We start from the raw sequence: 111,519 nt of genomic DNA on the forward strand, positions 1-111,519 counted from the left end.
GGGCCACAAGGATGATCAGGGGACTGGAGCACCTCCCGTCTTAATAGACAGGCTGAGAAAGCTGGGGTTGTTCATCCTGGAGAAGAGAAGGCTGTGGGGACACCTCATAGCAGCCTTCCAGTATCTGAAGGGGGCCTCTAAGGATGCTACAGAGGGACTCTTCATCAGGAGCTGTAGTGCTAGGACAAGGGGTAACAGGTTAAAAAGTAAACAGGGGAAGTTTAGATTGGATGTAAGGAGGAAGTTCTTTACTGTAAGGGTGGTGAGGCACTGCAACAGGTTGCCCAAGAAGTTGTGAATGCTCCATCCCTGGCAGTTTCCACAGCCAGGTTGGATGGAGTCTTGGATGACATGGTTTAGTGTGTGGTGTCCCTGCCCATGGCAGGGGGGTTAGAACTGGACGATCTTAAGGTCCTTTCCAATCCTAACTATTCTAAGATTCTATGATTTTTATGAAACATGCCTGCTGGTCTGACCATGTGTGACAGACATACCAGAACATGTCTCTTTGGGGTGGCTTTCATGGTGGTTTTACAACTGAGATTTGTATTCTGGAGGGTAGTATAAACCTAACACCAGAGCTGGAAATGCAATAAAATGAGAAGTGAAAAACTAACATAATGAAGCTTATCAATTGTGTAGATGATCTAACCTCAGCTGTAAACTGCTGTACTTTCTGGGTCACCTGCAGTATTTTTTTTGGAAGTACGCAGATGGGCTAACTCAGTTGGCACTCTGTACATTTATCTTGCAGAATATTGTTTAAAATGTACAAGGTGGACTTTGCACTTTACCCATATAATTTTCAGGTACTTTCAGGTGGCATTTCTCCAAAGGGCTAATACAGTTCAATAACAACTGTTTTAGCCATCTGTGTGCTCTGTAATGAATTCTCAGACTAACCCAGAATCCTGTTTATCTCAAGAAAGGCTCCAGGGTAGCCATGCAAGTCAGGCGCACTGTTTTCTAAGGATAAGTCAAGTCTAGGTTAATAATAATAGCTAATGATGGTCAAAACCATTTTTATTGTGAAAATGTAAGTATGGTTCTTCTAGGAATCTCTTATGGGTCCAATAATAATCAGTATTTTCCTTAATCATTCAGATTTTGAATACTCTGTTATTATATCTGCAGATGATACCAAGCTGGGAGGCAATTTGAAGGAAGCCAAAGCCAAATCCAAAATAATCTTTGTAAACCAGATAAATAGTTTGAGTGGTGCTAAAAAATGAGCAAAAGAAAAAATAGGAATTATTTAAGAATAATAAATTTCATGAAGATTAGATACAAAGTGACTGATTTGGCCTGTGGGAATAAAAGTTAAAAATGTCACAGCAGAGCATACTCTGACAGTAGTCAACAGTAATAGTAATAACTATGAGGAAGGGGGAGTAATGCTGTATGGGTTATAAAATTTATGCAAGACAAGTAAAATGATTTTTCCACTCTATGCAGCACAGATAAGGTCTCAGTTAAAGTACTGGCTTTTGGTACTTGCCAATTTGGAAAGGAGGTGGCCAAATGGTTAAAGTGCAGATAAGCACAACAAAACTAACCACAGATTTTATGGACAGAACCTGGGTAAACTGGGTGTTCTGCAGGTAAAGGAAGGACTATTCTCGGATAGTACAGATATTGCTCACTATAGTTCCTCATATTTGGGGTAGGATAAGAAGCAAAAAATTTACCTTCTGGTGAAGAAGATCTAGGTTAGAGATTCAGGAAAATTTAATGCTCTGGGGGATGTTGAGCCTTTGTAATTGATTTTTAGGAGCAGCTGGATGACCAGGATTGGCTGGTGCAGCAGGTCCTGCCTTGGGCAGGAGTGTGGGGCTGGAAGACCACTGCCCATTTTATTTTCTAGAAAACAGTTACTTAAATCACCACTGATGTAAGAGATATTGAAAAATCTGAATATATTTTTGTGGAATGAGCAAAACCAGGGATGAGCAAAACAAAAAGAAATACAGTTACTTAAAAAACACGTAGTGCTATTGTTTTGCTTGCTGTTGCTTGTCATCTAATAACACACTTAAGGACTATGCTGAGCTGTTGGCTTACATTTTAGCATGGAATTGTAGTACCTTGTGGAAGTAGAAAGAGCAGTAATTAAACCAATCGATATAACTGGAAAAGAAGATGGGCACCTGAGCTCTTATTTCCATTGACAGGCACTAAGTTTTTTACTGCATGTGTTCTTTTAGCCTCTGTACAGGTAATATGTAACCAAAGGTTAGTTATGCAACTTTACTTAAACAGAAAGAATTACTATAAGTTTCAGTTTGTAAATACATTTACAGTGATTGTGTTGGGTTTCTTCTACATATACTTTAGCAAACAGATTCATGGGCAGGCATGATAGTAAAAAAAAAATTAAAATTGGAGAATATTTGCAGGATTCATCGACACACCGATTTATAAATGTGCATATTCTCTACTTAAGGATGATTTCTGCTACAGCAAGCAAGAAATAGAAGGAATAATTCATCAAATGTCAAACAGCTCATACTTTCAGTACTCCCAAAGAATAACTTTGGTAACATTTACAGAATAGGGATAAATCTCCAGTGGCCTAGCACTATTGCCACTCAGGTCAATGAAAAGCCTGCTCTTTATTTCAGCTGGACGATCTCACAGCTCTTTTAGCAATTAGGTTCATGTAATGAATTAATTACATAAAATTATAAGCAATTTGTACATTAATACAAAGAAATTAAATTAACTGGATAAATTATATGCTGTAAACCACTCAACTGTAATAGTTATCATTTGCTATTGTTCACCTTTAGACATACTCCAAATAAAAGATACAGTTCAATGAAATTTACTTTTTTGTAAAAAATAAGAAATATAATTTTCATAAAATTATTTAATTGATATGTGAATTATTTCATAAAGTTTTTGGTAAATTTTATGAAGCTGGTAAATTCCAAAACATCTCCTAGAAATATATCACAAAACACAATCACTAGCACTCTCTCCCTTGTTTTCCTGAGTCCAGCATTTAAATCTGTACAGGATCCTGTCCCTTTTTCATTGAGCCAGTGAAATAATTTCATATTACACCAGTGGCACAAATCCTAGGGTAAAATCAGAAACAGGTTGCTGTTTGCAGCAGCAGGTTGCCCACAGAGAATTTATTGCTCAAAATTTAGAACTGATTTATTACCAAACTAGATTGTTTATAGCTATCTTTGATACATTCTGGCTACTTTGAATTATTGTTGTTGAGGCACCTTCAGCCAACTGATACTAATAAAACACTGAAAACAACAGATACCCAACTAAGGACAGAGTAAAAAATGGTTAAAGACCTCTAGAATTTTTTCCAATAGCTGCTTCAATAGCGTGAAGTGTAACATTTTATAAGATTGTATAGCAGTAGCATCAGTAAAGTACATTTGCTGTGATCAAATGTACAATAAGAAAACTGGTAGAAGACTGAAAACCAAACCTCTCATTCCATTAGAACCAATATTAACTAAAACTATATACTTTCAGAAAAAGACAGAAGATTGGGAAACAAAAAAACATGCAGTGAAATCATGAAATACGGGAGATTCATAGATTTACAGCTGCAGTAGGCATAGATGGGGAAAGTGAGACATCAGAAAAGGGATTAGGATTAGGATTGCTTATGTACTTATATAACATTTGTTCTAAATTTGATTACAGTACTCAGTAAAATGAGAACTCGGTATTCATCAAGCACAGCAAAAAATTTCCCATGTCAGCATCACCATTTACATTTGCAAGAATAATTAAGAATCATTTGTAAAATGCTTTAATTATGTTAATCAGCCAATGTTTGCTACATTTTGAAGTCATAAATCATTGTAGGAACTTCAGATGGAGCAGCCATATGTTTCTTTGTCTCATATTGCTGCAGGAACATCATCTCATGTTCACAGCTATGTATTTTGTATGCAGAGACCATGGACATGCCTACAATGGTAGATTATTGCATCCTACTTCCAGAATACTAGGCCACAAATGGATTTTTAACTTAAATAAGTAAATAAATGCATATATGAAGAGAGACACCCAAATATTGAGTATCCACCTTAGATTTATGAAACAGTTCCTGTGATTTTATTAATTCCTGTAATTAGTTCTGAAGTTTGACTTTGAAATTATAAACAGGTTTTTGAGCCTATGTGACTTTTTTGAAGTTTAGCAAAGTGAAATGTGGAACTGTTGTGGTATCAGTAGTACCATGATCTGTCATTTAGACTATATACACTCATGCTACATGAGATACAACTTGTGCTAAAAAATCATCTTTTAGTTGTGCTACTCTATCCTAAAGGCCAGTAAAATCTCATTCCCCAAGAGTACTGTATATATAACCCTCCTTTACTTGTTTACCCCAAAATAAATAGGGGTCAAAAAAACCCAATCAAAAAGCTTTTTGTAATTGCTATTCAAAACCATCAGTGTACATCAGTGCTAGCCTAACCTAAACTACAACGTGCTGGGTCTGGTGGTGAGGAAACTATTACTGATATGCATAAACCAGCACAGAGTACAGCATGGGACAGGGGCTCACAGGGGACCAGGGAGCAGTGGGGGATCCCCTCACAGGCTAGGATCTATACCACCACCCTAGCAAGGAAGCAGGGCCTAGCGTGGCCACATTCAGTCAAGAGACCAGATCACCATTTTAAGGTGATGGAACTGAAACGAGGGCAGGGTCTGAACCAAAAGGTCCGTGGCTGGACTGGACTGGAGACTGGCATTCCAGGATGTAGCTGGGGCAGGATGGGCAGCAGGTGGAGTCTATTATTAGCACACATGTTAGGACTTGCTTTAGGTAGGAAGGATGGTGCAAGCTTATTCAGTTTGGCAAATGCTTTTGCTAAACTCATTTGCTGCATAAAATGCATCTCTGTTAGAAAAAAAAATGCTTTACAGCTTGTACTAATGAACAGCCTTGACAGTAACTGCAAGCTAGTGGTTTTGTCTTGATGTGTGAGACCTTCTCATACTCATTGATATATCTGAAACCTGTATTCATGGCCAATGTTGGCAAAGTTCTCTTAGTTTGTCCTTTACAGCCCAAGGTGGCTGTATCAGTTTTAGATGAGGCACTGAAATTTTCTTTACCACTCCAAGGTGTCTGTCTTGGCCCTCCAAGCTGTCTGTGCCTTGTTTGCTGAGGCATTTCTGTAACCCAGACACATTGGAGCCCTGTGCTTTGTCATAGGCATACTTGTTCAGGGCAGTAACTATTACTGTTTAAAACACCTGTAAAAAGCAGGTACAGAGGTAGAATCACCGTCCACCAGTTTATTCTCTTACACTCTTGAGAAAGGTACAAATTCACCAATATGGGTAATATCTTGTCAGTTACTATTGATGCACATGCTTAAATGGCGAAGAGTTGATTGAGTGCTGCTGAATTAAGGCACTCCTAAATTGTTTTATCCTTGGATGAGTTAAGAGAAGGGAAGACCCTTGAAAAGGAGCTCATGGTTATACAAAGTGGTAAGATCCATAGACACCCAAGTTACATTTTCAGCATTCAAGCTAGCTACAACCCAGCCAATAGCACAGCAAGGAACACCCTGAGGAATATCTAGTTTGTAATTTGAGTGCAGTATAGGAATATCTAAACTAGCTTTGTATGAGCTAGCCCAAATATTAGAAAAGCTGAGCCCTGGAAACAAAAGGTATTGTGATACACTTAGTTATGACAAGCTTACTTCATATCTAAGTCCACTGAAATTGAGTAACAAAGCTTTTTCCTGCTTACATGACTTGTAAAGTCTGTACTAGAAGGTGCTCTCAAAAAACCTCTATCAAATTCAGTAGTTTGTCATACAAGACATGGGAAATGGAGGCACTACACGAGGCTGTTTGAAATCCTACCTCCCCCTACCTGGAGAATATCCTATATAGCACATGTTACGCTATTTTGAAATAAACTATTAAGCCAAGAGAGAGTGTGTACAGCAAAGAACCAAATTACTATGCTTATTTCCCACACAGATCTTGAACTCCTTTCCAAAGTAACATACATCATTACGAGTCTGTGTTACAGTTGTCATGGTAGTGTCCTGGGAGACTAATGTCAAGAGACCCAGATATTAGTCCCTGTGTTTATTCTCCAGAATTCAATCTTTCATTATCTACTCAGTCATCTTAACTGAGGTGCTACAAAGTAGAAAACCCTTCCCTGTAGAATACATTAGGAGATGAGCGTCTATCAAGAAATCCCAACATCCTTTTCTGCCTGGCAAATTTTTACAATGGCTGGTAACTCAGAACCATGAAGCCACTCGCTTAATCCCTACCCTTCTTCCTCCCCCCACTCCTGGAGGGAGAACCCAGGACATGGCTAACAATGAGGTGGTTTATGAATATGTCCAATAATCACTTGAGCATATAAATTAGAAAAACGAACTGTAATAACAGGGTGAGTATAAGTGAAATAGTTGGAAAAGTATATTTTTATAAATCATTCGTAGATAGGCTAAGAAAGTCAGGGCTGTTCATCCTGGAGAAGAGAAGCTCTGTGGAGACCTCATAGCAGCCTTCCAGTATCTGAAGGGGGTCTACAAGAATGCTGGAGAGTGACTCTTCATCAGGGAATGTAATGATAGGACAATTGGTTTAAACTAAAACAAAGGAAGTTCAGGTTAGATAAAAGAAAGATACTCTTTACTGTGAGGGTGGTGAGGCACTGGAAAAAGTTGCCCAAGGAAGTTGTGAATGCTCCACCCCTGGCAGTGTTCAAGGCCAGGCCAGGCAGAGGTTTGGGTGACATGGCATATTGTGAGGAGTCCCTGCCCATGTCAGGGGGGTTGGAACTTGATGATCTTAAGGTTCTTTCCATTCTCTGATTCAACAAAGAGTCTGGAGAAAAATTCACATTTTATAAGATATCCATATTTAAAATGCAGAATAGCAAAATGATGTCACTGTCGAGGATATAATAGCAATTAACTGACTAATCTTAACACATTTCCTCACAAAATCCTGTTTTGAAAGATTATGAGTCCAGTTTCTATCAAACAAGGGGCCATTGGAGATGTTCCAAACCTTATGAGCTATGGGTTCAAAATTTAGCTGTTCCGTTATAAAGAAGGAAAAGTTAAAAATGGGAAAAAAAGGAAGGGAAGGGGCAGGAACAACCAGAGTTCTATTGTTTATCCTGGTTATACTCAACTTCATGAAGATAAAGAATGGCTTTTAAACATTTCCTATTTCCTCTAATCTTGGACTGCTTTCCTAGGGAGAAATAAGCAGTTCTAGAGAAACCCAAAAGCCAAACATTTTGGCTTACAGGCAACACATAACTAAAAAGTCAACAGTGAGGCTGAAAGGGAGGATGAACTATGTTTTTTCCAAAGCTCACTGTTTTCCTGGGGACTTGCAAGCTGGGTAGCACTGACCATAAACTCTCTGACTTGCATTTAGCCCGCCAGGCTATTCCACACAGCCAGGTCGCCCAGAAAGGTGGTAGATGTGCCATCCCTGGAGACATTCAAGGCTGGGCTGGATGTGGTTCTGAGCAACCAGGTCTTGTTGAAAATATCCCTGCTCATTGCAGGAAGGTTGGACTAGATGACCCTTCCAACCCAAACTGTTTTATGGTTCTATGATTCTAAGTGCAGAACTCTTTTTTTGTGGAGTGTGGTGCAGTGCAAAATCCACCATGTGAGTGCAGGGAACCTAATAGGTTGGACTTTCCAACTGGTGCTCTGGGATCTGACTCTATTGAGCTTAATGTGTTAGGTAGAAGTTGAATCTCTACACTGTAAACAAAGCCTTCAAGTGAAAAGGAAAAAACAGCAATAGAAAGGTGAGGTTTTACATCACAGTCCAGGTTTAGCAATTGAGGGAATGGGTAAGAAGAAATATATGCACTATTGTGTAGATCCAGTGTCTTGGAAATGTCACCTTGTGCATCCTGTAATTTAATCTCATCTTTCTTCTTGCAGGACACAAAAAAAGGAAAAAACTACAAATTACACACAAGGTTTTCCTTTACAAAGCTCAGTTCATTTTCCAGCTCTCTTACTTTTTCCCTGAAGACCGCTTGCTCTAGGCAAGAATCCACATGTGTGGTTAGATGAAACGCCTTGTGACTGAAAATCAGCCACTGATTATCTATATGTAATTGGTGCTTCAACCAGTAATTGAATGCCTGTGGAATAAAGATGCCTTGAAGAAACCCTGTGTCTTGCAGGCAGCTTTCTCTCTATGGATTAGAGACAAAACAGGCATTTTTATCGTTTATGTACATTTTTAATTAGCACCGTAGTTACTTAAATAAATAATGCATAGATTAAAATACTCATTTAAAGAAATTACAAAATATTTAATTATAAACAAAATAGTAAGTGAGAGGAATTCTTCACCAGGAAAACAGTGTACTGTAAGGACCTGTTACTAGTCCTTTGCTACACAAACCTACATTGCTGCTCAACTCCTCTGAGGCTCTGCTGTTTTTCTGTTTGGCCCCAAAGGACAGAGGTGCTTACTAGATGCAGCACAAGACCTGGGCTGCCTCACTGCCAGTGCATCACAGTGCACCAGCCCTCTTTGCTGTCACATGCCTTTGTTTACACTGCAGCAGCAGCCTGCGACGTAGCTGGTGCAACCAGGGATGTGGCAGGTTTTCAAAGGTTCAGCTACCAAGTGTCCCAAAGTTTCAAAGGCAGGAATGATGGAGGCAGCCCACCCTCTGGCATCAGTGACACACTTCCATCTCATCTCATCATAGGTTACATGTAGCCATACAGCATGCCAACACTTCACCAGCTCCTGCTGCAGAATGCTCCCCCAGAATTATTCCAAGAATAACGGAAATGCTTAGGGCGTAACACCAGGAGCCCCAGTGTCAATGTGATGGTTACATGTTCAGGCAATGATTTTATAAACCTAAAAACAGTACCTTTGATTACATAAGAATTACTGACGCACATATAATTAAAAGCTTGCTGGACCTAATTTACATGTGTGCTTCTATGTTTGTGTACGTATTTTTATATCAGACATTTGTGTCCTCATCTTCCTAAACAAACATCTGAAGTCACTGCTCTCATACATACTTAACTGGAAAGCTTGGAGTCTCACCAGCAAAGCCTAGGTGATGGGCTAAACCTAATTTTCCTATCAGCAAGCAACTTTTTTCTTCAGCTTTTTCCATATAAGCCAGCTGTGCAAATTCAGGTGGGATCTCTGATATGGGCATCTTCATTCTTAATACAGTTGACCTTTGATTTCAGAAGTGCTGGAGTTTCATTGGCTAATCAATATCTGGCTTGGCTGCTCGGCTTTGACTTTTCTCTTCTGATAATTATTTACCCTTCAAGGGTGAAATGAAACTTCACAAATGTCTAGCATGGGCTTTTGAACAATTTAAAAGGTGCAAAGTTTTACCAGCCAGAATGCTAGGCAAGGATGTTATTCTGGTGGAATTTTTATGTATACTGGCAAACTAATGCAGTCAGAGCCTTCTGCCACACATGGCAAAATAATTTCATCCTATCAATGTACTTTCATCCACTAAAGTACATACTTTTTAAAAGTGAAAAATATAAACTGCAGGGTTCAAGTAACTTGTAAATTGCTTACAAATTTTGTCTGGTGAAATAGTATCATTACAGCAATGTGGAACACAAACCGTAAAGCAGCTTTACATAACACAATTGCAAGCCATGGAAATAGAGGCTTGCAGGAAGTGCAATTTATACTTGAATTCGGCAGGGTCACTGCAACAGAGAACTGTTGCAACACTTGCACTTCAGAGAAACGGCATATGACTTTATCACATAGTGATCAGGACCCTGGTTTATATCTGGTGATAAAGGAGGAACACAAGAATATTGAGTGCATCAGTTAAGTTTCTGGCTTAAGGCCACTCTCCAGGCAACATGCCATAGATATGAAATCACTGTTATTTTAGACTTCATATTAGATGAATAGGGTAGTGCAAGCTGTTTGAAACTCAGCTTTGATGTATTTAAATATTTTAAAATAATGTGTAGCATTTAATAGTTTTGCTAACATTAGCTTTCCTAAATGCCTGTTAAAAATAGTTTTATTCCCCGCTGTTTTAAGCTTTTTAATTAAATGCAGATGCTTAAACCGCCAGTATTCACAAGATTCAGTTATTCAGACATTGTATCATCTATCTTAAATCCTGAATTATGTTCTACATTTCTAATTGAAAACTACATTAGCTCTATAGCAAATACGATTTGTTGCCACATATCATATTTACCTGAGAACTAATAGGAATGGCAGGAATAGTACTCTGCTCTTCACATGCAAAAAGACTTCTCTTTAAGTCAGTGTCAAAGTTGTCATTGACTTTACTGACAACATTATTTGGTCACAAATACCAGGGTCTTTACTGCTTAAAATAATCTCCTTTAGTTCTTATCCACACAGGCCCAGGAGCTGCAGAGTTGTATTGGTGTGCCTACGCTTGAAGCTGAATACTGTTTTGTTTTCATAAGCAGCAGCTGTTTTCAGAGCAAAGTAAAGATTTCAAAGAGACACCGCCTGACATCAACACATTTCAACACCCAATTGTAACCAAAAAGCAGTTTAGCACCATACCGCCAGAAGCAGGAAAAGAGAATGGTACCAGATTATCCCAACTTTATACCTTACTTTGGGATACCTACAGGCTGTGCACTTGCTTTTTAAATCAGTAGTTATCAGGCCTCTTTTCTAAGTCTTTGTTCCAACATGTGCATATTCTGCATCTTTTTACAACAAAGGTAAAAACAATTAAGTTGTGAAGTCGCTTCACTTCAGTAAAAAACGGGAGTCCCAAGGGCCGCAGAGGCCCCCATTTACAGGCTGCGGCTGAGGCTCAGGTATGGAGGCTGGCACCTTTTCTGGCCAACCCTGCCCAAGCCTCTGTAGGGGCTACCTAGACTCAGGTTACTGGGCAGAAGCAGCACCTCGGGACAACGAAGAAAGGGGGACCCGCGACCCACCCACCCAGCTCCGGCGGATCACTGCCCTCACCCCCACCTACAGGCCCTCACCCCGACCCCTCCGCTCCCAACACCTCTTCCTGCCTCCCCTCGCCGTTACACGTCACTTCCTGGGGGCGGGCCGGAGCGCCGCCGGCCGCGGGGTGTCCGCGGCAGCCCTGTGATGGCGGCGGCGGTGGGGTGCTCGCAGTCGCGGCGCCTGGGGGCACCGGGGGGGCTGTGCTGCTCCTAATCGGCGTCGGGCCCCTGCGCCATGGGGAGGAGCCGCGGTTGGCGGCTGGCCTGAGGCGGCGGTGGCGACAGCGGAGGGCGCGGCATTGCCAAGGGAGCCCCGCCGCGGGGGCCGCGACCTGTGCCTCTGGGGATGTTGCGGTGGGTCCGCCAGCAGCTGGTAGGTGCTTCCCGCCGCCGCGAGGTGGGGAGGGCCCGGCGCCGGGACACGGCTGGGTGCTCATTCTCCTCGGTCCGGCCCTCCAGGGTGGCCACGTTCTGACGTCTCTGCCCGGGCCGCTGCCGCCGATGGGATCCCTGGAGAAAGCGGGGTTACGGGCGGGTGGGCGGATTGAGGGGCCACAGGGTCGGAGTGTGCGAGGGAGGAGAGGGCTTCTCTCGCCGGGAGCGGGGAGGTGCAGAGGCTGGAGAGGCCTGCAGTTTTCATCTGGGTCATGGGATCATGGAGTGGGTTCGGTTCGAAAGGACATTAAAGACTATGTGTTTCCAGCCCCTTTGCTACGGGCAGGAGCATCTCCCACTAGATCAGATTGCTCCAAGCCCCGTCCAACCTGGCTTTGAGCACTGCCGGGGATGGAGCGGCCACAGCTTCTCTGGGGAACATGCTCCAGTGTTTTTTTAAGTTTCCTTTTTATTGGAATGTTCGGGGTGTTTTGGGTTTGTCTTTGTGCTGGTGTTTCGGGTTTTGGTTCGTTGTTTTTTGTTGTTTGGTTTTTTGTTTTGTTTTTTTTTTTTTCCCCTTGAAACCATGTTGATACAGAGAAAAGGGCATTCCCTTACCTCTGGCCTCCGTTGGGAAGGGCTCCCCAACTTTTTTTTTCACGGAGGAATGACGGTGCCTCTTTCTGTGGACGGACACTTAGATTTGCTGGCCTCTCTTCCTCCTTCACGTTGCGAAATCTCTTAAGGCTTTCTCACCCGCTACGCGTCCGTCTCATGTATTTCCCTGTACCTGAGAGCTTTACAGATGTAGTCTCTATGTGTGTGTTAGGGCTTTGAAAGTGACGAGAAATTGAATAAAAACATCTGTGAAATGCTTGTCGCGGAGGAAACCAGTTGAAAAAGGCTGCAGTTAGGAGTGTCTGTCGCCTGTTAAAAAGGCGCTGCTTGTAGTTCTTGTGTTACGACGTGCAAGGGAAGTAAGCCGTCCGTGACTGCAGTGTCTGTGCCACTGTAGCACAGAACTATAGTAAGTTTGGCTGTTGTGATTTGAAGTGGTGGCACACTTCCTGCCCCTTCAGAATTATTTATCTTGCCTTTTCTGAAATGGAAAAATTCCTTCTAAGTGATGTATTTGCAAACTTACTTTTCCCATTCATTGGAGTTACCTTGCATCACAGATGTTGTCCAGGTTGGTACAAGAGCTTCCATTAGTTAAAGATTTTTATATTTTAATGGTTTAAGCTTCTGTCTTACTAATGATTTGTTTTATTTGTTACATCACTTTCTACAAAAAAGTATAAGCTTTTCTTCTCCTACCTCCTTTCCTATGGCCTGTAGATTTTCCCAGATGTGTGTCTGAAGTACAGAGCTTGCGTTGATAGTCTCAATGCCAGCTTGACAGTCCTCACTAGTTTGGTTTGACACCAAGAATTACTGATCTGGGAATTAATTGCTCTGTTCAAGCTCTGGCTGCACTCTTCTGTTGTTTGTCATGCATATCTTTTTGAGAATAAAGCATGTTTGCTGTAGTGTAGCTATCATTTTTATCCCTTGAAGGTGGCTTGAGGTTTGTGTGTGTGGTTTTTAAAGCAGCATTAAGTTGTCTTCTGCAGAATCTAGATTAGGACTATATTAGTGGTAGGAATTCACGTATCAAACACGATTGCTTCTCTCCCTATAAGTACACTGACCAGTTTTTCAGAAATCTGTTTGCCATTAATAGAAAATAAAAGCTTACTGTAACAAGATGTGCAATAAACCTAGCACTAAGTGGGTTTTGTTCTTTTAAAGGAAACTGTTTGATGGCAAAATAACTGTTGAAAACTTGCACTAATTTTGATAGGCAAGGATTATTGTAGTAGAAGAATGGAATAATAAATAGTCAAGATGCTTGAACAGACATTTAAATATGGAATTAAGGAAAAAATACTGCAATTCTACATATTTTGTGCTTTCTATAAACCTCACTGATGTTAATGGATTAGTAGTTTCACAGCTCATAAAGATGAAAAATGGCTTAAGACAGGTATCACACTGCATGTGTCTTCTAGGGACACTCAGACAACTCATCCTTTGTGTAACAGTTTTTTAAACGTAGATCCCACCATAAGTTTGCTTCTTCATATGTCCATGATGTTAAGTTTCTGAAAGAATGTCAAAGGGCCAAAAACCTGGGAAAAGATGCTGAGAAAAATTTAGGGAGAGTGGGGTGGCAGCAATATGTGAATCAAAGGGTGGCAAAATCTGAGTCTGATTTATTTCTGATAGAAGACAATAATGTGGGGTTGGATGCCTTTAGAGTGTGTGTTTGTACTTGAGCTTGATGTTGCAACAGGCTTTGAAAACAGTGTGCTTATCCATACAGGAGGGTTGGAATTAGGCAAATATGTAGGACTGATTTAAGTGGGATGTTTTTGTACTACTAGTACAAAAGAAAAATGTTGATGTGCAGAAATGTTGGAAACTAGTTCTTGGGGAAAGGGGGGACAGACTGGTACTTTGCTTAAGGTGCTTTTAGGTAATTATTAAGTACTCTCTGTATGAAACCCACAGATGTTTTGCAATTTCTTGTTTGTCTAAGAGGACAGTGTTTTATATACCAATTAATGCAGTCATATGGTCTTGAGAGCTTGCATTCTCAAGAGTTGTTAAAGGGGCAGGGAAAATGAATTGGGTGGTCTTAGAAGTAAGTAATGAGAGGACCTGGTAGGGAAATCAAATTATTTCAGTTCAGTTCTTTTTAAGAACAGGAGACATGCTGAAAATGTAGTACTTTGTCTTTATCATGGTCTTACAGGCCCAGAATGGTTTTCTAACTGAGGTATTATTTGTCTTTTCCGTGATATAACAGAAATTGGTGATAGTGCTAAGTCTTCAATGCGTACGTGGGACTTAAAAATTGTCACTTTGGTTTGGTATCTTGGCCTTCAGTCTGCTTTGTTTGCTCAGAAACAATTAGCACCACCCTACACAAACAGTTTATCAGTTTTCTTTCGTCTAATGCTGCCCCATGCAAAGTAAGCTGCATAGCAAGTCATTAACAGTGTGCAACTATGATGTTAATATATCATTAGTTAATAGTTGGAAATACTGAAGTTTTAGTTATATCATCATCGTGATATAGTTTTATGTTTTGTATCTTATTATATGAGATATAAATGAGATATATGATAAAGTTTTATAGTTTTATCTCACTATCATGAGATAGTTTTATCAAGTTTTAGTTGTAACTCCTTTTGTCTCTCCTTTTTTTTTAATGAGTCATTGTTTTTAGTAAAATGCCCTGATGTATTTCAGAGAGAAGCTTTAAGCAGGAAAGATGCCTGCTTTCCAGTTCCAGCTCTGTTACCTTGAGATCTCAGGGATCAGTAGGCATGTGGATTTGCTGAGGGTTGCATAGCACCACAGGCACAGCCAGCTCTGCTTGAAAAAAGCAACCAGGTAAATAACTGTTGATAGGAGGCATAATTAATATTCAGGAATAGTATGGTACATTTTATTTGCATTTGCAGATATGATGGGTTAGACTACATAGCTCTGTGTACAGCAGAGTGCTGTTGCGGCCCTCCTGGTCAAGTGTGTGCAGTGCCAACACAAAACAAGAGTACAGAGTGGTGTTTGTAATGCTCAGTGACTTTCTGTACCACTTTTAGTTTAATAGATTTATGACACTGTTTGGACTGTGCTAATGTCTTGATGGTGTACATGGAGTGTTAGGAGTTGTTGCAGTGGTACTAAAAGAAAGTACTGACAACTTCAGTTGTTTGGCAAGGAGGTCTCCCAAAATTGTGATTGAACACCTTTGTATGTATGAACTTAGCTGCATAATTTTGAACTATTAGTCCTGTCAAGTGAAGAAGGGTCTCTGGATTTCCATTCTAGTTGCTATTATGTAGAGTTTGAGCACTTTGATCTGTTACCTAACAGTTCAGTGATGTACAATGATGTACAAAACCTAAGAGCTGTCTAGTCTCTCTTTTTTTTTTTTTTTTAAATGATAGCATAATCCTGCTTCTCTTGAGCTATATTTGGCAGAGTATCTTCTTCCTAAAATTTAAGAATCCAAGTGCTCTTGTGCGCTGACAGCAACTTTTACTCTGTGCAGAGCAAGGTGTTCAGGTGCTTGCAGCTTTGCTGTTTAACTGGGAGTCAGATTAATTCCTGAGACCCAGTTAGAATTAAACTTGGCTAGGGATGTTAAGGATAACAGGAAGGGATTCTATAGGTACATAGCGAATAAAAAACAGACTAGAGACAATGTAGGCCCCCTCCAGAAGCTATCGGGAGAACTGGCTACACAGGATTTGGAGAAGGCTGAGGTTCTGAATGACTTCACTGGCAAAGGCTCTGACCGCACCACCCAAGTCTTGGAAGGTAGATGCAGGGACTGTGAGAATGAAGACCTTGGGCCCACTGTAGGAGAGGATCTGGTTCGAGACCATCTTAAAAACTTGAACATACACAAGTCCATAGGACCTGAATGAAATCCACCTGCGGGTCCTGAAGGAGCTGGCGAATGAAGTTGCTAAGCCACTGTCCATCATATTTGAAAAATCATGGCAGTCAGGTGAAGTTCCCGACAACTGGAAAAAGGGAAATATAACCCCCATTTTCAAGAAGGAAAAAATGGATGTCCCGGGGAATTACAGAGCAGTCAGTCTCACCTCTGTGCCTGGCAAAATCTTGCAGCAGATTCTCCTGGAAGGCATGCTCAGGCACATGAAAAACAACAAGGTGGTTGGTGACAGCCAGCATGGCTTCACTGAGGAGAAATCCTGCCTGACCAATTTGATGACCTTCTGTGATGGGGCTACAGAAATGATGAACAGGGTAGAGCAGTTGATGTCATCTACCTAGACTTGTGCAAAGCGTTCGACGCTGTCCCACACGACATCCTTGTCCAGCTGGAGACCAGTAATGAGTGGTGTCCCTCAGGGATTGATGTTGGGACCAGTCTTGTTTAACATCTTTGTCGCTGACATGGACAGTGGGATTGAGTGTGCCCTAAGCAAGTTTGCCGATGACATCAAGCTGTGTGGTTTGGTTGATACGCTGGAGGGAAGGAATGCCATCCAGAGGGACCTTGACACACTTGTGAGGTGGGCAGATGCCAACCTTATGAAGTTTAACCATGCCAAGTGCAAGGTCCTACACCTGGGTCAGAGCAATCCCAGGCACAGCCGCAGGTTGGGCAGAGAAGAGATTCAGAGCAGCTCTGTGGAGAAGGACTTGGGGGTGTTGGCTGACAAGAAACTTAACATGAGCTGGCAGTGTGCGCTCACAGCCCAAAAGGCCAACTGTGTCCTGGGCTGCATCAAAAGGACCATGACCAGAAGGCTGAAGGAGGTGATCCTGCCCCTCTGCTCTCATGAGACCTCACTTGGAGTATTGTGTGCAGTTCTGGTGTCCTCAACATAAGAAGGACATGGAACTGTTGGAACAAGTCCAGAGGAGGGCCACAAGGATGATCAGGGGACTGGAGCACCTCCCGTCTTAATAGACAGGCTGAGAAAGCTGGGGTTGTTCATCCTGGAGAAGAGAAGGCTGTGGGGACACCTCATAGCAGCCTTCCAGTATCTGAAGGGGGCCTATAAGGATGCTGGAGAGGGACTCTTCATTAGGGACTGTAGTGCTAGGACAAGGGGTAACAGGTTAAAAAGTAAACAGGGGAAGTTTAGATTGGGTATAAGGACGAAGTTCTTTACTGTAAGGGTGGTGAGGCACTGCAACAGGTTGCCCTAGTTACTAGCCTATTTTATATAATGGTTATAGGAAGGTTTAGACTGTGAGGAACATCAAGGGTTCATCTAGTCCAGAAGTTGTATGCAGCCTGCATTGAGAGGTGACCACAGGGAACGTTTTCAGCAGCTTTGCGTTGGTTGTCCCTGTCACACCCCATGCACCTCTAGCCCCAAAGGCAGTAATCACAGCATTGTTAGGGTTGGAAGGGACCTTTGAAGATCATCTCATTCTACCAATATTTGTAATAGTGTTCTTGTTAATTTTTCATTCTAATAGAAGTTTCTTCTGCTAATAAAGGAAATGTCCTCAAATAGATTAGCACTAGGGGACTGTATGTTTGGGATGTTTTTCCCTTTCCTTTCAGGTGTTGGTGTCTCTTAAGGTGTTCTGAGAGGGCAGATGTTGTTCTGTGATAGCTTGTAGTGATTGGTGTTCTGAACAAGGTGGACAGTGTTTGATCTCATCATTTGCATGGACATGTTTTATTTTCACTTAATCATTTCGTAGAGTTGAGCCAATGCAGTTACTACTTTCTCTCCAACACCCCTCCCAAAGTATTCTCTGTTTTCTTTGAATGCTGTAGGTACTTTGAACTAATCCAGACAGAGAATCCTAGTCTTGAAATCACATTGCTTTTCTGGAGTACAACTTCCCCTTCTTTCTTAGGTGTCATTGAAGTCTATTCCCCTTTTTGGCTAAAATTAGGTGAGTGTTTGTTACTGTATACTGGATAAATACATGCTTATTTGCTCAGAAAAGGTCCTCTAGTTCAGACTACCCAGCTAATACATTCTGTATTGTCCCAGAAGGATTAGTGAGATGTGTGTTAGAACAAATGAAGCTACTTTGGTTAGAGTAATTTGAGAACCTGGGGGTTAATGACTCCTCTCCTGTAACTTCATACAGGAGAAAGTGTGGCCCTATTTTTTTTTGTTAGAGATACTCTGTGATCTGCTGGACTGGTCCTTCTATTGTGTTTGGGTCTTCTAACCTTATTTTCTTTTTATATTCTGCGACTGCTGAAGGGTAATATATTTGTAGCACAGTGTGTTCCAAAGCATGCAGAACCTGGCCCTGTCTTCAGCCAGCTGTCTGTTCCAAATAGAGACATCCATTCTGTCCTGTCTAAATTTTAAAATCTTAACGTCTCATAAAAATTAAATTGTAAATTTATAAATTGCCTACCAAAACCTAATCAAATCAGTCATGACACTGTTTCTTTTAAAGACCATTTTAAAGATGGGAAGATCAGCTGTCTTGCTGTGGGACTCGGATGCTTGACCTGTATCTTGTCCTGTTCTTTTCTTCTTTTTTTTTTTTTTTTTCTGGCCATGATTTTTTGCAGCAGCAGATTTTTATTGTGCCGGATTTCCACTTGTCATGCAATAATATGACCATTTAATTGACTGTATGATATTCCTGCAATGACAGTGTCCTGCTCTCTTAATAGCTGCTATTTGTGTTTTATGTGACTGAGAAAAATACTACTTTCTTGACAAAGAGCAAAAGCTTTTAGTGTTCTGGTTGGTAGGTAGATGGTCAGGGTAGAAGCTTCTGTTTATTACTAAGAGGTTGCCTGTGAACTCTCATTAGGAGGTAAAAGTAATCTAGGGCAAGTACAAACGTGCTGAATTTAATAACATTCAACATGTGTTTTGGATATCATTGGAATTGTTTTTCTTGTTTGGATGGGCTGGTTAATTTCATTAAAACTTGTTTGCTTTCTTCTGGGGTGGAGAGATAGTAGTTACAAGAGAAAAAATTTTGTGTTTAAATTTCATTAAAAACGTTATGACTTTTGCCTTTCACTAGTGATGTCATCTGGTTTTCTTTTTTGTCTTCTTGTGTCCTCGGTAGTTATAACTGGTTTTGTAACTATTTCACCTGAAAAAGGTATCTACAGTGCACCTCTGGAAAAACTCCTTGAATTTCTAGCACAAAATCTGTTTGTAAGAGAGCAAATAAGAGCTGCAGCAAAATAGATCTGACAGAGTGCCTCTGTAAACACAAGGTTGTATTTTCCATCAAAACACAGGTGACATTTGCAGCTAGGCTTTTTTTTTTTAATATAAGCCTCTTTTCAGCTGCTGTTGAAAAAAATCACATAGCAACAGTACAGACTGTGGCAGAAAAGAGATACAGTAGGACTGACAGCTACACCATGATTTAAAAAACAAACCTCTGCAATTCCTTGACTTTCCACATGCTGTGATTTAAATGGAATTTTTTCTTGTTTACTTTGAGTAAAATAAGCATGGGAATGGAGAGGTTTCCTGTAAATGGGAAGGAGAGATAATGATGGAGACAAAGGCAAGCTGTTTTCATCTTGAAATATTTTGCCAGGGAAAGAAGTCTTATATGGTTTATACCTAAAAATATACGTTGTTACATTTTGTTACCTGTTTCCTCTCCCTTTTGCCCCTTTTTGGTCTGGTTTTATGGGTGGCTCTGCTAATTTTTTTGCAGATTGTTAGATTGCAACAAAATAGAAAGGAAGCTTAAGATTTAGCAAGCTTTGAGGATAAACTAGTTTGTAGACATGTCTCAAAACAGGACATTAAACTGATACTTAGTTCATAAATCATATTTGTAGTGGAATTAAACCATAAAGTGATATTTGAGTGGATTAGACTAAAAACTGCAATGTTATTTTTACAGAACATGCTTTATCAAAGCATATTAAAAGGAAGAGCTAGACAGTTCTTGCTATAACTAACTAAATTATCTTCCTGTGAAATTTGTTGAGCACCAAAAGTCAGGGCAACTGTCAGTATGCTTTTGGCACACATTTTGAAAAAGCCTTAAGATTTATTCTCTAGGGGTGCTCTGGGGAAGAATTTTTTGAGAAGTGTTGTTTGTTTATTGTTTTTTTTTTTCATACTGAAGGTAAATGTGAACTAGCATAAGTAGCTATAGCCTGCTGGAACCAATATAAATGTGGTGGGTTCCAATATTCTGATGGGATAATGGTCACGCAAGTAGCCCAAAACAGGAGTCCTTCATGCTTGCGGAAAATAGTTTTATAAATGACTCAAAGCAGCAGGTAAAGAGCATTTTGTTTTAAGGTAATAGCACACTGTATGCAAGCACATGAAGAAATGTATGATTCCTCTGAATTTGTCCTATCATGGACTTGACATGTATATGGTGAAATTGCTAGCTACAAAGTTGAAATTGCTTTCTAATTTTAAATGAAAGTTCATAACCTGTCACAGATTTGAATGCCGTATTTAATACTGAAAATCAAAGAAAAATATTTCTGCTATAAAATAACTTAAATGAATCCAGGGACTATGCAGAAAGGATACAGTTAGGGGTTGTATTTTTGACATAGTGTTTTTCAAGGTATGCGATATGTGTGTTGAATGTTTCATTTACTGTATTGGTTCTGTATTTCTTAGTGTAATTTTGTTTAGTAACTGCTATTTCTGTGTGATTGATTATTGCAGAATTGTAGCATATTCCATGCTCAAGTACCTCATATGTTTTGAGCAGCTTTCTTTAAAGTGGCTATTGATTTTTGAGATCTCAATTCTTATTTTATAAAATACAATTCTTTATAGTTACCTTCTCATGGGTGTCTGAAGTCACCCTTCAGCTTTGAAAATCTTGCGTATTCTCGGTTTGTATGTGTCTGAGAGGGAGATGATGTACATAAGGATAACTAATTGCTGGAGCCCACAGAGGATAATTGTTAGTTCTGAAATTAAAACTGTGTGGTTTGAACTTCAAAGGCATCTTCATTCTCCCTTCTTTAGAGCAGTGGGCTACTTTGGGAGTCATGGCAAAAGACCAAGTGTTTTAGACGCAGATACAGTCAAACTTCAAGTTCTCTTAGGCTGCTTGTACTTCATCATAATGCTTTTTTAAATCTGTTTTAGGAAAAAAATTAGAGAGCACTGAATGGCCTTGCAAAGTAGTTTGGGAGACACTAGCCCTTACTTTGAGGCTAGCTTCTCTAAAATCTGAATGTTAATTAAATTGTTTGCTTAATTGAGTTGAAGACACATTTATTGTAAAGTCTGTTTTATGTCAAAAAGCATCTGAGAAAAAGTATCACAGGATCTGTTCATTATTGTTAATTTTCAAAGTCTGTGTGTCTGAGTATGAATGGGAGCATCCTGAAATAAAGCAACAAACGAGGAAGGAATGTATTATGGGCATTTAGTTGATCAAATACATTGAATGCAAGAGGGTAAGAGTTCTAATAATCCTGTGGCAAAAGTGCAAAGCTTGGAATTCTGTTGAAGACAGCCACAAAAGAATAGGTTTGTTTTATCATATGAAGTCCAAAATGGATTATGCTTTGTAAATACTGTGATTTGGTTTGTAGAGGAGGATAAGAAAGATAGTTCCTTAATTAATGCAAAGGTGGACTATTTTAAAATTAAGCAATGTACCTAAATCTCTTAAAATTCTTAACTACTAAGAGAAACTGGATATGTCATAACCATTTTTGAGAGTGTTATGTTAGAAAGCCTAACTTGCCTGCTCAGCTTGCTTTTGCTTTCTGATTTTATTGATGTTACAAGACCAGTATGTTTGGGATCAGGCACCTGAGTAGAGAAACTGGCACAGGGAAGTATGGTAGCAGTGGATGAGGCCAATTTAGCTTGCTTGTTATTTATGCAGATAAATAGAGGATAGATGTTGTTTTGTTTGTTTGTTTTTTTTTAATAGGGATTTTCCCAAGTTATTTTTTGTTGGCATTTTAACAAAAGAAGGTAAAATCAGAACAACTTGAGCTGTATGTATCTAGGATTTTGTTCCAAGCACCAGTATGACTGTTCTAATTACAATACTAAGCATATTTTTACCTTTGTAAAAGGAAGGATTATTGCTTCATGATTTCTTAGGCCTTGTTTCCTTGAGTGCTTGTTTTCACAAAATAATGTAGTTTGGTCATGAGTCTTTTAGGAGGTTACAATATAATTTGTTGTCTGGTATTTAAAACTGCCTGTAGATACAGTAAGCTGGAAGAGGAAGTTGCATGAATAGCGTTTGGCTTTTTGTACTGTTTTATCTATTTAATGCAGTGATGTTTCAAAGAAGAGGAGCAAATTGCATGGCACTGTGTAAACCTCAGGATGCGTCAGCTGATTCGCTGCTTTAATTGTTAGAGCAGTGTTTAAAATTGCTGTGAGAGGCTGTTTCTTCCTTCATGCTAACCTTAGATATGACAAATTCAGTTTGACTACTGCCCAGTTACATGACTGAAAGAGTACAAACTTACACAGACTTCTGAAAATGGGTATGGAGTGTGACTAGATCATCTTATCTAACACAGGGAAAAGTATTCCATGCCTTTGGGGAAACTGCTACTTTCTTTAGCAGTGTTGTTTTTGAAAGGAGGAAGAGGACGTAATTGAGGCTTCCTTCTTTCAAATGCCTTTCACTGAAAAATGGTCACATAACAGAAGTTCTTTCAGCAAATGTAATTTTGCCTTTTCCCCCCCCCTTTAAAAACTATGAATGATGAATACAAAACATTTGGGAGATCATGTTAAAAATACTACATTTATGCAAATCATAAACAAAGTCTGCTTGTCACATGGTTTGTAATATCAATGCATATCTTGTAAAGCTTGAAACACTGATTTGTTGGGTACTGGTCTCATGTCACTAATCCTAGCTGAAACTTTGTGGATTTTTTTCTGTCTTATTTAAGTGTTGAAGAATGCGTGGGGAGGGTATATGTACATGCATGCTGCCATAAGTTAATAGTGGTATTAAAGAAATAAGGAGTCTGTAGTATATGGGATATATTACATCAATGAGTTGAGTAAGCATTTTTTCTTCTTTTTTTTTTTTTTTTTCTTTTTTTTTATTGTTTACACTTGCAGGTGTTGGGAGGGCAGTCTCATCCTTTGCACAGTTCTTTTTCATAGTGTTCTTCTCATTTGCTTCTTTCTCCGGTTGCCTAATTTGTTGTTCATGCTAATAATGCTTCCTCAGCAGCAATATAAAACTCTTTGTTTTATTTACAGTTGATTCATGTAATACGCATGATTAATAAGCCTTAAATATCAAGTTTTGTAATAACCTCGGCTTTACTTGTTATGAAGTAATGATTATGCATTTAGGTAGAAGTCACTCCATTAGATAACTGCAGGAAATTTTTTGTTGAAATATACTGGTGACAACTGAATCTTTTTGCAAGACTCAGAATTTATTTTAGGGATTCTGTGTTCATGCTATTTAGCCGCAGAAATCTTTTGACAAAGGCACGTTACCCTAATTTTGCAGCTGAGTTTGATAGTGACATGAGAAAGAGAAAGAGCCATCCATAAGTGAAATTAGGAAACAGTGGGCTCTCTGTACATCTTTGCTGGCTTGTTTATAGATATATGCTGGACAGAAATTTGGAGTATAACTCATTTTTGTGTCAGGAGCAGGATCTGTGTTCATGTACAGAAAAGTTAACGGTATTTCAGTTCTTGAACAATTAAGTTCAATGTCTGTGCAGAATCTTCCTTGGAGAGATGCAGAATTAAAATTTCTTTGGGAGATCTGCTTGGTTGCAGTCTCATCAGCTGACTATGTGATGACACAGGTTTTTGGTAATTTCAAATGATCTTTCATATTTACAGACATGAAACTTAGGAAATCTGGGTTCTGTTCCCAGCTCTGACTTAATTCCTGCTGTGATTACAGTCAAGTGACTAAGGTTGTTAAGGATGTGTCCTTTTCCAACCACAGCTCTGATAAATCAAGAGGTTTTTGTCCCCAGCCTGCCTGGCTTGTGCGTTGCCATCTCCATAGATCTGCTGACTGCACAGCTTCTGTGCTTACTCTGTGATAAATTTCAGCAAAACAGAGGTAAATGTGTCTAGACTGAAATTTTAAGCTGGTTTAACTGCACAGCTGCACCTGTAAATTCATATGATCAGAGATGTGATTTGGAAAATAGATTCCTTGCTTTTAATCAATTGAGTGTGCTTCAGCAGAGGTGTTCTATTGATAGTTCTTCTGCAGTTAGGCTTCAGTTGTATGGAGGTCTACACTATTCATAATAAAAATGTCACTAAACTCATCAACTTTCAGGTATATAAAAAATACAGTGATACACTAGTCACTCTGAAATACTTTATTAACTTTCAGCAAGTGATGTGGAGATTAGTATTTATCACAAATGACTGCCTGTTGCTTTCTTTGCTTTGTATGGTTTGGTTGGTGGGTTTTTTTGGTTGGTTGCTTTGTTTTGTTTTTTTCCTTGCTTTGCATCTGATTTAGAGTGGAGGGTTTTCAGGCTGTAGAATATGACTTTCCAAAGTGAGGATGTCTCGCAATTTGTGAGTAACAGACATTTTCTGAGAGAAGAAAGAGCTATGTACGTAGTCTTATTAATTAAGCACATATTTCTTGCATGCAAAACACTTTTGTTGTGGCATCTTCTGTATTCGTTTGGAAATAATGTGTCACTGCTGTCAAATACCCAAAATTTTAAAATTTTGTGTCGGCATTTAACCTGTACTTTTTTAAAAGACAACTCCTTATTTTCATGCTTGTATCTCTTCTCTTGAAGTCATAAGCAGTTCTTTTCTTCTTGTTTCTGACATCTGTGTATATTTTCCCCTTCCTTTTCCCTATCTACTTTTTGTCTCCTTGCTCCACTCTTATCTTTAAACAAGCTTTCACACTGGAGCGTGTGACCAGAGCAGCCTTCCACAGCTTGTCATCTAAAGTTTATTCTCCTTCAAATCTCTTTGAAAAATCCCCTTTCCTTTCTTTCTCCCTTCTTTTTTCTGGATCTTTTCCTTTCTGAAGGAGAATGTTTCTGTAGTAATGATGCCAAATTAAAAAAAAAAAACCAAAAACCTGTATTTGAGAGGATTTTAAAATTAGTCATTTACTTTAAAATGACACCATCCTGAATGTGACCATACTTAATAACCTGTGTTAGAGATAGTCATGAATTAAAGGAAATTCTTGGTTGGTTAAACCAACCATTTTTTATGTAGCTCATTGTGCTCGCTGTTCATCATCCTCTGTAGTTAACTGGTACAGAAATATCTTCTGTTGGAGTTCTGTAAAGTGTCAGTTTTTATTTGACACACATCAGGGTCTGAGCCTGGTTTCACAAGTGGAGCAACACAACTGCAAAGGTAATTTCCTCACCTCTAACAATGAAATTGGTAATGTCCTTTCAATTGGCATCAAAGAACAAGGAAACTGTATACAATACAGAGTTGGTTCTAAGATTAGGAATGTGTGATGTTCACACTGAAATTCACTGCTTTCTGGACAATCATTGATTCCTTATCAAACAACTTAATTCCACTAGCTTGTTACATATCTTAAAGTTGTTTTTTGTTTTTTGTTTTTTATTTTAGTGTTTTTTTTTGGCCTGAATTATTACTGGTTTACTGTCTTGCTTATTGTATTTTGCCATTACCTGCTTCTCCAGGTCAGTACATTAGAGCTAGGGAGAGTTCTGGTGAGTCATGTAGCCCCAGGAAAGGCTCAATTAAAGATAGACTTGAATGACCTAGATATAAGCCCTTGTGTTACAGAGACATTGCAGCCTTCCCACGTGACTTATTTTGGTTTTTAATTATCTGTTTCTCTAAGGAAGGATTTTTTTTTCCTGTTCTTTCAATATCCAAACGTAAGTTTTCCTAGCTGCAACTTAAGCCTAGTTCTTCTTCCTTCAGATTACCCCTTTTCTCAGTAGAACACTCTTCCATATATCAGAAGATGTGCTAGTATATCACAAGTTTCCTCTTCTCTAGGCTAAATGATTCCAATTTGATTGCATTTGGCTTTTTAGATTGTTCAGCCTTGCATTATATGTCATGTGTTTAGACTCTCCTGTGGCTCATGGTCCACTCCTCTGGATACTGTCCCGTTGGTTCACAGTGCTTCAGTTGTGGCTCCCACTCCTCCTCCAGCCTCCTTAGTACCAAAGACCTTTTTCCTAATGGGATGACATTACTGACTCACATTAAGCCTGTGATCAGCTGTAGTCTTTTGAGTGTCCTCTTCATAACTGTTTATACAGGCTTCTACTCTCTTTTTGTAGATGCAGTCATTATATCTAACTGCTGCAGCATTCAGTCTTCTCTGTGTGTGGTTGGTCAAGGTGATTTTCAAATTTTTCTTTTCGTTTGGAGTTCTTGCAGTCCTGAGGTGGTGTCATCTGCAGATTTAACACCTGTGTGCCCCTTTCCCCCACAGGGACAGTTGATGAAAATACTAACTAGTAGACCTGAAACAGGGCATCTTCTGTTTTGGCAGGAAACTTGATCAGTATTTCTGAGGGTTTTTTTGTTGTTGTTGTTAGGGGTTTTTTTTGGTGGTGTTTTTTTTTTGTTGTTTTGGCTTTTTTTTTTTTAAATGTATCTGCTGGTGGTGATGTTAGGAAATCACATTTGAGATTAGACAAAATATTAGTTCTTGGAGATAGAACTTGTTTGGGAAAATACTGTTGTCTAGGCACATGCAAATGCATTTTTTATTTTAAGCTGGTGAGAATCTTCAAAATCCAGTTGTCGCAGCATACTAGTATGACTTTTTTCTTAATCTTTTATTTTTATCATAATCTGTTTCATTAGGGTTATCAGGAGCATGGCTGTGAAGACGTTAATTTACACATTAAGTTTGTTTCCTATTCAAAAACCATTATTCTAAAACTGCTGCTTGATATCTGGATGTCATTTTTCAGGAGAAAGATAATTTTACAAAACTACAGTTAATAAAACAGGTTTTTGTTTTTTTTTTTAATTTTGTGTTCTAGGGTTTTGACCCACCGCATCAAAGCGATACAAGAACTATTTATATAGCTAATCGTTTTCCCCAGCATGGCCATTATGTTCCTCAGAAGTTTGTGGACAACAGAATTGTATCATCCAAGGTAAGGGATAAGTTTGGTGTGGGTAAGCCACTTGTACTTAAGAAGTTGTGTAGTGAATGTGCATGTGTGTATTATGTCTCATGATGCATCAACAATATTAAAAATGAAAGAACCTAACCTTTTTTGAGGAAAAAGCTAGGTTGTTTCCTGTGTAGTTTTTCTCCTGCTCTCGTGCCTATTTCCTCAGACTTTGACTAAGTACAGAACAATTAAGCATGTTGGTCAGAATTTTGGAAAAAAAGTAGGTTTTAAACCATTGTTACCGGTGTCTGGATGTGATGCACAGAACCACTTTTAAAAGGAAAGATGAAGCTGGTTGTGAAAATTTATAAAATTGCCAAAATGTAAGCTAGTAGTCTGCATAAAATAAATCAGCAATGGACTGCAATTGCAGATTCCCTCCTAGTGTGACTTTGGATTGAAATCAATAGAACTGATGGTGGGGATGAGTGTTGTCACTGTGGCGTAGAACAAAGTTACAGATACAACAATTAATTTATTCTCTGCTACCCAGGATGCAAGCAGACAAATAAGTCCAGCTGCTCCTATCCTAGTTGGTAGGAAAATATTTAAAACTTTGACTGTAAAGGCAACCCAGTTGCTACCCCTGCTTCCCTGCTACCTGTATTTCAAACAAAAAAACAACCAACCAACCAAAACAAAACAGAACAACCTACCCAGAACCCAAAGGGTACAGTAGTTTTCTGTGAGAGTAGAGCAGGACCAGATGGTTTGAGGGAGGGGATATGGAAAATGAAAAGATTTAGCTGAATTTCACTGAAAGATTGTTCAGTATGTCATAACTGTTCTTCTCTCTCTTTTTCCCCTTCAGTATACGGTGTGGAATTTTGTTCCAAAAAACTTATTTGAGCAGTTCAGAAGAGTAGCTAACTTTTATTTTCTGATTATATTTTTGGTTCAGGTAAGTTAAATAATACTCAGGAAATTGCAATTTGTGTTGTAAATTCTGCTGTTGATTTTTGTTCTGTGGATTTAACATCTCTACTTATGTATTCTATCTCTTAAAAAACCAGCATGTTTGCAGTTTCCCTTGGAAAATAATATAATTTAAAAAGAATTATGTCCAAATTTATGTACTGTCTTTAGGTTTTATCTTCATGAATGCTAATGTATTTAAGCGTGCAGCTTCTAAGTCCATTGCATGCCAGCACAGGGACTCAACTGTCTGCAATTTTTAATCCTGTGTCCCTTGCTCTTTCACGTTGAGAAAGAATTAACTTTATAATAGGCTGAAAATTCCTGTGTTGGGAGTTACTAAAATCATACAGTTCTAGCTTCGTTGAACAGAATGTGTTGTCCATTCCATCCTCCTAGTTAAAAATATTAACTTCGTCATTCCTGTTACAATGTTTCGTGCTGTTTAATATTACAACTTGAGGAAGATGGGGGTTTGCTGGAGATGAAACATAAATGTTACTTAAAGTAACCATGGACAGTGTTGCATTTTTAAGGCTTTTATTTCTTTTCAGTACAAATTTACCACTTTAGTTGATTTTTGAGTCCTATTCTCTTCAAACAGTTAGACTTTAGTAATATCTAAATGATGTCCATGAAAAATTCAGATCTAAAGGCAGAACTACTCAGAGTGTAATCCTTTTCTAGTTTTTGACTCAAGTGAGTGCCCTCATTTGTGTGGGAAATGTGTATATGTCTGTGTTCTTGGAAATTAAATGGGAGAAAAGCTGCAGTCATTTTTGTTCATTTGTTAAGGTGGAATTCTGGTTTTATTGAAATCCTGTTTGGAAGTTCATTAGCATCTAATATTCTTTTCTTTTTTTGAGGCAAACGTACCTTTAAAAGATAATCACCATGGTATCTTCTCTGTCATATGAATCTCATGTGACCAGGATGCAGTGTCATTACCACTGTATTTCACTGTGGATGACAGACCTGAGGCAGGTTTTCATTATATGATTTAAACATGCAGCACAATTCAGTTCATGTTATTTACCACACTGATGCATGCCAGAAACATGGTGACAGACTGCATTTTGGTCCTGTGAGGCTCCACACCAGTTGTGTGATGGATGTGTGTCCATCTGTGTAGCAGACAAATGGCCATGGTGTTCTGGTGAAAGAGGCAAAAGGAGCAGGCTGCCATGAGAATTCCACTAGCACAAAACTTGCTCCATTTTCATATATGAGAATGAGAGAGAAAGAGAAAGGAGGAGAGTGTAGATGGCAAAAATGGCATGGGAACCCTATCCAGCAAAAAAATCAGATGCTGTTGGCATGGATTTTCTTGGACAACATGTTGCCAAGCTGAAATTGCAATGCTACAGTTGAAGAACAGACAATATTGCAGGCTAGATCTGATTTTTTTTTTGCTGTGTTCTGTAAACAGTTTCAGTGAAGAAAAAAACAAGCTCATTCATGTGTGCTAAGATGGCATAATCTGTATTCTCTCTGAGGTTCTTGGCTCTTAACAGAGTAAACTTCATGTATGACCATTTTTTTTTTCTTCCTTAATGGTTCTCAAAGCAATGCCACAAGTCTCAGGTAAAGTGGATCAAATTGATGTCTGTGGTTTTGAATTGTTATTGTGTATATTTTCTTTACAGCACTTGATCATGTTGGTTTATATCTGCAGCAGAGGCAAACCACTAACATCCCCCCCCCACATACAGAATTTTAGTGTACACACTGCATTTTTGGCATGCCAGCAGTAATAGCACAAATTGAAAAACTGCATGTTAACTTGGTGGAACCAGACAGGAGCAGTCTAAGAAAGTGTTTTCTAGTATCTAAGCTGTTGTAAGTTACTATTTTTAACTATTTTCATTTCTGAAGTGGATGTTGTTACACTCTACATTGCTCTTAAGCAGTAGATTGTATGGAGTATTGAAACAGCTTCACAAAATCTAGGTTTCCTTCCTTTGTAATATAATTTTGAATTCATCTTTGTAGGATGAAAACATGCTAAAGACTCTTAAAATTGGCACATGTGCTACAAATGTGACTGACTGTTCTCTGCCTTAAAACCTTTGTTTGCATCATTATTAACATCGTCAGGAACTAATTTTGCTCCAGAAATACTGCAGAAAGTGCAGTAAAAATAATCATAATGAGGAGTTTGAAAAAATTACAATTATAAAAATAAAACTGGGTCTAATTTTTATATTTTCCTCTCTTCTAGCTCATGATAGATACCCCTACCAGTCCTATTACCAGTGGATTGCCATTATTCTTTGTCATAACTGTGACAGCCATAAAACAGGTAAAGGGAAAAATACCTTGTAGCACAAAGACTTTCTAAGGTAAAATTACTTAAAGTTTGACCAACGTATTGTTTAGATACTAAAAATAAATAAAGTGTCATTTTTACAAAGGATTTTATATTTAATGTTTCTTGTTAGATGCTTGAACTTGAGCATTTTGGTTAGTTGTCAAGCACTCAGTGACTCACTATGGTACCCTTAAATGGACAGTGAATGACTGTCAGACAGCATTTTTGTCTAAGCATTACATGTCACCTGTTATAAGACCTTTTCTGAAAGCTCCTCACTTATTCTTTTGGCACACCTCGCTACATATTAAAACCAATCCTCACACACTGAGAGCTTGGGTAGATTAAGCAAACCCATGTTTGTCAGTAGTTAAAAGGCAAATTTTGCCCCAAGGAGTATGTTTCATCATATAAAATATATATTAACTGTAATCCTCTACCAGGTAAAAGTCCAGTTTAGAAAGCTTCTGGTTTTGTTTTCTTTTTCTTTGATTACATAAAACATTTTGGAGTGCTTTGTAGCACTTGAAATAACAGTAATTGTCTATAGGAATCTTATTCAAGCACCGTACTATATCCTGTTAAAGACCTAGGTGCCCTGGAAAGAGAATGTTAAAAAAAAAAAAAAAAGAAAAGAAAAAGAAAAATCTTCTGTTTTCTTTAAACCCTTAGAGGAAGAAGAGAAAGAAACAAGCACATAAATAAAGAGGTGATGTGGATAAAACTATAAGTTCTTCTGCAGGGAGGTAATTTTCAGGAATTATCCCTTTCCAAGGGTTTGACAACGCTGTCTGGGGAAAAGATGCAGTCATAGCAACTGAAAAGTAAGCAGGAGACCGTTACAGACCTACAGCTGGAATTTCAATTTGTTTTGTGCCAGTAAGACCCAAAGCCAACCTGAAATAGGGCAAGGTAAAATAACTCTTAGCTTTCAGGTGGATAGAATGGTGTTTGGGGCAGAGGGAATCTTAATCCTGGAGTAATAATTGAATTAACGTTTCCTCTTGTTTCTGTGCAGTTTGTATGTATAGAGTGCCCTAATCCTATTCAGTTGCATCATCACCCCCCCAAATCGCATGTTCAAAAGCTGTGGCAATAAGTAGGCAGTAGAAAATATCTGTTAAAGCTTTGTGAACTGAAATATTGTGCATCTTAGTTACAAGGGTTTGGGGTTTTTTTTCTAGAAAAAAGTTGGACTTGTGTAAGTGGACTTGTGTTGGGAAGTTTAAGTATCTTACCGTTGATTGTAAAGAGCAGATTCTGACATTCCTTCTAGGAGTTTCAAATCATTCATGACTTGCTAAGCATCACAGGTTCTTCTGACTGTCTTAATATCTCTGCAAGGATTATTGGAACCACCTAAAGTGGTGTAATGGACTCTAACCTTTATCCTACCTGCTACAAAGTAGGCAAACAGTATTCACAAGCTGTTATCTTGGAAAGACACTTCACTGTGCTATTTCCGACAGGCTGTCCTGAGAAAATGAAGAAAGATAAATCTGCTGTTGGAATGCAGAAGGGAAAATATCCAGTATGGTCTCAAAACCAGCTCCCAATTCCTCAAACCAGAAGTGGAATAGGAAACAGATTTTAGGGATAGAAACTCCTTCTGAAAGCTGCGGTGCACTGGTTCTGTATAAAGTTTCAGCAATATAAATGTTAAACTATAACCTTTTGGTATCTTAAAAGATGAAGGGGAAAAAATAGAAGCGTTAACTGTATGCAGGTTTGAGCAGCTTAGTAGTGGATATAAAAACTCTCCTGTTTCCAGAAGGCCAGTTAATGTGGCACCTCTAGCAAAGCTCAACTTTACTTTAATCTCAGCCAAGGTGATAGAACTTTCTCTTCTTAGCAGTGTAATTGCACCTTGGTCAGAAGGACGTTCAAGACTGCAAAGTGATGCAATTCATGCTGTGTCATTTTGTCGATCTTGTTAGGCAGAGCACTTTCCTCCTTACACTTGTGACGATGCCTGTCCTCAGAGGAGTCCAAAATTAGAAAATAAATAAAACAAAAATGAAAGTTGAAAATAAAACCACAAAACAAATTTGAACAAAATAAAGGTATTTCCTAAGGAACTTTTGAAAACTTAGTCCATTTCAATAGGGTCATAGGTGTTTAGCAAATAAGCTGATTGGGCATAGATGTTTACACAGGTGTCAGGTAAACTGCAAGTTTTGATTAAATACAGACCTAACTGAGAATGAAAAACCTGCTAATATAATATGCAGGCCTGTTTGGTTTTTTGTTTTGTTTTTCTCTAAGTACATTGAAGCAGTTATTCAAGTAGGAGTTAAGAATATAACATAATTGAGGGTTTTAAATCTTTTGTTTCTGTTCATGCAATTAAGCAGCATTCCCTGTACGCCTATTGAATATTTCTTTTTCACAGTGTTTTTTGCAGTATTTGCAAGTGAGGATAAAACTCTCAAAAATGCTGCAGTAGGTAAACTTTGGGGAGATTGAAACTGACCGCAGAAAGTTAAGAATTCCCTGGTGTGAGGTGTCACACTTGTGTTTAAGACGATAGGGGTCATATGGAGAAAACGCTGGAATCTGTACTTTCTAAAGAAGATTAATTTCAGTTCTTTGCCAAATGCCCATGTTGTGCAGCTGTTCAGGTTTATGAGACAAATGCCCCAAGGTTACTGGATGTTAGTTAAATCCTTGTTTTGTTCTGTCAGTCACCTTTAACAAGGAGCTGTAGGTAATGACTCTTGCTTTTTCATATTGATCAGGAAAGATTCTTGAAAGAGTGTTAGTTAGGGGTTTGAGGATTCTGACTTCCCAGTATCTCTCTGTGACTGCTATTCCTACACACTTAATTATTTATTTTCAAGCAGTTGGCTTATAAAGCTTAAAAACTTACAAAGGTAGAAATGTAAAACTTTTAACATGCTAAATTCATCATATAACTTTCTTACAAATTCCAGTCAACTGCAGAATTCTATAAACTCCATCTGCATTAGTACTCTATGTTTGTACATAGAGTTTGTAACATTTTAGGATTAATTTGAATTACGCACACTCCCAAGGAAGTGGTTTTAACTCTTTCACGTGTTTTTATACCTGCAGAAAAGCATTTTGGAAAATGTCTTTATAACTGCAAACATGTTGCAGGAGTCTTGACAGGACGTAAAAGTAGTTGAACTTCCTGCATAGGCTGATCCACTTCTTGTGCTTCCTCATGGGGCTTTCTAAACAGTACTGAGATTGTGACTGATAATCAGGCTACTAGATTAAATAAGCAATGTATTGTTTAGGAAAATTGGAGAGGAATAGTATTCCTGGATTCACTCATAAATATTTGCATGTGTGTGAGTGGGGGAAAGGGTGTTTAAAGACATGCCAGCTATTGGGTAAAGGAAAACTGCTTAACTTATCCACTAAAAAACTCACTTGCTGAGAACTGTTGCATTAGGAGTCAAAGAACTAAAACCTTTTCAGTCATTGTCTCTTGCTGTACATCATGTTGTACAAAATTAAGAAATCTTAAAATTTGATGCATAGGCTGTGGCAGTAACTATAGCGTTATATGGTATGATGTGAGGAAATAATTTCAGTCTGTTATTTCTCTTAAAAAAAATCAAAAACACCACAAAAACCCCCTTAAAAGTCACTGTTGCCAGTTTTGTATTATATTAATCTATACAGATAAAAGATTGAATTAATGCCTGTTCATCTCATCTACAGAAAATGTTACTGCCTATTTGTTTTGACAGAACATGGGACTGTTAAGTTTTTTCACTACTTTTGCTACTTTATTTGCCTTTACTTGTGTAAAGTGAGTGAAAATTAAGAGGTTTGCCGTATTCTTGAGTACCTGCTGTAATAGAAGCTCAACAGAAATAAGTAACTGTATTCAGGCTGTACAGGAAGTACTTTGAAGAACATTTGCTTAGAAGATACTTGTTATTCTTTATAGGTTTGTTGTTTAAAAAGTAAATTTGTTTGTGTTTTCCACAGGGTTATGAAGACTGGCTACGGCACAAAGCAGACAATGAAGTGAACGGTGCTCCAGTTTATGTTGTTCGAAGTGGTGGCCTTGTGAAAACTAGATCTAAAAACATTCGGGTATGTGCCTAAGGACAAATTGAAAATGGTGTTTCTGTTGCATAGCTAATGTTCTTCTTCCATTACTAGTCATTGTGGCCTGTTTCATCATGATTCAATAACAATGCTGAAATGACTTCTCTTTTAAAACTCTATTTGTATTAAAACCCTTCTCTTTTGTGTTCACTTTATTAGGTGGGGGACATTGTCAGAGTAGCCAAAGATGAGACTTTTCCTGTTGATCTGGTGCTTCTGTCATCTGATCGAGGGGACGGTTCATGCCATGTTACTACTGCAAGTTTGGATGGAGAGACCAATCTTAAGGTCTGAGTTACCTATATGAAATAGAATGTAGTTAATTTGCTATGCCATTTTTATTTCAGACTGTTGAAATAACTGCCCCCTCACACACACCACCCCCTCCAGCCCCATAGTCCTTTATATTTAATTTAATGGACACTGTTTTACAGACACATGTTGCAGTCCCAGAAACAGCAGTGTTACAGTCTGTTGCCAACCTGGACAAACTTGTAGCTGTTATAGAATGTCAGCAGCCAGAAGCGGATCTATACAGGTATCACCTTATTAGTAAATATTCTGAAATCAAATCAAAACAAGGTGTTTAACAGTAGGAATGTTATGTGTCTTGCTGGGATTAAAGTAGCTTCATAAATCTGCTTAAATTTTAGATTTTAATAATTAGCATGTTTATACATATGTACTTAGTGAAAATTGCAACTGAGAAGTCAAATTTGAGGATTTCAATAGTAAATCAAAATCATGGGATAATATTTACCTTTTGTGTTTTAATCATGACACTTAGGTACATTTCTGTTCTAACCAGTAAACTTGTTTCTAGGTCTTAAAAAAATTAAATGGCGTATGAATCTGAGCAGGTTAGAGAAAGAGTTGTATAACGTTCTTGTCTAGCAGTATATTTTTCTTAATAGAATTCAGCCAAACTGTAGCAAATTCTTGTAAGCTTATGTTAATTCTAAGGATATGTGTTTGTCACATTTATTTTGCTTATGGTTAAGAGCAGATTTTAACTCAATTTTTCAGCAGCAAAACTTTAGATTAAAAACAGTGGTATCTGACTGTGCTACATTTCGGCTTTTAACATCAGCAAGCAATGACCTAGACTCAGTAAGAGTGTTATAGGTAAAGAAGTTACATTCCCATCGAAATTTCTCCTGAATTGTGTAATGGAAAATGGTAGCAGTCAAGTAGCAGTTTTCAAGATCCAAGTGTACCACAGCAGCAGTTCTTAAGGAAGCTTTCAGATCTGTGAGAAGTATTAAATTTTTAAAAGCCAGGATACTTAATTTGAACAGGTGTTCAAATATTTGCCGGGTTCAATTTGTAAGAACTTCAAAGTACAGTTACTATAGAAGCTGGGGTCATGCTAAATGTTCAAGTGTCAGATTTTAAAAGCAAGTAGGTTAGCTTTGTTAAATGAAAAATTACTATTTCTGATGGCTAATATGCTGACTTGTATTTGTTGAGGAAGTTCAGGTTAGCTATAAGGAGAAAGCTCTTTACTGTGAGGGTGGTGAGGTGCTAGAATGGGTTGCCCAAGGATGTTGTGAATGCTCCATCCCTGGCAGTGTTCAAGGCCAGGTTGGACAGAGCTTGGGTGACATGGTCTAGTGTGAGGTGTCCCTGCCTATAGCGTGGGGGTTGGAATTCGATGATCTTAAGGTACTTTCCAACCCTAACTATTCTGTGATTCTATGATTATTTGTTATTGAAACATGAAGAAGTCACAATGTGTTTTAGTAAAGAAATATAATCTTTTGTGGCTTTATGAATGAAACCTAATCGGCTTCTCAGATGACTGTTCTTTTGAAGGATAAATGTTTCTGTTGTTAAATACCTTTTGCAAAATTACTGCCAGTGTTGCCATATTGGTTTAGTTTGATTGTTAATAAAAGTTGATTGTTTTGTACTTGTGAACCACTAATGACTTTTTTGTAACAGAGGCGGTTTTTATATTTTTTTGAGTCTTTGTGTAGGTATTTCTAACGCATGGCCATCTTTCATAGGTTTGTTGGAAGAATAACTATAAGTCAACAAACTGAAGAAATTGTAAGGTAATTAAAATTTTGTAAGATTAATGTTTAGAACTGATGGAGTTGATTTAAAATGACCATCATAAGAAAGAGTTACTGTTGAATATATGAAAGGAGGAGTATTTTTACTGTAAGTATCAATTGTAGCTGCATACTTAAATGGAGATGAAAAAAAATTAGTTAAGGAAAGTTCATTACTACATTTTGTGCAAAACTGTTGCTTATCAGAGTCACTGAGCAGTTGACATTCCTAAAAATTTATTTTGACTAAATTCCTGAAATGTGTTTTAAGAAAGCCTCTACTACAAATAGTATATGTTTCACACTACCATACTGGACTGTACAGTTAAGTCCTTACATCGGTAATAGTCAACACATAACTGTGTGGATTTAATCATATCTTCACAACCTTTTCCTGTCAGTCATAGCAAGTTGCGTACACCTAAACACGTGAAAATATAAAATACAAAAAAAGATGTGAAGCCACTTACAGATCGATTTATGGACTTCCTCAAACATTGCTAATTGTGGTGGGTTGGCTCCAGCTAGCAGCCAAGTATCTACACAGCTGTTCATTCACTTCTCACCATCACAATAGAACAGGAGAGAAAACAGGAAGAACAGGAGTAAGGAAAGTCATGGTTTAAAATGAAGACACGGAAATCACTTGGAGGAAATGACCAGACTTTCAGGAGTATTTAGCATTCAAGTTAATTAATTGGTTTGTATATTGGGTTTTTCAGACTGGCTTTACAAACTCAAAAATACTTGAATCCAGAAATACACATTTAGTCCCTTTTAGTTCAAATTCTCAGTTAAAGTTTGAGTCTTCCCTAAAATATTCACCTAAATACCAGTGATTTAAATAGCCTATCATAATCTGTGTGCAGAATTCATGTATTGTATTTGTAGTGGTAACTGTCACATTTGTGGTAATGCTTAAGTTAAATATTTAACTGTGGGGGGTGAAGTGTGGGTTTGGGTTATTTTTAGTAATTCTGGGTTATGGTTTCAAAGAAAATTCAAATAAAAGTGCTTTGTTAAGATAATCATGGACTGCTTGTGGTACAGCTAATGGAAAAGTAAGACAACCCAAGGGCTTGTATGCTGTAGCACTTGGTATATGAACTTGAATTCTTTTGCTTATACCCAGTATATCACCCTGGCCACTGCAGTTCAATTTCTGCTTTTATTTGAAACCCTGGCAAAAGTAGTGAATTTTTTTTTTTTTATTATTTCAAACAGTTTCTAAAGGTGATACAGCCACTGGAGTAGAACAGATCGCTCTAACCTAATATGAGCCTTGATTCTACCTGGACCTTTATTTTCGCATGATTGTTTACAGCTAACTTGGCAAATGGAATGAATGTAAATTATGATAAAATTATGTTGTGACAGATTCCCTCCCCCCCATGTTTAAGAAATTTTACTCTTGTATTCGAAAGCAGCACTGTTGTGGTCATTTAGTGTCCATCCAGTTGTTTCTCTGGTATGAATAACTTGTTAGATCATTTCAGTTTGACAGAGGGGTAGAAGTAAGATAGATAAATAAACCAAACCTAAACCAGCACTCCTGCACTGTGAGCTTGACTTTTTTTTTTTTTATTCTACTGGCTTCTCAAGTAACTTGCAGGTATCTCTAACCCAGCTATTTGTTATATTCAGCTCAAACACTAATTATGGGATACTGAACAGTGGTGGGAGAGGATGGCACTGACCAAAGGAGGTGTGAAAGGAAAGAAAGAGCACTGTGGAGATATGTGGGTGAGATATGGTAAAAGGGGTAAGAGCATTGAAGATGGACCTAAATGAGTGTGAGAGTATAGTTGTTGCAGTGGAAATTCATAGAGGATATAGGGCAAATTTGCATAGGAAACTGGATTTCGCATAATGTAGAAGAACTAATTTTTTAAGTGCTGATATTTCTATTTCTTTTTAGACCTCTTGGGCCTGAAAGTCTCTTACTTCGTGGAGCAAGATTAAAAAACACTAAAGAAATATTTGGTTTGTAGACATCTAAATATTTAAAGAGTATTCTCTTCTTAAAACATGGTTTAATTCTACTTGCACTGAAAAAAATGCCATAATCTTGCTGTTATCTGAAGGGATATGATTATAGATGAAAGTAATGATAGTATGCTGAAGAATCTCTAGGGATATAAAGTTCCGGCTTTGCTCTGTGAAAATACTTGATGTGGTTTGATAAAGGAATAACTTAACTACAATGTGTAAATGACTGTTTTTACTGTTACCCATTTTTCAACACTTTCTCCTGAGACTTACCATTCTGATTTCCATAAAATACAAATTGAAGAGCAGTACAGTCATAATAACGAACAGCATTTTTGTAGGTGTTAAAATTAGTTCAGTAGTACTTTTACTATAATAGAGTATTGCAAATACTTAATACTGTCTCACTATTGTACTGAAGTAAACACAAAAGTAGTATCGCCTCTTGATTTTATCCTGTGTTCCTTAAAATGAAAAATTAAGCAAACTGTATATATGCAGAAAATAAGGTGTAACTCTTTCCCCTCCCATTCCTTCCCAGGTGTTGCAGTGTATACAGGTATGGAGACAAAGATGGCATTAAATTACAAGAGTAAATCTCAGAAACGGTCAGCAGTAGAAAAGTATGTTTATGTTCTAATATCTTTCTTATTTGTAGAGTTTTAACTTAGATTTTGCTTGGTAGCTTTAAAACCCTGATGATCTTGTCATTGGGTTGTAAGGAAGGGAAGAGAAGCTAATTGCTTTGCGTTCAGGAAGCTCTAAAGAGCTTCTTGATTTTTCATCCTTTATTGATTCTTTCACTAGCATATGAAGTTGAAATACCCGTACTTAAAAGAGGACTAAAGTGGGAAAAGTTCAGGTTTATTTTTTAGATGTGGAGATTATTTAATGGTAGGTAAAATGCTTTTTGAACTAGATGCTTAGAGATAGTTTTCACAACAGGTCCCGGTCTCCGCTCTTCTCTGCATCCTTTACTGTAAAACTGCATCCTGCCTTTAAAGAGGATGGATTGAAATGAAGTCTTAATTACTTAAAAATCTTTGTTCTGAATTTGATATAATGGAAAATAGCTTTGTTTCACATAGTCCAAAGGATATAGAGCCTAGCCAGATACGTTTTGCAATGAATCTTGCTTCTAGCACAAGTTGAGGGTTCAGTTTAAAATATCTTTGTGTGTAGTTATAGGATAGGTGTTATTGTAATAGATATTTATATGTTGAACCTCATGAAATATGTTAAGAGGAAAATGGAATTCTGCTATGTTGCCTTTATTCCAGTTACTGAAAAACTGAGATAGCCCTCCAGCATTCTTTTGCAAACACAGTATTGAGCTATAGAATGCACAGGAAAAGTTCAGTCATCAAAGCAAGGAGTGGAGAGGTGGTCTGGCTAGCATTACAGAATATAGAGGCAAGTTTGACTATATCCTGGTATAGCAGTGCCTGGGTTAAATAGTCAGATGAACATGGCAGTACTCTTCTAACTGAAGAAAAAGTTCCAGTGTGTTGTTTGACCTGCCTTCACAGCCTTGCTAGATACTTGTGGAAGAAGAGAAGGATAAGTCACTCACGAAACTCTTGGACAAGTGTGACACAAGTCAGCTGTTGGGGTATTCTTGCACCATAATCTAGTCTACATATTGCTGTGTGTAGACTATACCTTAGTCAAATGTAGGATTTCTTTTTCACTTCTGTCACTTGCTTGTGATGTAGAAACTGTCCATATTGGACACAGGGTACTTTTTAATTATTTTTTTTTAATTGTCCAGTTAACCTCAGTGTGTCAACAGATTAAGTAAAATAAACTGAAATTGTTTGGTTTTGTTTTTTTTTTTGTTTTGTTTTTCTTCTTCGTAGGTCCATGAATTCCTTTTTGATTATTTATCTAATAATCCTCCTCTTTGAAGCCATTCTGAGCACTATTTTAAAGTATGCATGGCAAGCTGAAGAAAAATGGGATGAGCCTTGGTATAACGAAAAAACGGAGCATGAAAGAAACAGCAGTAAGGTAATGTAGTTCTAACCAGTTGCATATCTGAGGAACTCTCAACCACTATATGCTCAATGTGATATTATATCTCTGTTCTTGGATTTAGGCGTAATTGCCACATAATCTACTTGCAAATTTGTGTCCTATTGTCTCAGTATTTTTGAGAGAGTTAGTCTTATGTAGCCTCACTCTTGTGTAGAAATATCTTACCTCTGTTAATGGTTGGACTTTTTCTTTCTTTATGAAAAGACCAAGCTTTTTGAAAATTTTGGGTCTTACTAGGACATATTTCTGATGTTCTGTGTTCTTATTATAGATATGTTCTTTTGGGTATCTCCTGTCATTCCTTAAATAAAAAGAAAATGATTGTTCTTGTGCACATTCCATTGCAGTGATTTCACAGTCCAGACTTTCTGTGATGTTGAGCTTGTTCAGACAATTTTGTAAGGCAGTTTTATTCAAGCCTCTGCTTGCCTTCTCACTTTTCTGTAAAGATTGGAGGGACACTTTGAAGTTTCACAGTTCTGAGAAGTGTCCTTTTTTTTTTAATTATCTTTTTTATTTTTTTTAAATCATTCTGTATTTTCCTGTATTCTGCATTATTTTTTGATTTCTGTACAAGTCTGCCTTCTTCCAAAGCAGCTCTTGAACTGGCTAGAGCAAATTCTAGGAAGCAGAGAGGATTTTCAAAGCACAGAATAATGGGAAATCCAGTTTCAACATGTGATGTAGTGCCAAATATTTTAATACCCGCACCCTCTTCTTCTCCAAGAGAGTGGAGAATTGAATGTGCTCACTAGGTGCCATGTGTGCAGAGAGGTCCAAATCCCAAGTCAGGAGAGTTCTGTTCTGCTTCCCAAGTAGAGTGCAATTTACAGTTAGTACATAGTGGTTCAGGAAGGAAAAAAAGAAATTCGAGAATGTCTTTGATTCAAGGAGAGTTACAAGTTTACTGGCATTTTTGTAAAACATGCAACTTTCTCAGAAGCTTTGTCATGCAAAGTGTTTTTGTGGTTAAACCACAGCATTGAGATGTTTTTCCAGTTAATTTAGAATTACTAATTTAGGTCATCCCTACAGTTAACAAATACTTTTCAATAGATTCTAAAATTATCTTGTCTGAAAGTGTCACTGTTGAAGAGTACTAAATTAATTTAAAAGTTTTCAAATTATTTAGTGACTTCATTTTTAGCACCTCCACCCATCTAGCACACTTTCAACTATTGAAGTGGTCAGTAAAGTAAAATCTTGGTTTCTCTTAATTTGAAGTAGTTGCTATGTCAGTTAGACTAGCCTGTGGAGCTTTTTCAGTTCTGAATAGAACGGGATATACTCAATCTTTCCATTCCTTTACCTTTAGGAGCTCGCAGAGCCATCTGTGTTTCTGCAGTGTCACTCTCCTTCTACCATGTCTTTGTTTTTCTCTCTCCCTTGTTCACTTCCACAATCTGCTTTGCATTTCTCAATATGCTGACATCCTCACTTGGAGTGCTTTCTCTGTTCATCCCGTCTGTATCGTGCAGATTGCTATTTAAAGGACAGTGCTTGAAGAAACTTGCTAACCTTAGTAATTGTCCTTTGTTCTCAGTTTATCTTCTCTTAAATGAACTACTGCTCTTTGTCTGTCTTTTTTATTTAGTTTGGAAGATCTCTTAAGGCACAAAACTTCCTTAGTTTTTGTCAGACACCAGAATTATTGGTACTGATTTTTACTAAGTAATTATAGCAGTGTTCTAATTCAAAAGAGTAGACATTATTTAGCTTTGCAGACTGCAAAGCTTTATGCACCCTTTCTTCTTCAAAATGTTCTCTTACACTAGTATAAATCTCTTCCCAAAGTACAATTTAGATAGTGTTTTCTTTGCAAATCAGAGACTTCAAATATAGACTAATATTACATTTCAGAGGTTTTTGAAATTATCGTACCTAATAAATAGAAATTTCTATCCTATTATGGAGCCTTTTACTTGAAACATCTATGTTGTACGCAGTGATTCGAAGAGGCATAAAAGAAGCCTGTGCCATTGAAGTCCACAGTCTTGTGATGTAATCTGGATCACCCACGTCACTGGGAAATGCTAGTAGACAGGAACCCTCTTGTCTCTTTGCTCTCTCAAACCAGTACAGAATACTTGCAGGTTCCTCTGACAACATGAAATGACAGTTTGCCTTCACCAGTTGTGGTTACTTAGAAAAGCTGTTTGGTGGAATGGGGAACACACGAGTTTTTTCAGACTGAACTCTTTCTAGATACCTGTCTCAAAACAGAATCACCATGACAGGTAATATTAGTCAGCAGCCTTCCTGACAGATTGAGTAGGAAGGACAAAAATTAATGAACTTGAGAATAGAAACATCCAGTCATAGCTTAAGGCAGTCTTCCTGCATCGGTCTGAAGGCACATTACTGGGGCAACCTGGAAATGCCTGCACTGTCACTGTGTACTGTCTTTCTCATGTATACATGGCAGTTGGTCTCCTCCAGCTCTGTTAATTTGTCATTTTTCATGCATATTGAAACATAACTAAATAACCATGTTGCACCACATCACTTTAATGATGCAATCTTTACATTTTCTCTTTTTTTTTTTTTCTTCTAGATTCTTAGATTTATTTCAGATTTTCTTGCTTTTCTGGTACTTTACAATTTTATCATACCTATTTCACTTTATGTGACTGTTGAGATGCAGAAATTTCTTGGATCTTTTTTTATTGGCTGGGATCTTGACCTCTATCATGAAGAAACAAACCAGAGAGCACAAGTAAATACTTCAGACCTCAATGAGGAATTGGGACAGGTAGAGTAAAAAATAAACTGTTTCTTTTCTTTTTCTTTTTCTTTTTTACCTTCTATTTTCTACTCCTTTCTTAATATTAAATTCATTACTGAAAACTTTTTATTGGTTGCAATTTGATTTCAGATTAATTTTAAAATAAGGGATAAACATCTGATGGCAGAAATAAAAAATTTTACGTGACCAGAAAAAGGTGTCTTGTGGAGAGTATGAGTTGAGATATTTACTTTTTCATTCTAATACGTACATGCAACTCAAAGTCTGTTTTTTGTTTTATTTTACAAAAGGTAGAGTATGTGTTTACAGACAAAACCGGTACCTTAACTGAAAATGAGATGCAGTTTCGGGAGTGCTCCATTAATGGCATAAAGTACCAAGAGGTCAATGGTAAACTAACTCCAGAGGGGTTTTCTGAAGATTCACCAGATGGAAATATACATAGTTTGGTAAGACTTTTTTTTTTTTTTTTTCCCATTAGACATCCCAGACAGAAAGTGGTTTATTTCAGAGAAATACTCTTCTAGCATCAGTATTCTAAGAAAAAAAAATAAATAAATTTGAACTTATCAACAGTTTCAAGCACTTAAGTATTACTGAAAAAATATCTGTTAAACATGTTGAGATGTGATTATTTAACATGGAATACTTGGCAGATTTTAAAGTAAAAACATTTTTTAAAGTATATTGAAAACTGGGTTGATATGTGTTACAAATTAAGTTTCATCTTTCTTATAGATGAAAGAGGAGGAGCTCTTCTTGAAAGCGGTTTGTCTTTGTCATACAGTTCAGATCAATGCAGATCAGACAGATGGTGCTGATGGCCCCTGGTATGCCGATGGAATAGCATCTCCATTGGAGTATTATGCTTCTTCACCAGATGAGAAAGCTTTAGTTGAAGCTGCAAGCCGGTGAGTTGTAGTGACAAAGCTATCTAATGTAGAAAATGCCTACTAGGGCAGGCAATTCATGGTAAAAGCAACCTTAAAAATTGCTCATAAAGACCTGTAAAGCCCAGGGCCTGGCAATGTTAGTTCACTATGAAATCTTAGGAAAATGAAATACACAAAACCCTACGCGTATTAAAAAGTGACTGTTTAAAATATTTATGGGAATTCTTGATTATTACAGTGAATTACAGTCCCAATAATGGAGAAATTATAGTTTCTGTTTAAATAGTGCAGAAAGTGTGCTTTTTTTATTGTCTCGAAGTGAAGAGCAGTAATGGGTTCTCTCCTTTTTTCCCCCTCCACATCAACAGACATTATGTTTGATGATTAAATGTATATTTTCTTTTAATTTTAGGGTTGGAGTTGTATTTGCTGGAACTACTGGGGACAGTATGGAAGTAAAAAGTCTTGGAAAACCAGAAAGGTAGTCATTTTGATTGTTTCTTTTGAAGGACAGAACAGTAGTGAAAATTAATGTTCTCTTAATCCTCTCTGTTTATAAGAAAACTTTGCTTATGCACAGCGTGCTGTTTTTAATGCTTTTCCCTTAATATCTTCAAGACAGCTCACATCTTATTTCTTACTAGTTGAGACTGAGATGCAAGAATTCTGTATGCATTAGTTGCTCTGTGTAGATGTGTATTTAACAGTTTACCTTTGCCCATTCCTCAAAGGTTGAGACCGTAGTAGAATTGGAAAACTGGATTGCGTATTCAGGTCTTATTGTTTGTGCTTTCAGGTCCAGAAGTTCTCAGAATCAGTGTCATACATGCATAATCTAATTACATATTTTAAAATTTCCCAAAATGAGTAAAAATATTATTGATAACTGTATAGCTGCAGTATGCCATAACACCTTATATCTGTTGGATCTGTTTCAGTTATTTGGCAGTAATTTAAACTTAAATGTCTGAAGTTAATTTTCTAAATTAGTGGTAACATAACAAAAAAATAGTTGAGTTACAAGGGAACATATACTCTCCTTTGGCTGTGTAGGTTGTTAACAAGTGTAAGAAACAAAGTGTAGTTTGCAAAGTTACAGCTGAAGGAATGATAGAGGGGTAAAGGAATAGATGGGAGGTGATTGTAATCTCCAGATGAAAAGCTCATATTCAGAAAACTATTCCTGTTGGTGGGAAAACCTCACAGTATAAGGTATATTTATGAGTAACTGACTCTGGAAGTTTACTTCTAAAAACGTTTTATTCCTTTTCCCCCTTCTGTTGAAATACAAAATGCAGGTATAAATTACTTCATGTTTTGGAGTTTGATCCAAATCGCAGACGAATGAGTGTCATTGTAGAGAGCCCCTCAGGTAAGTGATCAGAAGTTGCGCAAACTGCAGTGGAGAACTTCTTAAATAGTATGTATTCTTAATTTCTGTTCCATTTTACTTTTTAGGGGAAAAGCTTTTATTCACAAAAGGAGCAGAATCTTCCATTCTCCCTCGTAGTAAGAGTGGAGAAATAGACAAAACAAGGATACATGTGGATGAATTTGCTTTGGTAAGTGTAAATGCTTGCCCAGCTCGTCAGAAGAAAATACTGGTGCAAGTTCTCTGACTTGAACTGAACAAATGGCAGGTGGCACCTTTTTGTTAGATCAGAATCTTATCTACTCTGAATGTATTCTTTTATTTTCTCACAGAAAGGGCTAAGAACTTTGTGTGTAGCCTACAGAAGATTCACACCTGAAGAGTATCAAGAAATTGGCAAACGGCTCCATGAGGCTAGGACTGCCTTACAACAACGGGAAGAAAGATTAGCAGATGTATTCAACTTCATAGAAAGGGATCTGGAATTACTTGGGGCTACAGGAGTAGAAGACAAGTATGCAATGGAGTTTCTGCTAATTACATTCAAAGCCATATTGAATTTAGGTTTTATAACTGAAACATGATGTATGGCATGAAAAACTCTTCCACAACAACTGAAAGTTCTTTGGATTGAGGAACATTCAAAACACATGTTGTACTACCTGTTTATTGGCTTAATAATGATGTCATACAGTAGTATTCATCAGGAAAGATTTAATGTATGTGAAACAGAATAGTTGCAGTAAATATTTAGAGTAATTGCTAATTTCATGGGAAAACTTATATACATAGCTACTTTACAAAGCATTCTGCTTGCATAGCATGTATTCTCTAAGTCAGAGGGTTTATTGTACACTGGAGCGTATAGATGAAGCACTTAAAAGCTTTTCATGTACTACAGAAGATAGTAATTACTGTGGACTGTTTTAAAACTTCTCAAATGCAGCAATGGTGCCTAATTTAAGTTAAGATACAATTTTTGGATCACTTAGCAGGATTGAAGTTCAATTTTATTTCATCAAAGCCTTCATTTTATTGCTGGTAACAGAATGTCATCTGACAGACTGATTCTCTGAAAAGCAATGTAACACTGGAAATGCAGTCTTAAATCATCATGACGGGAGTAACATGGAGTTACAGCATGAGCTCTGTTTTTGTGAAGTCTTTGATCAGTTATTTAAGATTTTCTTCTTTCTAGACTGCAAGATAAAGTCCAAGAAACTATAGAAGCACTCAGGTTGGCTGGTATCAAAGTGTGGGTACTCACTGGAGATAAGCATGAAACAGCTGTTAGTGTCAGCTTATCATGTGGACACTTTCATAGAACCATGAACATCCTTGAGCTTGTGCAACACAAGTCAGACAGTACATGCGCAGAACAACTGAGGCAGCTAGCCAAGAGGTAAAATACCTGAGATGTCATTATCTCAGTGATGATCTTAGCTTTGTTTTCTTTTATGCTCAGATTTTATGACAATCTCTTTGATGTATGTGCCAAACACATGAAGTTACCTTTTAAAAAAGTTTATTTAGTAGTATAATACGAGATTTAAAGAAGCCGTCTTTCTGACAGGCTAACTTCTTTATCTGTTGTATGGGCAACTGCATAGTTCATAACAAAATTTAAGTTTTTCCATCACAGTGATACAAAGCCAACATTTTTGTTCCCAATAGAATAAAAGAAGACCACGTTATCCAGCATGGACTTGTTGTGGATGGGACCAGCCTCTCTCTTGCACTCAGGGAACATGAAAAACTGTTCATGGAAGTTTGCAAAAACTGTTCTGCAGTGTTGTGCTGTCGCATGGCACCCCTTCAGAAAGCAAAAGTAAGTGAGAATATAATCAGGGTTGTCTTGTATTTTTGTCATGCTTTGAAAGAGGCAAGGACATCAGGAACTGCTTTGTTTCTCGGTCTGCCCTTCTGTGTGACTTTTGAATTCTTTTAAATTCTGTTGATCTGTAGTAGTTTGCTACTAAGTTTCTAAGTGCATTTGTGAAAATTTGCAGGCAAATTGGGGAGATAGTCAAACTGCTGCTACTCTGCAACAAAAAGACTAATCTTTAATCAGCCTCTTAAGTTTTCTGTAAGGTGGTAGTTATCCTGATCACCTGCATGCTTTGGCATTGCCTGTTCCATCACTTCTTCAAACCACAATTGAAGATTCATGAAGCTATATGGAAAAGTGTGCTGCTTTAAAGATTTAAAAGAATACCAAGTTTGAGGAGGAAGTAGAAGGGAAGGGAAAAGAAGCTGGGGCCTAGTTTCCAGGAGATTTGCCTTAATGCTATCTTCTGAGGCGATTTTTTTCTTCATGGATACTTAATTTTACTTAAATACAGGTCATATAAAATTCAAATTTAGACTGTGATTTTTTTATTTTTTATTTACTCTAAAAAGCTAAGCTCTGAAGAGCTATATTCTTTTTTATAATTTTAATTATAAGATTGATATTATAATATTAGTATTATACCTTTAGCTTATCTATATGCTTTAAAGTCTTTTTGCATGTAATTCCAGTAATATTAAGACTCTGAAAAGGCAGTTGTCTACTGTATTTTTACACCTCATCAAAAAGAAAAGGAAAAAAGACATCTCTTTACCTTAAAGACATAAGAAATGTGAGGTACTAGATTTGCAAAAGAGACTGTTTTACTGTAGTACGAGTAACCTGTTTTGAGGTCGCTCTTCCTTCTTCCAACATTTAGTCAGTCACTTAATGCAGTCTTTAGAATTACTTCATTATAAAACTACTCAGCTGTGTATAAAACTTGGTATAATAGTAGTTTTGGTAAAATGTTAAAAAGAAGTTGTTTGTAACAGCAATAAGAAAAATCATTTGTTGGCTATGTCCACTTTATGTACACTCTCTTAGGTGAAATTTTTGCTGTCCTCTCTCTTTAAGGTATAGTTATTTGCTTATGTTGTGTCCTTGTTCTTGCTTTGTCATTTAACTTGATTTATAATGTGTTTTGTACTGCCAAATTTGTCAGAACAGCCAATAGCGCTTTCCTTAATTCTTTTCCTGTCCATCAGATAATCTCAGTTATTTCCTGTATTTTGTTGTAAAGTACAACAAAACCTAATTTTGACGGCAGTGGCTTTAAACACCGAAGTAGATAAATGACTGAGATAAATGCTGCACACCATAGGAGGGAAGGGTAGGGAGGGAATTGTACAGCAGTTTAATCCTTGGTTTTGGTTTTCTACTTGTCCTGGGTTCAGCAGTAGCAGTCATTTTTTCTCCTTCTTAGTAGTTGGTGCAGCGCTGTTTTTGACTTTTGGCCTGTGGACAGCACTGATAACACCGATGTTTTTAGTTTACTGCTCAAATGTTTAGTCTGACCAAGGACTTTCTGAGCCTCATGCTCTGTCAGGGAGGAGGGGAAGCTGGGAGGAAGCAGAGACAGGACACCTGAGCCAAACTAGCCAAAGAGGTATTCCATACCACAGCACGTCATGCCCAGGAGGTAACTGAGAATTACCCGGAAGGGCTAATGCACTCCTGGGTCTGGCTAGGTATCGGTTGGCAGGTGGTACTATATTCTCTTTCCTTGTTATTTCCCTTATCATTATTATTATTGGTATCGGTTGGCAGGTGGTACTATATTCTCTTTCCTTGTTATTTCCCTTATCATTATTATTATTGGTGGTAGCAGTAGTGATTTGTGTTGTACCTTAGTTACTGGACTGTTCTTATCTCAACCTGTGGGAGTTAAATTCTTTCAGTTCTCCTTCCCATCCCTCTGGGAGCGGGGGGAAGAAAGAAGGGGGGGGAGTAGACTGCGTGATTCTGATTCACAGCCTGGGCTTAAACCACGACACTGCTGTAGGCACCCTTTTTGTGAGGTGTATTCCAAGGTCAAGATGGAACTCAGTATTTCCCACGTATTTTCCTGTAATTTTAATGCTTGTCAGTATATGGCTAGCAGTCTCACTACTTATTTTCCTATATTTTATGGCTCAGAAACCTTTTCAAGCATCTTTCATGTCAGTAATTCAGAGTTGCTGCTGTTAATATTTGCCAGAGGATTTGTCTTGACCTTTTTGTGTAGATGTTTGTCTGTCTAAATTACCACAGTGGTTGGTATCTCGTGAAAACTGATCTGGGTGACATACTGCAGCCATGCAGTAAGGCTGCTTAATAAGATCTAATGCTAAATTTACTTGAAATAATTACCCCTTAGGAATGGGGAGTTTTAAAACTTGAATATTAATACCTGTAATTAAGGAATGTGTTCCCACAGTGATGTGGATTTATCTGAATTGTGGACTGTGTTTAATCACTGTTGTGTTCCTTGCGTGAAGCATTACTGGTCCTATGAATAAGCACAGTGACATACTAGCTAGAGCTCAATTGTTTGAACTTCACTTACTTCATGCAGTTGTTGCTCTGTTGATTATTTCCACTTTGAGTTTTCTGGAATTTGGGGGGGGAATACGCAGTATTTTTTTGTTGATAAATATTCTTTGTTTTTAGAAAGTCTTCTGGATCTGCATTCTCACCTTTATCTCTTCAGCCCATTTATGACTGAATTAGTGAAGCCTTTACCTTTAGTTAGAGCTCTCTGGGAGGTTAATGAATTGCTAACTAAATCCTTAACTAGAAGCCTCATCTAACTAACTCCTCTCTATTAAGAATATTGTTGGCACTTACATTAAAGATTAGTTTCCTTTCTGCAAAGAGCAGATATAACTGCTCTTCTTTTGAGTATTTTAGAGACTTGTAAACAGTTTTTTATTCCATCTGTCATATCTACTTTGTGACTTTTCCAACGGAGAATACCCATTGTTGATAATGGAGTTACTTTAAAAAGAAGTTATTTTTTTGAATAACAGTATGTATTGATCTTTGATCTAATATATTGTTTTTTTTTCAGATTCCTCTTTTACAATGATTAGTTCCATTAATTGAAAGTGTGAACTATCTGGGCACATCTAATAAAGGATGTTAAAGGATGGATTGCTCCCTAAGTAAATTTCAGTTCTGACTTTTACTTGACTGTCTTGTATTATAAACCACCAAATTAAGAGTTGTAAAAGTACATCTAAATAAGAACAGCAGAATAAGCTGAAGGCAGTCATAATATTTAAATAAGGCTTGTGCCCCAAAGAGGGAGCTTTTCTAAAGGAGCAGTGAATTTGCGCATGTCATATGCCAAAGATGTGTTTTACCCATGTGCATATTCATGGAACATATTAATTATATTTACAGGTAACTAAAGTCCTTGGGAATTAGTGGCATGCTTTGTTGGTAGACTGCCTAATCTGTAAAATTTCTGCCCTCCCTCCTTTTTTTTTCTCCAGGTAGTGCGACTGTTAAAAACATCCCCAGAGAAACCTATAACATTAGCGATTGGTGATGGTGCTAATGATGTGAGCATGATACAAGAAGCACATGTTGGCATAGGTAATTGTCTTTTGTCATAAAAAATAAAGGCAAATAACATGCAAATTTCAGTAGTGTTCGATCATGAATAGTGTTTATAAACAGATAAACTTACAAAGTTTTTGTACCTGTGAATGACAGGGTGTTTATCTGAGTCATTCATTGTAGCAGAGTTTTAATGAATATTAAAATCTAAGGCTGTTTGCTTTCAGAAATGTTAGGTTTATTGTGTAGTCCACCAGTAATCAGAGGTCCTGTTTTATGCTGAGGTAAGTACACCAAAGATTCTTTCTAACTAGAATCTCAGAAGTACCCCATGTAAGGTATTGGAAGTGGTTATAACTAACTTCAGACATTGTCAGGTTCTAACTTCCTGTGTAAACTTGACCTTTAAATCTTTCTTTGTGCTCAAGTGACACTGTTTGCACTACATCTGTATTATTGTAGAAATGCCATTTGTGTCTAGTTTGGCTTTGACGAGAAGAATTTCTTTCTCTCTCTTGAGAGACTGTTATTGATTTTCAGGTAAACTTGCTAGATTTCTGTTATCTGGCCAGGACTTTATTTAAACTTTTTTTTTCTATGTTATATAACTGAATTAACAAAACCCAAACATACCTAAAACTGAATTGTTACCCATTTTGAAGTGTTTTGATATTTCCTTTACTGACTTTGTTGGATGGTGTTTGTTATAGTAGTAAATCTGAAGGTATTACCTAAGGTATTAGTACATAAGGATATTCAGTCTGTCACCCTGTGTGATTTAAAAGGTGTACGTAATGTTTATCATGTAAATCACATGCCCCTGATTTTTAAGACCAAGGGTCTTAAAGACAATGGGTATAGCCTGCTTGAGAAGGTTACGGGCCAATGGCAAATGATGCTACAGCTAGTTTGTCAAATAACTGAAGCTTATTAAAAATTATCCAAGTTTTTATTGTAATTCATGGCATACATGTACACTGGTCAGAACCAGCGAGTCTTTGCTCTTGAGAGTGACTGGACCTTTAGACTGTTTTCTGTTCAAAAGCAACTAGCACTTTCAAAGGTCTGGTTTTCAAGAGTCCCAGACCATTTTTCTTGTATAAAAGAGCAGTTTGTCTTCTCTGTGTATGTTTTCCTAACATCAGTAATAGGTTTTTAGAAACTAATTTGTGTTCAGCTGTGACAAGTGACAAGCACTTTCAGCCCACCAGACTGAGTAAACTGTTGCTGCAAGAACAGCACTTCTTTTATTCTGCTGTTGATATAGGTCATATTATTCCCAGAAGATACTGTAAGAAAAACCTCTCTGAAGTAAAATGTAGTAAGTAAATTGGTGACTAAAGATGGATAGATAGTGGTTTGCTTGGTTTGGGAATTTTGGTTATGTATGAGTATTGTTGTTTTGTTTCTACCGATAAATGTTTTCTTAAGTATAACGTATGGAAATAGTTGGTGGGTGAGTTTTCTAAATTATTTTATTTTTATTAGTTCAAAGTGTCATGACTAATGCCTTCTTTTGGAACTGAAAGTTAATGAAGCCTATAATGTTGAAGTGCAGAAAAACAGAAATGTAGCTTCAGTTTTTTTGTCACTGGTTTTTTTAAGCTTTATTTTAGAATGTTTTACCTGTTTTCTATTTCGTTTCCCAAATATTACAGGAATCATGGGCAAGGAAGGAAGACAAGCTGTAAGAAACAGTGACTATGCAATAGCACGGTTTAAATTCCTCTCCAAGTTGCTTTTTGTTCATGGACACTTTTACTATATTAGAATAGCAACCCTTGTACAGTACTTTTTTTATAAGGTAAGTCTTCAGAGAGTGCCAGTGAAGTTCATGGAAAATGTGTAACTTCTTTCCCACCAATAAATTTATTTCAGATCTAAGATTTTTTTCTGGCAACAGATTAAATATCTCTTTTCAGACATGATTTTTCAACTTTCTTTTTTTATAGTTTACAACCCAATGCAGTAGCTTCTCTGTCAAATTGTTCAGTACTTCCACCTAGAAATAGGTTTTAAATACCACAATGAGTTTGCCTAGGCTGAGAGGCAGACATGTTTGCTCTCTGAAAGAAGCATTACTAGCTCAATATTAAATGCATTTTTTAGCAAGATGTAAAAGTATAACCTTTTTTGTTTATTGATTTAATATGAACCAAATCTGTTCATCTATCTTAAAAGGAAAAAGGAGCATAGGAAGTAGAGAGAGGAAGTAGGAGGGTGTGGGGAGAGAACATGCTCTTTGCTGGCAGGCTCACCTTAAAAAATTCTAAGTCTTCACTTCAGAAACAGTGCAAGGGACTGAGTTATATCTGGATACCTCTCGGGGAGCTATGGGTATGGTGCAACAGGGTGAGCTTAAGCCAAATGCTAGAAGGAGTTGGGGGGCATGGGCCGGGAGTGTCCTGAGAGCTCAGTCATGGGCTGGGGTATTTGAGCTGCTCAGAATGTCGTCGATCTTACTTGAAATTTATCGGAGATGCTAGCATTGGCCACCAAGCCACATTTTATCTTCGATTGTTTGCTTTCTTTTAAAGATCACAGCATCGTCTTCGGTTTTGGTTTCTGTCTTTCCTACTCCCATGCAGAAAGCTCACAAGCAGGAAACGTGATTTCTTGAATGAAATGTAGAAACTATTTCACAAGGAAATTACTAAAAAGAAACTAAGGGGGAAATGAATGGGTTTCTCCTCGTTTAATACTATTTGTACTCCTATAAAGAGTTGTGTTCATCAAGCACTGCAATTAGAGTTTATATTTTTCAGGTTCATTGTCCTAAAGGACAAACAAAATAGGCTCTTAATCAGAGCATATTACTTCACTTTGCCAACTAAAATGCTGAAATGCTTTATACCCTCCCTGTGTATTTTTGCCAGCATCTAAGAGTTAGCAATTTCTTTCAGTACTGTGAGACATATACTGAGGATTAACTGTTTAACTATTTTCTTCGCTTTTTTTTTTTTCCAGAATGTGTGCTTTATTACACCACAATTTTTGTATCAGTTCTTCTGTTTGTTTTCACAACAGGTAAGTATTATGTGCTTTACATCATGGTAAATGTGAATTAAACACTCAGGGTAAATAACTAGAAAAATGGGAAAGAACTAGACAGGAATGGCAAGATTTTACACTTAACAAATATTCATCTTCATTTTTTTGTATTTGATAGCTTGATGTTCCTGAATGGTTACATGAGCATAGCTTTTTTTCTAACTAGTGAATTCACGTAATGATTTGTTGCTGCTATAATGTGCTGATAAATTTTAATAAATACAAACAACTTTTTTCTTTACAAGACTCAAAATAATTTTTGTTTTCATTTTCAGACACTCTATGACAGTGTGTATCTGACTTTGTACAATATTTGTTTCACTTCCTTGCCTGTCCTCATATACAGTCTTTTTGAACAGCATGTGCATCCGCATGTATTACAGAGTAAACCTGTGCTCTATCGGTACGTATATTCTAATATTGTCACAGTAGAACATCATTTAGAATAACAGCAGCATCTGCAGAAGTCTATGAACTGTGCATTCCTACAGTATTTTTATCTGTAATTTATACAATTTTTAGTAACTATTTTGAGAGAGAACTGCAGCTACAGTTTCCATCCTAAAAGTTAATTAACATGAGTATTTTAAGAGAATCATGTTAAGACTGGAAGAGAATTGAGCACTTGGTCTGCTTACATGATTGGCAGCTTTCTCTTCCATTACATGTAGGAGGTGAAAATCAATCAAACACACAAATGAATCACTAGGACACTGTGGTTGAGGGAATCACCACAAGATGTGCTTTACTGGGAGGGGAAGTGATTTCATGTAGAATTAGATGTCCTCCCAGTGGTAGCATATTGCGCTGCATATAGCTTTTTGGACAAAAAAAAAAAAGCAACTGTATTTTTGTTAAAAAGAGAAGTCTCTTAGATGTTTCTGTTTTCCTGAAGGTCTTCTAAATAGATCAAAGGGCAAGTGTCAGGAGATCTGGCTTTTTCTTCTTGCATAGTTTGTGCTATCCTACACTTGACCCATTTGAGGCCCTTGCCATTGGCGATTCCTGCATAAAGTATAGGCAAATCATGAGTTATGTATTTTTTTTTCATATATCAGCATGTGTATTTTGTTAAGTATGTCTTGGTGCAGTTGAAACCTTTATTTATTCAAAGTAGTAGCAATCACACAATGGGAATAGCTGATGGGTACATAAAGACAATCTGAAATTCTGCTTTATTTCTGCAGAGATATCAGTAAAAATGCCCAGCTGGGATTTAAACCATTTCTTTACTGGACCATCTTGGGCTTCTTCCATGCATTTGTTTTCTTTTATGGCTCCTATCTTCTAATGGGAGAAGATACTTCTCTACTGGGAAATGGCCAGGTACCATATCATAGAAATTATTCTACCACTGTATTTTGGTGATATTTCTTACTGTCTTTTTTTTTTTTTTTAATCTTGTATCAGAAAATTGTATGTTTTTTTATTTTTATGAACTACATAATTACCAAAGATACTTTGCCAATATTGATGTGTACTCTCAAGAGTAATATTTCTTAGTGTGGAAACTGTAATGTTATCAGAAAGTGTATGTCCATGAAGAACGTATCTTTCAAGATAATAAATGTATTATGTTTGTCTTAAACTTTTATTTTGTATACTGTTTTTGTCAAAATCGTATGTCATAACTTCAGTAAATGAGAATTTATGTTCAATCATTCAAAACTCCTTTGGAGTTGGACTTAATTGCTCTGTCAAACAATGGCTTATCTTTTAGCATCTGTTATGAAGTTAGGCTTAAACTGAAAGTTGGCAAAAGTCTTAAAAGCTTTTCCTGAAAATGCATTATTCTAGTTACTCAGAATTTTAAAAAATGAAGTTGTGCAAGCTGCTCTTAAATTACAGTTTTTATTCAAGAAATATTTTTAGGACAGTAACTTAACGATATTGTCCACTACTAATTTAGCACTTTCTATTTTAAAGATGTTAAAGTTCACTGGAAAAATCATATACAAAAAATTCCTAAAGCTTGGATAAAACCATTACAAGTCTGCTTCCTCATTCACACCCCACCCCCCCCCCGAGGAAAGTTCAGAGTTAGTTAAGCCAATTAAAACACTTAGATACTGAATTTTTCTCTCATAAAACTTACGGGTAATGATGCAGAAATACATTTGGTTCTCTCATTGTGCCATTCATACTACTGACATGAAGTGCTTTCTGATTCTTGTCTAGTGCTTGTTAGAGTTACATATTGTGGCACAAGGTACAGCAATAGCATTATACTGTATTCACAGTGGTCATGGGGGAATTGGAATGTGCATGAGCTCAGGAAGTTTAGCCAAAAAAAGAATTTCCATATAATGATGTACAGGCAATGGCCAGACTTGTCTTGAGTGACTAAAATCAGAGAGCATGTGAAAGGAGCAGTGAAGAGGGAGTGGTGCAGCTAGCTGGAGTACCTGTTTTGTTTGGGAGGAACGTTAAAATAGTTGTGCTTTAGACTAAAATGTCTCTTACAGCTGAGGTATGAATCTGCCCTCTCCTGTCATTATTTTTTACAAGTTGTGTGACTTCATAGTTCCTGTGAATTGGTAAAGGGCCTTCAGTACTCCTCTGATGAAATAAGTTTGCACTATGGAAATCTGTGCATCCGTCTTAGTTCTCAAAACACCTTGCTTTAAAATTGCTTACTTAAATGTTCACAGGGCAGAAACAGACTTTCTGCATTGTACTTAGTAACAGATGTTTAGTTTAGGGAACGGATTTTCTTCTTTGTCTACACCTGTATGTTAATGTAGGCTTTGTGGAGAAGGTTAATGGTTTCTTCTGTAAGCTAGCCTCAAGATTATTTAAATATACTTGGTGTACGAGCATACTGGACATAAAGCATTCAGATGCCCTTTGGCTTCTCGTGTTTCCTGTGATGTGACTTTAAAAAGTCTTAGAATTTATTTGGAGTTACTCTGCACCTCTCTTCTGAAAGATGGTTATTTGAACTGGTAGAACTGTGGTTTTGTTACAGTAAAATACCTGGAGTGCATAAAGTATGTTGCAAATTTAACATATGCCTGAAAAAGCCAGGTTAAGGGCAAGAGAAACTGATACGCTGCTGACGTGCTTTCTTGTAGGAAGTCTTCAAGACTTTGTGATCACTTTGTGCAAATGGGTGATGCGGTGTAGTGTTCATGCAAGGCTTCACATTTTCATTCCAAGTTCGCAGTTTGAAGCAAAGCAGAATAGAAGAGATTGTAAATAATTTGTTAATGTTGGTGGTTTGTTAGGCTTACCTCAACATATTGTGCAACAACTTGATCTTTTAGTTCTTTTTTTTTTCCCCCCCTTTTTCATGCTGTGCATGTCGTCAGATATTGAAACCTAACAGGCAAATGGTAAGAGTTTAGAAGAGGAGGAGATACAAAATATTGTATCCGTACTTTACAAGATTAAAGGATGCAGCATCAATAGTGTAAATGTGTTCAAAAATAAAATGGTGGCAAGAACCTGTTCATGTTTTGCATTCTAACTCTGTCACCTTTGAGAGCAGTGTTAGCAAAGACACTTTCTTTCACAGGTCACTCAGAAGCAGTAGTCTAGTTTTAAGATACTATTGCAGCAGTTAACAGCAAGCATGTTGCTTGTTAAGTATTACTATCAGTATGAAAAGTAAACACAAGGCTTCCGAAGATGTGTTTTAACAAACACCTTTCAAAGTATCAGCAAGTCCAGAGACTCATGGCTGCTTCATTTTTGTACCTTGAGTAAAGATGAGAAAAGCAGTTGTGAGATCTGTCATCGGGCTGTTGGGCTTTTTTGTTTGCTTTTGTCAGAGCTCTGTAACAAGGACTACAACTGTGCGAATCCCAGTTCCATGCCTCTGTGCTGTACTAACAAATCAGCTCTAGGATAATTTTGATTGCCTGTCTGCATGTGGTACCTTTCTCCTTGCTTGCTTAGTTTCCTATTGGTTAACAGAGTTAAGGATTTGGTCATTGTTCAGTATTGTAGTGGCACAAACAGCTACAAAACAGCAATGTCTTCTGCTTCAGCACCCAGACTGCTTCCAAGGGCAGAGCAGTTGGACCTGTTGAAGATTCGCAGTGTGTGTCTGAGTAGCATGTATGTCGATACATTACAAACTCGGCATCCCTGCTTGATTGTCAGAGCTGAGATTTTATTGTTGTAGAACTTGTTCAGAGTTTCAGTAGTTTAATTTATATGGGCAAGAGAATATGGAAGTGACAGATCCTGCATTGTAGAATTAAAGTTTCATTTTGTGTTTATTAGCCTTGAAACAAAGTGTCTTTTCCTTAGAGTTTTCTTACAGTGGCGCCATTATTTTTGAATTTTAAATTGTGTTTGGGGTAAAAAGAACTTTCAGGTGATGCTGCATGTTGAAAATGATCTGGAAATGTTTAAACTCAGCGTGGTTTGCACTTACGTTAAAGTGCATACCTTTCACCCAGTATTTGATTTCTATTGGATGCTTTTACTTAATTGATCAAATTGGTATCTTCATATTCCTGTCATTTTATGTTACTGTTTTGTACTTTCTTCATATTTCATGTAGCCTTTGTGGTGATCTGTTTTGAACCAAGGAGAAAGATGACTTGTGGGCTGTTAATTTTGCTCTTAAAAGCTGTATTTCCTAGTAGTTTGTGTTGTATCCGTACTGTATTTTCAAGATGATTAGTTGTCATAAGCTTATGTCCACAGACTTCTTTCATTAGTGTAGCTGACTTGGGAGGAATCTGACTTACCATGAATGCTCTTAACTAATTTTTTTTTTTCTTCCGTGACTCTTAGATGTTTGGAAACTGGACATTTGGTACTTTGGTCTTCACTGTTATGGTTATAACTGTTACAATGAAGGTATGATGTTATACTAATCACTTTTTGTGTTTGGATATATAGGCAAATATGTAATAGGGAAATAATATTTATTCATAAGTTATACCAAATTAATTGATTCTTGAGAATTCCAACTAAATGATTTTTATGTTTGGTTTCAATGGTAGTTAAATTTTCTCATAGTTTTTGCATGTTACGATGTTTAGTGTTTGAGCTGGAAGTTCATAAGCACATTCAGACTGGTATTTATCATTTTCTGTGACATGAGGGGGAAAGGAAGTTCACTGACATTATTTTTCTTATAGATGGCACTAGAAACTCACTTCTGGACATGGATTAACCATTTTGTTACTTGGGGATCCATTGTATTTTATTTCATATTCTCCTTGTTTTATGGGGGAATAATCTGGTAAGTGGTTCCTTCCCACCCTCCATTTCTATAGCACATATGATAGATGAAGCTATGAAAAAAACATTGAAATATTATGTTCTACCATCTTGCTCTGAATTTTGTGACAGGTGTTGGAAAACAAATTTTTAAACCTAGAGCAGCCACTTGCTTTTGGTGGTTTTTTTAGATATTTGAGCAATGCTCCTAAGCTGTCCTGTGCACAACAGGTATTATTTGTCTCTGACAGCCTGTGGCTTTAAAGGCATTTTTGTTTTTAAAAAGTATCTGTCTTCCCAAAGGTGTTTTGTAATAAGTAAATGTTTGAAACAGAAATAAAGATGCTAGAATTTGAATTATTAAGGGGATGTATTTCTGCTTGTATTTTGGGGTCTTGGAAGGATAGGATGGCAACAGATTTCCTGCAAGACAATTTAAAACTAATCCAGAACGTTGCTCTCCAAAGTTCAGTACCCTCCTTCCCTAGAGTTTCTTTGCAGGTCAAGTCCAACAGATGGCTAGACTCCATGGACACCAGGCAGTTGTAACTGCATCCTGAGAGACTTGCTGCATGATGTAAAATAGGATCCACTTGAGCCTGCCTTCTTCTGTTTCTAGAAGTTTCTTCTTGTAATTGCCACTTCTTTTAAATTTTCAGGCCATTTTTACATACACAGGACATGTACTTCGTATTTGTTCAACTGTTGTCAAGTGGTTCTGCTTGGTTTGCCATAATCGTCATAGTAGTTGCTTGTTTGTTTATTGATGTTGTGAAGAAAGTGCTGTACAGACATCTACAACCAACAAGTACTGAGAAAGCTCAGGTAATGTTATGCCTTTGTATCCAACTTTATCAATAGTTAGAAGGTAACATTTGTTAAAATCTGTCTTGTAAAATAATTAGTTTCCTGTGATATTTAATGATCCTTTTATGTTTGTCATGTTTAATGCGTAAAAGAGTTTTAATTTTGAAAGATAACTGTTCATTTAAAGCTATAAAAATGAGGACACCATTTTACAAGGAAATAATGTTTAATTGGTATTAGCAATAGCAAAATTATGAAGAGGATCGCTGAGTCTTTGCATCTCAACTTGAAACTGTGTGAGTATCATATTACACATTTTTGTACTTCTTTAGAGATAGTAACTTATTTTCCTTTTTGTCTACGTATCAGAAGCTCTCCAACTGCAACTGGCACTGAATAGTTCTTAAACTGTGATGAAAACAATTTTTAAAATTTGTAGGACTTGGTTTAGTTAGTATTTCTTAAATCTTGATCGTGCCATATGCCACGTATTTGATTGTTGATTATGTAATTAATCACCCATGTGGCATTTTCAGAAATTTATAGAAGACGTCAAAAGATATGCTGTGATAATGCAGTCTCCCTTTTACCAGACACAGGCTACAGAAACTCCTTGAAATCATGTTGCAGTTTGTCTGTCTGTTAGGTAAATATCTATGTTTGAGTGTTTTCTTTTAAGTAACAACTATGGAGAAGTCATCCTGACCCATTGTTCTAATAGTTACTGTCTCTGGTTTCGGTTTTCAGCATTTTGTCTTTTTGTACTTCTGCTAAACTGAAAAGGCTTCTATTAACAGGTTTTTAGGTTTTTGGTCAAGTTAATTTTCTCACTGATGAATAAATTGGGTTTGCATCTTTTGTCAAAAAGGTTATTTTCCTCTTAATCATTCTTGTGGTTCTCCTGTAATCTTCACCATTCTTCAACCTGTCTTGAATTTCGGATTTCACCAGTGGACACAATATTATACACAGCATACATCACTGCCAAACATGGAAATAAAGAATCCCCGACCAGTATTCAGTTTATGAAATCATATGCATCAACAACCTATTATCTTCTGCATCTCTTTCTCATCTGCAAGTGATTAGGTTGATTTCTTCCAGGTCATTGATGACAGGTCAATTAGCATAGGGGAAAAAAAAGAAAAGAGTGAATGCAGAATCCATTTGACAAAGATATCGTATATACAGTTATGTTCTGATGCCTGCTAGCAGTTTTTAGTCTGTTTGTGTGCTGTATTGACTTTGTTGCGTTCTAGTTGCTTAATCCAAATTACGCTGAGCTGTGTGCCTTACGTACGTCATAACTACTTTACATCAGTAGCTAACTTTAGCATCTAACCTTGTAATTATTTGACGTACATGCATGTTGATGTACTTATATTACCCTTCTAATCTGTGTGTTTAAAAAAAATATCTGAGACATTCTCTTGATTTGCCTAGGATTGACATCATGCAGAGAAACCTGTTGCAAACCAAAATATACCCTTAGTCACTTTTCAAAACTGGAATATTAGCAGTTTTTTCCCATTTTTGAATTTAGTACCTAAAAGCCAAGGTAAATAACCACTAGCTTTCAGAAAGCTGTTCAACTAGACCTGATAAGACTCCTGATTGCATATTACTGCACTCTTTGGATTAAAGAGTCTTAATTTAGGAAAAAATCTGTAGGTAAGGAGAGTAGTTACTTATCTTTCCTTCCCCCTCCCTTCTTCCCTCCTCGCCCTCAAAAACTAGTGGCAAGATTTATTGAACACTTCCCCCTCCTTCCGCCCTGTGCATCAGCTGTTGCGCAGTGTGTCAGTATGGTTGTTGAGGTTTCTCATGTTCTTTAGTTGCTTCAATTAAAAAAAAAAAAAAATTATGAATCAATTCTAAACAATTTCTGGCAGCAGTTTGCTTCCATTACAGTTGTGTCATCAAGGACACAGTTGGACTTCTTTTTTTTTTTTTTCTTTTTAAGAAGGAATCTTGATGAACATCTGACACCTTTCCTGTGGCTATTGCTTCATTCATAGCCACAGGATTTTGCCTTGCACATATCTGTTAGTAATCTTTTTTCTTCTTTTTTTTTTCTCTCCCCTTATTCCGATTCTGCTTTGGGATTTGACAGTGTCAGAATTTGTGTCTGTGTTTACCAAAATACTGTCTCTTTCTGAAAACATTTATTTCCTGATATTGCAAACCTGAACTCTAAATCCAAATCCTAAAATCTAAAATCTGATTTGACCAGAAATGCATCAGCAGCCATTAGGTGGTTTCTGTCTTTGTGTCTGATAGTGAAATCATAGTTTAAAATGTATTTGCAAAAAGAAGGCACCTCTTTATTCCTTGTTTGAGGTTTAATCTGTTGAGATTTTCCCACTCTTACTTTAGATGGAACAATCAGCCCCACTGGATTTCATCAGCTGTTCCTGTAGTGAGGAACTAGACATGAGGAAAGACGAACACATGACCACTTTAGCACATTCATTGTCAAGAAGTGACAGAATGCTTCTTTCATTATTATATCTCATTAGAGGTACCTCATTAGGTTTGTTTAAAATTTCTGGTAAATATTTTTCTTTCAGTTTCAAAGTAGAGGAGAGGACTCGTGACTTTCAGATAGAAACGGAGTTTGGAGAATGTCTATCTGAAATGCTAAGGATATTTTTTTGAAAGTCATTGAAAGACTGAATATGAAACTTTGTATATTGCCCCTTTAAATGTATTTTTTTGTAGTGTAGGTGCACCCTCTGTGTATGTAAGAGTATTTTTAATTGTAAGACTAAATTAGTATATTATGGGAAAGAAGAAGTTTAGTTTGCAGTTACTAAGTGTTTATGAGGGCAAGACGAATTGTTACATGAACTAGTCAGTGATTTTTAAATTGCAGTTATTTATTTGTTTCTGTCCACCATTATTTAAATTCTAAAATATTCCCTGGAGCAGTGATCAAAACACAAGCTTCTCAATGGAAAATGCTTTCTGCCATTGTTCTAATTTTTCAGAAACTAAGAGCACACTAGCTGTGTGAGTTGCCCAACCTAGTGCTCTGAATTCACTTCAGAGTAGAATACTCAATGCTTGGGTAGGCATCTGCCTTACTCAGGAACTTGATTTTATATCTTTTATTTAGTTTACAGCATCAACAGTCAGCCTTCATCTCAGCAGTTAGGTGTTATGTGTAGCTAAGGTATTCATAAGAGAGCAAAGAAGTTTAACTGGTATGAGAGAGAAATACTAAGAGATTCTGCTAAATATAAACTAAAAAAATTGTTCTGTCACAACAACTTAAAAAAAATAAAAATCTCTGTTTCATGTAGGAAGTCAGTATATAAAAAATTTTAGAGGCAAGCATGGGTTGACTTTTACAGAGGGATGGATTTGGTTAACTTTATCTTCCTTAAATGCACCGAAAGTGCATGTATGTAGAATTTCTTGTTTTGTTTGTTCAGGTTTTTTTCTAGGTTCCCAAGTGGGTTTTGCTGGCCTTAAAGAAAATACATCTTATGTTTGACGTCATTCTGTTGCAATGAAGCAGCTTCTAGGTGATTTCTGACTATAGGTCACTTACAGGATCATATAAGAGGAAGTGGACAGTAAGATACATCTAAATAAAAATATAAATCTTTGGGTAAATACAAATCACAGCACTACTGAGGGGAGAAGGTAATACTGAATAAAGATGTCTGGTAAAGTATAAATGTAAAAGTGTATAGGCCTTTTTTCTCAGTATGAAAGTTAAGGTATACTTAAGAATGGTCCTACCAAAGAGTTAACTGGCTGCGATGATCCCAGGAGCTGTCCTGAAGGTACCAGGCTTGTGTTCTGTATATGATGTGTATTCCAGATAAATAACAATGTCTTGTCCTGTGTCTTTCTATTAGAAAATTACTGCTGCTACTTACTGACATGTATGTTCCATCCCTTCTCTGTCCAATTGTAGATGTACTCCAACAGAGTTGCTTTAAGTGACGAGTTCATCGCACTGCAGCCATTGTCCAGGGCAAGGAATCAGCTGAGCAAAATTAGGTAGAGTAGGAGGGACAGTTCCTCATCAACTCTTATGCATGCTGAAGGTGAACTAACCAGTGCTGAGAGAGATGGAAAGAGGCATGAATATTAGTGGGTTGAGAGGGCAATGCCTCTAGTGTAGAAACGTTCAGTTTGGTTATTTCTTGGCTTTGCTCTGTGCTTTTGAGCCAAATGCTTCTCCTAAGTAGCATGCATTGGACGTGCTTTTTTAGGAAAAAACATCCCTAGCATGATGCTCAACTTTCAGAATACAAATCTAGCTCTTCTTGCATCCATTTTTATATCACAGTTTCTAGCATGGTTAGAATGCTTTTGATTTCATTATGATCAAAATTTAACAGTGCTTTTTGCATGTTGGATAATTTCAGCTTCGTAAGGCTGTGACAGGAAGGTCCATATATTCCAGGCAGCAATTTTTGTGAATTGCCTGCCCATTTTAATTTGCTTTCTCTTGTGTTGGAAGAGCAGAAAATGTTTTATGTTTGGGTATGTACATACACTTGTGCGCCTAAGGCTTTTTGTGTTTGTTTTGTGCATCTGTAAAGTGAGTGTTGTTTGTTTTCAGTGTGTATAGATACATATTCCTAAAGACATTTGGCTATGAAGGCCTAGAACATGATTTAAAAACATGGACGTGTACATGTGTCTGTGTAGGTGAACCATTATGATTCTGAAACTCTTCAAATGCACAGAGTTCAGTACATGAAATGCTATTAAATGCTGATCCTCCTTTGTGAGACTAAAACATTCATACACATCAGTAATGTTGTAACCTGTTTGATGTTTTATCCCACCCTTTTTTACTTCTATAGGAAGAATTAACGTGAAGAATTGCATTTTGCCTTTTAAAGTATTTTTTTGTTTAAGGTGACTTGCATTATTTAAAAATGTGAGAATAGGTGCTAGGAAAAAACAACCAACCTGCATATTTGGGACATAATTGCTGTTTAACTGAGGGAAAGTAGGAATCAGGAAGCTAACATTGTAAATTATTAGCAGAAAATTTTTAGTGGCTAATTGAAACAGATGATACAAGTCCTTTTAAAGAGAGAGGAAAGAAATGCTTTGTATTTCTTCTAAGAATGTGCTACACCTTTGCAAGGCAAAACTTGAAATGTTGTCCCACTGTGAAACATATCAGCTTAGATTTCCAAGCACCAGAAGGAGGTAGTGATGGGGTGGGTTTATTTTGGTTTGTTGGGGTTTTGGTTGGTTGGTTTGGGGTTTCTTGGGGTTTGTTTTGTTTGGTTGGTTTGTTTCTTTCTTAATTTAGCCCTTACTAACTTTAAAATCAGCAAACTGCAGTATACCTCTTGAATTTTAGTAAACTTAGCAACATATTGGGGAGATTCCGCTGTAACAGCTTTCACAAATTAGCTTTTAAAATTCTTAGTTTATCAGTGTCATGTAAATAAGTTACCTTTTTAAAATTCTGGTATAAAAATAGAATTGTAGAATTGTTTGGGTTGGAAGGGACCTTAAAAATCATCTAGTTCCAACCCCCCTGCCATGGGGGTGGTTTCCAGTAAAATTCTCTTTTCTAAGTGAATTATGTGGTGTATGATATCTACACCAAAGGTTTTATAAGAAAAGATAGTTAAACTTTCCCAAACTAAACACATTTTAACGGTTATGCAGCTGGATGGTGAGGGGAAAAAAAAGCACTGTCATTACTAAAATACTAAAACCAGAACACTTGCTAACTTGAGGGGATTTTCTTTGTATTAAGCTTAGGGAAATGGTTTGGAAAACTTGGAAATCTGTTTTGTCCGTGAGTAACAAATAATTATGCAAATCCAATTCTCTTGTATGTCAGAATTCTTGCACTTGAATATCTCGTAGTAAGGTACCTGGAATATAGGCACTGATTGCCTTATGCTATGCAGTTGAAGTTGTAAAATGTGACAAGGAAGAAGTAAGGATTTGAGTTTCTCTAGCTCTTTATTTGTAGTCTTCAGACGAAGTTCAGAAGCTGTCCTGTGGACCCTTAAACAGTATAAAAGAAAATCGTTTAATAAACTACTTGCTTCACTATACAAAATCTAAATAAATAAATAATAAAAAAACAAACCCAAACCAAACCAATTTAGCGTGAAGACCATGGATTAGTCTCTGTAGTTGTCCAGGGCAGCTCTATTCCAAAAGCAGCAGAGCAGAGGAAGACTATAGGAACATGAAACCAAATAGCTGGTTGATGAATGTAGGTGTAAGCTAATTTTGTCACACCCCTTTTGTACATGCCCACCTGGTAGCTTTGTAACTGCAGAATGTATGTATATTGATAAACAGACTTTGGCAATTTGTTGTTGTTTGTTAAATATGTATTAAAACCTCAAAATTATTATAGCACCAGCAAGTTATGCAGCCTTCTGCAGATGTGCTTACTGTTCTGTTGCTACACAAAAGAACACCTCTACGAATGCAAATTAAGTCTGTTATAATAAATTCTAATGTCTATAGGCTTCACAGTGTGCAAAAAATGTTCAAGTTTATATTAAGTAAATTTGTGCTGTACAGTCAAGAGCTTTGAGGGGGGAAGCGTGGAGGGTTTTCTAAGTGCCCATGTGATTCCAGTAAGTCAGAAACGCAGCCTTGTGTGTGCCTGTTAAACTCTTGCCTCTGAACTTTTCTGTCACTTTAGTAACTTGGGAGGAAGAGGAGATCAGTCAGCACAGGTCAGGTGCAGGGTTTATGCTTAACTGGAGACTGTCTCAGTGCTTCTTCCTTCCTCTGTAGCTGCCTGTCCTGTTCTTGAAACATGTGAAATGTGTATCTTAAGATACTAACTGGGCCCCATTGTATCTTATTTCAGTTTGTTCTTTGTAAATGAAGTTTTGTGTGTATATGTATGTATATATGTCGCTGTGCTTTATAACAACTGTCAGAAATCTTAAGCCACATGTGCTAAGTGTTGCTAGGACAGATGTTTTAATTCTACTTACAGACGGGATTAACTGTGTTTATAGAGTTCACCTTTGGAGAGTGTGTTACAACTGTACACAATACTAGGGAAACATAAAACGCAAAGGTTTTTATTTACAGGCAAGGCTATGTCTGCATAACATTCTATCTGAGACTCTCAAGCTGTAGTATTTGACTTAGCACAGCCAAGACCCTGTTCTTTCTCCATCTGCAGGCCCATGAGTCCGTTGTTAGCTTGTTTTTCCTTCGTCTCTGTTCTCTGCTTGCTTTAGCTGTCTCCATAACTCCAGACTCCTGGCCCTGGCTTTACAGCCTTCATTACTTGTTTGTTATTTTTTCCTCTAGTTACTGTGTCATAGGGTTCCCCTCCTAATAGCCTACATACCTGATCCAGATATGAAAGCTATACAGAAGTCAAGAACAGGTTTCTGTTCCTTTTATACAGCATCTGTTTTCTGTAAGGAGCATATAGTTTCCAAGAGGACTGTTTAAGTGCAAACTTGCATTTGCACTAGTGGAATATACCAGAACATCTTAATATGTTAAACTTTGAACAAGGGTCATCTTCCTTTACAGGGTTGTATATTGTGTTAGCATAGTTTGGTGCTGATCTGTTAGCTAGTCCATAGAATTATCACAGCAAGAGGGAATAAATGAGAGAAGAGTGGACTATTTTGTGTTTATCGTCAGTCACAAAAGTGCACATATTTACTTGCAGATACTTTTGTCTGATGACTTTGAAATAATGAAATAGTTTGGCATTTTTAGGTATATTTGATTCAAAGAGATGAGGAGTAGAAAAATGTTGAAAACATAAGTGCTAGTGAAGTTGTTAGATGTCAACAGTCATATATTTTCTTTTAAAATTTTAAATCTAATTGTTTGGGATTTTAATATACATTATATTAAGGCTGAAAGAAAGTGAACTTTACAGTTGGGAGCAAGGTTTTAATTTAATTGTGGAATAGTAATAACCATCTCATATTTTCTGAAATACCCTTGTGGCTAGGACCTGGGCTCAGGAAAATATGCTGCAGTGCTCTTACCTTGATGAACAGGGTTAAATATGTTCCCTGTTCAACAAAGTCCCAACTGTATATTTCAGTGTGATTAAATGTTTAATTTAAATGTCTGTCTTGTGGCATGCAGAATACCCTGTAATAAGACAAACTGAAATTACCCTTTCTATTAGAAGGGGGAAAACCAAACAAAACTGCAAAATCTGAAACCAAAAAATGAAAAGTTGAAATAGATTTCAAGTTTGTTGAGTTCTTCCCTTCTGTAGTGTGTGGTGCACAGAAGGAACAGACACTTCTAATACTTGTGCACTGGTAAACTGTGTTTGATCCAGCAATTAATTTGAAAAAAAAAAAAAGCCTTTTTACCTTGTGAATATGCCTTGTTCTCTCAAGAGCAGATCTGTAAAATGAAAGTTCATGTTAAAATGGTAACTGTTTTAAAGCAATGCAAGCATGGAGCTTTATAAGACTTGTTGCTTTTTTGTCCTTCTAGATGGAAGAAGATAAGGGTTCAGTCAGCTCAGCATGTGACTTTGCTGAAAGCAGGCACAGAGGGGAGGACAATAGGCAACTGCTAGATCCATCTAGCCTACCCGACAGTACTTACATTCACTAGGTAGTACTCCTGCTCTACCCTAATGTGTGTGTATATATATTTATACGTATCATATATAGACAGTCATGGAGCCATCTCCAAAATACCCATATTTTTGGTATCCATAAGAAAATTTGCATCATAGTGTGTGGGTTTGATTTTTGTACACCACCCCCCCCCCCCCCCCCGATCTGAATCATTCCTTAATTCTGCACTTCAGTTGCTTTTTGAGTTATTACATTAAACGGGCCATTATCATATAAAGTGTGATGTTTGTTGCGATCCTAGATCTTGACTTATGAAAATACTTGATTTGCAGCCCAAATATTACTAACATAATATATTTCTCTATACTTACTATTTGAAAGCACTGTGTCATCTGCTTTTTGTTTTGTGAAGGTTGGTTTCAGGTCTTCAGAGACCATTATGCTGTACTGCCTTATCATGTGAGATTTTTACTTTGATTTAAAACTATGATCATGACTGTCTGCCACAGAGAAAAGTGAGAGAAGGGACTCTTTAGCATTAAGTACCTTCCTTACAGGTAGTGGATATAAATGTAAAAATCCATGTTCACCAGGCAGAGAGACACTATATATCTACACATAAAATCAAACTTATGTTGTCCTTAATGCTCTCTCCCAGTGTTACATTACAGTTAAATGTGAGTTTGATAAAACATAAGTGTTGTTCCCAGACTTATGTAAGGTCATTTTTAAAATTACCCATTTAAAAAAAGTTTAAAAATAACAGCTTTTCCATAAATTGTGGTTCAAGCATGAGCCTAGATTTTTATGAGTATCTAACTTGGGAAGAACAAAGCTGATACTAGAAGAGACACCAGACCTCCAAAATCCAGAGCTGAGGGTTCATTCATTGGAAGATTGTTTGGGTTACTCTTGGTTTTTCTTTCTGCCAGTCTTTGAATAATATCAAGGAGTGCTAGCTCTCAGGTCAGCAAATTCTAGAGGAGGTGGGGAAATGTCTGGTCCATCTGATCCTACATACATCCAGTTTATTATGACCTTTAACAGCAACTCTAAAGGTATGACTTGGTTGTCTTCAAGACAATGGATGAACTAAATATTCTTCTTGAAATTCCAAGTGTAGGAATGTTGATTGTTTTGTATTGCTGGGAACACAGCCGCAAAGATCACTGCATATGCAGCAGAGAGCTTGTTTTCTGACCTCCTAATAGGAATTCCTTCTTCCCTGTGCCCTGTGTAATTTCTTGTCTGATACACTGGTGAGTGCAGTATGAAGTGGCTGTAAAGGTCATATTTGCTAATATTGCAGTGCTACAAGTGGTGCTGTTCCTAATTACGTTATCTTACTGACAGTACAATTGTGACCAGGTGTGATGGTCATCAAATAAGGGCATTCAGAGATCCAAGTTCTGTTGGAGGTGTATTTTGTTTTAACCAAAACCCTCTTAGTGTAATGTTTCTGCTCCTGTCTGTTATTTTTACAGAAGTTCACTGTGGTAGTAAATGCTCATTTTGTGTCCAGAAGACCTCTCAGATGAGTGTGAGTTAGTCAGAAGTGTGTGTTCTGACTGCACTCATTCACAGTTTTTGAGGTGCAGCAACTAAATCAGTGGTTTCAGCTTGTATGCTTTGTCTAAATTCATCCAGTTTTAACTGACAGTCCTGTAAGCACCACTTTAAGCAGTGTGATGGGAGTATCTGGAGGTACCATGGGGAATGCAGAACAGAGCTGATAGAAGGAGGAGGCAGAGTAAAAGATGCATGGACATACTAATTCTGAATCCCTTGATTGTGAGTGTGCTCCCTTCCTGTCCTACCATTTGGGATTTTCTCTTGGATTTCCAATGCCTCTTTTTTCTGTTAGCAGCTCCTCTGTAGTATAGGACTTGTTCTGCTATGCAGCAATAATTTGTGCAGTTGCCTGTTTGGGGGGATTAGGAAGGAATGTGTCCACTCACAGTAAATTGTTTCCCTAGGAAACTCTGAGGTTCTTTGCTTCCCATGCAGTGTTGAGCAAATGGAGATGTCGTGAAAGAAAAAGGGGTTGGAAACTGAAGTCTTTAGACCAACAGCCAGTGACCTTCATGTGATGAAAACCTGGGGGGAAGCTCTTAGGTGAGCTGTGTCCTATCATAGACTTAAGATGCCTCCACCCAGTTTTCTTCATTCACTGGTGTCTGAGAGTGAGCTGAGGATAATGAATGCTTAAATTTAGCCTGTGTGTTCAGCATTTGTTTGACAAGGTGCTGTCATGGAGAGGTTCAAATTAACTTAAAAGGATCCCCACACTCCACATTCTTTGTTTCCTTTTGGAAAGGATACTGAAATTGGTTTTGGATATTCTCTCTCCAGCAGTACTAGATTTCAGATTTATTTATGTTGTGGTTGACTAGTGTGAAGAAGTAATACAGAGGAGCACAGCGATAGATGACGCTTAATTAACTTCAACCATACATCCCTGTATTACTACTTTCATTTTGTTTGGGTCTTTTTCTCACCTACAGAGAAGGAACAATAGAAGCTTATTGTGCTAATGTTGAATTATTCTTCATGTTGTCGTGAACATGGCTGTACCTTTCTAACATCACCTTTGCATTTAGATAAAAGATACTTGCAAAATCAGGAATGTGCTTTTGTTCCCCATCAAGCTAAGGGTATCTGTGGTAGTGATACAATGTAAATTATTATAGGGAGTTACATTCTACACTTCCTGAGGAAAAAAATACTACTCTACAGTCAGGTTGCTGCATTGTATTCTGTAGCCCTGGTCTGAAGATTTCTTTTGATAGATTTCCCTTAAAATAGGACAGACCTGCAGCTTGTATAAATTGTTGTAGCTCCGCTGGGGTGAATCAAGGCATCATGGCTTAAACTGCATAACACTGTGCTCCACAGATTCATTATAGCTGTAATGAAGAGAATTGCTGACTGGTTTGTTTCCAGCATTAAGCAGAGTTGGTGCTAAAGGATTTTCATATGCTCACCAAGGCTGTATTCAACCCTTGGGAAGATCAAATTTTAGGAAGGGAAATGGTAGAATTATTGATCACTTTAGTTCTGTATAAAATTGAAAAATATTCAACGCTCTAAGAAAACCTGCTTTAGCCACATGTTTTCTGGTAACATCTTCACTGCTAAAATCTGCAAGTACTGATTTTTTTTTTTTTTTCTTTTTACTTTCTTTTTCTCCCTCTTTCCAGCTTACTGAGGCAGGTTCAGGTATCAACTGCTTGGACTCCATGTGCTGCTTCTCAGATGGGGAAACAGCATGCACATCTATTAGAAGAATGCTGGAACGACTAATGGGAAGATGTAGTCCAACCCGGGTCAACAGGTGTGGCATTTCTCTCAATAGCCTTTGCTGCAGACGATTCTCCTATAAACTGGAACCTGATGAGCCTGCAGCAATAGATGTCTAGCAAACCAGCTGCAGGTTTTGCTTATTTAAGTAGCAAATGCAACTCTTTATTGTACTTTCTTCATCCTAAAATATTAGTTTCTTGTTTGGTTTTGAGTGTTTTCTTTTGGGATGGGATGGGGGGGGGGGACAGTTTTCAAATTATTTCTGTTAAAATTTAGTTTGGCTTACTGCAAGTTCTTGTGTTGTATCAATCCTAATTTCTCTTGATTTGTACATTCTTCACTTTAGAAAATCATACCTTGCTGCTGTTTTTGTTCTTATGATTTTTTGTTTTTCTTAACTGCCTTCACTAATCAGGAGTTGTTTGTAAAGTCAAAAGATTTTTCTGTTTTAGTTCTTGATGTACAACCTCCGAATATTTTCCTTGGAGCTTGCATGACTCCTGAAGATATACAAAAGGCTCACACTCCCCCCCTTAAATATAATTTTATTGTTAGAAAGAGAGTCTTTAAATCTTTGAGCCATTGATTGATATGAAGATGAAATATTTTTGTAGTCTAACTTTTATAACCTATTTCTAAAATCAGAGTAATTGACAGAACAGAGCCTTCAGATTATAAGAATTTTACTTTTTTTTTTTGTTCTAGAAGGTAACGTTATCAAAATCGTGTGCCATTCCAAAGTATGTGCTAAATAAATCTTTTTTCTTTGCAAACCACATGTAAAACTTCAGTGGCATAGAAGCATGTTAATGTAATACATCGAATGAGCAATACTGCTCTTGTGGTCAGCATAACCGTGAGAGAAACTCTTACTAAATGTGCTGATGTGCCATCTCCCTATTTCCAGTTAAGATGGATAGCTAACAAGCATGGAAATATTTGGGGGTAGAAATAAAAGTAGTCTTCTGTATATCGTAATCTCTCAGTCCCTGAATGATATCATGGTCAAAAGGCAAGCGTGAAAAAGTTGCACTTCAGACATTTCAAGGAAACTCGTTTTGTATTTGAGTAACTTTGTCTCTTTTGGTTGTGATAATATTCATTCAGTATAAAATCTTGTGTGGGTAACTTCACTGACAAGCTTTGTCAGTTCTGATTCTGCCTTTAGGTATTGACTTGGTATATAGTACATCTCTGTTTTGAACTCACGTTGAACACAGTGTCTGTGGTTTCAATAAGTTTCTTCTGGCTTGCTTGTGAAATTAATTCAACATTTCTACAAATTCTAGGGTATGATTTATGCAAAATGTTTCATTCTATATGAAAAATGAAATGTTATGATTAAATACATTTCTAATTCAGACTCTTGCTGTATAGAAAGCAGGCATGATGTATAAAATAAACAATTTAATAGCATTTTTAATCTACAAGGTGAGCATTGAATTGGTCTTAAATCAACATTTTGGTAGCAGTGAGTTTTTTGGGTGTTTCCCACTTCTCTACTTTCCTAATGAGGAACTTCTCATGCTACGTTTTAATTGACTTATTGTTATCTAATTAGGGCAGATATTTAGTTAACATTGCCTTAGTAATGTGTAGTCTTATAAGGCAGGCACGCTGTGTTTTCTTTTTCTGCAGTGCATTTACATTTTTACAATGTCTTCTTTTTTCCCCTCTGTTTTTCTGTCTTTGAGAACTTAGAAATACTTATTGAAGGTAACTCATATTTGACAGAATATTAAAACACTTTTTGAAGACTGCTTTTTCTCAGATTTCCTGTCTGCTTACCTCATGTAATTTTCAGATGAAGTTCCATCAGGCTGACTAACTTTAGAGTTGTTAAAACACAGAAGTTAGTATTATGTTTGAAGTATATGCAAGACTATCTTGGTGCTACATTAAGGGCTTGAAGTTCTGTAGTTTTTGCTTCTGCCTATGGTTAAAGTTACTCTGAACCATCTTTTAGTTCCACTTTATGTACAGTACAGCTAGATAAAAATCTCAGTCTTAAGTGCTTTCTTCAATGACTTTGGTTCCTTCCACTAAGCATTGACAATTAAAACCTGGTTTAAAAGTCAAGGTACTAAGACTGTTTTTATCCCTGCACTTTCCTGGAAATATGTGGAAGTCCTTTTTTTTTTTTTTTTAATGTACTAATTGCTTAAATCACATAAGGCAGTTACAAGTTGTGAAATTCTGAAGGTACAGTTAAGAAATCTATTTAGTGATGTAAAAATGCTTATAAAACTGTTCAGCCTTTGTTCACAAGCTTGAGCTGCCTTGATTTTTACCTAAATCCTCACAGATTGTGCAGTCACCAACAGGATGACCTTTTGAGTGCTTGTGCTTTATAAAAGAGCTTCTTATTCAACCAGGAGGTAGCTGCATATTATTTTTCTTGAATGAAGTGATGCTGATAAATATTGTTTGTAAGAGTGCTGTAGAATGACGAGCACTGTTTTAAATAATGTTGCTGTAGCTAGCATGTGTTGTATTTTGTGCTCTTGATATTCTGTCAAATATGATATTCTGTCAAATATGATATTCTGTCAAATATGATATTCTGTCAAATACAATAACTGAATATGAAATAAAACGGTATCAAATTTTGATAGAAACTTTGATGAATCAAAGTTGTACAAATGCTTGGAGTAGGGGGCCACAGGAATATGATCTGTTGTACTTAACCTACTGCTTGTAAAATGTATTCGAGAAGTATTTTCTATAGCTTCAATCACCAGTTAGAATATAAAATGTGTGGTGTGGTATGATAAAATGCATTTTGTCTGTCTGTTCCATTAAATTGTCTGTCAACTTGTCAGTCACTAAAATATTAAGAATGCTGGATCACATACATTTCTTGTACAGTAGGATTCATTACTGAATTGTTCAGATCTCCCATTAGTCGTATTCGTGTCAAGGCATTGCATGTTAAAGTTCTAAAGAAACAGCAGATTTCTGACAGAGGCAAACTTGGAGGGATAAGTTTGTTATATTTCTGATTTCTTGCCTTCCAACCTTCTGTTTTTCAGCTTTTCACATACAGTGCTATAATATCATTCAACCAAGAAGAGTATTTCTTCCTAAGTAATAATTAGTCCTTAAGAGAAAGACTTCGCAAATGTCATTCAAATCAAAAACTGACATGTTGGGTAGCTTTCCTGATGCCTTAAATTTTAACTTAAGGGATGAAGTAGATTCATGGTTGTAAATAAGTTTTGCCTACCCACAGTTTTAGACATCCTGGATGTTGAACATTAAAACACCAATATACAAGGTTACCACAAACAGACTCTGTGTTCCACAAGGCTTTACTAGAATCACTTTAGGCTATATCAGACTGAAGCATTCACAGCGCCTCAGTTTACACGTGCAACATTAAGATTTTCCATGAGGCATGATATTAAAACCTGAGTTGTAAACTGGTGGATAAGCCCCTGGTCATTTTCATAGTGATGAAAATATCTGTAGCTGTAAGTTTGCTAGAAAGGTAAACGTAGAACAGTTAATTACATAGTTGGCATGATTAATTGTAGTCTGTTTTCAAAGGTTTGAATGAATTATAGGTGCCTGAAATTAGTAGATGGAGTTACATTTACCTAATCTTCTAACACTTTTATCTTTTGCTTTCATAGACTTTTTTCCTTACCTCTAGATTGTAAGTTCCCAGTCAGCCAAACTTTTCTTTTATTGTTACTTTAGATCATGGAGTTCATCGGATCCCTTCTATGCCAACGACAGAAGCATCTTGACTCTCTCCACAATGGACTCAGCCACATGTTAACCAGGGCATTTGTAAATGCCTTGTGGAAGCTCACACACCTATAGTAGGTTCTGAAGCGAGTTCAGTGCTACATCCCTGTCCTAGGAAATACTAGTATCACTGCTAAATGCAAACTGTGGCTTGTCTTGTGGCCTAGTGTAAGTCATCTGGACAGTAATCACTCACAGGATTTTTTTTCTAATTATATCCACAAATTGCTAACTATATATGTATATCTCAACATATATATATATATATATATTTTTTTTTAAGGAACACTTTTACTTCTGACCATTTAATCTTTTTTGTTACTGTATGAGCAGATTGGAATCCTGCATTTGATACTTCAGACATCGCTGTAGCACAAAAACTCCCAAATTCAAGTGATCCAATAGAACTGAATTTGCACAATTAAACTTTAAAGTTTCATTTTTCATGATGACCCTTCATTCAAACACACATTCACTTTGACTTGTCTCTTACAGATGCTGCCTTAGCAGTTTGCAGATCAATTTTGTTATTTCCATGGATGGTTAGTGTGTTCTGTAAGCAATCTGTTTAGTAATTTTTGAGAGTTAAATACAATTCAGATATTTATGCTGATTGCTGGTGTACAAATTGCAGTGGAAATATATAGGGATAGAGGGCTTTGATAAAACACTGTTAACTTTGACAAATCAATAATTTGGAATAATAAGGGATATAACAGGTAAATGTTTTCTTAAAGTATAATTCTGAAGCCAGTCATCTTCTTATGCCCTGTGTGTTTTGTTAACAATTCTTGATCCTTACATGGGGAAAAAAGTATGTAAGGATCAGTGGATTGTGCAGAAGTACTTTGAATTATTAACCCTTTTAAAGTTGGGGTTTTTTTGCATGTTTTGTTCTTTTTCATGTGTTTATATTCGGTCGTATTGTACTTTGAAGATACAGTTAATGCTTAATTATCTTCATATATCTGAAGAGTCTGAGACATTGATGGCTATGTTTTGATACCTAAGTATTCCAATAAAAACAAATTGCACAGATGGAGCTTGGCATGGTACATCTTAGACATACACCTGTTGTCCCAGTATAAATGTGCATGCTTGGGGCTGGGTAGCAACATTCACCTGTTTGCCCAGCTGGGATGACTAAACCTATGGTTGTCTGCATATGTGGGAGATAAAGTAGATATCCAAATGTTAGCCCAGAAGCAGCAGTATTTTTACCAGCCTCTAGCCATAAAATCTGCTGTACCTAAGGCATGTCCCTGGGGGCAGCACCTGCATTTCAAATCAGTCTTTGACACTGAAGTCCCATCAGTAATTGGCAGAATCATACTATCGGAGAGTAAAACATGTAAAGCTGCGTATTAGGATTATCTCTGGGTGGCATTAGCTACAAATCAAAGACAGACTGCAAATACCTACAAGAACTTCTTTAATAAAGATGTGGTTAAGCATAGGATTTGAACAAAACCAGTACTAGCTGCTTTCACCCTGCCTCCACAAGTTTCCACTTTTGGCTTAAGTACTGTCCCCCAAGCAAATTACATGGCAAATACTCTTTATTTCGTAATTCAGGCAGCCACATCATATCCTCCTGGTATGACATCTCAGTGGGCCCTGGCCTGCTGCCAGAGGAGTGTATCCCTCTTATTATGGCCGTCCCAAATCCTCCTGACTTCAGTGAGCTGCAGGAGAGGAAGTGTTCAAGAGGTATTTACTTTCTTTGTATCGAATGTTTTGGATGTTCCTTACCTGTAAACAGTTCTGCTATTCCTTAATTCTTATTCATGATTTAACTGGTATTATTCCAGTTCTCTTAATTCAAAAATAAGTTTCAACAACTGGAAGCTTCACTCTGAAGTGATGGCTGCAGGTGCTGCTGGATTTTCAAGATCCCATTGTTCAAGGCAATGTATGGAAATTGTTACTGCAGCCTTGTTTTGAAACTTGTAGTGATTTGAATGTGCAGTACCTGAAGTTTTTGTCTCACTGCTATAGATGAAGACGGACCAGTTCACAAATTAAAAAGCTCTTAAAAATTAATGATGAAACAGAAAAAAAAAAAAATATAGCAAAATTTCCTTTTAAATAACTGTTTAGTTCGGTGTTCATAGCTCATATCTGTATTATGCCTTCAGATATATAAGTGCAGTGAAGGTTAAGCTTGAGAATTTCAATTGTACAGTAGATCCCCACATTGAATGTCCAGACAATGAAGATTCACTGAAAATTGAGTCTTTGATACCTGGTTCCTAGGCAGAAAGGCTATAAACTGATTGTCAACTCTCCAGTCCCCAAGAGGACTTTTATCCACATAAGCAATAGTAATGAGAGATACTTGAATTTCTTTCACCTTCTCCTATAAATTAACTATATATTGTATATATCATACTAAATCTGTTTTTAAAATAATTATTTTCTTCTTAGTTTCTCATTCTAAGTTTGTACTGCTATGGGTGCCTAGGAATAATTCTTCTAAGTACCCTAATCAGGTATCTGCTGTTTATCTGTATCTTTTATGTCGAAATCAGTGTTCCATGTTTCAGAAGTACTTGTTTGTCCACCTCAAACACAGCATTCTTATCATCCCTTCAATTTGTGTGCCATGCAACCTCATCACTCTGTGTGGTTAGTGTATCACGTACTGAAATATAAACTGCCATTTTATGTAGTAGAAGGCAGAGGCTTTGGATGTATGACCCCACTCCAAGCATTGAGACTGGCTCGGCTCTGTACATAGATAAGCTTTAGGCTTTTACCACACAAGTGTGTTAATTTTATTTGCACACAAGAAGCACCATCCTGTATTTGAAGAATAATTTATGTTCATTATGTGTTTCTTTAAAACCTTCCATCTCCTCTTCTCCCTCTCCCCCTGCTTTTCCTTTTCCCAGTGTTTGTAAGGTCACCGAGGAAACATGCATTTAAACAATTCAGGAAGAACTTAAGAATCCATCTGTCTGCCAAGGTATATTTTTCTATTTGCAGTAAATCTAAATCCATAATTTCTCATTTAGTAAGAACTTAGGAGTGGTTTGCGTAGGACCAGATTTCTTGGTCTGACATATTTTGGATGCAAGAAGTGACTGGTTTTGTCCTGATGTCAGAAATCTTTTAAACTTGCTTCTAGTAAAAAGACAGATTTTGTGTATTTCTGTGGCAGCTGAAGTGTGTGAAACCATTCACTGTGCGTTGGGTACAGTGTAGAATTCTTCATGAAGAAGACTGAACAAAAGGCAGCTAATTCACTAGCATTCATCTCGCTGATTTACAGTAGGAATGGATGAGGAAGAATTTGCCATAGAAAGCAAATGTTTTAGAATTACCTCTTAGCCTCGAAATCTGTAATGCACGGCAGAAAAGCCTGGAGTAGATGTTTTAAGAATGGTGTGTCGTCACTTTACTATGCAGTGTCTTTACAGAAGCACCTTCTCCTTCACCTCCTTCAGAATGGGACTGAGTTCTCGGCATATTTTAGTTCTTGTTCTGTGAAAAATAGGGTTTGGGTTTGTATACACAGTTGCCAAATTTGTGCTTTTTTTAAAAGGTGCAGTGGAAAAGATGAAGTACGAAGATGCTCTGAATTGTTTCACAAACTAAAATGTAACTATTATGCTTAAGATATTCTGTGTATTTTTTAAGGTTATGAGGAGGAGTGGGAACAAAAATGCAAATGAAGGAATGCTGAAAACCGGCTTTACATTTGCAGAATGATTTCTTGTTTTCTAGTGCAAAAGCTGATTTGAGGAATGATTATGCAACTTAGAATGCATATTAGGCAACTATAATTTCTTACTGGAAAACTTTGGTAGTACTTTCAAGCAGGTTTTTTTTATGACAGTGCAACTTCTATATTGAAAAAAACCCCTCATTTTTCTAGTGTTAGAAATGTCTCAGAGCTGTAGTCTACCTTATTTTTAATAGTTTTATCTGATTCTTCTGTACTCTAAATATTAGTGATTTTGGTGAAATTCAGTGTTCAAAAGTGTTTGATCATAACATGCTTCTGAACCATTTGAGTCTTGTTTTCTTGGTATAAAATACCAAGTAAGTAATTCCCACCAGCACTGCCATTTACAGCCATCACTACTTTAAAAGAATTATGCCTAGAGCTGGGTGAACCCATCATTATGGACTGATTTTAGACTTTTTTTCTGCTCATGTTTTTTATTGGTGGTTGTTCTGTATGTTCTTTGCTTCTGTCGTTTGCTTCCAGTGGCATGATTTGTCTGGTTTCTGCTCTCTATTGGAATGACTCAATTTATAACAGGAGGAGGAAAGATGGGATGCTCGTGGCTGTATCAGCTCTGCCAGAAGCGCAATTGCATCTGTATATTTGCAAGGCTTCTGCTTTCCATAGATTTATTTTTTTTTTCCTTCAGCTAAATACTGCTCATAGGGGCATCAGAAATAGCTTGGTAGAGACCTTGTGTGCTGCCCAAGCTTCTGTGGCTTTTGTTGAATGTTCTCACCACTTTGAAGTACATGCCTTTTCTCTAGCTGTTGCCACACTATGATGTTGATTACAATAAGTACATACAATTGTCATTACTGTAGATATGACTTTTTTTGTTGTTGTTTCCAGTTAGTATAAATGCATAGACATGAATAAAATCTGCAGGGCCGAAATGTTAAAGACCTCGGCGTCTGACATTCAGGGGAAAAAATGTGCTGCTGTTTATCACACAAAGTATGACTTGACATGTCTGAAAGAAACCCTGAAGTGCACCTAAATGGCCTGTGGTTTGTATTGATTTTGCCTCAGCCATTTTTAAAGAAATTACAAGCATGTTCTCAACCTTTTTATCTTTTTGCAATGGGATATAAGGTCCATAGAGTTTAGGAAGGGGAAAATGGTTAAAAATGAGACCCGTTTTCAGGTATAAATAAGGCCTCATTACTGCAACGAAGAATAGATTTTTCCCAATTCCTAATTACGGTCCCATGACCGTAATGAGAGATTTCAGGTCCTATGCACACTAAAATAACAAAGTGTCTAGACTCCTGGGTTGTTTTTTTTTTTCACTGAAGCGTGATCAAATTCTGCTTCCTTTTTTGAATTAAAAAAAACTTGAATGATATCATCTCTGTAGGAATTACCTTTGAAAGAGGTTGAGCCTTAATTTTAGGCAGATAAGGGGCATTGACAACTGGAAACTGTAGCAATAATTAGTACAAGGCATTTTGGACCTGACACTGTGGCTGCCTCATGTTATTTTTGATTCTCTGACAGCAGGTCTGTGTGCTTGCTCATTGTACAGCTTGGTCAGTAGAAGTTGTTTTAAAAATGGTTTATGAAAATTATATTTATTAAATAAATCTTTCGCTTCTGAGTCTGTTTTAATTATGTGTTTGTTAGAAGAAAATACTCCAGAGTAACGCAAGGCTTGCTGCTCCATTTGAGAGCACCGACATGAGCGTGGAGGGTACCTCTTCCCCAAGCTTGCTGCCTTCTCTGTCTGGAGAAGTCCACTTGTAAGGTGTGGGTGGGAGGGGGGATCCCTGCAGTAGCTGTGCTTGGCCACAGTGGTCACAGTGGAGACAACCACCAGGTTTACTTAGTGATCAGTTATACCACAGGCTTCATTCTTCCAACAGCACAGGGCAGTGAGCCTCCAGAAGGCTACCCAGCCTCTCCGACCCATCTACAGCTCAATCATTTCTCTCCCTCACAGGCTTCCTGCTCCTTATTTATCTATAGGGTTGTCACTCTGGCTCCAGCCAGTTGTCCTTTGAACTCTTCAAGGAAGGGAGGGCTTGAAGTTTTATGTTCTGAACACACAATTTTAAAAACAGCTGTAATTTCATGAAAAACATTCATGATATTTGTTAAATTGAGAACCTGAAGCCAATTAGTGGATGCACTTCCAGACTGGGGGAGGGAGGAAGGAAGAATTTTTTGTACCAGTTTAAATGTCCAGACTTGTGTTTGAGTTACAGGTGTCTGAACAGTCAGGCTCAAAGTCTTTAATCCTGCCAATACTGCTACATATTGGTACCAAACCAGTCAACTACAAAGAGTTTCAAAGCTAAGGCCTATTTCTGACAGATAAGGTTACCAAGTATTCAGTGGAAAGTCTACTCTTTGAGAGCTCAGAGGCCTGAATGGCACCACAGGTTTAAAACCCAAACTTAGGCAGTGTATCATACTCAAATAAAATCTACAGAGACTTCTGGCAACATTTTTTAAATAAAATGTGAATGACAAATTTTATTAAATGCACTCTTAAAAAAGTATATCTTTCTTAAATAAGGATTTCTCAGTATGGATTTCAATGTAAAACAGTTTTAAGTCATAATAATTAACAGGATCAATAAAAAAAGTCACTTATGTACGGTAGTCTTCAATCATATTTAAACATATGCACTGTGTGTGGTGTCCTCTTTCACATGCTAGATGATGTCTGTGCAGCATGGCTGGACAAGATCAGCTCCATTTTGTACTTGCACACATTTAGAATAAGCAGTAGGCAAGGGGTTGTAGCAGTTTTTAGAAACCCTCCCTCTCCCCCCCACAAAAAAAAAAAAGGCTTACCAATACCGTGTATTTTATGCAGAAGAGCATGCCATGCTGCTTTTTTCCGCTGCTTAAAAGCACGTTTTAGAAATGTCTTACAAATAATACACTGAAACAATGCATGAGAAGACTTCACCATGGCAATTTCACTGGAGCTTTATTGCCTCTGTTGGTAATGAGAGGGATTGTAAGAAGTTACATTGGAACTTACAGAGATATGTAAATGATGGGGTTTTTACTAAATATAATCTTGTAATTAAGTGTTTTATATCAGGGCACTTCTAATTTTGTACATATTTAATGTATAAAACCAGGTTACAAACATGATGTTTGCTTTTTTTTTTCCTTGACATTTGGCAAAATTAAAGTGATTCATTTAAGGGGAGATCATCAAATTGAAGACATAAGCACTTACGAACGAATTAAAGCAATCCAAGTAAGTAACTGGCTGAATTCTTAAAAAAAAAAGAAAAAACACACAAATATAGAAGGAAAAAAAAACCAACAAAAAAACCACACATGGCCACATTGAGCACATTTCAATGCAAAATATTCTCTGTAACGAGGCATTTTGTCCTTAGAACAACACCCTGTTAAATCAATGTTTCTTTCAACTTCAGTCACTTGTTTTGAAAAACTTTTAAGATGCCATCATAGCACAAAATAACCCTTTCCTGCAACATAATTAGTCAAAGTTTTATGTATTTCTTTATAATTACACAGTAATTATAAGCATGTAGTACCAAACTGATGACAACACTATTTTGTTGAAAAGATCTTGCATTCAAAAGGAATATTCTTTAAAACACCACGGCATTATGCCACTACCCAATCTCAGACTTTTTTGAACGACAAGTCTGTACTGGGATGAAAAGCAAGTCAGTTCTCTCCAAACACAGCATACTTGAACTAATCAATCTGAAACTGTACCAAAACCCTCAAGACATAAAAACAGCACGCATAGATACCTCGTAGAGCTTTTCCACCCTCCCGCCCTGCCCCCTCCCCCCCCACACCCCCCAACCCCCCCCAATTTCAAGTCCCCATTTATATTTACACAAAATTGAGAAAGGAAATACTGAAAGCAGCAAAACACACAACTTTTGGCATAGCCAATTCCAGTAGCCGGAGAATGTTTGCAATGCTTTTGTGGAACAGTATTCTTCAAATAAATGCACAACTGGAGTTTCTTAACAGGGCACTGCTGCAAGAGGAGTTCGCCTTATGCTCAACTTCAGAGAATACAAATATTCTTTTAGCGGTTCTTTTAACATCTGCATAAAAGCATTCTGCTGTACAAGGCAAATGCCAATTACTCATCTCAAATATAATTCTGGCCTTATCATGGGACTGTTTAGAGCATGGACTTAAACTTACCTATCCTTACTAATGATAGCCTATCCTCTCCTGGCGCCTGTTCTTTTCCAGCTTGTTTTACATACCAGTATTTCTCAAGTATCTTCATAAGTAACTGAGGCGTAAAAGACCATGTTTAGCACAAAAGGAGATCTCAAGTTCTTGTAATATTAAAAATAAAGAATGGCAGCTGATAAAACTTGTTTTGAAAAAAATGAACTTGATTTAGCTAATGTGATAAGAAAATAAGAAGTAGGATGATCAGCAAAATAATTTAAGCAGACAAAGCCAGTATAGTATTTTATATCTATCTGATCTGTGCTTGTTTGGGAAAGTTTGACTCTCAGTTTCTATATTTGGCAACCATAGTGATAAATCAATTTAAGGAAAACGCAACAAAATAAAAAAATAAAAAAAAAGAAAAAGGATGTCATCCATAATGGCAGTACCTCTATGTTATAAAGAGTTAACTTACTTTTCAGGATAATGGATTTGAAAACTAGATTCACATCAAACTCGCCAGCTTCTTGTAACAATAGGGCCATTTGTTTCATCATATCTCAACCATAAAAATTACGTCTCAATTTAAAATACTGTATTGTGTAGCAAACATTTAAGACACAAATTCAGTATATTCAAGTTTTAAGATTTCCACAGAAATGAAAAACCTTCCTTTGACAGACAGATAAGCATTTCAAAACTGTAATGAAATCTGATTTCTTAGATAATAACCTAGAGAATATTAGATTCTATCAGGACGCACACAGTTTATCTCAATGACACTCACTGAAGGCTGACTATAACATTACACACGGGTGCTTTAAGTGCACAGTAGTTGAGTCGTACTTCAACTGTTCTCACAGTCAGCTGATGTACAATCAAACCATTCAAATAGGCACCTAGATACCCCAGTATCAACAACCTTGGGTTTTCTTGGTTATTTCTGTAATTCTTTTATCAGATACTCAGACTCACTTAGACAATACCTGTACTTTTCCAGAACAGAAAAAAAAGTTATCGGACCCAGTACGCTTAAATATATCACTCTTACAGGAAGTGCTATCAATAAGTCTTTGCAACTAGCCCCAAGTGTATATTTAAGGATGCTTTTAGAAATTGTTTTGATGTTGGTCTGTATAATTCAGATGCCATACAACAGTTGCCTGATGATGACCAGCATTGTGCTTTATGTGAAACCAGAAACCTCAAAATAATTATAAAGCTTCTAGGATTTATGGGAGATGAAACCAGGGTGGTCCACCAAAAAAACAAAAGCCCACAAAACCAAAACCCACCAAAAAAAAAAAAAAAATAAAATCCATGATGAAATCCACAATGTTGGAATTTCAATGGGCAAGCGCGGTCCAGACTAGAAGAAAAGCCCAAACCACCGGTAGAAGAATGAAATATGATATGGTCCAAGATGTATCCTTAAAGGTTTCTCTCAACCCTCAGCCATACTGTGAGGATTGATCTTCAGTTCAGTCCAGCCAGCAGAAATTGACTGTGCAATTTTCCATTTCAGGTATTTGTACAGACTATGTACACTCTAGAAGGGTCCTTTAGTGCTACACTGTCGTACTTTTTGTCCCAGCAATTTGAGGGCGTGCAAATTCCACAAAGTCATCAATAAGCACTGGCCATGCCCCTAAAAGAAAAAAACACCACACCATAAGAACTAGGTTCAACAAGGCAATATTTTTAAAGCTTCAGATCTAAACAAGCTATTTACTTCCCAGTCTTAACTAAGCACAGTTTTCAGGAAAAAAAAAAACAAACCCAACAACAATTAACACTGTAGTTTGTTTTTCTTGCTTAAAATTTGAGAGCTGGTTAAAGACCTCTACTTCCTCTGGACCCAGTTAATATACATCCCTTTCGATGGTCAAAATTCCTTTGTCTTTCTGAAAAAAACCTGACAAAAATTCTAGCTTAAAACTGTCCTGGGTTTAGCACTAGAACTCAAACTTGACCTCCAGGATGGCAGCAGATGCTTGAAAAAAATACTGAACACTGGATGAAGCAGTCAGTCTATGTTGTAAGCAGCAGCACATCATAACATGCATTTCCTGCAGCACAATATGGTGCTGCATGAATGCAATGCTTATCTGTTTGAATCGGCATACTTAGGCATACCTGAGAACAGCAAAATGCTCTCCTACAGGCAGCAAGCGAGTATAACGCCCTAGAAGGCTGGTGTTACACTATATACTCTTTCGTATTTCTTATCAAGAGGCAATTAAAATGCCCATCAATATTTTACATATTACAGGCAGCCAAAGATGTCCCCAGCCATGTGCATGAGTGTCATGTGAAGGTTAAAAATTGTGGGTTGGTTTACACTTTCTCAGCTATTCATTTATCATGGACAGGAGCCCATTTGCCCAATGATAAGGGAATGAGAACAGCCTGTATTTATGAAATAAAGTTCCAGAAGCTTGCTCCCTCTGCTCTGGAAGTGTCAGAAGTTTATAGCTTCTTCCACTCACTGAACTGATCTGCCACCAATGACTGAAGGTAATTAGCTGGTCTTGGCTACAGATCGGCTGGAAGAGGAAAGATCAATACAAAAATTTACAAGAAACACATATGGTAGGAAATAACAGCTTTAGCAATCCCTGTATGCTGCCACCTTAACTTCTACGTTATTATGTGTCTTCACATAAACTGAAGCAATCAAACTTAAAAAATATCCTCAGCTGAGAAATGCAATAGCCAGAAGACCCTACGAGAAAGCATACAGGCCATGAATCGGTTACTTAGTTGAAGATGCCAAGAACTGTGCTGACAGAAAATCTGCATTTTTCTAAATAAAAAATAGCAAGGTTTGCCTCAATAAGAAAGAATTAGAGTCTGAGGTCAGACAGAAGAAAAAAAGAAAATGGATTTAAGAAAGTTTCAGCATTTATTTTTTAAACCTGCAGTAACAAACAGATGATAATAACATGCATTAAAGTAGCTCTATCCAGACATTACATTACCAGTGATACTTTAATTATGCTGCTATTAGACAGGTGTGCCAAAGCAGATACACAGTAATAAATGTAGTATAAAACACAGAAGTTAATGAAAGAAAATGGAAATGTTTACCTTCCTCATCATAGTTAGACATATCATCTGCTATCATTGTACTAAAGTCTAGAAGAAGGTTCCAGGTATCCTTAGGAATTGATCTTTTATGATGTTCCTGTTTGGAGGAGGGGGAAATTAATATTTAAAAAATAAATAAATAAATTAAAACCCCTTATACACACTTGTCTTCACTATCTTGGACACGTTCATATTCCCAGAACATATTTTGTTTGTATACACTATGTAAAGTGCAACATCTGGGATGTGGGTCAAAATAGTCTATTTCATCTACTCAGTAATTTAAACGTATCTTCCAAGTTTTGAAAATACGGCAGTATTATGTAAAGATTTAAACTTACCAACAAAAATTTGTTCCACAAGTCTAGAAATTTAAATCTTCCATTAAGTACTAGATTCCAGTAGGCAATGGCCATTTCTAAATCTGTAATATTAAAATATTAATTTTAGAGATATACATTTCAAATATATAAACTCCACAGGTATCAAACACTAAGATGAACCATATATTCACAAAGGTGAAAAGATTCATCATGCACATATACTAATGGACCCTTTTCAAAAAGGCAACCATAAATAAAGCATTATACAAATATCTTCTAGATTTTGATACTATCACTTGAATACAGAAGAACTGAAAATTGCCTACATTAATATCTAACATATCCAAAACATGCAAGAATGTCATATGCCTTTTGATATCTAATGATACTTTAGTTAAAATTCAGTGAAATACTATGTTGTAGAAATGCTGGTGACTTGAAAATTTGTAGTGTTCTATAGCAAGATCTTTAACCTTTTTCTGATATATAAATTTACATAAAATAGATTTTTTATTATTGCATTCTTAGAGCAACCTTGTTACAGCTGCTGGTTTTCTAACATGACTTCTGTCAAGCGTTTATTCAGGTTTCCTTTTGGAAGAAGTAAGTACTGTACAAGCAGATGGCTGGTTTGTTGTTGGTCTTTTTTTTAGTTGGGTTGGGGTTTTTGTAACTGACACAGTTCAGGAACAAGAACAACCTGCTTCTGGTCAGGCAACTGCATGCTGTTGTCAGCAGTGGGTGCTGTTATAGTGTAGCAGTTAGAAAAAGAGACTGGTTAGTCTAGCATGTAAGGAAAAAACCCCTCACCTCCCTGGTACTTGCCAAAGGCTAAACTGACATGCATTTACCGTTTATTAGTGGCATACAGCAGCTTGTTAGCTGATAAAAGAAACTTACATATCTGAGTTCTAAATCTTTACCTAGTATGATCTCCATTACCAGGCATTAACAAGGACCTCTGACTGTGTAACAAAATGCTGCTGTGCTCTTACTGAATTCAGTACCCATCACCAAGTACATAAACTCCAAAAGGCTACCTAGTCAAGTGACTAGGTTTTTAACAAAAGCTCTTATCTATTTTGTAATCTTCCATAAGCAATCCTCTTGTGAGAGCAGAGAGAAGCACATGATCAACTGCACCTCAGAAAAAAAAAAAACTAAACTTAAAAAACCTGACAACCCAAGATGCTGGAACTATTTCCAAAAACAGCGAGGTGGATCTCAGAGATGAAATCAACAGCAAACAAAACAAAGCATGAACTCTATGTTGCTGGAGGGAAAAGAGATGGTGATGGGGGGAGTTCCAGAACTCTCTACCATTTCTGATATTAAAAGTTCTTCTCAAACAAAATATTCACATTATAATGCTTCCTGGCCAAAATAAAGAATGTAATTACTGACTGATTTTCCAGCAGCTAAAAAGGGGTGTGATTTCAGACAAAAGTGTAAGCAACGTACACTAAAAAAATGTAAGTTTCAAGAGCAGAAACAAATTAAACAGAAGTCACTACTCCCCAGGAAATGAGCTGTATGTGAAAATGTAAAAACTAGGTATCCCTTTTTAACAGAAGATTCAGATACAAAAATATGCAATTCAGCTTTCAACTGAAATGACTGTCTTTCTAAAATGAGATACAAACTTCAGATTACGCTGATCAATTTCTCAAACAATTATAAAACTAAGTTTTACTTAATTGTGATGCACTAATAGCAGGCATACGAAAACATGCAAAATCCCTGCATATTTACAGTGGTTTATAAACAAACACTATAAACAAACTGTGCATTTTGACAGGCTTATACAATTTTGAGATTATTCTTCCGGCTAAGCAAAGGCCTTTAAAAAACAAATCTCAGGATGCTGCAACCTCAAACTCATTAGTGTGAATCCAGGAAATATACGTAAAGCACAAAGACATAATGCCTTAGGACAAACTACAGGTTTTGAAAGAAATTTTATGAAATAACAAAATTGGAAAGATAAAATTTTACATTTTCACATGTGAATGACTACTCAGGAAAGTCCTCATAAATCGAATATGAAAGTCTCAAGATATATGCTCCATTTTGAGTTTTATCCAAAGAGATGCAAACAATGTTTGACACGAATATCAGCTAAAAGGTATTCTCAACTGATATGCAAATATCACAAGAACTTTTAAAACAACCCCAGTACTGACAGGGTAGTAAGCAATTATGCAGAGGAAATGCATTTCCAGAACGATGCCTGAACTACTACACAATGTTTGGAAGATTAGAGACCAATATACATTAAAATCAATTTGCAAGTTCCTACAAGCTGTTATTTAGACACTCCAAAATTAATTGCCTAACAAGAAGCATGCACTTTTCAGCACTGTATTTGTCCCAGTATTTTTTTGCTTCAGGGTTTCCAGAATTATTCTGCCATATTGTTAAATTCATGCCCGAAACTGTGTATTTACTGGCTCCAAAAGGGCCCGTAAGCATCCAGATTTTAAGCACAGTTCTACATCACTTCCAAACCCGGATTGAAAAAAAAAAACCCAAACAAAACCAAAACAAAAAAAAGCCACGCAACCAAAAAAAAACCACCTTGTACTATGAATATGGTATATGGATCTGAGAAAACTGTGCTTGTCTTTGTCACTGTTAGAGCTTAAATTGCATAAAGCTTTCATATGAATGAGAAATAAAGCAAAGGACTTAGTTTTCCTGGTAAATAATTTTTACCAGTCTGTTCCATCTGGGATACTCAGTCATTTCTATATAGGATTAGGGGGAAATAATTCAGAGAAAGAATACAAATCTTATACCTCAGAAATGTGAAGAAGAAAATAAAGAGGTTAAGTACAACTAAATGGTTCTGGTATTCTGAAACTTTGAGAATATTAAAAATGACCATTTAATTATATCATTGTAATTTCTTATTTCACTTTTACCACCTTACAAGGGTTTTGAAAAATACTCCTTGTGGTGTAAAGGTGTTTAAAAATTAAAACCAACATAAAAATGGTAACCATAAAAACAAAACAAAACCCTGCAACCATTCATATTGCAGAATTGATTCTACACTGACACTCTCCAAAACCTAACTTCTGTCTTCTCACAATTCAGTTACTGTCCATATTTTCCTTGTTCTAGCAGCCAAAACGAATTAATACACCTTTTACAAGAAATGAGAATCAGCCCTTTTATTTATTTGCAGGATTCTGATCTGACTACATGCACACACAAGAATTTTCAAACAGTTTAGCAGTGCTCTTTTAGCTTCTTCGAAGACAAAGAAACTCATAATTCAATTGAAAACAAAAACCAGAATACAGAAAGATGTTAAAAATGACAGAGTCAAAACTAAGACATGGAGATTTTGCTTATTTACTTATTTTTCAACATTTATTTTAAGCCAGAAGTTGGTCTACATATAGAAAGAAGACAACAAAATGAAAACAGAAGGCTTATTTTTTCACAGCACATGAATGCAAAACTGGTCAGTAGCTGTCGGTTTAAGGCTTTTTCATTACTGAAAAAAATCACAAGCTGCCAAGTAAGAACCTAGTAGCCTTCAGTATTTTATTTCTGGTCAAAAGTAGAACAGTTAAGTTAGCATTTAGAGAGTCATGACATACTGCTACTTGTAAGTAATATCTGAACTACTCTCTATATAAATTAATATGCATTCTGGTTGGTTAACATTACTGCTTCAAAGAAATTTTTGTTCCCTCATTTTTGCTCTTTTGAATAGACAGCTCTACAGATTGTTCATTCAGTTCCATCAGAACTGTGTTGTGCCATTATTTTTAATAAGTGATTCTTTCACTTCACCTGTTACACAAATCAAAAGCAAAATCACCAGAAGAACCATAAAATAAGGGGAAAAAATAATAATAACCAGTGAGCTGAGGAGGAGGAAAAAAAAAAAAGGAAAAAGGCTGTAAGGCTGTAGGGAGGCACCTATCACCAATGGCACAACAACAGGCATCAAGACCAAGATACAGAAATTTATTTTGTACTATTCCACTTCTATTTTTCCAAGACATCTGAAAGCATTTTTTGGTGATACAAGAGACTGTACAAGTGCATTTACATGGAAATCAGTTTTACAGCTTAAACTTGTCTTAAAAGTGAACATTCAATTAATTTGTTCAGTGCTGTAAATTCTAAGTAGTATAATTATGCCTTTAGTGTAAGGTCATAATCCACTGTGCTTACTGAGAGATGCACATACTCTCTGTGAAAGAATAAACCTTCTCTCATAAAATTTTGTAGAATATAGTAATGATGAAGATATTTCTATCAATTTTAACACCTCAAATTGACATCCTTCACAACAGACAGGTGTATTTTATCCCAAAGGTGGTAATCTTTCGGACTCACTGGATCACAGTAATACTTTCACTTACTGCTTTAATCAGTCATTTCCCATATTTATGAACAAATATTTACAATTAAGAATACATACCTAAACCTTTCTGGCCCGGATTCTTTGCAAAGTTGAAAGTAAACTGATAAAAATCCTTAAATCTTCCTGGCTCTTTTAATTCTTGTTCCATTTTAGGAATTTGGGCCTTCAGTTTTTCTATGCTGTCACATCTGCATTTTAAAAAGCATGTTTATTGGTGTATTAATTCATTTTTCCATAAAGTACAAGTTATAACTTAAATAATTGTGGGATACCATATAATTATTTAAAAAAATCAGGAAGCCATTAATTAGTCTGCACCTATACAACTATTTCATTTCTTTATTACACTCCTATTTGCATATTCTAGCTCATACACCAAATTCCATAATACAACTGATTTTAGGAAAATGTGATAAAGACTATTACATTTTCATAAGGCAAAGAAAACACAGATGTTCTAGACTGCAGACCGACATCCTTGCCTTACCCACCTGAGTAGCTCTATGGCAAATAACTGAAATACACAACCAAGGCAAGTAGCACTCAAAGCTGCCTCCCCTTTTTTGGTCACTAAGCATCTAGGACAAAGACAGCAGATGCATTTTTACAGAGGCAGATAAGTGATGCTAGACTCCAAAAAGTCTCTGAAGTCTGAAAGGACAATGTGATTGTGAATTCCCAAAAACAGGGCTGTTTCACTGTATATTCCAGTTTCTGACACCGGGTTACACTATCCATGTCTAATACTTGCTGCATACTTACCCTAGCTCAGTCATTCCATCCATGAATTCCACCTTTGAAAATTCACACTGTGTTGCAGCTCGGAATTTCCATGCAATGATGAGTACAGTAATGCTGGCTGGGTCAAGAGCTAGATCATCACAAAACTGCTGTATACCATCTATACCAATTTTATTTTCATCTTGAGGATCTTTGGGATATAAAAGTAAGTATCAAGAAAAACAGATTTTTGAAAAAGCCAATTTATTCTATAACTGCATTTAAGATTTTCATGACAATATATTTCAAACATTTTCATGACAATATTTTGGGGATCAGGCCTTATAAATGAGTATTTTAAAAGCAAAATTAAATTAGTATTTTCAATGGTTAAGCTTTAAGAATTGAAGCAGTTACTACAATAAAGCCTCCCATACAATAAAGCTTATGTTATTTTCATTGAGAGACAAAAGCATCACAAACATTTGTTTTCTGCCTAATAATATGCATGATACTGCAACTCACTCCATACAGAGAACAGCTGTCCTTTCCCACCAGCACACTTAATTATTGGCATCTTTGGTAAGACTGCTGATCTGCGTACCATTACAAACAATTCTGCAGTGTCCATTTGTAAACTGTACTGATACTGATTATGGTCAGAATAATCAAATCTGACCATAAACTAAGTTAATCTTAGTTTTATGCATTTTATGGCAACGCCAGCATGCATGAGATTGGACCAATCCAAGAAGAAAGTCCAATCCAAGAGGACAAGAGGAAAGTCACGTTGCCCTATTACTGATTCCAAGTCAGCCAGGCACAATCCTTTTTCCACAAATGAATCAACATCTGGTCTGGAAGTGAGATGCTCACATTTCAAGTGCACTAACAAAGATCTACTAACTTAAGCCAACAAAGACTTCAGGAAAATGGTATTTGGATTACACGCACATATGAAAAATGACAGAAAACATAGCACTCATTTTTAAATTTTTTTTTTAATTGCTAAACCACAGAATTTGTTCTACTGTACTGAGTCCCCTTTACTATTTGTGGTAGGATATCATCAGTTCAGCACTGGCTAAATAACTTTGTTTTCTTTTCCTCTCTGTTTGTAACTATTTGATAATAAGCACAAGGTGAATAAAAATCAAGGCAGAATCCATCTTTGGAATGCAACCTATCACTTTGTCAGGATCCAGTCCCGAGTGATGTGCTTCCCCCAGAACAATCACCTAAAATCTACATTAACCATTACTCACTGTACACACAATTCCAGTCCCAAGGCCCTATCCTTTATAAATGTGTGTGTTTTAAGCACGTAAACCAATCACACATAATCCTTGTGAAGCAGAAGCCTACATATTTTCCCCTTCAAACTTACATTAGTAATAGGATAACCAAAGCTGAAAGAGTCAAGATTTCAAGCACAAGAGCACAGCTGCAATGATACACTGTAATTAAGAATACATACATACAGCTATGAAATAAACCTTAAAATTCAGGGTACTCACCTTTGTATCTATTATATAGCTGTTCTAGCTTCTTTCTGTCCAATGATCCTTTAACACTCTCTCGTATATAAAGTTCAGGATTTTGGAAAAAGTTATCTGTTGCAACATCTAACTTCCAGTCATTTTGAGACAGACAACTCACAGCTGTCTTTTCACTAGATTGTGTGAAGACCATGAACTGACGCACTTTATCCTTCTGTGATGATTTCAACTTGTTCTAGTAAAAACAGACAACACTGTAACTAGAAATGCTTTACTGGACACACAAAAAAAAAACCCAATACCTAAACCCCAAAACCCAAACGAAACCAAACAATTTTAAATTAAAACAAACAAACTCACCTTACCTTCATTCTAGGTACTTTACATTATATCCAAACTGAGTTAAATCATCACAAAAATCACGCTGGCAAAGCAATGACAGAAATAAAAAAAAAATGGATGTTCTTATTGCATATTTGGTGCAAGAGCTGAAAAGCATTGGAAATTCATATGCAGCTGTAGGCTGGGACACCTTTCTATTTAAACCAATTTTTGGTTTTTTTTTAATTAAAAAACCACCCAAAACATTCTCCTCTTAATAGAAGAATGCTATACTATCAATAAAGGAGAACTGAGATGCCTAAATAGAACCCATGGCTATCAAACTATTTGACAGGAGGGCCACGAGCATGGTCAGGGGACTGGAGCACCTCCTGTATGAAGGTAGGCTGAGAAAGTTGGGGCTGTTCAGCCTGGAGAAGAGAAGGCTGCGTGGAGACCTCATAGCAGCCTTCCAGTATCTGAAGGGGGCCTACAGGGATGCTGGGGATGGACTCTTCATTAGGGACTGTAGTGATAGGACAAGGGGTAACGGGTTAAAACTTAAACAGGGGAAGTTTAGATTGGATATAAGGAGGAAATTCTTTCCTGTTAGGGTGGTGAGGCAGTGGAATAGGTTGCCCAGGGAGGTTGTGAATGCTCCATCCTTGGCAGTGTTCAAGGCCAGGTTAGATGAAGCCTTGAGTGGAATGGTTTAGTGTGAGGTGTCCCTGGCCACGGCAGGGGGAGTTGGAACTAGATGACCTTAAGGTCCTTTCCAACCCTAACTGTTCCATGATTCTAAGAGAATAGATATGTTTTGAGGGTGTTTTAGAGATTTTTCACTTTGAAGGTGCTCAACTCCACCTACATGATTTGCACAACACTCCTGTGAAGAGGCATTGTTTCAACTCACAGGTGCAACAACTGAAGCTAAAAAAAATTTAAAAAGAGGGTAAGTAATTTTGCCAGAGGCAGGCGGGGGAGTGAGTAGCCAAGGTGAGAGCTCTGGAATTTCAGGCCTCCAGCCCAGACCAAGACACATCCCTCTCTGCTCTAACGCAGAACTGAATGGAGAACTTGCTGCCAGTCATTTATCAGCATAGAAGGATTCCCAAGGGTATTTTCTTTTATGAGAAGCACACTCACTATTTCAGGGGTATTAGTTACACAAAACTAACTGCTGATCAGGAGAAGGCCATCATGCAGCACTGAATCCAAACTCAGTCCTAAAGTATACTTGATAAAGCAAAAAGACTCCTAATGTTACAACTTGGTAAATAAAAGTTCTGACTTTTAACTTGGAATTACATTTCTTACATGGCACAAATATTTCATTTGCAGTTTACCTTGCATTCTAACCAAAACTTGTATATTTTCATTAGTGTAATTTCCAAGTGCATGGCTCCTTCTCAGGGACTATGGGGAAAAAGCGAAAAAAATCTCTGGACGTGATAAATTATCCTCAGCTAAAGAACAAATGGCTTAGGAGTAGTATAAGCTCAAGCTCCTCATTCCAAAGGATCATTAGTTTTCCATTAGAAAAAAAGAACTAACGCTTCAGAACACAAATTCATCTGTTCTAAAAGTCAAAATCAGTTTTCTGCTGCTTGATGACAGTGAATGTGAATGCTAGAGAATCACATCTGGCTTAAACTGACACCTCCACAGTATACTAAGGAGACCAAAACCCTTTATGATCCCTTAAATAAAAAAAAATAAAAAAAAAATATTAAAAATAAACTCCCCAAACCAAAACGACCCTGTAGCTACAATACTTAGCTAAAGCCAAAATTTCAGCACACACTCCAGACAAACAGTGACATTAGGTTAGGCTATACTACTCAAGTTACGAAGTGTTGCTGCACTATTTCAGTCTCTTGAATAAATTTCTCACATTGGACCTTTTGCTACAAATATGTTTCTGAAACTCAGATTTTTCAGAAATGGTTCCACGTAAAGGTAAAACCATCCGAGCAGGTCCTGAAAAGACCCACTGCTGACTACTTATGCTATTATGACTATTTCCCAGCAGACATTCAGCACCTTACAATACTGAGCTCAAGCTTCCACAAAAATCACTTACACTCACAAAGCCATGTGGAACGACTTCCAGTAATGACTAATGGATTTTTAGCTGCAGTTTTCAAAAACATATTGTAAACTCTGGTATATTAAAACAAACCATTGAATGAAATTCCATATGAAGATGAAACAATCCCAAGGCTAATCTTCTGTGCCAATTACCAGCTTCCTCAAATCAGTTCCACACAACTGGACTGCCACATCACTAAAGACAGACTCAGCTATACTTTACAAAGCTGGTGCCTTTAATCATTAGGTTTTTGTTTAGGTTTTGGGGTGGTTTTTTTTCTTTCTTTTGGTTGATTTTCTGACTGGTAGGCTTTGTTTGGGTTTTGGGGTGTTTTTTTTTAAAACACATACACATAAGTATTATTAAAAGGGCTGTGTATAAGTATTCTGTAGAACCTCAAGAGGCTTTGTTCTGCCCTACTTCTGCAAGGGTAAACTCTGAAAGCAATGACATACAACAGAAAGTCAATGACATACAACAAAAAGTCAAGGAACAAGTTTAAAATGGCTTCACAGCAGATGCTCAAGACCACAAAAGGTAGTATGTTTTGAGTACTGTCACTTAAAAGGAGAATACAATTTATTAGATAAAAAAATTGCAGTGTAAATCATTTTTATGATAAAATTTAAATCCTATTATGCACAAGAGATCTTCCTGTGCTTAGGACTCCCTAAGTGATTCTCACAATGTAAAACCTTTTTAAAAAGAACATTGAACTTGCCAGGAGTCAAGCAGTTAATGACACTAATCAGTACAGCATTCACTAATACATGAAGATGCAATAAATCACACAGCTCAGCCATAATCTTTCTCTGAAATAACTATATTTTTACTGGTCAAATACAAGTTTATTTTTAGTGAAGAAGTGCCAAAGCCCTTTCTTTATATTTGATGAATGTTTCCGCAGAAGCTTGCCAATGTAGATGAGACTCCACATCCCAAGTGACTAGACAACTATTTGAAGGCCTACTACAGGACAACAAGAGAAGAAAATACTGCTGAGTTTTTATTATGCTATTACAGCTCTTCTTTCATCACATTAAAAACCCACACTTCAAGCAGGAACAGGTTCCAAGCCCTCTGCATTTTTAAGGGCTATTTCTAGAAGCCAACCTCTAACAGTCTATTATTGTTTTAAGTGTGCAATACAGAAGCCAGAGCACCCTATAACCTTTAATCCTGTAGTCATCAGGCAACAAATATCGTACACTGCACTTGTACTTGCTGTATTGCAATGCAATCCATTTAAACTGCTTCAATTTTAACACTAGTAAGGAAGATAGAATTTTGACAGGTATCTACCTTGCTAAAATATACAAGTGAAACCCAATGGAAAACAAATGCAACAAATTTTCTAGTAAGTCTTATCCCTTGGGGTAAGGGGAAAAGGAAAAACTCAGATCTGCAAGCCTTTGATCAAGTCTGTGTGATAGCCAAGCTACCTCTCATAATGAGGATGTCACAGGAGACAGAAGGTTAACTTACTTGTAAAACACAGAGTAACTTCTCCAAATGAACAGCTACATTATGTATTCCTAAAACAACTATAATTGTATCATTCTAATGAATGTCTGATGCTGTAACACTGATTTTTAAATGAAAATTTGCCTCTTCCGACGAAGTACCAAATTTGACAATTCTAGTTGAATAACCTATCCTTGATCAGATAATTCAGTAAAAGATTAATAATGAAAATTAAAAAAATAAAAGTACTTGTGCATCCCCCACCCCAAGTTGTCAGTGAGGTGTTATTTCTGGCCTGACTGAAAGTCCCTTCATCTAGGGGAGGAAACTTTCCCAGTGTAAGGAAAAAAAAAACGGTGCAACTGATCTGCCAACTCAGACTACATGGTTGTTTTTCCTTACCTTCTACATTCAATTTTTAGTCACCTCAGATTCACCAAGTGAGACCCCACTTGGAGTACTGTGCACAGTTCTGGTGTCCTCAACATATGAAGGACATGGAGCTGTTGGATCAAGTCCAGAAAGAGGGCCACAAGGATGATCAGGGAGCTGGAGCCATAAGAAGGCAGGCTGAGAAAGTTGGGGCTGTTCAGCCTGGAGAAGAGAAGGCTGCATGGAGACCTCAAAGCAGCCTTCCAGTATCTGAAAGGAAGCTACAAGGATGCCAGAGAAGGACTCTTCATCAGCAACTGCAGTGACAGGACAAGGGGCAATGGGTTTAAACTTCTACAGGGGACTTTCAGATTAGATACAAGGAAGAAGTTCTTTACTGTTAGGGTGGTGAGGCACTGGAACAGGTTGCCCAAAGAAGTGGTAAATGCTCCATCCCTGGCAATGTTCAAGGCCAGGCTGGACAGAGCCTTGGGCAACATGGTCTAGGGTGAGGCACTCCTGCCCACGGCGATGGAATGGAACTCGATGATCTTAAGGTCCTTTCCAGCCCTAACCATTCTATGATTCTATGAACAGCTCTGCACAATGGTCATCAACATTTTCTGGATAGCTAACAGCTGTATGAGGGCTCCACTGTCCTGGATAACATCCATGGGAAACAGTAACAACCTTCATCTCACACTGCCTGGACTGGAAAGCTGAAGATTCCCACCAAAATCCCATTCATGGCCTTTGCTCAAAGGTTATATGCAGCCATCAGCTAGACAAACGGTGCATAATCAGTTTGAAGTATCACTGCTCAAAACTCCTTATGGCCCCCAGAGAAGACATTCACACAGTTACTCCTCAGCCACTGCTTAGAGATGATCTGATTCCTGCTAGTTTCACTGCTAACTACAGGAATTTGAATGACGTGATGATACCTGTGCTTTTGTTTCTGGAGTCAAAGAAAGCCTGTTAAGTTCTCATGCATGTGACAGGTAAAAGCCTATTCCAAAATAGTATCAACCTCCACAAACTCTAGGCTTTTATACTAACTGCATTTATACTCCAGCAAGATATCTGGCTGCGGGAAGCATACTTGCACTTTTTAAGGACCCCAGTGACGTCAGTTCAAACCCAGAATAACTTCATCTTGCACGCAGAATGGGCTTGTGCATGTAATAATAACCTCACAAATCATGACTGATAGTTTTGTCGCATCTTTATATGACACTAATGGTCAAGAGGATATTGTTCCTTTACAGTGTCTGAATCATTCCATGTTGGGCTGTAACCATGAAAGGAACATAGAAGGCACCTGGCAAATAATGTGGTTCCCCGCTTGTATTCAATAAATACATAGCTAAGCTTAAATGGCAAAATCATGAGTGTTTTTATTAGTTTACTAAGAAAACAAAAATTCACAACAGAAGTCATGAATACACTGAATTACATATGAATCCATTATCTGTGATGGCATACATGTATACTACCAAAACCGTCATAAAATCCAAGGTAAAGACAAAAACAATTCAAGTAAATAGCCACAGTTTCTGTATAATGTAACCAAACATGTCCCTCAACTACTTTATATTTTCTACAGCAGCTTCTTGAAAAGAGGGCATACAAAGTAAGATACGTAATTTTTAAGCTTCTGTTTCAAAGTTATGTGAAATCCATTTGCCTGCAGTGGAACGGAGCAAAACAAAGATTTACAAGGTCTGCTGACGTATAAAATCTAAGGAAAAAAATAAAATCAAAGTTGCTTTTTATGCCCTCTAATGTTCTTTTTAGTGGACGAAACAATTTTAGTACTTGCGTATGAGCAGAAAGTCTTTCTTAGAACATCAATATAAAGCTACCTAGAAGAATGCAGTAGTTGCAACAGTCTTTTTAGGTCATTCATATTAGCCCAAGAGGTGAAAAAAAAACACCAAAAATCTGGCCTTATTCTATTAAAAAAGGAAAAAATAAAGCTGTCAGTTGTTTAGCATTCTTAACTCTGGTCCAGGTCAGAAGCTGCACTCATAGCTTATATTTGCATTGGCACCATAAAACATAAGTAAAATATCAAGAGCTACATAATACTTTTTCACACCTTGTTCTCAAAGTAGTTCATATTCCTGAATAATTTTTTTCATGGCTCTAGTTAAAAGCGATTTTACAGTATAAGTTCAAAGGATTCTCTGGTAAACTAGAAGAGGAAACAAGATCATGCACCATCTTGCCTAGCACTCTGACTACTCCATCCTAAGCGTAATGCCAAGAATCTTAAAGTTTTACTACAGGATAACCAAAACTAAAACATGTAATACCAACAAACTGCTATAGACATCAATATTCACCACAAAAACAGCCTTATAGAATAGCTTGTTGAGTGAAACACTGCATAACAATGTCATGAGCTACAATACCATTACAGGAGACAGCGTCAGACATGAAATTCTTGTAATACTAAATTTTTACAATTTCCTGTCACCTCAGGTTTGCAGTAGGAAATTATGTATTTATCAGCATAGAAATACTCTTCAGAGACTATATTGTACAACGTAATAGGTAATGCAAACAGAGATAAGGTTAACATTTGGCTCTGGATAAATAAAAGGATACTCACACACTTGCCCTGACTATCACACATAGTTCTAAATTCATTAAATTATTCAAAATACTACAGGTAGTGGCTCTTCTCAGAGAGTACAATGGACCAGCTTGCTGCTCTGTCTTGATTCGAAGGCACATTACTTATCCTTGTGGTGAGATAAAGCAGTAACATACTAAAAGGTAAGGTGAAGGAGAGCACTTCTACAGAAGCTGCTCAGCTCAAATGAGAATGTGAGCAAGAGGCAGATTGCTATCAGCAACCCAAGGAATACTGCCAGGGTGGTGTACCTGAGCACTGGACAGAAAACACTTTCCAAGTTTCACAAATGGCCAGAGTGAACCTAACAGGCTGCTGTAATGGTGTCCCTCCCACATATTGGACAAAGACAGTTCAAAACCAGGAAACCTGTGTCCTGAAAACCACTGGACATACAAACACTGGCAAGACTAAGTCAGAGCCAGAACTGCTCTAACTGGCAGTGCTACATGGCAAGTAAGAGCCAGGCCTCAGCTGCAGAAGCCTCTTCCGTAGCATTTACTATGCCAGACAAGCAATTTAGCCCCAGGAACATGCCACAGCCACTGGAAAGACTAGCCAGGGCAGTAGTACGTATGGTCAGAAAAATGGGATGTTGAATCTTAAGTGTCTGGATGGACATCTTCAAATCTCTGAAGAAATCTCCCTACTCTTTCCCCTAATTAAATAGAGAATTTTGACATACCACAAGTATAGGTACAAAATCCTATGCCTGGCCACTAGAAATAATTCATACCTGCATTTACTACTGCTTCAGCTGCAGGCTGTCATTTCATCCCACTTCAGTGTCTATGTCATCCTTTCACCTGGGTGTTGGAGTCAATGAACAACCTGGAACATAGTTGTTTGCATAGGAGCTAAGAACGATGCCCAGGGCCATGACTAGAGTATTCAGATACTTCCTCCAATCTGATAAATACCAATCTATCAGTATAGTATTGTTCCACAGAATTTATCTGCTAGTTTTTCAGTGAATTATTTCCAAGAAGACTTAAGCTGATAGCATTCTGCTGTTTCTCACAAAAAGCTATTCTGAGGATAGCATGCGTCACTATTTCTGTTATCCTGCCACTTGCTCAAGTACTGTACAATTTACATTTCTAATCACATAGCCAGCCAATAATATCTGTCTGTACAAGACACCAACAGTGTACTTATTCTGCATACCTACATTTAATATATTGCGAGACAGTGCTAGGTGATTTTTATGGAAAAAAGTCTTTACAAAAAGTTGTGTAACATGGATGCATAAGTGCAATTTGAGACAGTCCCAGAACTACAGGGTTACAGTAAGACACCACTACGGTCTGAACTTCATCCAGACTTTAGTTTCAAGCTCCCATTAAAAAAAAAAAAAAAAAAAGGAAAAAAATCAAGTGAAGATCTATATCAAACTACTTAATTAAAAATTATACTAGTAACATAGCGACAAGTTTATTATAGAGGCACCATCTAGTACGGCACCACTAATTTAAATTCTGTGTAACCGAATTTTTATGCCAACATAACTCAATTCAATTATAACTCCACCAGTTAAAGGTGACTTTTTTTTTTAATACTCTTTTAACACTGCTGGCCAGAATAATATTAACTGCAGGTATAAGATATCTTTATACCACTAAGTATGCACCAGTAGATCTTAAAATTCCCTCCTACACCCATCCTAAGACAATACAGCTGCCACAGAAAGTACAACTTTTAACTGCACAGGTATAGCTGAAGCTGTACAACTCTCGTATACAGAGAAGGCCTAGAAGTATGACTATAAATACACTCCCTCGGGTGCATAAGACACTGTGCAAGTGACCAATAAGGAGTCCCCTTATTTAAAGCTAAGGAATGTCTTTTTCTTTGTTTAGGCGAACAAAAACATCATATTTTGTTCCAACCACTGCGGTTTCCCTCTGTAAGAGAAAAGGGAGAATGTCTGCCGACTCGAGGATCCATAGCAAATCCTCAGTTATAAGGAAAAAAAAATACTATGGAGAAAATACAAGATAGCTCTTCCTTTACAGCATTTATATGAACAGGAGCCTTACCAAAACCTCAAAACAATTATCCAGAAATTCTCCAGCATAATCCCAGTTCAAGAAGCACCAACATGCCCAAGTTCCCCAGTGAACTGACAGCACTTAATGGGCCCTGACCTTCTTAAAATCCTGAGAAAAAAAATCCAAGTAGCCCTGGTTTCTGGCAGCCTCCTGTACTCTATCCAGTGGGATGCTGTTCACCATCCCACACAGGACACAGACAAGCTGCCCACAGAACACCTCTACTGCCCCTGTCCTGTGCAAAGGCGCCTGGACGCTCATACAAGATGCAAGCAAGTACCTCGTCGCCGTGAGGAGGCCTGACAAACCCCCGCCCGCCGAAGGCCTTCGGAGGATCCCGGCGCCCCCCACTCTAGGCCCCTGCCCAGGGGCTACCTCCTGCCCGCCGGCCCCCACGGCCAGCGGCCCCGACCAGCTGCGCAGCCCCTCCCAGACCGCACACGCTCTCCCCGTCCTGCCTGGTAGGAGGACCGAGGAGCCTACGAACTCAAAAACACCATGCCCCTTCTGCAGAGTCCTCGGGACCGGCCCTTTCGCCGCTCCCGTCGAGCCGCTCCCGGACACCCCAGCCCGCCACGACTAGGCCCAGATGCCCCTGCGACGCCGCCACGGCTGGCCAACCCCGAGGCACGGGGCCGGGCAGAACCGAGGGGTAACCCGGGAGGACACGCACCATGTTGAGAGCTGTGCAGGCCTCTTCCCTCACGGCTCAGGCGGAGACTGAGGGCGGCGGCAGCAACGGCTTCCTCCGGCGGCGGCAGCTCCCGGCTCCTCACGGGCCCTTCCGCCGCCTCCCGATCATGCGCAGTGCGGCGCATTCCCCGCGCCGGGAGCCGACGCTGCGCGGCCGCGGCGCAAAGGGAGGGAGCCCGCCCGGCGGGGAGGCTCGGCGCGGCCAGCCCTGGCCCGCTCCTGGTGCCGTCCGGGTTGCCTGCGGGAGCGGCTGGCGCTAGCAGCGCGGCATTTGTGGCAGCTGAGGTGGGGAGTGCCGCGCTGGGGGAGAACAGGAGGTCCTTGGCTCGAGGAAGGGAAGGGAGACGAGCCCACCTCCGGTGTCCTCGGGGTTGGGAGCGGGGCGGACTCCCCTCCCGCGGTGGGCTTGGTCGAGGAGAGGCCGCGGAGCAGGAGCGGGCAGCTGTGGCCTCAGCCAGGAGCGGCGGGGTGCCGCCGCTTTAGGGGCGCGGGCCGCCCGGGTCTCTCATCCCCTCTGCCGCCTCCGACCCCCGGGAGCCGCGGCCACCCCGCGTCCCTTTTCTGTCGGGGAAATTCCTTATTTTCTCAGATACCTGAAACCAAAACGTTTCGCGAGGTGTGCACGCTCGTGGTTAACAAGGGCGCCGCGCTCGCAGGGGTGTTCCGCGGTTTCTGTCGAGGGCACAGCCCCAGCGCATGAACTTCAAAAGACGGAGGATGGAAAAAGCCCGTGGGGTTTTCAGGATGGATTCGGACGGCGTTTGCTGAGCAGCCACGGAGACTTGGGGAAGGTGAAGTCACAGGCTAGCAGCTTTAGAGGCATTTTCCTACGGGACCATCTTCGTAGTTGTAAGATCCTCCTGCTGGAGGTTGTAATCCCCTTTGGGCAGCTATTGCTTCCAGGGGGCTGTTGACAGATGTAGCTTTTTCTGCAGTAGCATAGACATGCTAATAAAAGAGGTTGCAAGCATTAAATCACAGATCGTACCAATATCCGAGACAGTTGATTTTTCCCAAGAAAGCTTACTTTACCTACTACAGATTTCTGGCAGCTGAGGAGGTTTGGGGAAGCAGAGTATTTGCTGATAAAACTCTCAGTGGTGGCAGACTGCTAATTGCGAAGGACAGGTTTGAAATCTCATTCTTGTTCTCTCATTTCCTGCTGAGCTGGGACCTATTAAAATAAGCTTCTGTATTTGTATTACATGACTGATATGATGGGACACACACGAAAGAAATTAAGACTTTAGAAAACCATTCTCCATGATTGAGGTCCAGGGTTTATGTTTTTTAAAGAAAAGGGCCTCAATTGCTCCTCACTTATTTCACTGAAAAGCAGAGCTAAGATTAGATGGGAGTGTGAGGAGTTAAAGCACTATTTGGAGAGGAGAATGAGGCCTGACCTGTGGAGTGTCCAGTTTTGCTGGTGTTCTGAAATGGTAAATTTAAGAGTTTCTTCATATTAAGTATATGGTAATATGTGTGAATTCAACTATCCTGAGAGACGCTAGTTGCCTGGATACCTTAAATCCCACTGAAAAGCCTGTGTTTTGGAATCAAGGGTGGCTGCAAAATGGCCAGTGTAAACAGCCATGAGCACTGCACACCAGCCCAGTCCACGTGAACCAGGGCATGGGAGGCAAAGCCAAACCTGAAAATCTGTTTCACTGAGTTAGCTAATTGCCATCACTATAATGTGCTGTGACAGTCCTACAATCTGAAGAAACAATTTAGAACTGGAGAATTACTGTGACATGTAACAATAATCTGAGAGATTACCTGTGATTGCACTGGATTCCACAGGACAGAGACAGGATTTATAAATGGCTTGTTTTTCCCTAGTATCTGTGAATCTTCCTGGTTTTCTTTAGTGCAGGGTCTGCTGGGTTGTTTTTTTTTTTTGAGTGTGTGTCTGGGGACACACTGTGCTTACTTACTCTTCTAAGAAGTTGTACATAAGGTTATTTTAACTTCAAAGAATGTTGAAAAAGTCTTTAATTTTGCTTCTTTTGTTCACTAAATAATGTACTAAAGCATATTTTGAATGTTTTCTTGTTCAGGACCTAATTAAAAAGGTAGACCTGATTTTATGCATTCAGCGTATGTTTAAAAACATTCCTTGAAAAATTCACCATTGCTACACCTTTTTGTTCAATCTATTATTTTCTTTGTCAGCCTGGGTTACTAATTAGCAGTATTTAAATTAGCTGCAAGTCTGGTGGAATTTATTCTCAATACATTAATGTTCAGAAATTGTTCCTGCCATACCATTTTTTTGTCTGGGAGTCAGGATATTTGAAGCCTGCTTCCAACTTTGACTGACTTGTGATTTGATCTCTCCAACTTACTAAATTACCCACATTATGAATTCCTGCTGTATAAAACATAGAAAATCATATTTAACTGCTTTGCAGGAGCTTCTTATTAGGGCAGATAAAAGCATATGATTCAGTAAAATGCAAATCAAATAAAACGTGTGAAATGCAGATTAATGCTATTCCTATTGTGCATGCTGCTGTTTTGTTGTTGGCTTGGGTTTTGGTTTTTTGTTTGTTCTGTGGTGGTTTGTTTTTTTTTTTGATTTGGGGGTTTGTTTGGTTTCATGTTTTTTCAGTTTCAGTTACAAGGTGAAACTGTACACAAGAAAATTAGTGGCTTTCTGCTGCCATTTAAGCTGTAAATCCAGCGTTACTGATTTTAGTGGGAGCTACAGTATGCTCTTCTGTCTTGTTTATTACAGTACTTACATGGGTATGCCTGAATTGACAAATCAAATGTAAGTTACGGTACCCAGAGCTCTTTACTACCACTGCCAGGCTATCTGGTGCCTCAGCCTGAGCCGGTTTGATTAGACTGCTTGAGTTATCTTCTCCATACATGGCACACTGCAGTAGGCATATCCTGCACAGCAGATGCTTCAGGACACAGTCAGATGGCCCCAATTCCATTCATGTCCATATGCCTACTGGCAGGCTGTACATCTGCAGATGTAGATCTGCAGTTCAATGATGCGTGTGCCATCTGAATTTCAGAATTTCTGAGCAGAGGAGATGCTTTATAAAGCAAGAGGCACCATGAGGCTGCCAAAAAGTGTACATGTATGTGTTCAGAGTAAGTTGTCTAAATTGGGCTTTTTAGCTTTTGTACAACTCCATCCAGGATGGCACACCAAGTCAGACCAGTGATAAACAGCTCTGCTATTTGTAAACGTGACACACATGCAGCGATACAGACTAGGAGGAAATATTATTCATTGTGCAATCTGCATGCAGCATAATCACTGTGACCACAGTACATAATAACTTGTTTAGTTTATGGTAACGCTGACATGCTTGCTTTGCTTTGTTGTGAGATCCAGTGATGTTTTACCATCTCATGTGAACCCTAGAACTAGTCAGTGATTTTTATGAATCCAGATGTGTCACATGCATAGTTGTGAATATAACATTGCTCTCTTTTACACTGACTTGAGCTCTCTAGCAGGCAGAGAAGAAGGTCTCAGGTGGAGTTAGTGCAGAATCCATTTAGTGTAATCCCCTTGTTGAGAACTTCCAGTTAGAGCAATTTCTGAGGAAGAAGCCCCAAGCTTTATGAAGGATAACAGTAACAGTAACCTGGAACAGCTTGACTTAGAAATGTCTTTCTAACCCACATATCTTTTTGGCAGCTACTTTCTACTCTAGAAAGTGAAACCACCAATTCAGCTTACGCTAATGGTATAGCTGTAAAGTGGTTACAACTATGTCCCTTTGCCTGCAAATGCTGACCCCATGTTTAAAAGAGCAAAGTCTATGAACTGTTCTGCACAAGGAGTTTTAATGCCACTGTAACCTCATGAAGTTCCTTAGCATCCACAGGTACAGACACAATGGTCTGCTCCTATCCACTTGTTCAGCTGATATGGTTAGAACGTCTCATCAGTCTGGGTTTTTTCTGCATTGAAATAAGCACAGAGGAAGTAAACAGTCTAAGAACTCCTGTAGTATCTGAGCAATTTAACCTGCAAACTGGCACATCACTAATCTCTGAAGATTATTGTTAATAGATTGCAGGGATGAGTGTTCAACTTCCATTAAGTTTTTCATCCTTCATGCATTACACAAGAGGCTAACACGTTACTATGCCCAGTCCATGGCACTGTTCTACATGGTATTATCTGTGGAAAGAAGCAGGACAGGTTTATGTGACAAAGGAAGAAAAGTCAGGTCAGGAAGTCTAATAAAGTGTCATAGTTTAAACCCAGCCAGACAGCTCGTTCACTCACTCCCCCCCCTTCTTGCCCTCCCCCTACTCCCAGAGGGACGGAGAGGAGAGTCAAAAAGAATGCAACTCCCACGGGTTGAGATAAGAACAGTTTAGTAACTAAGGTATAACACAGATCACTACTGCTACCACCAATAATAACAATGATAAAGGAAATAACAAGGGAAGAGAATACAACACCTCACCACCAGCTGACCAATAACTCACCCCCCCCCAGCCCAACCAAGCACCGACTGATACCTCCTCCAACCCCGCAGTCTCCCAGCCCTTCCGGGTAACTCCCAGTTACATCCTGGGCATGATGTGCTGTGGCATGGAATACCTCTTTGGTCAGTTTGGGTCAGGTGTCCTGTCTGCTTCCTCCCAGCTTCCTCTCCTCCCTGGCAAAGCATGAGGCTCACAAAGTCCTTGGCCAGACCAAAACATCATTGTTATCAGCTCTGTTCCCAGGCCGAAAGTCAAAACACTGCACTGCACCAGCTACCAAGAAGGAGAAAAATGACTGCTACTGCTGAACCCAGGACATAAAGTCTGAAAGTTTCTCATGTATGTAACTGTGTACCCTGGCAGGCCTGAAAAAACTGAGACTTGTCCAGGACAACTAATGGGCAACAGTCTGCAAGACTCCTGTTGGTTTTGCTGGTTTGGGTTTTTTGGTTGGTTTGGGTTGGTTTTTTTTGGTTGGTTGGTTTGTTTGGGGTTTTTTGTTGTTTTCTTGGTTTGGTTTGGGGATGGGGTTTGGTTGGTTGGGTGTTCTGGTTTTTTTTAAACTCATCAGGATAACTGAGATACATGTACTAAAATTAAGGCATTTTAAGTAATATGAATTAAGAAGTCAGAGGGCTAAAAAATTGAGCTAGCTAGTTGACATTTCCTTAGTTCACAACTTTTGTAAGCAAGGTATCATCTTTATAAACAGAATGACTTGAAATTTCCCAAGCTATGAACCAGACAATGCCATCATAACTATGACTTGATGATTAAAATCTATACCTTTGAACTATAAGCAGTTTTCCATTCTCACTACAAAGAATTATAGGCAATTTTAAGAAACCAGGAGACTGAAACACACTATTTCCCTATCACGGTGTGTGATAGGGAATTTTCTATACATGCCATCTTTAATTGCTTATCTTAAAAATAAGCTATGCTAATTCAGAGCACATTCTGCTATTAATATATGAAACAAGATTTAAGTTACATATATGGGAGTCAGAGCCTTTTGTCTCAATATAAGCAGTCTGCAAGAGTAATGCAGACATACAAAGCAAGGGTAGTAAGAGGGTTCTTACCTCCTGTCATATCTGTTACACATTTAGCTGTTTCCACTCCTCACAGTGTCATAGCAGCAAAATAGTTTTTGGAAACATGTCTAGAAAACCCAGCCAGTATTCATTTTCTGATATCAAAGTGGCAAATTGAAACATCCATGCCCATGACTAGCTACCAACATCAGTACAGTGGGTAAACTTCAAGGAGAATATGCATTAAGCACATCTGTACGTAACAGTTCTGGTTTTAAATTGGTTCATTCTAGTGCACGCTTGATAACAACTCTAAGAGAGGAGCTATGTCTTATGTTTCTGGGATGCTCAGCAGAGGACACTGAACACGCATGGGGTCCTTGCCTGCAGTTACTGTTCCAGTGTTTATCACTGAGTGCTTCCATGTGTGCCATAGCACGCTGGTGAGTGAGAAAACAGTACAGCCCAGGGTAAGATGTCCCTTTACAGAAAGGCAAGAGAGGGATGCAGCTCTTGGCAGCAGTTGTTTTCACCAGTCTTCAGAGCTTTACTGGCTCTAGTAGGTTAAGAAGCAGGGAAAGTGGAAGATGTTAAGTGATTATGTTGGCTGCCATTCACAGAGACCAATTACCATTTCAAAAGCAACTTTTTGGCCTGAAACTGTTTATACTGAAAACAGATTGTCCTGGTTTAACCCCAGCTAGCAGTTGCTATCTCACACCCTGCCCAGGTGGGATGGGGAGGAGAATCAGAAAAAAAAGTAAAACCTGTGGGTTGAGATGGGAACAGTTTAATAATTGAAATAATGACAAGGAGACAGCAAAGGCACAGAAAACCCAAGGAACACAAGTGATACACAGTACAATTGCTCACCACCTGCTGACCAATGCACAGCCAGTCCCCAAACAGTGATCAGTACCTCCCAGCCAACTGCTCCCAGTTTCTATAGGGAGCATGGCAACCTATGTACAGAATACTTATTTGGCTCATTCTGGCCAGCTGCCCTGGCTGTGCATCCTCCTGGCTTCTTGTGCTCCTCCTCACTGACAGAACATGAGAGACTGAAAAGTCCTTGATCAGGGTAAGCACTATTCAGCAACAACTAAAACATCACTATGTTATCAACATTATTTTCATTGTAAAGCCAAAACACAGAATTGTACTACTTACTAGGAAGAAAATGAACAGGACACAGATGAACACTAAAATCCAGCTAGTGTTAGAATTTCAAAATCCAGTAGGACTCTAGACAGGCATTTTACTTGCTTATTACTGCTGTGATAAAAATTGTGGGGTATTCAACCATAATATCGATGTTTATTTTAACATCGATTCATTGTATAATCAACAGATTTTAAGCTAACATCAAATTATATCATTACATTTACTGCATTACTTTTGAAAGAAGAGAGCCTGCATTCCAAGAGATCCACATCAGTTTGCATAAAAATAAATGCCAAGGTTTCAACTCTGAATTTCTGCCTTTTTTTTTTAATAATACATTCAGTTAGGTATATTAATTTCCAAATGGAATTCTTTTGCAGAGGGCTATGCCCTAGTATCCTAAAGATACTACGTGGCATTTACCGGTGAAGCAATCACAGCAGTTGAGTATCTGTTGAGGACACACCTTGTGTAAAAGCTGTAAGTTCAGACCTTAACCCATTGCCATTGACTGCTCCATGAACACATTCAGCACAGCACTGCTGGGCTTTTTACATCCAGAACAGATAAAACACAGTCAAAAAATTCTTGATCTCACTGAACAGAGGAATATTCAACAGAAATTAATGATAAATGTGCTGGTTGATAAGCCCTTTAAAATAGGTACAAGTCTCTTCAATAAAAGTAAAATTTAAAAAGAGAGTAGTATGCTCAGATCAACACCCCACCCCCACCTGACTGTGTTTTAAAGGTCCTGCCAAACACTTATGTATTATTTTCTTAATCCTGAAGACAGAAAGTAGGATTTTCTGGTAACTAGGTAGCATAACCATTACAACAAAGGACTCAATACACACTGGAAACTTTGAGGCTTTATAATTCATTGGTATATATATTTACTGTATAAAAGGTTAAAAAAAATAACCTTACAAGTAAAAATAGTCTACACCTGAAACTATAGTTTTACCAGCAGGCATGGAAAAATAAGTATTTGTAAGTCACTCTATCCACAAATTTTGCAGTGTTTTGATTAACATCAACTTTATTAAATAGGAGGAAACACAGGCAAATATCTATTAAGTGACTTGTCTGAAGTCACCATGAGTCAGTGGCTGAAATAAGAATGCAGACCTGCTTTCCTCTTCCTGTGTCTTAATCACTGATCCAGCATGAAGTCAGGCTCCACACCACAGATCTTCACTGGGTATAAGTTATAGTAATTAACAGCAGCTGAAGAGTGCAAGAGAGATGGAGATCCCACAAGTGGGTAACTGAAGTTTATGAAGGGCTGTCCTTTTGGTCTAACATTCACACTACCAAGCAGGATGTTCTGTAACTGGTATAACCAACTGACCAGTAAGCTCACTAAGTGTTACACTGATCCCAGCTCACAAAAGCCAGTCTGGAATACTAGTGCCCTTGTTCTTTCCTGTAGGCTATCAATTGTGGCTGAACTACACATCCCATGACTTGGTCCCCTCTCTCTTCCAGCAGCAAGAGTAGGTATTAACAATCAGAATCAGTTCAGATTCCTTGTTTCTATAACATCTGTTATTCTTGTATCAGAACTACATCACTATTTGAAAAAGGTACATTAATAATGAACAACTGGCAGAGATTATCGTTTTAGCTTGAATACTAAAATACTGCATTTTACACAATTACCAATTTTTTTCTTCCTTACTCTATCACTAAGTGTTCTACAGACAACAGTTTAGTTACAGCTGTGTTAGCATCATATGGCTCTTATCAATTCACATTTATAATAGAAGGATTTATCTGTGTCATTTCTGAATATTCTGTAAATTAAAATCCTGGGTTACAAGAACAACCTACATTTAATCACTTTGTTATCTCTAAGTTCAGTTAAATCACATTATTGCAAACCATTTGAAGTGTGCAAATTCTAACAGTTACTTCTGCAAGAGATTTTA

At 37.7% G+C, this 111,519-nt stretch overlaps 2 protein-coding genes and 2 long non-coding RNA genes across 13 annotated transcripts; 2 read left to right on the forward strand and 2 right to left on the reverse strand.

Moving 5' to 3' along the window:
• The first annotated feature begins 11,095 nt into the window (after nucleotides 1-11,095).
• Nucleotides 11,096-75,832, forward strand: ATP11B (ATPase phospholipid transporting 11B (putative)). 8 transcript variants are annotated; one of them, XM_062603114.1, is made up of 31 exons: nucleotides 11,096-11,352; nucleotides 26,833-26,949; nucleotides 27,782-27,871; nucleotides 30,107-30,187; nucleotides 34,163-34,270; nucleotides 34,445-34,573; nucleotides 34,720-34,823; nucleotides 36,295-36,342; nucleotides 38,261-38,325; nucleotides 38,873-38,954; nucleotides 40,191-40,341; nucleotides 42,923-43,120; nucleotides 43,405-43,563; nucleotides 43,853-44,025; nucleotides 44,420-44,488; nucleotides 45,306-45,379; nucleotides 45,466-45,569; nucleotides 45,712-45,893; nucleotides 46,578-46,781; nucleotides 47,054-47,207; nucleotides 50,687-50,789; nucleotides 52,412-52,557; nucleotides 53,721-53,780; nucleotides 54,080-54,207; nucleotides 54,992-55,130; nucleotides 58,554-58,619; nucleotides 58,904-59,007; nucleotides 59,645-59,810; nucleotides 63,721-63,806; nucleotides 71,533-71,666; nucleotides 75,338-75,832. In XM_062603114.1, the coding sequence occupies exons 1-30, from the start codon at nucleotides 11,326-11,328 to the stop codon at nucleotides 71,633-71,635; spliced, it is 3,420 nt and encodes a 1,139-aa protein (XP_062459098.1). In that variant the 5' UTR covers nucleotides 11,096-11,325; the 3' UTR covers nucleotides 71,636-71,666; nucleotides 75,338-75,832. The 8 variants fall into 8 exon arrangements, with proteins under 8 accessions (XP_062459098.1, XP_062459100.1, XP_062459101.1 ...); XM_062603116.1 differs by having other exon boundaries at nucleotides 75,271-75,407; XM_062603117.1 differs by lacking the exon at nucleotides 75,338-75,832 and adding an exon at nucleotides 68,244-68,366 and having other exon boundaries at nucleotides 71,533-71,660.
• Nucleotides 75,833-81,085: 5,253 nt separating this feature from the next.
• LOC134155692 (uncharacterized) lies at nucleotides 81,086-82,842 on the forward strand. The gene is made up of 2 exons (XR_009961676.1): nucleotides 81,086-82,531; nucleotides 82,563-82,842. It is a non-coding gene; the product is annotated as an uncharacterized LOC134155692 (long non-coding RNA).
• Nucleotides 82,843-83,168: 326 nt separating this feature from the next.
• Nucleotides 83,169-103,098, reverse strand: DCUN1D1 (defective in cullin neddylation 1 domain containing 1). 3 transcript variants are annotated; one of them, XM_062603138.1, is made up of 8 exons: nucleotides 102,895-103,098; nucleotides 93,646-93,704; nucleotides 93,299-93,515; nucleotides 91,824-91,992; nucleotides 91,119-91,249; nucleotides 86,693-86,775; nucleotides 86,352-86,448; nucleotides 83,169-84,909 (listed from the first exon to the last, which is right to left on the reverse strand). In XM_062603138.1, exons 2-8 carry the CDS (start codon nucleotides 93,649-93,651, stop codon nucleotides 84,830-84,832), a joined length of 783 nt encoding a protein of 260 aa, XP_062459122.1. In that variant the 5' UTR covers nucleotides 93,652-93,704; nucleotides 102,895-103,098; the 3' UTR covers nucleotides 83,169-84,829. The 3 variants fall into 3 exon arrangements, with proteins under 3 accessions (XP_062459122.1, XP_062459125.1, XP_062459124.1); XM_062603141.1 differs by having other exon boundaries at nucleotides 93,641-93,704; XM_062603140.1 differs by lacking the exon at nucleotides 93,646-93,704 and having other exon boundaries at nucleotides 102,895-103,096.
• Nucleotides 98,902-101,679, reverse strand: LOC134155695 (uncharacterized). The gene is made up of 2 exons (XR_009961679.1): nucleotides 100,907-101,679; nucleotides 98,902-100,428 (listed from the first exon to the last, which is right to left on the reverse strand). It is a non-coding gene; the product is annotated as an uncharacterized LOC134155695 (long non-coding RNA).
• Nucleotides 103,099-111,519: the final 8,421 nt, after the last annotated feature.

This window comes from Pezoporus occidentalis, unplaced genomic scaffold, assembly GCF_034315485.1.
Source record: "Pezoporus occidentalis ecotype Australia unplaced genomic scaffold, CSIRO_AGI_Poc_V1 ctg8, whole genome shotgun sequence".
NCBI classification, from domain to species: domain Eukaryota; kingdom Metazoa; phylum Chordata; class Aves; order Psittaciformes; family Psittacidae; genus Pezoporus; species Pezoporus occidentalis.

Excerpts from the sequence above, each read along its gene's own strand:
- ATP11B (XM_062603111.1), top strand. The coding sequence starts at position 11,326 with ATGTTGCGGTGGGTCCGCCAGCAGCTG. Across the intron at positions 34,824-36,294 it reads CCAGAAGCGGATCTATACAG|GTTTGTTGGAAGAATAACTA; the intron begins GTATCACCTTAT and ends CATCTTTCATAG. Across the intron at positions 43,121-43,404 it reads TCAATGAGGAATTGGGACAG|GTAGAGTATGTGTTTACAGA; the intron begins GTAGAGTAAAAA and ends ATTTTACAAAAG.
- DCUN1D1 (XM_062603138.1), bottom strand. Across the intron at positions 86,776-91,118 it reads TCCGGGCCAGAAAGGTTTAG|ATTTAGAAATGGCCATTGCC; the intron begins GTATGTATTCTT and ends TTAATATTACAG. Across the intron at positions 86,449-86,692 it reads TGTGGAACAAATTTTTGTTG|GAACATCATAAAAGATCAAT; the intron begins GTAAGTTTAAAT and ends TCCTCCAAACAG.